Source organism: Mauremys reevesii, linkage group 2 (genome assembly GCF_016161935.1).
Source record: "Mauremys reevesii isolate NIE-2019 linkage group 2, ASM1616193v1, whole genome shotgun sequence".
Classification (NCBI taxonomy): domain Eukaryota; kingdom Metazoa; phylum Chordata; order Testudines; family Geoemydidae; genus Mauremys; species Mauremys reevesii.
The window spans coordinates 250,430,487-250,574,665 of record NC_052624.1 but is presented as its reverse complement, the minus strand read 5'-3'; the positions used below and the strand labels follow the sequence as shown (position 1 = coordinate 250,574,665).

At 42.3% G+C, this 144,179-nt stretch overlaps 2 protein-coding genes across 7 annotated transcripts; both read left to right on the top strand.

The window, feature by feature from the left end:
• The first annotated feature begins 37,564 nt into the window (after positions 1-37,564).
• Positions 37,565-61,054, top strand: PABPC1 (poly(A) binding protein cytoplasmic 1). 3 transcript variants are annotated; one of them, XM_039522178.1, is made up of 15 exons: positions 37,565-38,175; positions 44,625-44,818; positions 44,916-45,031; positions 46,879-47,009; positions 49,271-49,365; positions 51,409-51,546; positions 51,646-51,741; positions 52,691-52,963; positions 53,288-53,378; positions 53,808-53,918; positions 55,209-55,363; positions 56,122-56,206; positions 56,914-57,044; positions 57,178-57,273; positions 60,615-61,054. In XM_039522178.1, exons 1-14 carry the CDS (start codon positions 37,983-37,985, stop codon positions 57,268-57,270), a joined length of 1,902 nt encoding a protein of 633 aa, XP_039378112.1. In that variant the 5' UTR covers positions 37,565-37,982; the 3' UTR covers positions 57,271-57,273; positions 60,615-61,054. The 3 variants fall into 3 exon arrangements, with proteins under 3 accessions (XP_039378112.1, XP_039378111.1, XP_039378110.1); XM_039522177.1 differs by having other exon boundaries at positions 46,879-47,018; positions 60,619-61,054; XM_039522176.1 differs by having other exon boundaries at positions 46,879-47,018.
• Positions 61,055-77,740: 16,686 nt separating this feature from the next.
• On the top strand, positions 77,741-139,154 carry SNX31 (sorting nexin 31). Of its 4 annotated transcripts, none has more exons than XM_039527760.1 (14): positions 77,741-77,942; positions 78,305-78,379; positions 95,763-95,877; positions 96,707-96,771; positions 116,068-116,178; positions 120,705-120,795; positions 123,096-123,183; positions 124,347-124,416; positions 125,563-125,655; positions 126,406-126,609; positions 127,013-127,120; positions 129,158-129,235; positions 131,076-131,129; positions 138,570-139,149. In XM_039527760.1, exons 1-14 carry the CDS (start codon positions 77,826-77,828, stop codon positions 138,663-138,665), a joined length of 1,365 nt encoding a protein of 454 aa, XP_039383694.1. In that variant the 5' UTR covers positions 77,741-77,825; the 3' UTR covers positions 138,666-139,149. The 4 variants fall into 4 exon arrangements, with proteins under 4 accessions (XP_039383694.1, XP_039383693.1, XP_039383696.1 ...); XM_039527759.1 differs by having other exon boundaries at positions 131,073-131,129; positions 138,570-139,147; XM_039527762.1 differs by lacking the exon at positions 127,013-127,120 and having other exon boundaries at positions 138,570-139,154.
• The last annotated feature ends 5,025 nt before the right edge of the window (positions 139,155-144,179 follow it).

Sequence of the window (144,179 nt, the reverse complement as noted above, 5' to 3'; positions counted from 1 at the left end):
ACCAGCTTCAGGCAGGAAGGGGTAGGAGAGTGGGGAGGCAGAGTCCCTACCCCAGATCTGGGTCCAGTATATGGGGAAGGGGACCTTCAGCTTCCCTCTAGTTAATCAATGCTGATTAGGGTTGCCAGGCATCCAGTTTTTGACTGGAACACTAGGTCAAAAAGGGACCCTTTCGGCTCTGGTCAGCACTGCTGACTGGGCTGTTAAAAGTCCACTCAGTGGCACAGCGGGGCTAAGGCAGACTCCCTCCCTGCCCCAGCTCCGTGCAGCTCCCAAAAGTGGCCGGCATGTCCCTGCGGCTCCTAGGTGCAGGTGTGATCAGGGAAGCTCCGTGCGCTGCCCGCACCCTGAACGCCATCTCCACAGCTCCCATTAGCCGGGAACTGTGGCCAATGGGAGCTGCGGGGATGGGGCCTGCTTGTGTGGGCAATATGCAGAGTCCTCTGCCTTCCCCTGCACCTAGAAGCCAGAGGGAAATGCCCGCCGCTTCCAGGAACCACCTATGGTAAGCACCGCCCAGAGCCCGAACCCCCTCCTACACCCCAATCACCTGCCCCATCCCTGAGCCCCCTCCCACACCCAAACTCCCTCCCAGAGCCCACACGTCCTCCCACTTGCCAAACCCCTTGGCCTCATAGCCCCCTCCTGCACCCCAAAGCCTGCATCCCTGGCACCACCACAGAGCCCTTACCCCAGCCAGAGGCCTCACCCCCTTCTGCACCCCAACCCCTTGCCCCAGCCCTTTGAAAATGAGTGAGTGAGCAAGGGTGGGGGAGAGCGAGTGACAGCGGGAGGGGGATGGAGTGAACGGGGGCGGGGCCTTGGAGAAGGGGAGGGGCAGAGGCAGGGCCTTGGGCTAGGGGGTGGGGCATAGGTGTTTAGTTTTCTGCAATCAGAAAGTTGGCAACCTTAGTGCTGATGCCCTGCTGTAATAATCCCACAGGTGGGAAAAGTAGCCATAAGCCGAGCAATCATTCTCTCATGTGCATAGAACATGTGTAATTTATGATCTTTCAGAAAATAGTTAGAGCTCCTTCTAAATTCGCTGTAGAAATTAGTAGCACACATTTCACAAAACCATAACTCCTTAACAGAGGCAGGTTTCAGTGGGCCCAGCATATTTCCTTGAGCCACCCTTCTAATATGATAACAGGCTGCCTGGAATTGCTTGCCCTAGTCTGCTGAACATGCACGTTTCAATCTCTTTGGCATGTGAGTGTTTGGCACATACCTATTTTATATAATTACAAACATAGTTGAGTCTGTAAAATGCTTTTTTGGGGGTAGGTTGTAACTCAAGACCCAGGGTTCAAATTACCCCAAATTTGGAGCAGTGACACTGCCCATCTCCCCCATGAGGTACAGTACATTTCAAAATAATCTAAGTAAGCATGTAGATTTTAGAGCACTTAAATGAGTCTTCCTTTAAACATAAAGTGCTGCTCAACCAAAACTATAGTGGAGCTGGCTCTACCCTATAATATATATCTATTCTTCACCTCTGTATAAGGAGTCATCACCTGGTCACCTAAAGATGACATGTTGTCTGTATTACATGTGGTCTGGTAGCCATTTTACATCGTAAGCTCCTTGGGGCAGGGACCAAGTCTATTTCACATTCTTTACAACTCTAAGCACGTTGGAATCCAACAAAAATATAAGAGAATGGTAAAGATGGCTGCAAGAAACTGAAGAATAGTAGTTAGTTCTTCAGAGATACTTATTATGGGCTTCACGATCCAAATACAATTGTTTTCCATTAATAAAGTGAAGTAATGTTGATGAGGTGTGTTGGTTTGCTGTGCAAGGAGGTTAGATAAGTGGAAATATTACCCATCTTTTTCCTGTTCAATTAAAGGACAATCAAATCTCTCAATAACTTCCATTTCTATCCAGATTTTCAAAATAAATGTTGCGGGATGTTTTGTCACCTTGCCCAGTATGATAGGATCAAAGGAAGGTACATGAATGACTTCCAGCGACAAGAAGTTTAGCAGAGTTCCTATTGGTTCAGCCATGGCAAGACTTGCTTTTTTGGCTCAGCTACCAACACAAAGGTTCTAGTTCAAGCCTCAACCATGGCCAAATGCAAGGCACACACACAGAGTTATAGCACCAGATGAAGTATTCCCGTAACTATTTAAATCTGCTTTAGTATCTGGCTGTTAGTTGGCTTGCGTGTTTGTATTCTTCCCGCATGCTTTCCCAGCTCTATGCAGATAGCTGGTTCAGCTAAAATCTTGTTGCCTCAGTAGCTCTGTTTAGGCTGCTCAGTGCTTCTGTCCTTGAAGCTTCAATGTTATTAGTAGATAGCATGGCATATTAGTTTAGCAGACTTTGATGTTACTCATAAAGGAAGACCACAGGCATGGTTTAGTGGCTAAAGGCACTCGGCCAGGTTTATTGCTGTTTATTTACCCTCCTAGTGACGGCCTAGTGCCCTGGCTCCATGGTTACAGGTATGCTAACACATGAGTGCCCTGTGGCAAGGAATGACTCAGTCAGTGGTGGAACTTTCCGCTGCCCTCTCGGCTGAACAAAGAATTAAGGCAAAGTACCTCTACATTTATAAACTAAAACAAACAACTAACCTACAAAACTTACACACCACCTTACGTATTTCATGACATCTGTTTGTTACTTCCTCTTGTTCCTGATATCTTGGAGAAAACTTCCCTAATCATTGTTTTGTCAAACCATCTTATCTTATACCAGATTGAGATGTATCTGTACTACCTGGAATATACTTAAGTAAATATCTAGTGCCTAGTACACATGCAACAGCTTTGCCAAGTTCATGTACTGAACAGTGAACTTGTAAGCATCTGCTTTAACACATGGCCTGACTTTGCTTCACAGCCTCTGGTTCAGGCCTCAGACCATACCCCAGGCCCAGTGCTCCAGCTCTCTCTCTCTACTACACTGGCCACATTAGAAGACACTATTGTGACACATAGGTCCATTGGTGCCCATGGGCAAAGAGTTCAATGTTCATTACAAGCAACCCCTGTTTCAGACCTGACAAACTCACTACACCCAATATACCACTTTCATGGTATTTATCCATAAAGGCTAGCATGTGTGGTCTCTACTGAAGTCTTGTAACTTATTGATACACATTGTGAGATGTGCATATGGATGTGACATACCAGGGTGCAATCCAGACCAGTAAGGGCTGTGTCACCCTTCCCTGCAATCTTGGATGCCTAACAATACCCTGCTGCATTGGCGCCCATGTGGGCCACTCACAAACAGCCTGCCAGCATGCAAGCCATACTCTGGGTGTCCAAGTATAACCGCAGCCTGCCAACCACACTTTTACCAGCCATGGTTACCTCTGCAGGGTGACCCCAACACATTCCCAGTCCCAGATTTTCCCCCAAAAATGTATGTCTTGTACTTTCCAGCCCTTTCCTGGACAGTTTCAAATGTATTAAGTCTATTATTTAAGAAATAATATATACTAGCTTGTTGCCTTAAATGGAGTTGCCCAGACACTTCAACTTAAGCACACTGGATTAGATAAAACAATAAAACAAGTTTATTAACTACAAAGAGGTAGATATTAAGTGAGTGCAAGTAATGAGGCACAAAAGTCAGAAATGGTTACAAGAAAAACAAAGATAAAATGCTGCCTAATCTAACAAACTCTTTTAGATTTAAAGCAAAGTTTCTCACCATATGTTTCCAGCAGCATTACTGACCAAATCCTTCACATCAGAACCCCTCCTCCAGAGTCCAGCAGCTGCTTCTTTTGTCTTCTCAGGTGCAGAGAGAGATGGGGAGGAGGGGTCTTGGGGTGTTTTCCCCTCCTTTTTATAGTTTTCGTCCTTCTTTGAGAAGCATTTCCAGCTGAGATCCAAGAGACAGGGAATCTGATGGAGGAAGGAGACTTGATGTTGTTTCTTTGCTAAGCTGCAGAGCTCTATCCCTGCCCCTCTTTCTTGCCAAAGAATGGCCACTTGGTAGGTGATGGCTCATCAGCTTTGTTGACACCTGACTGGGGTGTCAGCTTGCCTTTTGTTTTTGTTTTTGTCACAGTGTAGCTGGCTGACAGGATCCAAGAGGGTATGGCAGTTTCGTGAGTGGGGGGTATCAGACTTGTCTATGTGAGAAGGAGGTTGTGGGAAGGGGAAATCCAGAGAGTAACCATGGGTTTGTCAGCCCAAGTGCTGTGATGGGGATTGCTCATTTGTTCCGGGGGCCTTCTCAGTGACAGGAAGGTGTCTGTAGGTTTGTCAGTGTGGGGAGACTAAGAAGGGATTTTAGGATTGTCTTGGGAGATATCTTGTGGCTTGTCACAGGGTGAGAGAAGGGTTGTGGGCTTGACACTGAGAACACTGAGACATCTCCATGGCTAAGAGATGCCATCCCATCCTGGAAAATGAAGACCTGGCCTCCGTTACATACATCTTCATCACCTCCCATGTGGACTACAGCAATGAGACAGACCTGAGCACAAAGCCACCGGGCCTTAAGAAACTCAAACTAGTACAGAACCCTGCAGCACAACTCTTCAGCCACACAGGTTGCTGCAAGCACATCAAACCTCTGCTTTCTGCCCTGGCTTCCCATAGAATATTGAGTCAAGCTCAAGGTCTCAGGCCTTTTCTTCCAGGTGTTCCACTGCATGAGCCCAGGATATCTAAAAGTCTGCCTGAAGCTCTGAGATGAAGACCATGTTCAGTAATTCCTCTGCTCAGGCACAATGGAACCTTCTATCACAAGGATAAATCTCATCTGTGGAAGAGTCAGAACTTTCCTGGGGTCTGGCTCCCACAGAAATTAAGGCCCATTGCAAACCTCACCACCACCTTCTGCTCCAAGTGCAAGGTGCATTTCTTTGACCTGCCTTCTGTGACATAAACACAAGTAGAATGTACATTAACACAAAAACCCTAAACAAAACAGGAGTCTCCATTGCACATGCAATGCTACCCATGAAGAGGATGAGAGAATGAACATGTGACAGCTGTTAGTCTCACTGCTTAATGCACCATTGGAATGCACTCGGTTACTATGGTGATGAGGGAGGCACAAGAACCTATATAGAACAGAAGTGAGTGTATGGATGGTAAAAGCACACGGATGCAGTTATTTGCAAGTCTGATAATCAGAACAGTGAAATCAGATTTTGAGTGCTGTCCAGATGCACTCTGAGGTGTGCTCTGGATTTAAAAGTGTGAACATTTTGAAGTGCATGGATGGAAGGACAGATAGATAAATGAGGGGCCCAGCAGAAATTCCAATGGACCTGAAGGGAGAGTCATTAGGACATCTACCCATCTCCTCCACATACACTACCATTCAGCTGGCAGCAGAAAGAGTCCAACTAGTCCCCCACCCTGCCATCTGTTGCAGATGTTGCAATATCTGAAAGGCATGAAGGACTCCAGGGCAAAGGGAGCCCACACATGTCTGAAATTTGAATTCAATGTGTGATGACAACTTTTTGGAGAAAAATAAATGGAAGACAAGAGTATAAAGGCCAGAATGTGCATTGAAATCAGTAAGGGAGCAGAGAGGTTTTGCTTTGTTTTAATGTACAGTTCTAGATCCCTTCAGGCATCTGCCTGGTGTAGGAGACAAGAAGGCAAAAGTCTGGTAGGAAGAATTTTCCAAGCATGATTAATACCTCTTTTAAAAGTCCCAGATCTCAAAATCAGCTTTTCTACTTCACATTACAGTTGGACAATAAGTTGTCCGAGGGCTGCCACCCAACCATATCCTCACAACACAACCTGAAGCAGAAAGGACCTTTCAAAAAAAATTATGGGGAGTAGGAGAAATTGGGAACATAATGGAGGGCAAGTGACAGCCTGACCTGGGAAGAACCTGTTGCCTCTTCATAATATAAATTTTGATTAGGCTGTGACTCAATTATTATTAGTAGAGATGGGCCAAGAGTTGAACCTCTCAGATCCAAACCACCTGAGATCAAATCTTACCTCAAGTTCTGAGATGTTCAGATCTGAGATTTAGAGGACTTGGGGGACAATAGCAAATTTCAGATCCAGATCAGAAGTTCCCCAGAGTCTTAGTGGGGGTTGTGGTTCAATCTCACCTGAATACTCTTCAGAGGGGAAGAATGGCCTTGTGGAACTCAGATTTGGGTTCAGTTCCCGGCTCTGAGCCAGACTCCCTGTGTGACTTTAGACAGGTAACTTGGGGCCTGATTTTCAGAGGTGCTGAGCTTTCAGTGGAAGTTCTGGATGCTCAGTGCTTCTCAGAATCATCACTGACCTGATATATTTGCACCTCAGTTTCCAGAATATCAGTTACTGTACGTAACTTGTACAAGAGAAAACCACTATGGAACAGATCCATCAAAATGAAGAGAGAATGACAACCAACCTATGGAATTTCTAAACCAACAAACTCTGTGCCAGGGATATAAATCTCTACTCATGTCTACAGGATCCGTTAAAATTTCTGTCAAAAGGATCTCATTCTCTGTTGAATCCTATTGGATTTTAGATAAATGTCTGAAGCCTTATTTCATGCTATAGAACCTTATTGGTTTCATCCCTGTTCAATTATAAGGCTTTTTCTTATGGATTAAGGGTTTATTTCTAAAAGGTGCTGAGCACTTTGGTCCCACTCTAGTAAAGCAAGCATGTGTTTAGCTTTAAGCATGTGAAGAGTCCCATGGAAATCACTGTAGTGTGCTTAGCACCTTGCAAGATCAGGCACTGAGCATGCTACTAAGACACAGCCACAGAACTGCTAGTGTCCTCAGCACTGGTGCTAGTCAAAGTAATTGACTGTTAATTTACTTCTGAAATACTGAATTTCATTACAAACATATTAGCTCACTGTAACACCTGCCTCACTTTTTCCCTTATTTATACAAATAAGTGCAGCAGCTCAAAAAAAAAAAGGCTTAGTATTAAAGCAGGGAAATGATGACAAAGCGAGAGATATTTGTGGCAAAAAATAAGGCTTGCATAGCAAAACAGCAATCCTATTATCTCATCAACATGGCACAGACTGAGGTGGAATTATAAATAGCAGCAGTGGTAATGCCTGGGAGTTGCAACTTGGCGCTGCTGCTGGCCACTTCTTTCTGGCTGAAGTTCAAGCTGACATAAAAAGGGTAGGAATCATAACAGCTAGAGATGGAAAATACCTATCAGCTCACTGATTCCATTCTCCTGCAGGGGCAGGACATAGTCCTCAAACAGAGGATGCATCAGATACAAAACTGGCACTTGGGCCTAGTGAAAAGGCCAGCAAGGAGCAGAGGAGTTTATTTTGTTAGCAAATGCAATTTTAATGCTGAAAATAACTGAAAGACACAAAGGGTAGAGCTGGGAGCCTAAGAAGGTTAGTTGTTTTTAATGACTTGTCCTGACAATTATGGGTATGTCTACAGGCAGCTTGGCTGGGATTGTACTTGGGCAACTAGTCCCTCCCCCGGCTTGCACTGCCATGGTTAGACTCTATTTTTAGCATGCTATCTCCATCAGAGCTAGGGCAGGCATGTCTCCGCGGGCTGGGAATCACACCCCTAGATTGAAGTGTAGACATACCCTAAGAATACAGGGATCTCAGCCTATCCATACTATGACCCTATGTTACATTAGGAAACTATTTTTCCTCCCCTTACCACCTGCCATCTAACTATAAAGAACAGGAGGGGGGTTCACAACCTCTTTAGAGTGCTCATGACCCCCCAGTTGAAAATTCATTCATCCCTAAAGGAAGAGTTTTGTATGAATAGCCAAGAAAACGGACCACGTGCAGCACGGTAGCATGTAATGAATGAATATATAGTGCCTTGACTGTTTCAGCCCTTTTCAAAAAGATGCAGGGACACACTCACCTTTGTATTTAGCCACTCTCCTTAATGCTGGAATTCCAAAGCTTGTCTATGTACATTACTTTTCTTTTTAAGTTCAATAACTTCCATTGGCTTCAATGGGTTATGGATCAGATGCTGCATGAGGAGTGCTGAGTGGTGCCTTTACTTCCTACCAGTGCTTGTTCCTAAAGTGCCCTCTTCTATTCTACAAATGAATTAATAATGAAACTTAGTCTGCACTGTGGTCTGTTCATCTGAGCATAGGTTAATCATCTATATTTCAAGAAAAGAGGACAACTCGGGGGCGGGGGGAACAGTGCAAAGCTTATTTTTAAGGGACAGAACCTCCGGAAGTTTTACTTGTGATACAAACTTATGCACAGCATAAAATCATGTATTTGTATCCCAGTATATGATCCTTTTCATGATTATTGCTGAAATATGAAATAAAGTATATGCTATATTGACTTGATATGGGACATTCTGCACCAAATAACAACAACTTGTCACCTTAACTGGGAGCAAGGGACTTTTTAGATCTTATTTTGGCTCCACTGCTAATTCCCTTTGTGGCCTAACATGTCACTTAATGTCTCTGCCTCAGTTTCCCCATCTTCAAAATGGAGATAACAACACTATCTACTTCTCAGAAGTTCTGTGAGGATTAGTTAGTACATATTTAAAAAGCGCTTTCTGGATGAAAAATGCTGTGTGTGATTTCAGTTGTCCTGCATATAAGGCAGATTAGGAGGAAACCATGCAAAACCTGGAAATTAGTATTTTACTTTCTGCACCAGCTCAGAAAGCCAAGGTAGAAGAGGGAAGCCATCACAGTAACCAAAAGGCTGTAAATGACCTTCTTATTGAAAAGCGATAGCTGTGGGAAGAAGCCAAGGAAAACATAATCCAATCAGTCTATCTAGAAAGTGTTTTTAAAATGTAACTCCTTGAAGAGGAAGGCTATTGATGGGGCCTTTTTATGAGCATCTTCCAAAGGAAAAAAGGATAATGCTCAGGGATATGTAATTTCCAGATGCCCACAGACCTTGTAACAAAATATTGGACAGAGGGAAGGGACCATTTAATAAAGCAAAGTTTGCAGGAAACATCTTCTTCTGGAATTGGAAAGAAAAGAGGTCTCCTTCCCCTTGAACTGAATGTGTGTGGAACCAGCACCCAGGCCTTCTATAGCATTTTACATATCCAAAATGCTATAGAGACAAGTAAATAGTCTTCACAGCACTACTGTGGAACTGATAGCAAGAAAACAGTCTGAGGATTCTAGAAGTGGTAACATTGCAGTCTGTTCACTTTGCCGTTTTCTCCTTTGTGTTTCCTTGGCAGCTCCAAATTATGTGGCTGCTCTCTGGTGGCAGCGAAATGACTGTACAGCCACAATAGTACTGCTCCTTCAGAATGTGTGGTATTACAATGCATTTATAGGGCTTAGCTGTATCTTTTAAAAAAGTATCTCATTGTATATGTAATATAGTGCATCACTCCAGTGTGTAATAACAAAGAAATAGAAAAGCTTCACAGATTGGATGCTGCAGCAATGAAACTTTAGAGCTCTTTCATATATGCAAATGGCCAATATTTCAGAATAAAATGGGCAACTGAAAGCAATGATAGTCTTGAAGCATCTATTTGGGTTGGTTTGCTTGTTTCTAAGCTAGCTAACTTGTCCTTAATGACCAAAGCTAGTCACATAATGGAAACATGGGTTGCAAATATGTATTTGATGTGAAAAGGAAAACATTTGCAATGAATGTCCCCTCTCAAGGACTTGCGGTGTTGATGGTGAGTGACAAAGCTAGAATATCATTCAGGGGTCTTGATTTAACTTGCCCATCAAGGGATTCAGCAAGATTGTAGTGCCTGGATGTGGGTTACCTGCAGCCACGTAGTCCTTCTATTTGTGATTATTTTTTATTTGTTATGTCCTTGTGTTTCAAGTAGTCTCTGTTTGTTAGGTCCTCTCAAGTGCTCAGGGGTCAGTATCCACTCTCGGCCCTCCTCATGCCCTTGGCCTGTCCCCAACCCACACCTTACACAATGGGGAGGGGGAATGGGACTCAGTTGCAGAGTGCTGGCTACAGCAGCCAGACCCCATCTGGACAGTCCACCTCATCAGGAGAATTCCCTGGCACGGCAGCTCTCCTTCCCCCTTTGAACTGCTGGAGAAGTGCAAAGGAGATGGAGCCAGGATCTGGCCCTCCATCTTTCTAAATCACTGTGTTTATGGTGATTGTAAACATTTTTCTAAGGGGAGGGAGTTGTGAGGGAGAGAGAGAGTAAAACAAAAGCAATAAGGGAGGAGATGTGTGGTCCATATAGTCTAGTATCCTGACACAGATATTTCTGAGGAAGCTGCAAGAGACCCCTGTAATAGAGAGTTAGGGGATAACTTGCCCCCAGGGAAAGTTTCCTTCCAACCCCCAATAATTACAGGGCGGTTTGTGCCCCAAAGCATGTGTGTTTATATTCCTTCTATCTAGATGAGCCAGAGGGCCCAACTGTGCAAAATACAGATGTCAATGAAAGTTAAGGGAGCTCAGCCGCTCGGCTTGGGATCAAAGAGGGGAAAATGAGGATGGGGGAAGGCAGAGAGTGGGAGGAGTGACTGGATGAGTATGGAAGCAATAGGGGAGAAGAGGCTGGAGTGCTGGATGATTGTGGAGGAGTGAGGTAGAGCGATGCCATGAGGATTGAAGCATAATGATGGAAGCAGCTGTTAGAGGCCAGAATGAGAAGTCCACCAGGACTGCGCTCTGCTCCTTGAGTGTTTGAGCCCTCCCAAAAGGGCATGGAGGATGCAAGACCATAGCCTCAACCCTCCGCTGCCAACACACCAGCTAGAGTAACTGGTCAACTTCATAGAGGAGAACATGCTGCATTCCTACATGGGATGGCACAGTGGGCATGTTCCCACTGCGTCCTGGGAGCTCCAGGAAGCATTGTGCACCCAGTGCTCCACTTGGACAATGTAGCTCTGCGTTCTCTTTGATACAGTCAGAACAGACAAATTCCAACTAACGCAACAAAACACAGCATTTGGAACTATAGGGAAGCAACTTTATAATTCATGTAAATAAAGCTGGCCAAAGCCAGTTTTCCCCCTCTAGAGAAAGCAGAGTGTTTCATCCCTGTAAACCTTCTAGCTCTAAGGCTTACATTAAAAAATGTGTTAGCTGTCATGGTTCACCCTGGTCAGGGAGTATGGGGCGGGGGGAGGGTGAGTGATTGGTAGTACATTGGCATCAGTATGTAGTTTGATTTAGCAGAACCCCCTAGGGTAGTAGTTTCCAATCTGTCTGTCCTCCATGTATAAGAGGTCTGCGAAAGATGACTATGAAAATAAAGTTTCAGATCCCAGAAAAACCATTCCATTTTTCTGATCAATCAAAAGTATGTGAATACTCCCACCTACAGGTCAAAACCTGAAGGTACTGCCGTTACCATAGAAGCCCACAGTTTAGCACCCTTTTTCTCATGCTGCGTCAAATGCCAGGCTGAGGACATGCAACATTTATACTTTAAATCTGTTCAGTCACTTTTCAGTCTAAGACTTCTATGATAGGGGTCCGCGGACCACAGGTTGAATTTCCAAAAGTGTCCGCACCTCCATTTGAAATTTTCTAGGGGTCTGCAAATGAAAAAAAGATTGAGAACTGCTGCCCTAGGGTTAACCACAAACAGCTAATGTGCTTTTAAACATAAGTGTCCTTGTCCACGCTACAGGCAAAGTTGTGTTTAATATTGTGCTAGTTAAAATGTGTTGTTAATATGGTTTTTAAGGTCTTGGCTACACATAAAAGTTGAGCCGCTTACCATACAATCCTCATAATACAGGCACAGTTTGTCAGTGTAAAAGTGTTTATACCAGCATAGCTTATTCCCATATGGAAAGGGGGAATAACTATACAGGGGTAAATCACCATTATACCAGTATTACTGCATCCACATTTGGGATTTTACTGGTATAATTATTTCACTAAAAATAATCACATCCTTAACCTAAATAGTCCCACTATAAAACTTTTAAAAGCAGACCAGGCCGATTACAAGGCATTTTCTCAGCCCAGGACAAGGGCAATGTGTTGCAAAAGTATAAAATAAACGTTCTTAAGATCTGGGGAAAATCCCTGCAAAAGTCACCACAAAGCCTGAGCAGAATTCTTGCAAACTTCACCTTTTTTCCCCTGAGGTTGCCCCTCATGGGTAAGCAGAGCCAGGGATAGAACATGAGCTACATGGGTTTCCAAAAGCTGTTGATTCTAATGTCCTACTTAAAGTCAGTGGTGCAAAGATCAAAGGAGAAAATGAGACAATTGAATAAAAAACAATCCAGCGTTCTAGTCCAAAAGAACCCATCCCAATAGGAAGTCTGCTGTCCTAGCATATTACTCATCTACAAAAAATGGTTCTGCTGGCTAATTAACTGCAAGTGACTGTATTCTCTCTTGTACAGTTGTGTGTTATTGTCACTCTCTCTTTGTATTCTGATTGATAACACCTCATGTCATTGTAATCCAGACAGTACTGTGCAGTGGCCAGAGCAACTTTCACTGATGACGCATTTTCTAATCTGTTTGTTTAATCACCAGAAGTGGTTTCTCTCAGTCACATACCAGACTTCTATCTCCTTTGCCTGTCACCCATCTCAGCACCCTTCTGATTTTTCTGCCTCTTTCCTTCAATATTTGTTCTTTCCACTGAGTTACACGAGGCCCAGAGTTTTTGTATCCTCAGTGTGCCTCAGAATCTCAGCTGCCATGACACAAACAAGAGCCCTAAATGTATTTTTTTGTTTTATCTTTTTGTTGAAGGCAAGGATATATGCAGAGCAAGCATGCATGGTGGGAATACATGTATCAAAAACTCAAAACACAAAATAGCAGAGAAAATATTTCAGAGGACATGAAGAGATACAGGGAAGTATAAAAGACATTGAGCAAAGGCACCCTCCTGAGTTTGATATGATGCCAGAAGACCATAGGCTGATGGTAATTCTGTCATTTTCACCATGCAGATTGGCAGTCCATTTCTCCAGGTTTGCATTATCATTCATCTGGCAGATCCACTGTCCAACTCCAATGCAGGTTTACAGAAACAGGAGAATCATAGGACTGGAAGGGACCTTGAGAGGTCATCTAGTCCAGTGCCCTGCACTCATGGCAGGACTAAGTATTACCTAGCCCATCCTTGACAGGTGTTTGTCTAACCTGCTCTTAAAAATCCCCAATGATGGAGATTCTACAACCTCCCTAGGCAATTTATTCCAGTGCTTAACCACCCTGACAGTTAGGAAGTTTTTCCTAATGTCCAAACTAAACCTCCCTTGCTGCAATTTAAGCCTATTGCTTTTTGTCCTATCTTCAGAGGTTAAGGAGAACAATTTTTCTCTCTACTCCTTGTAGCAACCTTTTATGTACTGAAAACTGTTATCATGTCCCCTCTCAATCTTCTCTTCTCCAGACTAAACAAACCCAATTTTTTCAATCTTCCCTCATAGGTCATGCTTTCTAGACCTTTAATCATTTTCGTTGCTCTTCTTTGAACTTTCTGCAATTCAATTCACATCTTGCCTGAAGTATGGTGCCCAGAACTGAACACAATACTCCAGTTGAAGCCTAATCAGCGAGGAGAAGAGTGGAAGAATTACTTCTGGTGTCTTGCTTACAACACTCGTGCTAATACATCCCAGAATGATGTTTGGGTTTTTTGCAACAGTGTTACACTGTTCACTCATATTTAGCTTGTGATCCACTATGACCCCCCAAATTCTTTTCCACAGTACTCCTTCCTAAGCAGTCATTTCCCATTTTGCATATGTGCAACTGATTGTCCCTTCCTAAGTGGAGTACTTTGCATGTGTCCTTATTGAATTTCATCCCATTTAATTCAGACCATTTCTACAGTTTGTCCAGATCATTTTGAATTTTAATCCTATCCTCCAAAGTACTTGCAACCCCTCCTAGCTTGGTGTTGTCTGCAAACTTTATAAATGTAGTCTCTATGCCATTATCTAAATAATTGATGAAGATATTGAACAGAACTGGACCCAGAACTGATCCTTGTGGGACCCCACTCAATTTGCCCTTTCTTGAATGCAAATCACTAATAACTACTCTCTGGGAATGGTTTACTGACCAAGTATGCACCTACCTTGTAGTAGCTCCATCTAGGTTGTATTTCCCTAGTTTGTTTATGAGGTCATGTGAAACAGTATCAGAAGCCTTACTAAAGTCAAGATATACCAGATCTACTGTATCCCCCCATCCACAAGGCTTGTTACCCTGTCAAAGAAAGCTATTAGGTTGATTTGACATGATTTGTTCTTGATAAATCCATGCTAACTGTTACTTATCACCTAGTTATTTTCTAGATGTTTGCAAATTGATTGTTTAATTATTTGCTCCATTATCTTTCCGGGTACTGAAGTTAAGATGACTGGTCTGTAATTCCCCAGGTTGTCTTTATTTCCCTTTTTATAGATTGACACTATTTTTGCACGTTTCCAGTCCTCTGGAATCTCTCTCGTCTTCCATGACTTTTCAAAGATAATAGATAATGGCTCAGATATCTCCTCAGTCAGCTCCTTGAATATTCTAAGATGTATTTCATCTGGCCCTGGTGACTTGAAGACATCTAACTTGTCTAAGTAATTTTTAACTTGTTCTTTCCCTATTTTAGCCTCTAATCCTACCTCATTTTCACCAGCATTCACTATGTTAGACATCCAATCACAACTAACCTTTTTGGTGAAAACTGAAACAAAAAAGTCATTTAGTGTTTCCCCCCCCCCCCAGCATTGAGTAATGGCCCTACTCTGTTCATCTTCCTCTTGCTTCTAATGTATTTGTGAATGTTTTCTTATTACCCTTTATGTCTCTATTTTATTTGTGTCTTTATTTATTCTAATTTTGTCCCTACATACTTGTGTTATTTGTTTATATTAATCCTTTGTAATTTGACCTAATTTCCACTGAAGATCTCCTGGTTAGGCCAGGATGGTCTCTTGCCATACTTCCTATCTTTCCTATGCAGAGCAATAGTTTGCTCTTGTGCCCATAATAACGTCTCTTTGAAAAACTGCCAACTCTCTTAACTGTTTTTCCCTTTAGATTTGCTTCCCATGGGATCTTACCTACCAACTCCCTGAGTTTGCTAAAGTCTGCCTTCTTGAAATCCATTATCTTTTTTGCTGTGTTCCCGCCTACCATTCTTCAGAATCATGAACTCTCCCATTTCATGATCACTTTCACCCAAGCAGCCTTCCACTTTCAAATTCTCAACCAGTTCCTCCCTATTTGTCAAAAATCAAATCTAGAATAGTTTATACAAATCTGTAACAATACTCATGAAAGAACATAGGAATACTGCAAGACGTGCTGGAGTAAGTGGGTCACCCTGACTTTACAGGTAGTGGACTTTGATTTGGGAATGGAATTCAAGTTCAATAAGAGTCTAGGGTAGATGGCTCGGTTCTAGAGACCAGGAACTCTAATCTGAGGAGTAAGAATTTTGTCCAAGGGCCCTGATTTACTCTAGCTTTCCCACCTGTAGATTCTAAACTGTGTGGAGCGATTCTGCAGGACTCCAGCAGTGGCAGTGCTAATGCTGACTTATCAGCAAGGACCTGACTAGCCCAGCAGCAGTGGTATAATGCTGACTTCCAAGCACCCTGACAAGTAAGAGTGTAGGCTGAACTTTACAATGGGACCTAACCACACCAGTAGCAACAGAACTAATGTCATAGAACTGGATCAGATAGCTACACATCAGAGTGGGCCTTGTTGGCAAGGTCATCTCTAGACTCGAGCAGACACACAGAATAGAGGCACTCCCTGACTACACTGAGTCTGAATGGATCTGTGAGTGGGGTTTTAGATGAGTAGGGATTGTTCTGTGATTGAGTTCAGGACCTAAAAAAGCCAGATTGTTAATAGTCAGAACTGTGGAGTTAGCTGTACTCCTGGTACACTGACTGAGTTTGCTCAGTTTGCTGTATATACATATATACAGTTATTGTGTTTCTTGTGTCTTTTTCCCCCAAATAAAAGGTCCTTGTGAATCCATGTTCCCAAGAACTCTCAGTTCTTGCAAGTGGGGAAGAACCACCTGCAATGGTGATCACAAGGAGTTTCATGTTTAGTTTCCCAAAGCCAGAAGTATGAGTAGAACTCTGGATGGGGGCTCAGGCCATTGTTTTATTTATTGTAGAAAAAGGACCCCCAGAAAGATTGAACACAGCCCTTGTTGCCACCCTCGGCACCTGGCACAAAGGCTACATAAACATGGCTGTCTTTTTGTACTCTGTAAAGTCAAACTTGTGCTAATTAACATTTTTTAATACAATGCATCTTCCCAACATAGAGAAGGCCATTGTGATGGTGATTCTATTCTAATCAGGTTCTTATACTGTGCCCATAATGTCCAAGTAATGCAGCTTTTGGCTGAGATGCAAAGTTTGGCAGTCTGATGCATAATGACTGTCCAACAGGAACCATGTTTCAGAGAAACTTGTATAATTCGGTTTCCAGGTTTTCCTTCTAATACAGAAACTGGTGGCTTTTTTGTAAAATGTTTGTGAAGTGCTCAGCTTCCACATTTACTGGGGGGCCAATCAGAAATCATGTTCCTGTTATGGAAATCAAAATCCTGGGCAAAGTTTGCAAAATCTTGGCAGAGAAATGGTAGTTCATAAGCAGAGATGACCTCCAAGATTGAGAGAATGTTTTGCCAAGTAATGGGATAACCTTTTGTGAAGAAGTAGGTGAGGCAAGTTCTACCCTGGGTCACATGAACATTCATAGAGGATAATCAGGAGATGGTTCAGCCATTGTATGAACTAGTGTCACACAGTCAAGAATTAAGCATGGAAAATAGATGAGCATTACAGGAAGCTGCGTACTTCATTGGAATTCTGTGGTGTTGCTGACAAGCTTTTGATGGCTGCTATCTTGTTAGCATCTGGTGCTATGCCAGCTGCGGAAAAACATAAGGTCAAAAAACCCTAATGAGGTTTTATGGAACTCATATGTATCTTGATTTACAGTGAGGTTTGTCTGCTGAAGTCTCTTAAACTCTGCTTTAAATTGTCATTGGCCTCACAGCATATCATGTAATGTATGTTGTCATCGCTGAAATGTTTTTACGGCAGGGTTGCCTTGCACAACAGGCTGCACTGTGTTCTGGAACACTGCAGCAGCAGAGCAGATGCTAACCATGAGCCCCGTGCATAGTTGAAGACCAATAAATATCTTGATCCTGATGCAAGCTCCAGCTGGTGATATCCAGAATTGTGCTGAAGGTTGAAGAAAAGTGTAGTCCTATGGATGAGATATACCACTACTAGAGAACTGCAGTTTTAGGAAGACTCATGTCCACACATGTTTTGAGTTTCTTGGGTTTTGCACTTACTCTTCTAGACAGTAAGACCTGCATGCACAAAAGGAGTTGGGCATTGTGACACTCAGTGTCAAAAAAGCACTGTTGTCCAAGTCCCCCCTTTGCCTGATAGGGAGAATGGATTTGAACAGGGATCAGATGCCTCTTAATAGAGTGCTCTAACCACTAGGCTATGAGATATTCTGATGTGAGAGTCCCTCAGTCTCTCCTGTTGAAGCTGCTGCACTCTGGATAAATAATGAGTCATTGGAGCTGGGGGACTGGATCCTGGGTCTCTCATAACCCTGACTGCTTTAAACACAAGGCTATACAATCATGCTCATGCTTGTGCTCTTGCTCTCTCTCTCTTGCCCAAATGACTCAGCATGAGAGTGAGAATGACTCTATAGCCTGATGGTTAAAGCATTTACCCAAAATATAGGAGATCCAGTCCCCTTCTCCAATGACTTTTCACTCTACCTTGTTGAATTCTAGGCACTACTGCAATGTAAATGTTAAATAACAAATCCAAGCTGTCCACAGTGTGTTCTATTTACTTCTTCCATGATCTCCAGTTCTTCAGTATATTCAAGCTTTTTGTTCCACATTTTTCACATTTTGAAATGGAATCAGGTGGCTCTAAGTGACTAGTGGTACACTGACATCAGCAGGTAGCTTTATTGGAAGCCTTTGACTTTCTCAGTGCTGTTGAGAAGGTTTTGGGTATCACTGAAGCAGTTAGTCAATAGTAATTCCAATGAGCCAGATGCTCTACTCCACTGAGGCCATTTTGCTTCATGTTTGTGACACAGAGTGGCCTTAAAGCAGCTAGAGATGCCAGCAGAGAACTTCCACCATGTAGAGGAAATCTCCACAGGTGTAATCACCTTCTTTTCCAGCTGCACTCTACCTAGGTATTGCATACTCATTTCCAGTTTCAGGTCTAGCAAAGACCTGTGTGACTGCTGCATTACATAGTACAGTTACATGGCTCACTTTCTGGAATCATCTCAAAAGTTTGGTGCTCTCCAGCAGCTTTCAAAATACTGAATCCATTCTTCAGTGTGTCAGATCTAAGGACTGACGGGAGCCCTGCTGCTCTCAGTTTCCCCTTCAGTTTCTTTTTATTGTCTGATTTATGTTCTTTGCATTCTATTTTTGTATTGAAATTACTGAATTGTAGTTTATCCTTTTTTTCCCCCTCTCATTTTCTTTTCTATCCAGTTTGAACTGTTCCAACATGCAGAATATTTGGTTTCCTCTAGGCAACTTGGTAGGGTTTGTTTGCATTGTTTTTGCCACTTACAAGATGGCTGACAACAAGCTTCCTGGGCAGGTTCAGAGACCTCTGTCACTCATAAAGATGGATTCTACTTAGGTAAAAAGTCTTCTTTCTACTGTAGTGGGGTTCAGAATGGAACAGTTTTTTTCCTTTGAGAAGCTCAGGATATCATCTACATCAGTGGCTCTCAACCAGGGATACGCATACCCCTGAGGGTACACAGACATCTTCCAGGGGGTACATCAACTCATTTAGATATTTGCCTAGTTTTACAACAGGGTACATAAAAAGCATTAGCGAAGTCAGTACAAACTAAAATTTCATAGACAATGACTTGTTTATACTGCTCCATATACTATACATTGAAATGTACAGAGAATATTTATATTCCAATTGATTTGTTTTATAATTATATGGTAAAAATAAGAAAGTGAGCAATTTTTCAGCAATAGTGTGCTGTGGCACTTTTGTATTTTTATATCTGATTTTGTAAGCAAGTAGTTTTTAAGTGAGGTGAAATTTGGAGGTATATAAGACAAATCAGACTCCTGAAAGGGGTACAGTAGTCTGGAAAGGTTGAGAGTCACTGATCTACATTAAGATTTTATAGTATTCTTCTTTGAACTAAATCTGTTGCACTGGGCAGGTTTTGAGTCCCTTCTTAGTCCTCTTTTCAGCTGCATTTACATGCAATTTCTTGAAGGCTGGGTTTATGTTTTGCTTTTGTTATTCTCTGGCATCTTTTATGCTGAACATATAGCTGATGCTGTTAGTGATCCTGGCTTTCTAGCTCACTGAGGAACACAGCCCATGTTGCACAATGTCAATGTCCTGGCCCAGATTAAGCAATCATGATGAATTTGGAATTGATTGCTAACTACAGTAGTTACTTACCTAGGTCAGATTGCTTATGCCTTACTAGCTTTACCTAAGCAGTTACATTCAGGTGAGCATTAGCTCAGAGCAGCAGCTGGAAGATCCTGAGTAAGCTACAGCAGGCAACAGAATGAGACCCAAACTTAGCTCCAACTAAGGGCCCAATTCTCCTCTCACTGATATAAACTGAGAATAAGTCCATTGAAGTCAGTTGAGCGATGCTGCTGTATGTCACAGAGGAGAATCAGGGCCCAGAGGCTTTCACTCCACATATCTGTAACTGTAAGGCACTGTCCATAGTGCAGGCCAATTTGAGTAGCGAAGTAAGATAGAAAAACCTCGGTGAGGAGACTACCAAAGCCACTGGAGGGAGAGTAAGTCTGTTGCCTTTCCCTAATGCCTGAGGAGGGCATCTGCCCAGCAGTTCTCCTACTGCAAAGAGTAGCTGTTGGGGGGCAAGGTGGCTGTGTGTCAGAGAGCCATGGGGCATGGTGGAGATTCCTATAGATTCATATAAGCATCTATGCTGTTGAATGATTAGCCAACCCATTCACAAATGCCAAAGCTTCTGAGATCTCCCCATCACTGTTTTCTGCATATATTTTGGCAGTGTCAGCACATGTTGCGTGGCTTTGTGTTTTTACAGTGTTACATCATTATGATTAAACGTCACTTATTAATGCAACCTATAGGGCAAATAATGTGTGATTTAGTGGATATTTTGTTTTAGTCCTGTTGGTCTGCTCTGTGAGATCTTTATCAGACAGAAAATTGTATCAATTTTGACGCCCTGATATTTGTGTAAAAAAATACTGTAACAAAGCTGTGGCCATCTAGGATTTCCCAGTTGTCAGTCACTGTGAGGCATATTATGGCTACTGAAATCTTCCCAGCAACACCAGGCATAGTACTCTGCTCCAAAATACATACTCTTACAGCTTGAGCTCGAGGAGAAAATCCCGTAGGTGTTAGAAGTATACGGCATATGACATACAACTCAGCAGTTCTAATTCTAGCCGGTAGAGGGCAGTGGCAGACAGACACACAGAAAGTACTTCACAGTAATCTAAAATTCAGCAGAGTATGTACATACACACACCCTTGACATACTTTATTAAAATTGTTCTTTGGGGAATTTTTTTGGCCAACTATGTTTTGAGACCCATAAACCAACCTCACCACTGTCTTTGGGTCTCATTCTGTTGCCTGCTGTAGCTTACTCAGGATCTTCCAGCTGCTGCTCTGAGCTAATGCTCACCTGAATGTAACTGCTTAGGTAAAGCTAATGAGCTAGTAAGTGGAGCGCAGGAGCTGGTCCAAGAGGTAACTATAGCAGGACCGCTTGGAAATAGTTACCATAATACAATAGCATTTAACATCCCTGTGGTGGGAAGAACACCTCAACAGCCCAACACTGTGGCATTTAATTTCAAAAGGGGGAACTATACAAAAATGAGGGGGTTAGTTAAACAAAAGTTAAAAGGTACAGTGACTAAAGTGAAATCCCTGCAAGTTGCATGGGCCCTTTTTAAAGACACCATAATAGAGGCCCAACTTCAATGTATACCCCAAATTAAGAAACACAGTAAAAGAACTAAAAAAGAGCCACCGTGGCTTAACAACCATGTTAAAGAAGCAGTGAGAGATAAAAAGACTTCCTTTAAAAAGTGGAAGTCAAATCCTAGTGAGGCAAATAGAAAGGAGCACAAACACTGCCAACTTAAGTGCAAGACTGTAATAAGAAAAGCCAAAGAGGAGTTTGAAGACCGGCTAGCCAAAAACTCCAAAGGTAATAACAAAATGTTTTTTAAGTACATCAGAAGCAGGAAGCCTTCTAAACAACCAGTGAGGCCCCTTGACGATCAAAATACAAAAGGAGCGCTTAAAGACGATAAAGTCATTGCGGAGAAACTAAATGGATTCTTTGCTTCAGTATTCACGGCTGAGGATGTTAGGGAGATTCCCAAACCTGAGCTGGCTTTTGTAGGTGACAAATCTGAGGAACTGTCACAGATTGAAGTGTCACAAGAGGAGGTTTTGGAATTAATTGATAAACTCAACATTAACAAGTCACCGGGACCAGATGGCATTCACCCAAGAGTTCTGAAAGAACTCAAATGTGAAGTTGCGGAACTATTAACTAAGGTTTGTAACCTGTCCTTTAAATCGGCTTCGGTACCCAATGACTGGAAGTTAGCTAATGTAGCGCCAATATTTAAAAGGGGCTCTAGAGGTGATCCCGGCAATTACAGACCAGTAAGTCTAACGTCGGTACCGGGCAAATTAGTCGAAACAATAAGAATAAAATTGTCAGACACATAGAAAAACATAAACTGTTGAGCAATAGTCAACATGGTTTCTGTAAAGGGAAATCGTGTCTTACTAATCTATTAGAGTTCTTTGAAGGGGTCAACAAACATGTGGACAAGGGGGATCCGGTGGACATAGTGTACTTGGATTTCCAGAAAGCCTTTGACAAGGTCCCTCACCAAAGGCTCTTAAGTAAATTAAGCTGTCACAGGATAAAAGGGAAGGTCCTTTCATGGACTGAGAACTGGTTAAAAGACAGGGAACAAAGGGTAGGAATTAATGGTAAATTCTCAGAATGGAGAGGGGTAACTAGTGGTGTTCCCCAAGGGTCAGTCCTAGGACCAATCCTATTCAATTTATTCATAAATAATCTGGAGAAAGAGGTAAACAGTGAGGTGGCAAAGTTTGCAGATGATACTAAACTACTCAAGATAGTTAAGACCAAAGCAGATTATGAAGAACTTCAAAAAGATCTCACAATACTAAGTGACTGGGCAACAAAATGGCAAATGAAATTTAATGTGGATAAATGTAAAGTAATGCACATTGGAAAAAATAACCCCAACTATACATACAACATGATGGGGGCTAATTTAGCTACAACAAGTCAGGGAAAAGATCTTGGAGTCATCGTGGATAGTTCTCTGAAGATGTCCACGCAGTGTGCAGAGGCGGTCAAAAAAGCAAACAGGATGTTAGGAATCATTAAAAAGGGGATAGAGAATAAGACTGAGAATATATTATTGCTCTTATATAAATCCATGGTATGCCCACATCTCGAATACTGTGTACAGATGTGGTCTCCTCACCTCAAAAAAGATATTCTAGCACTAGAAAAGGTTCAGAAAAGGGCAACTAAAATGATTAGGGGTTTGGAGAGGGTCCCATACGAGGAAAGATTAAAGAGGCTAGGACTCTTCAGCTTGGAAAAGAGAAGACTAAGGGGGGATATGATAGAGGTATATAAAATCATGAGTGATGTTGAGAAAGTGGATAAGGAAAAGTTATTTACTTATTCCCATAATACAAGAACTAGGGGTCACCAAATGAAATTAATAGGCAGCAGGTTTAAAACAAATAAAAGGAAGTTCTTCTTCACGCAGCGCACAGTCAACTTGTGGAACTCCTTACCTGAGGATGTTGTGAAGGCTAGGACTATAACAATGTTTAAAAGGGGACTGGATAAATTCATGGTGGCTAAGTCCATAAATGGCTATTAGCCAGGATGGGTAAGAATGGTGTCCCTAGCCTCTGTTCATCAGAGGATGGAGATGGATGGCAGGAGAGAGATCACTTGATCATTGCCTGTTAGGTTCACTCCCTCTGGGGCACCTGGCATTGGCAACTGTCGGTAGACAGATACTGGGCTAGATGGACCTTTGGTCTGACCCGGTACGGCCGTTCTTATGTTCTCCTCTGCATCATGGCTGCTTGGGGGACAGGAAGAGGATTTCTCCTCTTTTGCTATCTATTTCCAAAATGACTTCTTTGTATCACTCCTGACCTTTGTTACGGAAACAGAAGTACAATGTTTTGAATGGTTGAGCAGTTCCCTGTTTTAAGGTCTGTTTTGTAAGTTAAGTGGCTGCTTTGGCTGTTGGCCACAAGAATTTCCACAAATATATAGCTTTGAGTTTTTTGAGGGTTTTTTTCCTCCTAGATTCTTATTTTTTAAAAAGTATTACTTGGAATTTGGGACTGCACTGCCCAAAAGATTATCTGCTACTGAAAAGCATGTCTGAACTAAGTAGGCTACCAAAAGTACAAAGCATTATCAGTTATATACTCAGTTTAAGGTAGCTGACACTCCCTTTTGAAAGCCACAGTTTCTTCCTTATCTCTCTGATACAGTTCCTCAGCCTTTTAGCTTTCATAATAGTATTTTTAGCATATGGTATTGCACGGCAACCAGTTAAGAGAGGAAAAACTAGAAGAGGGCAAGAAAGATCTTGCAGTACCTGAGCTCAACAGTGCAATACATCTGAATGCCAAGACCTTATTTTCTAAATCAAGCATTACCTGTGTTTTCAAATGACTAGACTAACAGACAGCAAAAAACCTGAAATACAAATCCAGAATTAGCACATTTTGGAGACAAATTTAAAACAAATGTTTTCCAAACCAAATTATAAGGTCTGATCTGTATTTATCATTTTCAAGGATTAAATAGTATTTAGTAAACTACACCATATAAACATTAATACTCACAGTCCCACTTCCTATGGGGCAGGAAGAGAAATCTACACTAATAAAGTATTAACCAATTTCATTATTTCCATTGGAATCTAAAATGATTGAGAAATAAGTAAATTCACAAGTTGTAACATTTTTTATACGAGGAAAATCTTAATTGTTTAGAGCAGGGGTTGGCAACCTTCGAGAAGTGCTGTGCTGAGTCTTCATTTATTCACTCTAATTTAAGGTTTCGCATGCCAGTAATACATTTTAACGTTTTTAGAAGGTCTCTTTCTATAAGTCACTGAAAATCATCTCATGTGACGCCTTTGGCACACGTGCCATAGGTTGCCTACCCCTGCTTTAGAGATAACTAGGGCCATACCAAATTCATGGTGCATTTTGGGCAATTCTATAGTCTTAGGAATTTAAAAATAATAAAATCTGAAATTTCACAGTGTTGTAACTGTAGGGGTCCTGATGCAAAAAGGGGTAGTGTGTGTGTGGGGGGGGTGTCACAAGGTTATTGTAGGGGGATCTGTGCTGCTGCTGGCGGTGGTGCTGCCTTCAGAGCTGGGCAGCTGGAGAGCAGTAGCTGCTGGCCAGCCCAGCTCAGAAGGCAGCGCCACTGCCAGCAGCAGTGCAGAAGGATGGCGTGCTATGGTATTGTTACCTTTACTTCTGTGCTGCTGCCTTCAGAGCTGGGCACCCGGCCAGCAACCACCATTTTACGGGCACCCAGCTCTGAAGGGCAGAGCAGAAGTAAGGGTGATAATACTACAACCCCCCTACAATAACCTTGCAATTCCCCCGCAACCGCCTTTTGGGTCAGGACCCCTAGTCTGAGAAATGCTTATCTCCCCTGTGAAATCTGTGTTGTATAGGGTAGACCAGATTTCACATCTGTGATGCATTTTTCATGGCCGTGAATTTGGTAGGGCTCTAGAGATAACCATTCCACCAATTTAGCTGTGCTTAAAGTTATATGTGACATTTATTAAATTTCATGTTAGGTCTCTGCACTGAGTAAAGATTCTGAAATGGCTGACCAATCACTATTAGTGAAATACAGCAAATATACTTGGCTTTTGTTCTCTTGTTCAGTGGTTTCATTCTTATTTAGCTGACAGCAGGCAATTTGTCTATCAGCATTGGTAAGTCTTCGGAACTTCATCTGGACTGTGGAATGTTCCAAGAACCCATAATGAGAGAATTATCACTCCTTATGCTCCTTACCCTGTTAGGCTAGATTCATCCAAACTGTAAAAAGAAGCTGTAAATTATCTCCCCATGCCAGCTGGACCCCTTGTTTTAAAGGAAGATTTACCTTGGAGAGTGGCCATGCTTCTGCATGGGGGAAGAGCTTTCAGTTTACTCAGTTGTCCTTAGCATATATGATGACAAGGGATGCACTGAATATGGACATGACCATACCCTCTCCCTACAGGGGCTGCACTGGTCTCCTATTGTGTTCCTGGTGGAAAGGAGGTCATGGTGAGCTGCTGCATCCTCCAGCAGGCAGGTAAGCAACCATCATATAGAGCAGGGGTCAGCAACCTTTCAGAAGTGCTGTGCCGAGTCTTCATTTATTCACTCTAATTTAAGGTTTTGTGTGCCAGTAATACATTTTAAAGTTTTTAGAAGGTCTCTTTTTATAAATCTATAATATATAACTAAACTATTGTTGTATGTAAAGTAAATAAGGCTTTAAAAATGTTTAAGAAGCTTCATTTACAATTAAATTAAAATACAGAGCCCCCTGACCGGTGGGCAGGACCCAGGCAGTGTGAGTGCCACTGAAAATCAGCTTGCGTGCCGCCTTTGGCATGCGTGCCAGAGGTTGCCTACCCCGATATAGAGGTCGAAGAGCATCAGAGCCAAAGTGGAGCCAGGAAACATCATATATGACATCAGTAAAGATCAACAAGAATTTTCCCAATTAGATTTGCACTATTCAAAGCCAAGTCCCACATTCTGTGTGGCACGTTATACTTAAATTACATAGCAGCCACCTTCCAGTTATGCAGCATTTTGGTCTTGAGTCAGCAAGGTACTTAAGCATGTGCCTAACTAAGCATATTAATAGTCCCAATGAAGTCAAATGGGACCTAAGTTAGGCACATCCGTAACTAGCTTGCTGAACTGGATGTATTATGAGCACATTCCTCTCCGAAATCTACTTCACGTTCATTGTCCTCTCCCAGTCCAGTTAGTATAATCCAAGTGGACGCCAGTCATTGAGCAATTCTGGGGATGAGGAACTAAGGAAGTCCCCAAGGGAAAAAAAAGTGTTACTGGGGAGCATTACAGAGTGAGGGAATGAACACCTATTAAGATCTGGGGGTGAACACAAGGAAAAAACTAACTATTGCCTGAGAAGTTGCAGAATGGTGGTTGAGTATGCATTTGGCCATGTGAAAGGCAGATAGCACTGTTCACGGAATAGGTTGGAAGTGGCAGAAAAAATATTCTGACCATTATAACTGCATGTTGTGTTCTACAGGATATTTGTGAGAGCAAGGCAGAAAGTGTTCTTGGTGGGTGGGAGGCAGAGCTATGGAGACTTGCTTGGAAGTTCAAGCAGCCAGCTAGGCTTCCCACAGAAAATGCTAACAGCTAGGGGAATGCTGATGGGGATGCCTATCATTCGTATTTTGAGTCTTACGCCTGAGCATGTTAGCATGTGGAGGGGAGAGTTGGGAAAAATACATTGTGAGCACTGGGGTGCTGTGTATGGGTGATGGAAGTGAAACATTCCCTAGGTACTTTTGTAAAACCCTATGAATTATTTCAGCTTTATTTAAATAAATTTCAATTAAGTGCAATGATGACACATAACGGATGCGTTGTAAGCTGTTTTTATTATGAAAGAACGATAAACCCAAAATAAAGGTTTTATGAAACCAATAGAAAAATATGTATTTTGCAAATAAATTTAAACAATCTACTAATTTACCAACTAATAAAGCCAACCTTTAATCAAAGCAACAGTGCAAACAGAACTGAAAGTGCAACAATAAGAACACTGCAATGTGTATATGACTTCCATCTGGCTCTTCTTCTCGGCGAGTGTTCTTCAGTAAAGTGTTGTGGCTCAAAGATTTCAGGGGCATTGCAGAGCTCAAAAGAGCTTGGCTTTCAGGTGTAGAGTTCTTGGTGCCCAGAGGTTGGTTCTGAGAGAACAGCAGCATCAGGAGCACTGCTGGGGGTAATTTGGTGGGAAGGAGTTGCTGCTGGTCCCAGTACCCAGTATTGCTCATAGGCTGATGGACTCATCTGGGTCCATGACTGCAGGACCTGCTGGCCAAGCAAGAGCATGTTTTGGAGGATAGCATAGTCTGGCTCAAAATGGCATCCACGAGTTACTGCTACAGCTCCCTGTCTTTTTCCATGCTGTCCTTGCCCAATGCCACAATCTCCTGGGAAAACTGCATTTCTTTCTCCCTCTGGGTCCTCATATACAGCTTCCGCTTCTCAATCTGGTTTTCCTATGGGACTCTGCCATGAATTCTGAAAACTTCTCATCCCAAGTCTTCCCCTCTCTCCTCTTCAGGTTAGCCAGTGTTTCAGCAGCATATAGAGACCCTGTCCTTGAGAGTCTGGCCATTGCAGGTGCTGTGAGAGTTTGGGAAAAAGAACTGCTTACTGTTCATATTCCAGACTGGCCATAGTAGCATTTCTTATATAGCTACATGTGATTAGCTCCCTGAGACTCTTCCCTGTCTTGGGAGAATCTCTCAGATGGTAAATGATCTACATGTGAGGAGGAAGAGGCAGTTGCTTGGTACCTTGGGATTTCTGTATATGCTGTTTGGGGGTGAAGGGGTTGGAGTTCTGTTCCCATTTTGTTTGTGCACTAGAAGCACTTTATGATATGAGTTAAAGGAGATTTATGGTGGGGCATGGGGATGAACTGGATAGTAACCCCCTCTACATCCCCTTTAGGGTCTCAATGTTGTGCTAAGGTGAGTGACTAGGAAGTACAGAATGGTTTTATTCAAAAAAGGCAAGAGGCAGACCAGCAAGATATGCTGTGAAAATTTTCAACCAGGATAGGCCCCCTAGACGTGTGCAGGAGTGGGAAGGCCTTGCAAGCTATACCAAGGAGGGGGCACACAGCTATGCACTATCATGTGCAAAACAAAACAAATGGAGCAAATCCTCAGTATTCAGTTCTGCTGTATCTCTCTTGCAAACACGGAGAAAGTGCAGAGAAAAACAGACAGCGTCCTGTAATGATTGTCAGCTTGAATGCGTGTCACAGGGCATTTATATCTCAGCAGGGAGTAGTATTGTTTACACGTTTACCCAGATATGCAATATGAATTTCTCTCTCACTAACCAAACACTATGAACACTAACCAAACTTCTTCTCCCATAACCACTGTCTCAGTAAACTGTTGACTTTTGCCCAAATGAATGCTTTTGTTATTTGAATCTGCTGGAGGAGATGGTGGTGGTGTGGTGTAAGGCTGCAGCTGCACCATGATGGCAGCCCCCATTTTGAGACAGCAGAAAGGGGAAGGGGAGTTCCACCTCTCAGGACAGATGGTGGAAAGGAAAACAGGCAGATGGGCAAAATTGCCCTCCATGCCATAGACCTGTAAACAATTGATAGCTGTGGCATTAGCATGTCACTGAGGCCGATTGCCAGGTGGAGCAGCTGCCATTTTGAAAACATGCAGGGGGCGAGTGGAGCTGGACAGACAGCATGGGTTGAGGGAGGGAGGTGGGGGCTGGATACTCTGAAAGGCTCCTTGCTCACATCCACCTACAATGGCAGCGGTCCTGGCGCAGTGTTCCCTCTAATTTTTTACGTCCATGTGTGGAATGAATTTTGTTATGTGCACCAATACATCACCTTCATTTTGGTGCACATAACAAAATTCATGTGGTGGGGGTGGGGCTGAGGGGTTCGGAGTGTGAGAGGGGACTCAGGGCTGGGGCAGAGGGTTGAGGTGTGGGGGGAGGTGAGGGCTCTGGCTGGGGGGGGGGGTCTGAGGATGAGAGGTTTGGGGTGCAGGAGGGGGCTCGGGCAGAGGGTTGGGTGCAGGGAGTGAAGGCTCCGTCTAGGGGTGAAGGCCCTGGGATGGGACCGGGGATGAGGGGTTTGGGGTGCAGGCTGTCCCAGAGCTGCGGCAGGGAGAGAAAACTCCCCCCATCCCTCTCTCACCACAGCAGCTCGAGGCCAGGGGAGGGACTCCTCTCCCTGGCAGCTCCCACAGCCCTGGGAGGGACTCTTCTCCCCAGCAGCTCCGGTGGGTGTGGGCCAAGGGAGGGGCTCTTCTCTCCCAGCTGCAGCAAGTTTGGGACAGGTCCATGCTGGGGCTGGCCGGGAGGGGCGCCTCTCCCCACCCACTGCAGCAGGTCCGTGCTGGGAGAGAAGCATCTCTCCCTGCCGCAGCCCTGAGCCACTTTGCGGCTTAATAGGTAGCTGCGCAGCCGTGAAGCTTAGAGGAAACTTAGGTCCTGGAGCACCAGAACTGAAGCCACAATGCCAGTATTGCACAATAATAAAAAAATGAATTATAGATACTAACATGCTGAGGTTCCTTCCAGGGAATCTACCTCTATGGTCCTGGCCGGGACTTGGCTCAGCTGATGCAGGGCAAGAATCAGGGTCAGACGCAGTAGGGCTAGTCTAGGGCTGGCTTTCCAGCTGGCTGTCGTCGGGGTCCTGAGTCCCAAAAAGATCCTGGCTGTCAGTGGACAGCTCTTCTCTGGCATCCTCCTGCTCAGACCCTGACAGATTTTGCCAGTCGGCCCCGGTGAGGGTAATGTGAGGGCAGAAGGCTCAAAATTGTGCCTGGGGCAGGTTGAGCTATAATTGTGTAGAATACTGTCCAAGTCATCAAAAACCTGACAGGTCACATGTACCCCACTGAACTGTCTCCTCTGTCCCTTGTATCAATGTATTTTCTCCTCAGCTGCTTGTTCTTTATCTAGCACTGGTCAACATCCCGGTCATGACCACTCACAGACACCTGTTTTGCAATGTCCCTAGAAAAGTATTTTTTTCGGTCGCTGGTCACAAGAGCTTCTTGAAAAGACACTTCTGCCAGATGGCAATGAGATCCAGGGGCTCAGCAAGGCTCCAAGCAGCTGCACAAGGCATGCTGTGGGGTTTCCGGTATGTTATTGCATTTGTATCACAAGAATGCTTATAGACTGGGATTAGGAGCAAGTGGGCCACAGCTGACTCTGGGCCAGCTTTTAAACTTGGGGGAGTAGTGTTGTCCTGGGAATTTGACACCAGAGCAGGGAGGGCACACAGGAAAACAGACATCTGTAAGTCACCCTGCAAAGCACTGTGAGATAACTGTTGGAAGCATGAAAAAAGTGATGTGCAGCACTTACGTCCACACAAACAATAGACAAAACTAGTTCAGTTTGAAGCAAACCAAATCCACTTTGTAAGAGTATTCCAGATAAATGCAGAGTTAATGCACAATGATGGACTGGGTCATGTATATATAAGCATTTTCAAACCAGAAACTCAATATGATCTGGTTTAAAACCGCCATGTAAACAAACCTGTCTCAACAGCAACCAGAAACTATATATTACAGGAGCCACAGAGTGAAACATAGGGTCACTTTATCAGTGACCAGCAAAATTAACACCACAGTTTATTAGGCTCTCTTATTCATAATCCTACGAGTGACTGAATATGACCATCTAGTAGAAAATGTATTGCATCTCTGTTTTCATGGTTCATCAACATGGGTCCTAGCTTCTGTGACAGATCAACCTTCATCTGTCAACAATTTATATTTGATATAGAGAAATAATTCTTCAGAGAAAATTATTAGAAAATAGGAGCACTGTATCTTTGTTTAAGGGTGTGCGAGAGAACAAAACACCATATTGACCTCCCACCCTTCAGGCATCTCCATCTTTCTTGGCTGAAATCCTTCTGGATACTAATTAGGCTTCCATTGACTTGACTGACAGTGTTGCATGACAATTTGTTTTAATTAGTTTCAGCTGGAAAAAGTTCAAATGATCTTTATAGAAAAATGAAACCAAACACTATTTTGCCCAGGCCAAAAGGAACCAATTTTTTTCCTCCAAGATAAGTGCACCTGTGAACTCCACGTCAATATGATAATAGAACTTTGAAATGAGACTGTATCTATAGGGGACATCCGCCTAAGACAAGGGGGCACTGCTGCAGCTTAGCGGAGTGGCACTCAAGTGCCTGACACGGTACCATAAAGTTGCAAGCAGGTAATTCTCAAATTTCTCATTTCTTACCTATATATCAGACCCTGCTTAGAGTAACTTTACCAAGACATACATAGACATTTACACCATTGTATTGTTTTGATATGACTTTCTCTACTTCCAGTAAATCATGTTTTAATAAAATCCATGAAGTTAGCCTATATTATGTGGGAAATTCAGTCTGTCTTCAAAGAAGTAAAAACACACAACCACTCCATAATCAAAAAGCACACAGAGGACAATTGTTTTATGCTGATCACCAAAGGTACATCTTCCTCTTAAAGTATTGCTAGGCATATAAATTATAACCATCTTGTTTACAATATTTACAGACAATTAAATAAATACCAAGTCCTGAATTGCACAAGTTACTTGGTGAGAACAGAAGGTAGTGTAGTGGTGAAAAATCACATGTAGGATTGAAGACACGTGTATATATAAAAACAGGTTGTGCTTCACATTTATTACAATCTATATGCAAGCTTTACCAAACTAATTATCTTTTTCAATTTTGAGATAACTACTGATTTTTGAAAACTCATTAAACTTTCAAAATGCATTTATTTTCTCTTGTATTTATTTACAAGCATTTTTTTGGCATTCAACATTGTAATATCTGAATACCTCACAACACTCCTGAGAAGCAAGGAATAATTCCTATCTTTTGGACAGAGAAAATGATGAACAGAGGTTAAGTGACTTGTCCAAAGCCACAAAGGAAGCCCTATGACAGTACTAGGAATGGAACTAAGAGCTCAGCTTAATCTTGTGCCCTAACCACAAGACCATTCCTTGCCTTCTCCCCCAGAGTGACTGACCTAGACCACATCTCACAACGGGAGATGTTGGCGCCGCCGTGCCTGTGCGTGATGTACACGAGTTCGTTGCTGGCTCTCTGGGGCAGGGACATCCATTTCTTGACCAGCTGCCGGACGGTGTTGTCCGCCTTATTGAGGGGCACCTTTGCCACGGCGGATCCTCTCAGGACAAAGGCGATGCGGGGGATCAGGAAGGTGTTGAGGGCATTGATTTTTTGCCACGACGCCAGCAGCGATGCTGTTGTCTGTAAGACCCGTGCCTTGTTTGTTGTGGAAGTTGGAAGGTATGTAGTGAATGAGGAAGGGAACTGCAGGAAGAGAGAGGATGGTTTTGTGCTTAAGGCAGTGAATGCTACCAATGAGAATTAGATTCTATCCCTGCCTCTCAGTCCCCAGGTGATGCTGGGTAAGCCACACAAACTGAATTTTCACAGCTGGCAACTGTATTCTTCATTTTCTGGGTATCCTATTTGAGAAAACTTGTGCCAGGTTTGCACAAGTGGTGAACACCTATAGTTACAACTGAAGTCAGTAGGAGACATGCTTCAGAGTGCTATTAAATGCTAAGTACTCTGAAAAGTCAGGGCATGGCTTCTCAAATTGGGCATCCAAAATTTTTGCTTTCTTATCTCGTTGCCTAAGTTCCCCATTTCTAAAATGGGGATAACAATACCACTTCAATTCACTGGCGTGTTTAATGAATGTCTTTTATGTTTATGAAGTGCTCATGCTACAGTGAGCACCAACAAAAGACTCCTTGAGGAAATTAAGGCTGTGTCTACAATTACAAGCTTATAGTGGCACAATTGTACCGATACAGCTCTGATGCTGTAAGAGTGCTCGTGTAGCCACATTATGCTGATGGGAGAGAGCTCTCTAGTCAACATAACACCAGCTCAACGAGTGGCAGAATCTATGTCAGCGGGAGAGCGTCCCCCATCAGCACAGCACTATGCACGAGCGCTTATGCCAGCAAAACTTATGTCACTCCCAGGGAGGAGGGAAAGTTCACACCCCTGAGTGATAAAAATTTTGCTGATATAAGTGTTGGTATAGACATGGCCTAATTCTGTACTCAATACAGAGCTTGGATGGTATATAATAAATACGGAATGGGACAACATACTGAATGATGAGGATAAAAAAATTAAATAGTTACTAGAACTGACTAAACTCACAATTTTTGGTTCGTAAGAATTGAAATCTGGGTTCATTCTGCACTGGAACAAACCCAAATTTGCCAAAATTTCTCAATGAATCAAGAATTTTGTTTTGCAAACACTTAATTATAATGTTTCCTACATGAAGGTAAATTAATTATTTTTTGCTGGAACATTTCTAACCAGCAACACATTCAGTGAGCATAGTCTCTCCTCTGCACCGAATGAGGCTAGGGTTCTGTGGAAAAAATTGCATGTGATTATGTACTAAGTCTGCATCAAAGTCTACACAAAAGGGTGGCTAAATTAAGGTTGCATGGGCAACTTTAAATTTGGCATTTCCTAATTTAAGTGCTTGACTTTGCAACTTTAGCGCTCTTAGATTTGTATAGTTTCATCACTATACCTTTACTTTAGGATTAAAGATTAAAAACAGCAAAAAATAACTACTATAATGTAAATTAGCATGTAAATATAATTGGATTGTATCTGTTTTAATACATCTGACTACCTTATTTCTTCAAAATACATCTGTAAACAAGATTCTACTTATGTCTGTTCTGTTGTAAAATAAAACCAGAAATCTTTATTTATTCTTAAATCTGAATTAAAACAATTTCATTGACAAATTATCACTATTAACATGCAAGAATAGGTTATCACATTACACTGTTTGAATAGTCAGTTGCCTAGATTATAATTTCTCCATTACAAAATTCAGTGTCTTCACGGGAGGATTAACTCCCCTCCTCCCCAGCTCCAGATACAATTCTTTCGGTGGGTTAAGGATTCTCACCCTAGCAAAATCACTCTTAACATGTGGTAGCAAAGACCACAAATAATCATTCCTGCAGCTCTATTTAGGGCTCAAGATGACAGATGTTGGTGAAAGGAAATGAAAACAAGATTTCAAATCCTGGGCTCTTACTCTTTCCCCTGAAACTATGTAAAGAAGCCTCAGAAGGGGGAGGGAGTGAAACACTCTAACAAAGATAAAAAACAAGTAGTATATCTAAGACTACTGTGAAGCAAATGCTTCTTAGCCTATGATATTTTAGGTATGTGTGCTGTAATGAACACAGCAGCCCATTTAAGCAGTTTTTCAATGAGAATCTGAAATTTTATTTAATTATCTTAGAGTAAAAAAGACAAGACTATACAATTCTAAATGAATGCTAGATCCTCCACTTTTAAAATGGAGGATGTTTATAAAGAGTAAGTTTGGATTTTTTTATGAGTACTGTCATACAGCCTTTCTAAACTGCATCCATGGTGTTTGCACCAGTTATTTCTTCCCATAATTAATGCCTTATGTGTTGAAGATCATGACAGTGGTTTGTGATAGGCTCCTAATGAAAAGTTAGAGAACTGAGCTGTTTTTTACCATTCAAAAATGCCCAGATGTGGCATTAAGTCTTCAGTACCTAATTCAGAAACACAGCAAACTGTGATAACAGAAATTCTGTGAAACAGTCTAACTTAACTGATCAAAATTAAAATGTGTAGGTTAAGTAAAAGCAATAGACTAATCATATAGAACAACTAGAGCAGAAACAGATGTCTTGCCTACACTAGAAAGAGTTTGCCAGTATTGCTACGCACACATCTTATTCTGCCAAAGTTCTTTTGCTGGTATAGCTTATATTACACCAATCCTCAAAAGGACTTTTTGCCAGTATAACTGCATCTACATAGTGCTTTTGCTGGCATAGCTATGTCAATCAGAAGTGTCATCCCCCCCTCCCCCACACACACTGTTGTTAACCAACATAGCTGTAACAGCAAAACTTAAGTGTTAACCAAGCCTTAATGTGATACAACAGAATGATAAAGTCCAGCAGTAAAACTGAAAGACTCAATAATATGAAATCCAACCTGCCTGGAACTCAAATGCTCAACCAGTAAAACCGATTTCTGGAGAATGAGGCAAAAGCCCATAATTTGATTAAAAACCAATCTACCTTTAATTTTTTTAAACAGTAGCTACTGGCACTATTCAAATAGAATCCAAAGTAAAATTCAATGTATTTTGAACAGATTTATTAGGTACCAAGATGGGGGCAAAATAGTTTGGCAAAACCACCTAGTACTTATTCTCAGTTTTTAGACTGGAAGATATTATCAATAATCTGCTAGCATTAGGATATCACATAAAACAACTTAATCTGTAGTCCCATGCAAAGGGAAAATAACTCCTCCTCCTTAAGCAGGCATTTATGAACAAAAATGATGAGGTAGGCTGCTGTATACTGCAAATCTTTGAACAAGATGCGGTGGAGAACTGTAAATCCAAAGGACAAAATGCTCCACACTTGGGTCTAGAACCACAAAAGGACTTAGGGACCTAAAGTGGCAGTTCAGTGCCTAAATTCAACATTCCACTGTGTATAAATAATTGAATATGCACTGGAACAGGGAGGAATATGGATCTCCAACACATTCCAGGTGAATGCTCTAACCACTGAGCTGAAAGTTATGAGGAGGCACCGCCACCTCTTCCGGTATTTCTTGAAAAATTAAAAATTAAAAACAGCTCAGGCACCTAACTCCAGGAGAGGTTTCATGACTATGAATTCACGTGGAAATAGGTGCCTAACTCCCTCTGAGGGGCAGAGTTTAGGTCCCAACCCTTTCCTCATAATTTCCTATTGGCTGGCTGAAACAGCTCTCTGCTCAGCTTGCTGACTTTAGTGGGAAACTTTTTTAGAGGCCTCTCTCCCCATGCATTATATAAAGATCCTGGGTGCCTAATTCAGGACTGTGGATTTCACTAGGTATCAAAGTGCTACAACTCTGAGTGTTGCAATGCCTAAATCACCAGCTCTAGCCTTGGGTGCATAAAGTTAGATGCCTAAAGAAGAGGTCTATTTTTTAGTGCTGGGAGCTGCAAATGCCTTAAAAAAAAATCAGGCCACCTAGTTAAGGACCCAACTTAAAGCACTTAAAATTGAAGAAAAATTGCCTAAGGTTATAGCACAGTTGCCAATTTTCACGTGATAAATAAGCACCCCAACTTTCACAATAAGCCAAAAATCAAGCAAATCCCATTTCAAAACAAGGCAAAAACAAGCCAGTCCCTAAGAACCCCAACACTCTATGTGCCTAGATCCCCCTGGCATGCAGTCTGGGACTGCAGTGGGCCTGCTGTTCCCCCCTGAATTTCTCCCCCCCCTTGCCCATGCTTGCCGATCACATAGCTCTAAATCTCCTCACTGTTTCCACCTGTTACTGTGTTTTTAGCTGCTTTTGAATGTAGTTTATTGACCTACTCCTAATTTTCCGTGTTATCAATTGCGTAGTTTCCACAAGGGTGCTGTATAATCAATCATGCTTGACTAGGAGCTCGATCTAGGTCAGGAGTCCGAGAACTGCAGCCTTGCAGGTTGAGTGTGGGCAGAAGCAGGACATGGCCAAACTCTAGCCCAGGGTGGGTCAGGGGAGGGGGAGGATAAGGATTACGGGTCTCTGCCTGCAAAGGCCAGTTTGAGCCCAACGCCCTCGCAAGGCGTTACCGCCCCAGCCTCATGGCGCCACGGGAACACACGCAGGCAGGGCAGCGGCAGGCAAACGTCACCAGGCAGCGCCTTGTACCCCAGGCCGGGGACAGAGGGAGCCGGAGCCCCCTGGGCAGCCCTGTCCTTCAGCAGACGGGGAGGCAGCGAAGCTCGTCCCCGCGCCCCGCAGCAGGATGGGGATAGAGATGCGGCCGAGCAGCACAGGCCGGCACCAGATCACCCAGGTGCTCCCCCAGTGCAACCGCCTCAGCCGCGCGCACAGCCCCTCCTCCCGCCTAGGCGGCTCAGAGAACAGCACCACCCCTACATGAAACGGCTCCCTCATGGGGCGCGCGCGGGAGAAGGGCACGAGCCAGGCTCAGGAGAAGCCTCCTACCCACCCAGAGCGGAGACAGACCCCGCACACGCGCACTAAGGCCTTCCGCCTCACACCACACGCGACGCGAGCACTCAGTCCTGTCACGGCGCGTGCGCGGTCAGTATATTCCTGACCTCCCCTACTGGGCAATACACACACGCACACTTACTTCTCTAGCGCATGCGCTCTCTTCTGTCTCTAGCACTATGCACGCGCTCTCGAGATCCTTAGCCAATAGCCCTATCTAGACAGCTTGACTATCAGCGGCGCACGCGCTTTACGTCTCAGCAGAGTCGTCACACATCTCTACTGCGCATGCGCTCTTTAACTAGTTCGTTCTCTCCCCTTTGCACGTGTATGGTCGTCCCCGCTGCTGTCACTTAGCGCATGCGCTCTCGTCCACTTCCCCCCCCCCAGCCTTTCTCCTGCGTTCAATCTGTCGTCCGCTCCCTCTTCGGCGCATGCGGCTTTCCCTAACGCTCCCTGTTGCGCTCAGGCGCTGTGCGCGTCTCCAGGCCCCTGTGCTGGCGCCTGCGCTCTGCGTGCGGTCGGTGCGTGGCGTGCAGTACGGTGGGGGCGGGCGGGGGCGGGGCGGGTATATATAGTGCGCGGCCGGGGCGGCGGCCTCCCCCTTGTCCCCCGGCCGCTGTCGGTGCTGTGTGCGCAGTGCGTGTGCTCCGGCCCCCCGGACACGCCGGCCCGGCCCCGCCGCACCATTTATTACTAAAAATACTTAAAAAATCCAAAAAAAATCCAAAAATCCTGAAAAACCCATAAAAATCCCCCCGAAACCGGCCGGTTTGATATAAAATAACCCGGTGAAGCGAAGCCCCGGACCCGGCACAGCCGAGAGGAGACACCGAGCGAGCCTGACCCCCGCCTAGACCAGGAGCAGCCGAGACCTGCGCCAGGGCCGGCCCCGAGCGACCGGGCCCTCCCCGCCGAGAATCCGCCTCCCGGAGCCGTTAAGTTTCGAATCTTCCACTCGCCCCTCACGGAACCCGGGGCCGCCGCGGCCTCCTCGCGTCAGTGTGACCCCTTCCCCTGCTGGAGACGGCGGCAGGATGAACCCCAGCGCCCCCAGCTACCCCATGGCCTCCCTGTACGTGGGGGACCTGCACCCCGACGTCACCGAGGCCATGCTCTACGAGAAGTTCAGCCCCGCCGGGCCCATCCTCTCCATCCGCGTCTGCCGGGACATGATCACCCGCAGGTCTCTAGGCTACGCCTATGTCAACTTCCAGCAACCCGCCGACGGTGAGCACCAGTGGGGCAGACCCACACCCTGAGACGAGAGGGTCGGAACCGGGGAGAGTGCTCCCCCCTCCCCCAGCAGCACCCTTGGGTGGCTGGTGCTGTGTTCCCCTTGCAGAGCCCTGAAGCCCCTCTCCGGCCTCTCCCTGGGAGGGGGCAGGGGTTCCTCTCCTCCCGGTATTTCCCCAGCAGGAAGTTGGGGTGCGGGGTGTTGGGACACGAGCAAAACTTGGCGCGGTGCTTGGGGAAGTTTGTGCGTTGGAGCCGCCGCTGCTGCTCGGTGACATGCGGCCTGGGGCTGTGTCTGCGCCTCGTGGCGTGGGGGAGGCGCTTACTCGGGAACCGAAAGCAAACGCGAACCCATCAAACTCGAGAGACGGGCCTCGCCTCCCAAAGGCCTCCTGTCTCCGGGAAGAGCATTCGGTACCTCGCCGAGTTGTAACCGCCGGCCCGGCCGGTTCTGCTCAAAACTAGTTTCGACCTCGCTGCAGCGACTCCCTGGTTTCCGGAACCTGGGCTCGTGCAAGTATCGGTGGTCACCAGGAGGGGAGTGTCCAGGTATTTCTCCTGAGGTTAATACGCTGAGTACACGGAGAGAACTGGAATTAAAGCCTGTTTGAAGGAAATGCCACAATAATTAGCACCTTCACTGTTGCCCTAAGAATTGGGTGTGTAGGCATGACGTGGTGAAGTGGTAAAAGGTGGAAGTGTCAGGCCATTGTGAAATAACCTAGTACTCAGATATGAAGTCACATAATGTCCATGGAAATGGGTGTTAAAAAAAAAAGTTAAAGCTTTATAAGCAGGTGCGTGGAGCAAAATGTAGGGTTTTACTTTTGAAATAATGTAGAGTTGAACATCTACAGTCTGTGTCATCGAGCAATCTTGCTTTTGGTACTTAATTTGTCTACAATAAATTCCTCAATGTGTACTGTTGAGTTGTAAAAGCTTGCATTACAGTGTTGGTGTAGCTATAAATTAGGTTAAAGCAAAGCAAGACAAATTATTTTTATGCAGTTCACAAATAATCTGTAAACAGAGCTTCAAGGTGAACCTTGGCATACAAGGCCTTCCTTTGGAATTATATTTTGAAGACTCCATCTGACCAATTTGAAATTGAATGACTCTGATTATGAAATGTCATTATCTCAAATGACTTTGATTAAAGCACAATTTGCCAAATACCAAAATATGTATTTTTAGAAATGTTAAGGAGTCTGCAACACTTGATTTCCCAACTGTTCGGGCATGTGCATTAACTGGTGTTTGAAATTAGTTTTCCTATGTATATGCTATGGCCAAATTCCTGAGTCTGGTTTGCTGGCATCTATATGTATTAAATTAACTGTCTATATAGATGGTAGATATGATCTCTTCAGCCTATTTAACAATTCTCTCTCACTTTAGAGAGCTTTTAATTTAATTTGACTAATATTTCAGAATGAGAGGATTTAAATGCTTATTTTTAACATAAATTTGTCTGGTTTTAAATTGACAAAGGCCTACAACCATTGCCCTTGTGTTGTGATCCAGACAGCTCTCACAAGGGAAAAGGGTGGGTTGGGACTGAACCAGTCAGTACTTTGATGTGGTAACTTCATGACATGTGTAAGTGTTTTAGGAAGTTGTAGGTGATTCAACATATGCCAGTCTTCTTTCTGTTTTTGTATCGAAACATGCCCTTGTATATTACAAGGGTTGATTTGATCACTTTAGTCACTGGATTTAATAGGTAATTTCATTCTGCTATATGCCTAAATTCTATTTGCAATTTCAATTGGATAAGATGTTTTCTTAATACAGAGTTGTTGGTTCTTCAATACCTGTTGTTTCACCCAGAGGCAGTTGGATTTCAGTGGTGGATAATGATCCTTCCATATAGCTAGTGTCCTTTAAATTTGTAAATTATTTTGAGATCCTTTGGGATGGAAGGCTGTATTTATACAACTAAGTCTTTTTCAAAAGTACAACTTTTTTGGTTGAAAATCTCTCCTTCCACTATAGTCTCATGTTCAAGTGACAGCAATGTTCAAAATGTATCCAAACTGTATCTAGTGAATTAAACCTTGCAATGTTTTTTTTAATTAACAAATTTTGCAAATACCATCAAAAGCTATATTTGTGGAAGAATTTTGCAGATAATCCTGTAAAGGCCTGAAAACTGAGTTGAAGCTGAAATATCATCCTTGACTCCTACTTAATTCAAAATTCAAATTAAAACTAGTTTATCTGCCTTTTCTCAATCTAGGCTTAATTCTTATCTATACTTTAACATATCTTATTTTTGTTTTATTAACTATTAGTAACTAGTTAAGAGGTCTTTGAAATTCTTGTTTCACATATTGAGTACCACTAATCCGGGACACTCAAAACTCTCTTCAAACATTAATTATGTCTGATGACACCCTTGTGAGGTATGCAAGTATCTCCACTTAATTCTGATTTATCTGATGAGAGTGAGTCAGTGTCAGTCAGAGCTAGGACACAGGTATCTTGTCTAATCCCTGTATACTAGAGAGAATTATGGGCAAATAATGTCTCAAACAGCAGCTTTTTTCAGACGATTTCTAGATTAAATAATGTTTGCAGCATTTTGTTTAGTGTAAACAAATATATCTAAAATATATTTCTGTATCTGTTTAGCAGTACCATTCCTGGTATTATGGGATATGTTCCATGCAGAGTCTCTATAAAGTGACGAAGTGCAGTCACTTCTGAAGCTGACTGTCCTGTTCCCAACTAAAATGGGAACTAATGACTCATTCAATAGACGCTTAAGCAGAATCAGCAAAAGTATAACATGGGTAAACTCAGTACGTGTGGCCATTTTGTAATAAGTTAACTATTTAATCTATTTGTCTCTTACAAACTAATGCACAGTCCTTTTATGGAAAAGAAGCTAAAATATGTTGGATGCAGTCAGTTTTATTAGTGATAACTTTACAGATGTGTAAAAAGGCCAGTGACTGATTGGGATATCTAGTTTGAGGTTAAAGTGTATTCAGTTCTCATTTTATGCCAAGTGACTATAGCTTTACAGATGGAAAAGGAATTGAAACTTTTTCTCTATACAAAGGTTATTGTTTAAGAATTGCTGTGAATTCAGTGCTCAGGAAAGGTGCCAAATTGGCAGCCATAGACGCTGATGACACCTGTTTATCCAGACCAGGTATATCATGGGCAACAGTAGTTCAGATTTTTTGCGCTGGCCTTGTCTATGTGGGAAAGTTGCACCAACCTTAAAGATGGTCATTAACTTACTGCAGTTAATATGTTTGTAAAAGGGTAGTTTGGACTCACCCTGGAACAAATGTTTAGGGAATGTGTCCTGGAACACTGTCCTTTACAAACAATTAATGTGTATGCGCAAGTCCTTAAGTGTTACTGGAAACAAATAGTGAACTCATTTTTGGCCCCTCTTCTAAGACTGCCAACGATGATTCTAATTATCTCCAGTTGTGGTAACTGTGAGAATTTTACTGAATCCTCCAATTCATTTCACTTGGCCACCAACTGTTTCGATGGTAAAAACTTCTGATTTTTATTAGCCTCGGATGAGACTACATTTCTCACTACTGATCACCCAAATTGTCCATCCTCCCCTACTCCATGTTCAGAATTAAATTTGTGTGTACATTGCATTAGTTTATTTAGTGGGAGAATAAACTTTCATTTTGTACAGTTTTAATTTTTATCCAGTTTAACAATTTTAATAAAGTGTTTTATGCAACCTGATATTTTCTCCAGAGCAAATACTCTTCTAATTTTATTCTCCTTCCACTTTATAACTGGTACCGTTATATGTGAATATAGGGATAACGTGTCTGTTTGGATGAGAGTTTAAGTGGAACCAATTTTCCATCAATTTCTTTCTAGTAGTAGACCCCCGTCAGTTGTATGTACCTACTTACTTTCTGCAGAGCAGTAATCTTTCAACACAAAGACATTTCCAGTTTAATGTGAAAATCTGAAAATAAGCTAGAAGTAACAGAGACATGTGCATTATCAAAAAGGCAGTGATCAGGATATAAAGATTTTCTTTGGGCTATGATATGCACCTGTTTAGATAGAAATGAGATGGCAATTCAAAAATGCATAAAATATTAGTAATTTAGGCAGCGTTCATCTTGTTAGAAATAATTAAGTAGATTTTTAAACGGAAATTGGCAGTAAATTCTACAACTCCTTATACATTTGACTCTTCTTCCACTTAGAAAAAATGGTTAAATGACATTACTATTTTTAAAAGAACAGCTTACTAATACAGTACAGTATTTTGATTTTCCGTTAACATTTTCCTACTATAACACTAACATGATTCAAAGTCTCCTTATGTTGTGAAAAGGACAGGCTCCGTTTTGCTTATAATTTGTCAATTCTGTTCTTTTCATAGAAGTCATGTTATCTTTGTGGATGACTATAACAGTAAAGAATACTCTGTAAAAATCTTACGGGCTCATAGGTTAGAAGGGATAATTCCATAGTTGATGTTTTTCTTTTGAAAGTAAGCGACTTTTTAGTCCTGATAATTACAGCTTTTTATTTGTATCAAAGGTTTTTCTGATTTGGTTGCTGCTTACATCGCATCACTTTTTCTATAGTTCCATTGGTTGAGACTTCAGGCATCTACTGGGGCTCTGCTTTGAACTCCCTCTCTGGACTTATACGAAGAAATAAACACTGAAAGAAGCTGGTCCATCATAATTTAGTACCATCGCTACTTCTTGCTTAAATAACTTCTCACTCTTTTCATACATGCCTGTGATTTTAGTCATGTTACTGCTAGGAATTACCATCCCATGGATATTGAGGATTACTTTTAAAAGATGGAGATGTCAAATATAGTGACATCAGAAATCCTCTTCTAAAAAAAAGTTGGCCGTGAACCTCTACTGGAGTGGTTAAAAACTAACTTACATTATTTCATATTATATGTAGTGTTGTAGCTGTGTTGGTCCCAAGATACTAGACCAGGGATCGGCAACCTCTGGCACGCAGCTTGCCAGGATAAGCATCCTGGCGGGCCAGGCCAGTTTGTTTACTTGCCACGTCGGCAGGTTCGGCGGACCGCGACTCCCACTGTCCCAGGCCAATGGGGGCGGCGGGAAGCGGTGCGGGCAAGGGATATGCTGGCCGCAGCTTCCTGCCACCCCATTGGCCTAGGACGGCGAACCGCGGCCAGTGGGAGCCGCGGTCCGCCAAACCTGCCGATGTGGAAGGTAAACAAACTGGCCCGGCCCGCCAGGGTGCTTATCCTGGTGAGCTGCGTGCCAGAGCTTGCTGACCCCTGTATTAAACAGACAAGGTGGGTGGGTGATATCTTTTTTGGATCAACTTCTGTTGCTATGTGAGACAGGCTCTTGCATGTACACGGAGGTTTTGAGGTCTGGGAGATGTACTACTTTGTGTAAACTGTAAGCTTGAAAGCTTCTCTCTCTCCTAGCAGAAGTTGGTCCAGTGAATGATAATATGTACCCACCTTCTCTCCATTATTTCATATTGCTGTTTTAATACTTAATACTTTATGCATCTTGCAAATTTTCTAAAAAAAATTTATTGCTTTTATCTGTAAAAAGAGTTTGTATATGAAAAGTATGGCAAAGTGTTTCCTTAAATCTGTTGTTTAGAAGTACAAATAGTATTTCTACGCTAATGAGTTAAATGCTTGCCACATGCATTGTTCACTCTGTTCACTTCTTTCTTTGAATATTTGAAAACAATATAAGCTTGGTTAAACTAATATGTCCTAGTCTTGCTTTTTCATCCTCATCCCTCTTGGATCCCTCTTCTGCGCCTCACACCATCTTTAGTAAACATGTTGCTCTAAGGGTTGTATTGGACTTATTCAGGAACCTGACTTAGGTCAGGTCTACACAAGAAACTGCTGGTAATGTTTGTTAGAGGTACAATTTTTTGCAACTTTTTATACCAATAAGACAACTATATCTACATAAGGGCTATCAGCATAAAAGTGTTTTTGGTGTTATAACTTATTTAATGCAGAACTGATATCACTTATATTGACAAAATTGCTTTTTTGGTATAAGCTATATCTGCACTAGGAGGGTTTGCTGGTGTAGGTATGCCAGAAACCTTTTCAAGGGTAGAAAAGGTTGCCACCAATTGATACATTGTGATCCTTGCTCTTCCATACTGTATCTTGAGCACAAGGTGTCCACAGTGATCACAGCTCTTGTTAACCCAGGAACAGAGAAAATCCTACCATTCGCAATCCAATCTATGTATTTTTCTCTTTGGTAGAATGGAGTAAATTACTTAACTTAACTGAACAAAAAATTATTTTGGTGATTGAGATGGGAGTATGAAAGTCATTATCAAAACCTCTCTAATGTCTTCAAGTTTACCAAGAATTAATGAACTTCAGGTGGAGTTAGTGTGTTGATAAAGATGAATGGTTTAATATTTCCCATTAACTTTAGTGTCTCTTCCAGCTGAACGAGCTTTGGATACCATGAACTTCGATGTCATTAAAGGCAAGCCAGTGCGCATCATGTGGTCTCAGCGTGATCCATCTCTACGCAAAAGTGGTGTTGGAAACATCTTCATCAAGAACTTGGACAAATCAATTGATAATAAAGCTTTGTATGATACATTTTCTGCTTTTGGAAACATCCTCTCCTGTAAGGTAAGTGGAAAGTAACAATTGTGCCCAGTGATTTGATATTAGAAGCTACAAAACTGTACTGGGGCTGTTTGACATGTTATGACATTTTTTCTTATAGGTAGTATGTGATGAAAATGGGTCCAAGGGCTATGGATTTGTACATTTTGAGACACAGGAAGCAGCAGAAAGAGCTATTGAAAAAATGAACGGTATGCTGCTTAATGACCGCAAAGTGTAAGTACATAAATACATACTTTGGGGCTCTCACAGACTGTAATTCAACCTAAAGTAGATTACTTCCTGAAGTTTATCTAGAAAATGCAGATTTTTCTAAATAGGTTGCTAATTTTAAAATGATTAAAAATCTAGTGCAGTTGTTCTGTAAATGTATTGATTGCATGTGCTGAAGGTAAGAGGAATGTGAATAAAAATTGACATCTTAAAGTCTTTAAAGCTCAATTTATGGTGGTACAATAATGTTGCAGCTAAGGTGTTTACAGCTGAATGTAGTACAGTTGGACACTAGGACCTGTTACTGGTCTTCAGGCCAGAATAAAATCCTTTTGATCAGGCTAGAATAAAATTGAATCCATCAAGTATTCAAAACAATACTTATTTTCCACAGCAGGTGTTCTCAAAAACTGACATGAAAGCTCTTGTTTGACCTCTGGATTCCTGTTTCCTAGTCTAATGGAGGTTTGAATGTGTTACACAAAAGGTTCTTAGGATATAGTAATGATCCCTGTTCCAGACCACAGTACTGCTAAAACTTAGCATGTGCGACACAAGCATGGCTGTGCAACAGTCTTTTGGAGGGCAGGCTAAGAATGGTAGTGGCTTGGTAAAATGGGAATAATAGAAAATCAGAATTCTTTTTTTCCTGTTATCTTCATTTATACATAAAGGGGGGAGTGAGGCAGCAGCCAAGTAAGCTTTAGAGGTGTGAGGCCCTGCTCTGTAAAAGGTTGCTATGGGAGGCTCTTCCAAGTAGTTTTATACCATGATTTTAGCTGAATTGAGGCACTTAATAGATGGTGGTGGTTTTTTAACTAGCCCAGTAGTTCCAGCAGGTTTATCACTGAAAAAACCTGTAAATTAAATAACTAAACATGATTTAGTGTATCATAAAAGTTACATTTGCTTCAGGCTTCTATTTAGATCATGGAATCGTAGAACTGGAAGGGACCTCAAGAGGTCATCTAGTCCAGTCTTCCGAAGAACATTTTAAAGTAGATTAACAGTTTTCCTGACTATGAAATCTGCAGAGTACCAGGCATCACCAACATTAAAGTCCAAATGTAGCTACAAACCGAGTCAAGGCAATGTTAAATTTTGACTACTGAGCCATATCGATTGGGATGTGGGTTTGCCAGTGGGGTAATTTTAAAATATAATTGGAGAGACTAGAAGAACGATTCAATTTCTATACCAGTCATGTAGTAGCATTTGTGATTGTGCTGAAGTGATTCTGTGGGCCAACAAAGGCTGTGCTTAACAGCACATTCCTCCTCTGGTGGTAGGAACTGACCTCACTGTTCTCAATCAGCTTTTGGCATTGGCCAATTCAAGAGCAAGCCAGATCCATACCTTCTTACTAGTAAGGAGGGACACTATGATATGAGGCTTCTGTAGAGAAGAGGAAAGTTGGGGGTTTAGTGAAAGTCCCTTGTCTAAAAGTCAGATGGGCTATGGAAACTATATTTGAAGGCTACAAAAAACTTTCAGTATAGCAGAAACCACTATGCTAGAGTTTCCCCATTGTCTGATTAATGATGCTGAAAAGTAAGCTTTACACTAATGAAAATTACAATTCTATCAAGTCTTTGGTAAGATTATCACAATTACTCTGATAAAAAGGATTTAAATGGTAAAGAATAATCTAATTGTCTCTTGTAAAGTTGTATCTTAAGTATTTTATCCGTTGCGGATTTCATGCCTATCATTGATCAATACCGCGTTTAAGAAATAACCCATGGTTGAATATTAGTCTGGCCATATGCTGATGTATGTAGTCTAGGAAGAACCTTAGACCTGGATAGATTCATTTTAACCCTATAGTCACTTTGGTTTCCTGTAACTAGATTTGTTGGAAGGTTTAAATCCCGTAAAGAACGAGAAGCAGAACTTGGAGCTAGAGCAAAGGAGTTCACCAATGTTTACATCAAGAATTTTGGAGAAGACATGGATGATGAAAGACTTAAGGAACTCTTTGGCAAGTTTGGTAATGTCTTAATTTTCCACATTGTTTATACAACAGCAAATAGACAAGCTTCAATTTGCTTGTTAAAACCTTTTAACATTAGGGTTCAGGCCATTGTGTAGAGATAATTAAAATGCGTGTATGCTGAACAGTTAGTTGTTAGTTCAGTGTTCAGATCCAGAGAAATGATTAATATCCACTAAAGAATTTCAGTTGTCCAGAGTAGTGCGCACAAGAACTTGGCCATCAGAAATGTCCTCATCCAGTTTAAAAACAACAGGAGGACATTACATTTGAATAATACATATAAATTTTGAGGATCTTGGAGTTTCAAATGAAATGAGGAAGTGAGCCTTTTAGGTTTTGGTATGGCCATTGAATAGTGGATCTTGGAAAGATGTGTAAATGAATGATGCCTTTGTTACATCTCCATTGCCATGCGGATGCCCCTGTGCATTCTTCCCTCTGAGGGTCTTCTATTCCACACAATTGTTTGCTTGGTTTCTGAATTAAGGATGGAAATATAGAAAATTAAGCTACCTGCAATATCAGTGTTAAGATGTTGAATTTAATCTTGCATAGCAATTTTGTTTAATGTCTAAAGTCTGTATTGGTGCTGTCATTCATGTCCTCGTAATTCATACTGTATGATATCACTATTGAAGCTAGTGATGTTAAAACCTTTATAAATGGTTTTTACAAACATGTTAATACACCTGCCAAGCCATCTTCTACTTACCGACTTGGGTGGTGATATAGGACATTTAGCAAATTATATGGAGGAAAGAGTCTAGTGTATAAAACTTGAAATTCTAGTTCTGATTCATATGGATCATTATGTACTGTTCTAATTCCAGATGCCACATGAAGTATCTTGCTAGTGTTTCAAAAAGTATTTCATAATTCATATGCATGCTTGATGACTAATGTCCTTTTAAAGTTAGTATATGATGCCAGCTGTCATTTGTGAAAGGGTGGAGTGAAGTAAATTCCAGGCTCTGGAAGTGCTCTAGTGGGCATAGATTCTCCTGCTTGCAGAAATGGGCAGATGTCTTTTGACCCATCCCCTCCAACCTGTCGTTATAAGGCTTACAAATTGGCCAAATTTGGTTGAATTTTCATGGGGCCAACAAAAGGCATGTCCTTGACAGAAAGGCCACTCCTATGCCAAATTCAAGTCCTGCTTCAAAGCATAGGGCACTAACGCTTTTCAAAGAAAAGGTCACCAGAATTTTTTAATATGGGCTAAACAATGTATTTTTCCCTAACCTTGTTCTCTGAAATGACTGGACTGTTTCGGCTGGAATTTTCTGGAAAAGTTGGGCCTGAGACAGACACCAAGCTTGGAAACTTTCAGCCCAAATTGTTGATTTGGCAAAATTATAAGGAAATGAAAACAGTTTTATAATGAGAAGTATCGGGCAAACATAATAGGTGGGGCTACCAGCCCAGCCTGTGCATTTGTACAAAGGAAATAAAATATATTGAAATTTTGTCATAAAATTTCAGGGTTATGTCAGTTAAGGTAAACTCATCTAGGAAAGCACCATTTCTTTATGCAGAATCTTGCAGTCAACTTCAGTAAAAAACACCGAGTGCCTAATGTTAAGCTCCTAAATACAAGTGACTTATTTCTCAGAGTTGCTGAGCTTCAATTAGCATATGTAGGATTTGTGGATGCTCAGTACTTGTGAAAATCAGGCAACTTCTATTTAAATACCAAAATGTAGATTTAGGAGCATAACCTGAGGCAACTGTGACAGAAAGTTTTGGCCAAGAGACTTAAGTAAACATTGCTCATATAGAAAGTGCTTCTAGGGGCTGAGGATGGCAGCACACCTGGGGCATTCTTTAGGAAAGGAATCTGCTGTACGCTTAGCAACTGGAAAATTTCTTGACCAATAGACATTCTGTATAGCATCAGTGATAACGCAAGCCTTAGTTAGACGCTGAATAATATAAATTAGATTATAATCTCTTCAGGACCGGGACTGTGTCCTTTTGTACTATCAAGCACCTAGCAAACCTGTGAATGTTGTAAAACTTAACAAAAAAAGGGAGGGGGGGCATGGAAAATGGATTTTTATGGAAAACCCACATCTTCAAGTGGTATGTAAGATCTCATAACATCATATGGTATTGTGAATGGAACAGATTTACTAATTCTGTAGGTTTTTTAGGATTTAACTTCTTGCAGGTAATACTAAGATTTAACCACCAAACAGACAGGTATATAGAATGTACATATAATAAATATTGCATACTTTTTTCAGGCCCTGCCTTAAGTGTGAAAGTTATGACCGATGAGAGTGGAAAATCCAAAGGCTTTGGCTTTGTTAGCTTTGAAAGACATGAAGATGCCCAGAAAGTAAGTTTACACAGGATTTTTTTTTCTTTTAGATGCATCATTCTGGGAGACTAGTAATTTTGAGTCTTGAATACAAACTTTTTTTTGCATCCTGTAGATCCTTCCAAATTTTTATTGATTTGATTTTTATGAAAAGATGTGAGGAAACAGGAATGAAATCTGCTACTTTGGATGATGTAGTGGTTTTTGATTCACATTGAGAAGACTTCTGGGTTGGATGTTTGGAGCATATCACTAAGTTGGCTGCTTCCCCAGAAATAGTCCTATCTAGAAATGATATAATGGCCTTTAAATTATTTAACATTTATATTGTAATATTGCCTAGAGAGCTCCGTGGGGTTTGGGTCTCGTTGTGCTAGGCATTGTGGAAACAGTAAGTAACCCCTGCTCTAAAGAGCTTATGATCTGAAAGACAGGGTACAACAGGTGGCTATGACAAGTGGGCAGGGAGAGTGCATTGTTTTTTAAAAATTACTAAGACTGGAAACTTTACACAACGAAACTGTTTCCTGTACGTATTCAGCCATATCTACTTGCTTTAGTAACAGCATATGGTTTGTGCTGCTTTTTATGTCTTTTTGCATTGCAGAGGCAACACAGCTATGACAACTGACCTGAGGACTCTATTCCATCTTGTATACGTGGACAATTGTTTAAACTATAGTTACTTACACCTTTGTAAAACACACTGAAAAAATAAGAAATAATTTGGCCTATATAATCTTTATTACTATTGATTTGCAAGACAGAAAGAATGCTGCTTTGAGCGCAGGCTGATGTTACAGGGCTAGAAGTTAGAAAGAACATCTTAGTTTCCCTCAGTTGTCACCAGCACAAATGTGCACACAACACATTAGAATAAATCCCACCTTATAAATAGATAAGTAAGATTTAGGTTTGCACATTTTCTTAGTCTGAGTGTACTTAAGCTCTCTTGTGTTCTATATATGTATTACATTCTTATGGAAAATGGTTCACTTTAGTAACTGTAATGCATTTGCACAATGGTAGACAAGTGATTCCGGTATATTAGGTAAATACACATTTAAAAAAGCTTTTAAATTAATAGACATAGACCTGTACTAAAGCTTTCACACTGAAGGGGATACACTATAAATTCAAAATCTTAGTGTCAAGTATTGCCTCTGCTAGAGTGCCCTTACACATTTAGAATTGATGTTCAATATTGTCCTATTTTGAAAATGCGTGAAAGATGCAGGAGGAAAAAAGGGAAATTGAGTGTGGATGGCATTGTCAAATACACAAAGTGAACAAAATTTGGAGAAGTTTTTCTTAAATCTTTAAGTGACAGTAATTTTACATGTTTAACCATTGTGGGTAAAATTCAGATGTATGGTTTTTGAGCTTATGGCCCTTTAACCATCTTCTTTGCATATGGTTCAGAGTATGCCTATACTAGACATGCTATAGGGGCACAAGTGCACTGCTGTAGTTGTAGATATTGACCCACCTCTGAGAGGTTGTGGCTAGGTTGGCTGAAGAATTCTTCCATCAACCTAGTGGTGTCTACACCATGGGGTAGGTCGGCTTAACTATGTCACACGGTGTGAAATTTTCACAGCCCAGAGTGATGTAGTTAGGTCAAATTAACTTTAATGTAGACTAGCCCTGAGTTAAACAGGGCTATGAACATGTTGTGGGTTTTGGATATGTATTCTCTGTGGGCTTTGGTTCTCAGAAAAATTCTTAAAGGATATCTTTAATAGATTTAACAGTACAGTTGATGAATGTTTACTTCTGTCCCCTTTTGATTTTTCTTTAGTCCATATACTGGACAGAAAATACTTGTACATATCATCTTATACTTAATGAAATATGATCCAAGAAGTTCTAAAGATGGCTTTGTTTCAATTAACCATATTTTACATCGGTTTATTGTGGCAGAAGGCGGGGAAAACATTTCGTTTTTATTGTTGGAAATTTTATATAACTTGTGCACTTAAACTGCATTAGTCAGTGGCTGAAAAACATGTTAGGTTTAATATACTATGAGCATTGGTAACCCTTTGTTTATTTATGAAGGCTGTGGATGAGATGAATGGAAAGGAGCTCAATGGAAAGCAAATTTATGTTGGCCGGGCTCAGAAAAAAGTGGAAAGACAAACAGAGCTCAAGCGCAAATTCGAACAAATGAAGCAGGACAGGATCACCAGATACCAGGTTACACTTTTAAATTGAATGAAGACGTTTATTTTATTACTAATCTCTTTAAATAAAGCAATTCTGTCTTTTCTAAAGAGGGTAGTTTTATTTTTTTAGGGTGTAAACCTTTATGTGAAAAATCTTGATGATGGGATTGATGACGAACGTCTAAGAAAAGAATTCTCCCCATTTGGTACAATCACTAGTGCAAAGGTAAAGTTAGCATTTTAGACTTAATTTGTGTTTTGCAATGTCTTGTATGAAAGTCATGGTTTGTCACCTAAGATGTGAAGATATCGTACAACCACCCCTACATCCAACCATCATTAAATTTGAGTACTGATTCTTACTAAAAAAATCATACTGTTTTTAAAAGTGTATTCATGTTGTATTTTTGGATGTAGTGATACATAATAGTTTAAAAATGCATGTATTATAGGCTGTCTGCACTACCTTATTACTCCTTTTTGTGCATCACATTCATAGTCATGAACCACTGCATGAGTATTTATTTCTCTCATTTTTTCACAGATTAATAAAAACTCAGACCAATCAACCATAGAAAAACTCCAGAAATCTCAATTTATATCTGGGATGGATGGATGCTGACATTACTAACAAAAAATCAAATATTTTTTCAATGCAATGGTTCATTCATACTATTCCTCACTAATAGGCCTGAAGTGACTAGTGTTGCGAGAGGATAGACTTGTATCCAATAAACCAGCTCTGAAAGAAAACAACAAAAATCATCCTGTGCCATTCACAGTCCTGGCACAGGAGCTGGCAGGTCCATTGTATGCAGAGCAACTTATCAAAAGGGATTTTAAAATTATATATTCCTCAGTTCAAAGCTGGAACAGATTATTTGATTCTTAGAAAACTGTAGGTTAGATCAATATTTTGAGATTTTGCCTGTTCGCAGTCAACTGGGTTGGATTTTTTTCCCTAGCAGAAGGCAGAATTGACAGTGGGTATATTATGTTTCAAAACTAAGCAGTATACATCATATACCTTCCACTTGCAGAAAGTGTTAAAAAAAACAAAACAAAACAAAAAAAAAACCCTGGAATTCAATTCTTATCTGTACCAAATTGTGCATCCTGCTCCAGACTGGTTTTAAAAAACGACCTTTTTTTTTTTTTTTTTTTTTTTTTGGCAGGTCATGATGGAAGGTGGCCGCAGCAAAGGGTTTGGGTTTGTATGCTTTTCTTCACCAGAAGAAGCAACCAAAGCTGTCACAGAAATGAATGGTAGAATTGTGGCCACTAAACCATTATATGTAGCTCTAGCCCAACGCAAAGAAGAGCGCCAGGCTCACCTCACCAACCAATATATGCAGAGAATGGCAAGTGTGAGAGCAGTACCTAATCCTGTAATCAACCCCTACCAACCAGCACCTCCTTCAGGTTACTTCATGGCAGCTCTCCCACCGGTATGTATAGAAATAATTAATTTCATATTCTATACCATTGATAGAATCTGTTTAGATTTCGCAGTAAATTATGACTCAATCGAACATCTGTAATGTTAGTATGTTAACACCAAAATCACCAGCTTTATGAATTTAAATACTGAAGAACCTATGAAAATGTCTAAATTTCTGGATGGAACCATACATTACATTCTATAAATCAGTATTTTTTCAGATATTTGAATTAGGAAAGTTTATAGAAGAAAGTACTTAGAAATGCCTGGGTGGTGGGTGGAACAGGTACATCAAGATTAATAAACAGATGTCGTTTTATTTTTTTGGCAGACTCAGAACCGTGCTGCATATTATCCAACTAGCCAACTTGCTCAGCTCAGACCAAGTCCTCGCTGGACTGCTCAGGGTGCTAGACCTCATCGTAAGTAGTCTCCTTAACTTGCTAAATAAAGGGGCATTCATGGAACACTTATTGTCTAGCGAAGGTTAACTATGTAGCACTAAAATAAAAATGTTTGATGGTCATTACATGTAATTGGTAGAAAGGTAATACGCCAGTTTTGGCTCCTGTTTGCGGATGTTTGCCAGGAGACCTAATTTAAGGTTAACTTGTTAAAATATAACTGATGAGATAGCTTTTTATAATAAGCAGCTGTATCTCAAATTGTCATTGGGTTAAATTCCAGCCCCCCAAAAACTAGACTGCTGACTTTTCCCTTTCTACCCTTATCTGTAATACTAGTTAACATGCCATATGAGGATGGCAAAGGAAAAAAAATGACTGACAGTCCTTCGTCACCATTCAATATTGTTCATGATGCAACTTAAACACTGATTGTTTTAAATGCAGCATTCCAGAACATGCCTGGTGCTATCCGCCCAGCAGCACCCAGACCACCCTTTAGTACCATGAGGCCAGCTTCTTCACAGGTTCCACGAGTCATGTCAACACAACGTGTTGGTGAGTTTCAGGTTTTAAAAATTGAATATTCCTTGATCAGGCTGCACCAATATCCACCTTTGTTTAGGTATGTAACTCATTTGTGGCCACACTTCAGAGATTCTGTTAATGCTGAATAATATTTCAAATACCTTTTTGAAGCTGAATAGTGCAGAGGAGTCACCCTTTTGTTCTGTATTGTACCTGCCCCTAGCTGACTTGGGGTTTCTAACCTCCTAATGGCCAGCTAACATGTTAGCCCAGCGTGTGTAAGGGAGGTTGAGGAGGCTCCTACTCCCCATAGCACCATCCATTTCTCTTCTGCTTATGGCTATATGGCTAGTTCATACTTCTCGGTATTTCCCTCGCAGATTAGATTGCTGTCCTCCTACTCCCTCACTGTGATTTCTCTACCACCTACCCCTCTCCCAGTATCAAACCCTCTCTCTGCTTAGGAATGTGCCCTGTCAAGACTACACATTTGAGGCTGACCTAGTGTCTCTAGGGGAGGCTGCTTGTTTAATCCTTCTCAGTCGTAACCTGTATTTTCCAATTATTTTGCAACTATGAGAAGATGTTGCTCAATATATAGATCAACTTTTAACCCACTAGATTAATATTAACTAGGAGTTCTCAACTTTTTCATACTGTGGGCCACATCTTAATGATACTGCGTGGGTGGCCTCCCCCTCCCATTTGTATCTGTACCATTCCTGTGGTAACTACAGCAGTGGATTATGTGGCAGAATAATATTGAGAAAACATTTATTTTTAGCTCTTAACATTGTTGCAGATGGGAACAAGGAGTGCCAGTATCACATGACAGTACTGTCTGGAGATCAGCGGCAAGTGGGGACCACTGTTATATAAAGAAAAGCACATTCAGAATGTTTTAGTCAGCTATATATTAGTAACACATCTAATCATTTAAAGTAATGTTTAGAGTAACTTAATTGGCAAAATGTTTTAATTGAAAAAGAGAATCACCTTTAATTATGACTGGGGTAGAATGAAATTCAAGTAAACATATTTAATCAAAAGCAGATGTTCTCTCCATGGTACTTTTTTGTAGTGTTTAAAGAGAAGCAAGTAATTAGCAAAATAATGAGAAAAGAAACATGCTTTTTGGTTTTGAGCCCACAGGTTGACCATTGGTGTTATTTACTATCATTGCTGTAATCAAATATAATACAATACTAAAATTAGATATTCAGTATAGTCCTTAACACTGTGTCAATTCATTAACTTGTACAAAATGTAAGCTTAATGAAATCTGAATTATTAACATATAAATCATGTTAATCTTTACAGCTAATACATCAACACAGACAATGGGTCCACGTCCTGCAGCAGCTGCTGCTGCAGCCACTCCTGCTGTACGCACAGTTCCACAGTACAAGTATGCTGCAGGTGTTCGTAATCCTCAGCAACATCTTAACACACAGCCACAGGTTGCTATGCAGCAGGTATGTAGTCTTGGTTTTGGTAGCCAAGTGATGTCTTTGCTGAGGAAACTTTTCTTTTGCCTAATCTGTATCATAACTGTAAAGCATCTGCCTTCACCACTGAGATCATTGAAGCCACAGAGTCTGATGTTAAGACTTTATTTTTCACAAATCTAAAATATATTGGGAACAAAACTTATTTTCTATAGTGATATTACATATTTTTGAGTTTTCTCACCTTATGTGGTTGAGATTTTTTTGTGCTTCTGCATTAGTTTTTCCCCCCGTTGCGCCACAGGTACCAAATCGTGGCACCAAGTTTGCAAGCTTGGAGTTTAAAATAAATCTCAAGCATTCTTAAGGAGGACATGACCCTGTTCTACTTGTTTTGTACTACCCAAGTGCTTGATGTTACATTCTGGGCTTGAGCTTTGCTTAATATATATAAATTATGCTCAACAAGGGATTGAGGCCGTACTAGTATGCCTTGCAGTATCAGTCAGCTTTTACCAGCCTCTTGAAGAAAATTACTCAGCCATAATTTTTTCTAATATTTGACAAATATGCAGGCATGATTGTTACGTTGAAGATTCCCTGTTCTGTTCATACCCTCTGAAGCACCTGGCATTGGCCACTGTCAGAAGGCAGGATACTGGGCTAGATGGACCATTGATCTGACTCAGTATGGCCGTTCTTATGTTCTAAGTCTTGGAAGTATAAAATAATGTTTGAATGTTCCAGAATTTAACTTTAAAGTACAATGTTTTATTAACTTGCAGCCAGCTGTCCATGTGCAAGGTCAGGAACCCTTGACTGCTTCCATGTTGGCTTCTGCCCCTCCACAAGAACAAAAGCAGATGTTAGGTATGTACATTTGATCCCACTAGCCAATTGTAGTAGAGATTAAATAGTTTTCAACCTTTTTAAAATATGTGCTTCTAATCAGTTGTAAAGGAGTATTTTGAATCCTCCTGTTGTAGGATACATGGCTGAGTTTTTAAGATGAAAGTATTTGCCCCTTTTCACATTGTAGGATTTGACATCTGACTATAGCACTGCTGTCTGTCCTCAGCAGATGTAGAATGGAGAGACATGAATGAAATATCAAACCACTTTAGGTTAGGATTAGGCAGTTGATGTATTTTCTATTCCAATAAACCAATTATTTGTTTACCTAATGCAAAAGCCTTAACTAGGTGAGAGCATGGAATGCATAGCAGTGGGGTTGATACTGCTGTAATTTAGGCTTTTAATGGATACTACTTTTCTGCAACAGAGTTAACCTCTGAGTATATGCAAAGCAAAGACTCTCAGTTGCTGATTACTTTAAAGGCTCCTTTAATCTTGTTTTTAATGACTGATACTCTAGTTTTATACAATCATATTCAGGAGTTTTTATTTTTAGCATTCAAGTGGGTAGGATATAATACGTAACCTTTTAATAATTTTGAGGAATTTAGATACAAGTCCATAGATTGCTAAACATAGGCACTAAAATCTGTTAAGCATTGTTAAAGGCTAAATTAAATTTTAATGACATTGATCACTGTAGAGTTTTAATGTTTTTCTAGGTGAACGGCTGTTTCCCCTTATTCAAGCTATGCACCCTACTCTGGCGGGTAAAATCACCGGTATGTTGTTGGAGATTGACAACTCTGAACTCCTTCATATGCTTGAGTCTCCTGAGTCTCTTCGTTCGAAGGTAGATAGACTTTTAGCATCTAAGCCCTCCTTTTGATGTTACATGTGTATTGTGTGTAATTTAGCTGCTTCACTATCTTAAATTTACTGAGATTAAAGCATTGTCTTTTGTAACAATTGTTTTATCCTATTAGGTTGATGAAGCTGTAGCTGTACTACAAGCCCACCAAGCTAAAGAGGCTGCTCAGAAAGCAGTTAACAATCCCACTGGGGTTCCAAGTGTTTAATATGTAAGTTTTCCTACAGAATACATTCTTAATTTTTCTCATCTGACCAGGGTGTTCTACTGGCATTTTATTGTGTATATAGTTAGTCAAGAATGTTTTAATATGACCTGCTGTAGCTAAAGTTTCTGTACTCCTAGAAATAAGTTTCTAGTTATAAGCCACTGTTAAATAGACTATCATTAGACAGCTTTGGCAACAATAATTTGGAAAGAAGGGAATTATATAAAAAAAATACATAGCTTTAGTTTAAGTTGACCTATTTACTAGAGCTATTGGGATGCAGGACTTCACTAAAGCTTGTCCCTAATCTGAGACCTTGTAAATTTGAGACTACTAAGAGATGGCCTTTTTATTCCTCAAACAAGAGGTATGTGCAGCTGTGTGAAGGTTAAATCCTGTCATAAATTACTCATATACTTTATAAATGCTTCAGAATAAAAAGAAACAAGATATTAATACCTGAACATAAATGCAACTGCAAGATTCTATTGTAAAACCCTCAATAAGGGGGAGGGGGGGAAGAGAGAAGGGGATTAGAATTGGAATTGTAAAAGGAATATCCCTAATTAGCAGTACAGAAGATACTGTCCATAATTGAAATGTAAATGTCCTCAGAAATACAGTTCATTGAGGAATACATCATAAATTAGAACTTTGGAGGAAATCACCACCTCTGACAAATATAAATCACCATCCATATAATTATTCAAATGGCAGCTTGAGAATTTTGGGGAGGTTTGATGAGAATGTTCTTTAGGATACACAAATTTGATGGGTTTTTTTTATATAGTATGTATGAGATTCCCTTTTTTCGCTTCCCTTTTTTCAGTAGATATTGGAGCTCAGCTATTTATGCTATAGTTTGTGCATAATTGAACACCCCACCCTGCAGAATGCCTGGGAATGCCCACCAGCGGGGGGACAGAACCATGGGCATGGTGGGAGAGGGGGCACATAGGGTTACCTGCCACTGGGCTTCTCCCCCCCCCCCCCTTTCTGCAAGCACAGAGCTGCCCAGCTGAAGGAGGTTGTCAGCTCAGCTGACTCTGCAGCCGAACGCCACCTCCTGGGTCCTAGTGCCAGTCATGCTCCCCTTCTGTGTGCTTGGGAGCCTTCCTGTTTTCTGTGCAGCAGGGCAGAGGAAGGATAGGGGAATAACAAGGGGGAAGCAGGAGCCCAGCATGCCGTGTCCCCTTGGCAACAGCTGAGGCTTCCCGTTAAGCAGGTCCATCAAACCTTCATCCTGGCAAATTCTACCCCCTACATCTGGACTCTCCCACTGAGCCTCAACCAGCTGCACCGGGACCCCCACCCCATCAAGCCTCAGCATCAGACACCCCCCTGCCAAGTCTCATCTCCCCACACCTGGACATGACGCACCTAGACACCCCCTCTTGAGCCCCAACCACCTTCACCTGGATCCCCCCTGCAGAGTTCCCATTGCCCCTGCACCTCCCCAACAAGCCCCTGTGCATCCAGATCTCCCACTGAACCGCCCACACCCAGATTGCCCCACACAGAAACCTCTTGCCCCTCTACACTTGAACCAAACTGTAAACCCTGTATATAATGGAAACCACTTCAAGCCTGGGGGTGCTGCAGTACCCCCAAACCCTTAGTTCCAGTATCTATGCACCTGGTGCAGAGGGGCAGGGTCCCAGGGTGTTTCTGGGGCAGGCCCAGCCCTTGCACTGTGAGGGTTGGGTGCAGCCTTACTGCCAAGTCCCTGTACTGGGGGAAGTGGGGGCTTCAGAGTAATCTTCTATCTCAATGTAGCCAATGGCCTGTGCTCCCCCACCACCATGCTGGAACCACATTATTTATTGAGAAAATTTACAGAATTTTAAAATACCATGCACATAACTTTTTGCAGAATTCCCTCAGCAGTGACAGTTGTCCAACTAACCGTGTATATAGAATTCACTCTACAGGGTTTTCTTTACATGCTGATTAAATTAATTTTTATATTTTTGTATTGCAATTAAAAATTGTCCTCCCCATGAGGTTGCTAAATTTTATGTCTCCATTTTACAGATGAGAAACTGGGGCAGAAATGTTAAATAACTTGACCAGGTCCAGAAAGGGAACAGAATTGCAGAGTCATGATTACAGTGCAGAAGGTCCATCATTCAATCCAGCGTTTAGTCCAGCTAAACCACATTACCTGACTTTATATATGTTGGGGTAGTCAATAGGCGGGCTGCAGGCCAAATCTGGACCACTAATGTTTTTGAACAGATCCTGAAATCTTTTTATTTACATATAATTTTTTTTTATTTTCTATGGAGTCTGGACCTTGACTTACACCTTGACCAAGACATTTTGACCTTGACAAAAAATAGACTACCCCTGATATAAGTTAACATTTTTGAACGGTCTTCACCGGAAATGGCTAGGGACGTGCTTTTTAAAAAATGAAAGTTTAAATTCTATATCTAGGTCCCTAAAATGGGGGTTAGGGAATTGAGGAGAGAGAATTCAAAACATCTGGTTTCATCATGATCTGTTATTTTGCAGGAGCAAATACAACAGTTGTACGCTAGTTTCAATATAGTCTCTCTAAACGGCCAATTGTTGCCATCATTAGTTTGTGCCTAGATGAACAGGGGGAAAATGTGTTCGCACTACTTGAAAAGAAAATGTTTTCAATTCTAATTTTGGCCCAAACTCAGCATGTAGTATCTGAAGAGAGAGGATTATTTGGTAATGTTCTCCAGGAAATTTGCTCATATTTAATGTAGGTTGTCTTGGAGCTCTACTTGGGTACCTGATGCATCTTCTCCACTATTAAAGGAGAATCAGATTTGATGTCCAGCAAATTACCATCATTAAACATTAGAATTACTTGGAAAGATCCTTCACTACTACTGTCACAACATTACTTACCAGCATATGTGCTTGCCCATACTGTGATGTTTTTTGGGCTTCATGACACATTACTACTTGCCATTGGGAATAGTTACTAAATTAGATGTTCTCCGTTGCTGTGATTAAGTGTATGGTAATAGTTGTCTCAGAATGAGGCGGTATAGTCCAGTGCTTAGAGTAGGGAGGACTTGAATTCAAACTATTTATTTGTATTATTATAGCCCCATGGACGATGGCCCCATTGTGCTAAGCACTGTACAAAGATAAGAGATCTAGTTTCAACTCTCATTGACTAGCTATGACCTTTGGAAGAGGCACAACTTCTCTGTACCTCTTTCCACATCTGTACGCGAACTTGTAATGTTTGTGACGGTCTTTTAGATCATTATATAGAAGATACTATGAAAATGAAGAATATTACTGTAAGTTACTAATTTTTTCACATTAACAGCTTCTAATACTGTTCTTGTTTACAGAAAGATCCGGGACTTCAAACTAGAACTTTGCTTCACCGAAGAAAAAAAAATCTAAACATGGAAAAATGATTAAATATTGAGAAAAACATTGCAAAATATAAAATAAATAAAAAAAGGAAAGGAAACTTTGAAGCTTATGTACAGAGCAAATGCCAGGGCTAGCAAAACTAATGCTGGTCCTAGATTTACCTATTGATTTAAAACAAAAAAAAATAGTAAAATAAAAAATACAAATTAATGTTTTATAAACCCGGGGGAAAAGAATTTTCAGCACAGTACAGAAATTTAAAGCATTCCTTTCTTTAATTTTGTAATTCTTTACTGTGGAAAAGCTCAGAATATCACCACTGTTTTAGTTAACAGTGAGAATTGATAGCTGAGCAAAGAAACGTAATTTGGATTATAAAATTCTTGCTTTAATAAAAATTCCTTAAACACGGTTTTATTTAATACTCTTTCCTTTTTCCTGTCATGTTGGTATGCCTCAAACTACATTGGTGTCATTCTAGAGTCTGAGCTGGAATCCTACTCACTATAATACCTTTATGCAGTTTCCAGATCAGAGCAACCTACATTTAGCCACCTGTCGCTAGTATTATAAACTCAGGTACTAAAACAAGTGAACTGAACAGCTGGATCCACATGTTTTAGTTTTCCATTCCTAGTATCATGTATTTTCTATGTCTTCATGAACATATTTATGTATTTATAAATAAGATTTTGAATTACTTCCTGAAGACCACCCTAAAACATGAGCAATTTAAAGTATAGGACTATTGAAATTGGATCTCACTCCCTTCTGCAGCAAGGAGAAATTTACCAACTGTTCCCATTTTGTGGAAGGAAACATGATCTCCATGCACCCTTTTGGCTGGCTTTAAGAAGGCTGATTTACTCTGAAGGAGTTTTATCCACCGTAGCTGAAGCAAGAACTTGAGTGTGGACCAGTCTAACGGGAGATTCTCAAAAAAGATACCCCCAGGGAAGTGGAAGAATTAATGGGGATTCTGTAATTGACACCTGCAAGTTTCCGCTGCCAATAAAGGATGTTACGTAACTCTCACTTAAATTATCTTAAAGTAATGCAGATTTTTTTATGCATTTAATTCAGTCAGTGGACCTGGTGATTTAAGAATCCTGAAGTGGTCTGAGCCTAATCATTGTCCTCAATTAATGAACAATTTATTCACTTACAGGTATTTCACAGCAGTGGTATGTTACTAATGCTTTATATGCAGGAGCAATAGAAATTTGCAATTAAATAACAATCTATTCATAACTTCCCCATTCATAAGTGATTTCTAGCTTTTTTGAGAGAGAGGAGTGTAGTGGTTTTTGGCAGGTAGATGGTGTATGGCCTGAACTCCTACTTCCCCTTTCAGAAACACTTGGTAGCAACCAGCAATCCCACTGCCCCAAAATGAAATTATAAAGCACAGCTCTCTGGCAGAGTCAGGATCTTGTGGCAAATTTAAAAAAAAAAATAGTCTATAATCTGTATGGTGACCATTAATGTCCTACAACAGGTATAAACCTGTTTCTCCATGTAAAGTTGGCTTCTTGATTCCTTCCTACTGTTTAGAAGATGACCTAAAACTAGGCATTTCACAGTACCTGTTCCCTCTATTTGGTCTGTAAAATAAGTTTTCACCTTAATATAAAATTGAGACCTAGAGCAAATAATGTGGAATGACTCAAAAATCAGCCTGCGAGTATTCACTGAGGGTAGAACAGGAACCTTTGTTCATCTTCTTTATAAGAAAAGAGGGATGTTGAAAGGTGGCAATCAAAAGTGAAGAAAGGAGGAGATACTTTAAAACCATGCACAATCAGCTCCTGGAACTCAGTGCCAGAGAACACTCTTGAGGCCAGTAGCTTAATAAGGTCAAAGTTCTATGCATAAAAGGAATATCTGAAATTGCAATGAATACTAAAACAGTACATTTGAAAGGATACAAACCCTCTGAATGTAAGCTGTCCTCTCACTGCTGGTGTTAAACTCCCTAGGAACAGGTTATCCCAGAGCTGCCTATGAGTATTTCTTGCACTTTCCTCTGAAGAACAGTCACAAAGGCCCTGCTGAGTAGGAACTTGTGGGCTATGTCTACACTTTGAACTTAAGATGGTGTTCACCTGCTCCTAGGATCTCAAGGGACCTTGAGAGGTTATCGTGTCCAGTCCCCTGCACTCAAAGCAACACTTTCACTTTCTTAAACATTACTGTGTGCAGGAACATCAGTCCCATGAATGTTTGCAGAAAAGATGATTTTCAATACAAAGGCAAATTCATGGGTTTTATTTGGACAAATGCTTTTGAACCCTTTATTTACAGTAGTCACCCAGTTCTGCCAACAACTGCTACATAGGTGAAAGTTTCTCATGACAGCCATTTAATGCTGTAGGCAGTACTTTCCTCTTCAATAGGCAAGAGCTAGGGAATCCAATCCTGCATTAATGAGTGCACTGCTGTGTGTTGCCTGGGCCAAGTGACTCCTGCCTACCCTCAGGCTACACTGGAATATGTAGTGAAACAATTCAGTGTGAGGATGTCTCCTCAGGCTCATTCTCCACACACATCCTGCCCCTTTTTCACTCTGCATATTTACAAGACAGAAGGTATGGGGGGAGGGGGACTTGAGACTCACTGTTGCTCAATGCAAAAGTTGATGCTTAGCAATATCCACTTGAACTGGTACTACATGTACTCCATAACTCTCATTGAGCTAGCAAGAGTACAAATAGCAGTCTAGCTACACTAGCCCTGAATTTACAAAAAACTTCCCTTTGTTATAAAGTGAGCATTAGGTTAATTACTATAATCTCTTTAAAGACATTTTGCTAGATATGGCCCTTTTTTGTCTGAATTTTTTGAATTCATCCTATCCTAAAATAATACTTTGCCATATTCTGAAATGATTTAAAGTTCTCTTAAATATGGAAGTTTTAGAAGATCTAAACAAAACTGCCTGGAAATGTGGACTTCTAGCATATGCCAGACCCCCTCCAAACTAACTGAGCACACAAATATATAGTCTTCTACAAAACACCAGGATTATGGATCTCTGATTTATTCAAAACAGGGTTTGAAATCTTTTTTTCATAGTCCCTTAAGCATTCTCTAGTCATATTACTTGATTTTACAACAGGCTGACCAGTAGGCACAAAAGATTAGCTGAGCCTGGCCTGGCCCTCTTGTCTCTTCACATTCTCCCCTGAAGATAACCATACCTGGGCTCTGACAAACAGGAAGTGAATTGCAGAACTAAGAATCCTCTGAGCTTGCAGCACACAGATTTGCAGCAATTTAGCTTGGCAAAAAGGAAACCTCTATTAAACTCCCTTTTCTAGTTATAAAATTGATAGGATGTCTGGGCTGATCCTTAACTTTTACTGAGTGGCAGCAGTACTCAGTGCTGAAGAGAACAGAAGACATGGAGTGGGAGTTTTATCGCTGACTTCACTGGAAGCAGGACTAGGCTGTATGGGACCTATTCTCAAAACTGGTAGTTCCACTGAAGTCAATAAGAAATGGTTTGTGGGATTGGACCCTAAATCGGACACAGTCAGTAAAGATCAAACAATGTTGTGCAATGTATAGAAGGCATACACATGATTAAATGAAAGGCTGAAGGTCAAACCTTGTCTGGCCCACAAATTAATTATATGCAGTTAATATTTGGTGGATTGGAAGGCCTTGTGGGAGAAATAATGTGTGCCTCATTCTGTCCTATCTTAAACCCTTTTTTCTGTTTGAGACTCAGGATCGTTAAGACAGAACAAGAGGATTTCTTTATAGCCTATGTTATGTGGCAGGCCCTCATTCTGATGCTTGGGTAGCAAGCTGCTAGGTGCTATGATAATGCAAATAATGAAAATTAAGTACAAATGACTTAATTATACTTAATTACTTATATAAGGCTCTTTGACCTTATCAAAACAATACATGATAATTTTTCACAAATTCAGATTAACTCATTGAGTTTCCAAGAAACTGATTTTAAATCAAGATTTTTTTGACAGAAAACTGTTGACCAGTTCTACGTGAGAACTACAGACCAAAATTTACTGCTATCCCTGGGAAGATTATAGAGCTTAGTGGGAATGACGTATTCTGGGCTGTATCATGGTTTCCAGTATTTCCCACAGATTAGAGAAAGTAGTGGAAAACTCATAAGCAAGACTCCTTATACTTCATGGCATAATGGTATCAGATTCTGTGGTGGTAACCCCTAAATTACACAACAATGTTGGTTTATCTGGTCATCATGAAAACTTCTTTGTTCCCAGCCCCCAAAACACACAGTGAGGCTCAGGCAAAGGCACTAATTGATATAAATGTTGATTTTTTTTACCATTATTATTGTTTTCAAGGATGGGTTTTTCATCACGCTCTTTATCTGCTACAGATCCCAATCTCAGCTCCCATGATGTTGTCCAGGAGACCCAGCTCAAAACCGCTTTCTCCCAACATGCCAGGGAAGAGGGGAGCTAGGAGCCTTCTATAGTTTATCTCCCCAGCTCTCCAGATCTTAGGCTATGTCTACTTTGTGCACCTTACAGCGGCACAGCTGTGCTGCTACAGCAGTGCCACAGTAAGGCATGCAGTGTAGCTGCTCTTTGTTGGCAGGAGAGCTCTCTCCTGCAGACAAAATAAAACCACCCCCAATGAGGGGCAGTAGCTTTGTCTCCTCCTGACAAAGCTATGTCCACACCTATGCTTTTCGCTTGTAACACTTTTGTCAGTTGGGGTATGTTTTTTCACACCCCTGACCAACAAAAGTTTTACTGACAAAAGTGCAGTGTAGACATAGCCTTAGCTGCTGCACTGTTCTCCAGACTACACTTATGCTTCCTCTGGCTGGGAGCTGGATTCCACTTCTCACTCCCCTGCTGCCTGGCTCCAAGGAACAATGCAAGGAGCATATGCTGTAATCCAATTAACTTCTCCAATTAACTCAGGGTGACAGAGAAAACAAAACATTGGCTTCAGTAAAATGATAAATACTGTGGCAGGGATGCTGAATTCCATGGCATCTTGGGAAAATTTCAAGTTATCCTGCCACTGAATTGTAGAGTCTATCAGGCTGTAACTGAGATAAATGGAGCAGGTCACTCCTCTCAGAACTATTGGTTCTTGCTCTGATCAGATGTAGGCAAATGGACACTGCATTGATTTATGCTTGGTTCATGTACTTGAAGTATTTTTCTGTAACCATAAGGGCTGCTAACATACTATTTTTAAATGAAAGCTGAGAGTCTGGAGCACATTTTTGCAACAAATCCCACAGCCATGGAATCACAGAATACACAGCGGGCCCTGCCTATAAATTAATTGCCCCAAATCTGTCAAAGGGAGAGGAGCTGAGACCAAGCTGCAGCAGCAGCCTCTTTGTCTTATTACCAAGCTTGTAGAAGCCCTGCATAGAGAGAGCTCCAGAAGTTTAGGTGATTGCAGATCCAGGAGAGTAACTCTTACCTGCAGGAGTTAATGCAATATTATTCTTGTGGGTTTCTAATCAGCACTGTCAATACCCTTTGCAGGGCTATAGCATAAGCCAGACATGGAGGAAGAGTCCAAGGTAGGATGGCAGCAGGGACTAGTGGAGAGGGGATTTCTACAGCAGTTCATACAGCTGTAAAATTTTCTTATGAAAATAAGTATATGAGTGAGTGGTGCTGGAGAGCCTCATCCTGACCCCCGTGCCATTGGACTGCAACCCCCCCCCCCCCATTAAACCTGCATGATCTGCAGAAACGCCACAAGAAGATATATGCAGAGTTTTCTAGGACATCCCTATAGTCCTCTTGGGTTTTCCACAATGAAAGTGTACCCAGGTCCTATTTATCAGGAGCCATTTGTGTGATGTTAATGAGGCATTTGACCGACTGAGATAACAACAATATCCTAAGGCTTTTTTCTTCCTGGATTGTGAAGGGGATTGTGCTGGTTCAGATTGGGGGCCCCGTATTCACACACTATTGTAATAATCTTTGTACAAAATATGCCTTGTAAGGTATCATTTGAAAACTAAATTACTGGTCAATAATATCATGGTGATTTGCGTGTAGCAACATCATGTGTAAAGTTATGAAATCTCCCCTGCATGATGTTAAAGGCACATGTTCAGACTCATGTATCCCTGATTAGGTAGAACTGGTCAAGCAGGTCTGTCTTTAAAAAAATGATGTGTGTTTACCTCAGTTTGCATATAAGCTGTATACAGAGGCCTCAGACCATGAGAAGGGAAAGAAAGAAGACAAAATCTGCATTTCAGCAAACGTGGGGAGAAGAAACAACTTGGCACCTCTTCCCCACCAGACTCCATGTCTCCTTGCTCTCAGCCAGAAAGAACTTTATCTAGGGGTCACTCTCAGGAACATGCATTTGAAAGGGTGACGGGACTATAAAAGTGAGGAGCAAAAACACTCCATGTTATTCCATCTTGTCCATCTCTCTTTTTTTCACCTTAGAAGACAAAAGAAACAGACCACTAGAGCTTCTGAGCAGTTTCTGGCCTGAAACTTGGTCAGCAAGGCCACCAAAAACCTGTGGTAAGAATTTCACCTTGAACCATCTCTAGTTTAAGTTTAGGAAGTGTTTTATCTTTATTTTTCATTTCTGACTTTAGTGCCTTGATACTTGTACTCATTTAAAATCTCTCTCTTTGTAGTTGAATAAATTTGTTTCACTCTTTAATCAAAACTAATCTGGTGTTGTGAACTGTGTGGGTCACTCTATTTCAGGTGGTAAGTCGCTGTATATTGTTCCCCTACAGTGACAATGAACCTGAAATATCTGAACTGTCCAGGAGAGGGTTGCACATTACAGAACACACATTTCGGGGAGGAGATTCAGGACTGGAAGTGTGTTGGGGTCACCCTACAAGTAATGACCAAGACCGGTTGAAGCCGGAGTGTGGCTGGTGTTTGCTGACAGGCTGCTGGGATCAGAGTTGCTGAACCAGCACTGTGACCATACACAGACACTCTGAGTGTGACCTGTATGCTAACAGGCTGTTTGTGAGTGACCCAGGTGAGAACTACAGTAGCAAGGCATTGTGAGTCATCTGAGGTTGCAGGGTAGGGGTGACTCAGCCCCTCGCTCATCTGTATTGCACCCTGAATGTCATAGGGCTTAATTCTGATGAGCCCACTGATGCTTACACACAAATATAAACAATTCTTTGAGGGAACACAGGGTCGTTCTCAGGAATAGCCCCTGATTCCAGTAAATCCACATCCCCTTTATACACTTGTTGAGGTGGAGTAGTTGCAACCTCAGCTGGGAAGGCCTGGCTAGGGCCTTCTTGTCAATGGAACTTGTCAAAAAAGATGTATGGTGGCTTCATCAGGAACAGTGCCGGATTAAGGCATAAATTAACTAAACTACAGCTTAGGGCCTCACACTATGAGAGGTCTCTACAAAAGAGGAAACTGACTCCATTTCAAATGTTATCAAAATCAGTTGATAAATAAAGGAAATATGGGGAAAAGAAGAGTCTTTCTAAATATAGACATTTTCATTCAAATATGACAAAAATTTACAGATTTGGCTACACAAATACCCTTACTCTACCCTTGCCCTTTACTAATTGTTCATTATTGACAGGCGGAAGGCCAGGGCTGAGAAAAAAATGATAATTGCACTTGTAAAATTAGTATTTCTACAAGTAAGTCTGTTATCAGTCTCCTAAGGCAGCATTTTGTTGGCCAGCTGCTACTGGTAAAATTCTGACCATGCCTTCATAACTTATTTAAATAAATAAATAAACAAACAAACAATCTCACTGCCGATAAAATTGGGAAAACTGTGAAGTCAGAGACGGCAGTGCCATGATGCAATTCTGCAAAACTTACACTTATATGTTAATGTGTTCTTTCTTCTTTTGATCTGTACATACATACAATTGTGTATTTTAGTGCGCATGCCACTTTCTGCTTCATGCAGTATCCATGCTTCACGTGATTGAGTTTGTAGGTGATCGTCTTATGGACTTGGGTCAAGTGGATCTTGAGAAAGATAAATTTGTGTTGGCTTCCCGCCGTCAGTTTTGGGAACCTTCACAGTAAATATCAGAGAGTGCTGATGAAAGGATAACTAGAAGGTTTTGAGAGAAGTGAAGGAAGATATACATATATATCAAATTATTCTGAGTACTTGGTGAGTAAGTTATTTCAAACTATGTGCATATATGATTTATAGGCTATTAAAGCCTATAATATTAATTATATTTGCTTGAATATAGGGTAGTTATTCTCACTTTCTCAGTGCCTGTCTAGAGATTACCAGTGTTTTTTCTGGTAAATTCTTTCTCTTTTGTGCATATAGCTTGTTGTCACTCTGTGTATCCAAGGTGTTTACTCAAGATTAATTAGTGGTCCTAGGGGAGACAGAGGATAGAGAAGCAAACACGAAAAGATATGTCTGCCTAGAAAAAAGACTGGGATTTTCTGCTCAGCAGGTTTGGAATGTGCAAGGTAATATGCTATGTAAAAATTCTTATACAGACTTATAAATCACATATCATATGCATAATGCATTGTAGCATTTTTATAGTATGGCAAAAGGAAAATCCCACAATTCATTGTTTCGTAGCAAAAATTAAATCAGAATAAACATTTGTAAATATATTTTATATATAGTCTGGATAAACTTTGTATTTCCCTAACAAAATCAATCAAATGCTTTTTCATTTATTCATATGAAAAGAAGGATAAATTTCCTTATTCATGGTGTAAAAAATGGTATATATCTTCTCTTGTTTTCCTGTGAGAAAATAGACAAAATAGCACTAACTTCCACAGAAATATCCTGGTAAAATAACACAGGTTCTTCTTCGAGTGCTTGTTCATGTTAATGCCAATCAGGTGTGTGTGCACTGCGTGCACAGTTGTCAGAAAGTTCTCCCTTAGCAGCTTCCGTCGGGTTGGCTGTGGAGCCCCCTGGAGTGGTGCCTTCATGGTGCTCAATATATGACCCTGCCAACCTGGCCCCTCCTCAGTTCCTTCTTACTGCCAGTGATGGTCATTAGAACTGCAGTCGCTTGCTTAGCAAGTGCGTCCCTTAGCGTTCTTTCATATAGTTAGCTTAGCCTAGTTTAGTTGTAGTTAGTCTTAGTTGTTAGTGAATATATTGCATATAGTGAGCTTTGGGAGCAGGATTTCCCCAATCCCAACCTCCGTACACCTCCACTATAGGTGTCTATACCACTCATTCTAGAGTATCTTCTGTACCTGAAACAACAAGGACTGGCAGTGTCATCCATCAAAGTACATCTCGCTGCTATTTCAGCCTTTCACCCAGGAGCGTCCAGCCAATCCATATTTGCTAACCCCATGGTCATTTCCTCAAGGGTCTGGAACGCCTACATCCTCAGACCAGACAGCCTGTCCCAGCGTGGGACCTCAATCTTGTCCTCTCCAAATTAATGGGGGCCCCTTTTAAGCCAATAGCGACTTGCTCCCTTCTCTATCTATCATGGAAGGTAGCCTTCCTGGTGGCCATCACATCAGCTAGGAGGGTGTCAGAGCTAAAGGCCCTTATCTCCGATCCACCCTACACGATCTTCCACAAGGATAAGGTGCAACTCAGGCCTCACCCAGACTTTCTTTCCAAGGTAGTGTCACTCTTTCATACTAGTCAAGACATTTTTCTACCTGTCTTGTATCCTAAGCCTCATGCCAGTAGTCATGAGCAGAGACTACACTCATTGGATGTTCAGCGAGCACTAGCATTCTACATCAAGCACACTAAGCGGTTTAGGAGGGATAGCTCAGTGGTTTGAGCATTGGCCTACAAAACCCAGGGTTGTGAGTTTAATCCTTGAGGGGGCCGCTTAGGGAATCAGGCAAAATCAGTACTTGGTCCTGCTAGTGAAGGCAGGGGACTGGACTCGATGACCTTTCAGGGTCCCTTCCAGCTCTATGAGATAAGAAGTTAAAACAGCTGTTTGTAGCAGTAGCAGGCCAGATGAAAGGACTCCTGGTCTCATCTCAAAGAATATCTTCCTGGATCACAGTGTGTATCCGCACAAGCTATGAGCTGGCCAAGGTTCCAGCCCTGGTATTTACAGCACATTCCATGAGGGCACAGGCCTCATCAGCAGCGTTCCTGGACCAGGTCCCGACACAGGAAATCTGCAGGGCAGCTACTTGGTCCTCAGTGCATACGTTCACCTCTCACTATGCCATCACACAGCCCCCTAGAGATGATGCAGCTTTCAGCAGAGCGGTGCTCCAATCAGCATTTCCTTAACTTGGGAGTCACCTGATTGAAATTGACATGAACAAGCACTCGAAGAGGGAAAAAATGGTTACTCACCTTCTCGTAACTCTTGTTCTTCGAGATGTGTTGTTCATATCCATTCCAATACCCACCCTCCTACCCCTCTGTCGGATTAGCTAGCAAGAAGGAACTGAGATGGGGCTGGGTCGGCAGGGTCATATACTGAGCACCATGAAGACACCACTCCAGGGGGCTCCACAGCCGACCTGACAGGAGCTGCTAAGGGAAAACTTTCTGACGGCTGTGCACATGGCACGCACACACCCAATTGGAATGGACATGAACAACACATCTCAAAGAACAACCGTTACAAGAAGGTGAGTAACTGGTTTTTTTCAATAAAAACTTTCTGCTACTAATTTTAGTACCAATATTAGGTAATTCAGCATAACCGTCTATAAAAACAAAAATCAATTTATTGAAAAAATACAACCCACATGCAATTTTTTGATGGTTTCCTTATTACCTGGATGTAATTCATATAAATATAACTAACAGTTGAACTTTAAGACTGTGGCTTATCCACATCCGGTATCCTCTACTGTCATCTTATCTCCTCTAAGAGTGTCTTTGCGTATTCAGACAAGGAATTCTGCAATTTAGATGCCCCAACAGAGAAGAAAATTTTTATGAGAACTCGTCTAGTAAATTGTATTATTTACTGTATTTTATATTGTATTGTTTACTTCTACTTTACTTACATACACAATTAGTTCAAAGAATTTGTCTAAAATGTATTTCTGTCATGATGTCATCGTTACAGAGAGGGCTGCTGAAAATGAAGATTATTATTCTAATTTTACAACTTTGCCTTTGTATATATGCAAATATAAAGCTTTAGTGTTTATATTCATTTTTTTATTATATGAGGCTTCTTACCCTTGACATAACTTAGGGCCTCAGAATGTCATAATCCAGCTGTGATCAGAAACGAACAAGTTGCAGCTATTGGTTGTGAAGAGATAAGAGACTTTTTTTGTCAGGGCAGCCTGAACATCTTGTGCCTAGATACTCTGGTGAACGGCACTTTTCAGGTTTAGTAAATTTGAAGAATAGCCTGAATTTTCATCTCAACAAAAGTTTTCGGTATGATTCTGAGAGAACAGGAAAAAAGGCTGAGATTGTGTGCTTTGTCTCCAGGAGGCCAAAGGTCACCTAAAGCCATCTTTGTACTCTCCCAGTCTAACCAGACAGGGGCCAAAATAGTCCCTGCTGTCACAAGTAGCCCAAGAAGCTGCTCTAAATTTTAGCAGGACTTACAGGGTTGTACTCCACACAACCCAGAGCTGCCCCAAACTCCAGTTCACTATTATGACCTCACCCCCTCCAGCCTCAGATATAGCCCCATTCATGCTTGCTAGGCTGGTGCTTGCAGCCTACAATGCCTGTGCTGGAGGAGTTCTCCCATGGCTGGCTAATGAGTTTTTACAGCTCTTGTACATTGCTGCAGTAGGGTATGGAGGGCCACGGTAGGAGAACCCCTCCCAATGTCAGGGGAACAAACCTAACAGAAAGATTAATCATAGAAATGGGAGAATTTCTTACCTCATCTGAAGTATTCTGAACTGCAGAGGCAGGTTTGTCAGAACTGCTGGAGATGGAAGACCCTGGCAGAACAAGTGTCTTTTATAAGTCCTAATCACATGAAACAGTGGGACATGAGACTCTGGCAATGTGTGTCAGAATTATGGATCATAACTTGGATTATCTCTAAAGATAAATAAAACCCTTGTTTTGAAGATTTTCTTGATATTTCATGCAAAATCTTGGTTACTAGAACAGAAGGCAAAAGCCTATTTACCAAGGTTCTTAGTCTAGGAAAATGATAGTGGGTCTCTTCCAATATCCAGTTATCCATGACAGTCACTGACAAAGTTGCTGATTCCCTGTAAGGGAACATAATTAGCCTGAAGGGCATTGTTTACTTTTTGAAATGCAGATTGTGTTTTGATGTGGTAGTCACACAGCCTATCTGAGGTAAGAGAGGGCATCTGTGATTATGCTGCGTGAACCAGGGATATTGATTAGATTTTCGCCTCCAAAATCTAATCCAGATCTCCAGGCCCTCTGCAGAAACCCAAAGAGAATACTTGCAAACCAAAGTAATTTCTGTATAATCGTTTGTGTGTAACTACACTAAAGTATTCTCTGCTTAAGAACCTCAGGGGCAGGGGAAGCTCTAGCTTTTTTGCCACCCCAAGCACGGCAGTCAGGCTTGCCTGCAGGAGGTCCCCGGTCCCATGGATTCGGCATACGTGCCGCCAAATTGCTGCTGAATCTGTGGGACTGGCAGACCTCCTGCAGGCAAGCCGCCGAAGGCTGCCTGACTGCTGCCCTTGCAGGGACTGGCAGGGCGCACCCTGTGGCTTGCCGCCCCAGGCACTGGTGCCTAGAGCCGCCGCTGCTCAGGGGTTTACATGATTCCATCAATTAATTCTAGTAACCCTACATTTCAGGCTAGGGGCAGTGGCTTTTGACTCTCTCTCATCCCAATTCTGAAATGTTTGCTGTGGCTAAAATGGAAGATGGGGGAGGGCTGAGGGAATGAAATGCTAGAGGATTCAGCAAAATCGGCTTAGGGCTGAGTGGTTAGTGGTACTGTAGAGAATCAATGTTTCCCTGTTTTCTGCTCTAGATCAGTTGAGCTAATGTAAGCCTCTGACACACAGAATGCCCTGAGGGAATGTGAGATAGAAGGAAGTTGCTGATTAAGCTGGCTAATAGCCTAAGGAAACAGTGCCCTACCTACTGAGTAAACTGACATTTCTGAGTGGGGGTTGTAGCAGAAATGTTAACAATACACTTTAAAAAGATCATCTTGTAGTAAGCAGTAAAAATAAATAATTATGTTAGCTCTAAAATAATTTAAAATACTGAAACAAATATTTTAGAAGGTAAAACAAATCATAGAAATTAGGTGTCTGTTGGGTAGTGGAATCATAGAAATTAGGTGTGGTTGATCCTGCTGTCATTGAGGTTTCAACGAATGGGAGAACTCCAGCTGACAGCAGAATTCCCTCTCATCCCTGCACACATTTGTTGCTTTGTTCAGTGCTGGCACATATATTACTCTCCCTGAGCATTTATACAGCACTTGTTCATAGATCTCAAAACACTTTACAAGGGTTGGAGAACATAATTTTTCCATTGTAGAGATGGGGAAAATGAAGCACACAGAGGTTAAATGACTTGTCGCAATTTGCACACTATGTGGAAGCACAGGCCCCGACTTTCCAAAGAGCTGGGGGGTGCTCGACCCCCCCGGCTCTGCACCAGGCCCTGCCCCCACTCCATCCCTTCCCCCTAGGTCCCACCCTCACCCCGCCTCTTCGCTCCCCGCTCCACCCCTTCCCCCAAGGCCCAACCCGCTTTGCCTCTTCCTGCCTCTGCTCCACCTCCGCCCTGCCATGGCAAGCAGTTCTGTATCAGCTGCAGGAGGTGGGGTGCCCACATATATTCTGCCTGCAGACTTCAACATCTCCATTTGTTTTTCCATCACTTTTATCATCTGCCCCGACCCATTAAAATTCGCTCCTGGATCTCCTTCCTGTCCTGCCTGTCTGTTTTATGATGTTCATTTACAGTCTCTCTCCATGCCCTGTGGTCTTGTTTTTCAGCATCTGAGGATTGGAGCACCTCTCAAAACAGCTCCTGCTCAGTCACTTCCTTATCTGGTGGAGGTGCTCCGCCCATGTGTATGGGGTTCCCCTGAAGGCCACATCTGCAGAAGCACAAGAAACAATAAACAGAAGCATGATGGTTAGTGCACTCACAGCATTTAATCATAGTAAAATACACCTCTTTTAACATACAAATCAGTTTCTCATTGTCCCTTGACAAGCACACAGCTTGGCAAACATCCTAAACATAGTGAGTTTGGCCCGGAGGGGGCGCTCATGATGGGGCATAGGGTGTAGGTGTTTTTTAAAGGTGATCACTGCAAGTGACCAGGGACAAAATTGTAAATGCTGCCAACATTTTCCAAAGGCGGGGGTCATTGAAGCCAATATCTCATTCTTGAGGGTATGCAGAGATACAAGGGTGCATCTCCTGCATGCGTGGGCTTCAGACCCGCTCCCTATGCTGCTCACCTATGTGCCGCTTTGGTCCTGGCACAAGTGGTTGCCAATTGGTGTGAGAAAGTTTCCTACCATGGGGGAAGAAACAAAGCATCTCTGCCAAGGAAACTTGGGTAGAGGATTGATGAGTACCTCCAGAAAAGTTTCCTAGAGATCTCTCTGGAGGATTCCCGTGAAATCTCAGTGTGCATCAACACACAATTAGTTCTGCCCCACTCTGTAGCTGCACAGGGGAACGTGAAGCACACTCAAACACAGCTAGTCATGTACAGTTCTATCCCTTCAACCACTTCTAGCATATAACAAAGCAAAGGACAGCCCTACCTCATATAACCGAGCAGCATTAACTCAAAAACATCACTTACCAGAGCTCCCCTCTCCTGCATCATGTGTGCCAGAGATGGAGTGCTGGGACTGACTCAAACCCTCCTGGGTTGAGAAGAGGTCCTGGCTCGCCACAGTACCGGATGACCCAGTCACCTGTCCCATCTTGTCCTCCAACTTGATTTCCTCATCCACCACTTTGTCCTCAGGATTGAGTCCGCTGTCTCCAGTCCCTCCAAAGTATCCATGGGGCTGTTGGCAGTGGAATCGCTGTCAAGGATGGCATCCCGCTCCTTGTAGAAGCAGCAGGTCTTTGGTGCAGCACCAGAGCAATGATTTGACTCCCTTGCCTTCTGGTATGCCTGCCTCAGCTCCTTTATCTTTGTACAGCATTGATGCATGTCCTGTAAGTAGACCTTCTCCAACGGGTCACAAGAAATCTGACCATGCGTATCAAAGTTCCTATGCTGGAGCGGAGCTGGGACTGCACATCCTCTTCTCCCCACAGTGCCAGCAGATCCAACAACTTAGGTGTGCTCCAAGTGAGAGAGTGTTTGCTGCATGGAGCTGCCATGGTCAGCTGGGAAAATGCGATGAGAGCTCTCCATGCTGAGCAAGTGGAATTTCAAAAATTCCCAGGCATTTAAAGGGGCAGGGACAGATGCCTGTGTAACTGGATGAAGGGCAGCAGAGTTCGAACTGCTGACCGGAGTGGTCAGGATGGGCATTGTGGGATATCTCCTGGAGGCCATTTAAAGTGACATAACCAAGCACAGTGTCAACACTTACACTTTGTCAATCTAACTTTGCCGCAAAAAGCTCTATGTTCCTCGTCGAGGTGGCTTTATTTTGTTGGCGGAAGTAGTATTGTAGTGTGTACACCTCCAGAGTTTTGTCAACAAAAGCTGACTTTTATCGACAAAACTCTGTAGTGTAGACAAGGCCTCAGACACGAGTTCAGCACATAACACAAATGGGTGTCTTAATCCAAAATGGAGGTTACAATATAAAATGGATCTCACTATTTGGCCCAGACGTATTCCATGCTGTCACACCTTCACCTGTAAGTCTCCCCCAACCCTGTCTCCTTCCACCATAAAAAGGGGCAACCAGGAAAGGAGGGAGAGATTTTGTAGCTAAAAGTGCCACAGCTTCTCCCTCTGGTAGAATTCCTGTAGTCTGCCAGAGAGGAGTCATGGTCTGACAGACCACCTGTTGGAATTATTATTATTTGTGCAGGGTATTACCATGGCACTCATTTAACCATAAATTCCTTTATTAAATCCAAAGACTGAATGATATTTATACAATTGCTCTAAACATCCCTAAAAAGCCTAAATAACAAGCAATTCACTACATGGGGGAGTCTGAAAACTTGGTTCCTTGGATGGTAAGTACCTGTTTCCATGATTGTTTCATTATCACGAGCCTGGTTCCAGGAAGCTCTGAAAAGCCACAAGGCTGAGGCTGGGGCTAGGAGCTGCCCAACCCCTAGAGCAAGGGTAGGCAACCTATGGCACGCATGCCGAAGGCGGCATGTGAGCTGATTTTCAGTGGCACTCACAATGCCCGGATCCTGGTCACCGGTCCTTGGGGGCTCTGCATTTTAATTTAATTGTAAATGAAGCTTCTAAAACGTTTTAAAAACCTTATTTACTTTACATACAACAATAGTTTAGTTATATATTCTAGACCATGGGTCAGCAACCTTTCAGAAGTGGTGTGCCGAGTCTTCATTTATTCACTCTAATTTAATGTTTCGCATGCCAGTAATACATTTTAACGTTTTTAGAAGGTCTCTTTCTACAAGTCTGTAGTATATAACTAAACTATTGTTGTATGTAAAGTAAATAAGGTTTTTAAAATGTTTAAGAAGGTTCATTTAAAAGTAAATTAAAATGCAGAGCCCCCTGGACTGGTGGCCACAACCCAGGCAGTGTGAGTGCCACTGACAATCCGCTCGCATTCCGCCTTTGGCACGGGGCCATAGGTTGCCTACCCCTGTTCTAGACTTATAGAACGAGACCTAAAATGTATTACTGGCACATGAAACCTTGAATCAGAGTGAATAAATGAAGACTCGGCACAGCACTTCTGAAAGGTTGCAGACCCCTGACCTAGAAGAAGGGTGGGACCAAAACTCATACAGAAGGAAGGCAGCCTCCAGCCACCCTTTACATGCTTATGTCCCTACTGTTATATCCGTGGTCACACAAGGGGCCTTGCTCACATTTGGGGCAGCGAGGAGGAGAGCACAGGAAATCAGACCAATGATACCTGTAGGCTGGGAAACGCTCTCGTGGTGATTCCCAGCCTGGTTAAATAAAACCCATGGAAGGGACCCGGCCAACTACTGGGCGGGGGGAGTAGAGGAGCGGAAGTTGTAGCCGCAGCTGGATGCTGTTGCTGCCCTGGGAGCGGGGGCTAGGCCAGCGGCACCACCTGCCAGGATGCGCCGTTTGCCCCCCGCCCTCAGGAGGGAGGAGCCCTCCCCGCCCTCTCCTCTATCACGTGGGAAAACAAATGCTGCGGCCGCTGCCCTGCCCCTGTGGCCCGGCGAGGCGGAGCGGCACCATGAAGATGCATTTCAGCATCCCCGTCTCGGAGCAGCTGCTGGAGAAGTTCGGGGGCCGCTACGTGGTTGAGTATCTCGGCTGCCCGGCCCCGGGCGCTAGGGCTGGGGGGGCCGCGCTGCCGCGGGATCCCGGCTCCCGGGCGGCGCTGTTATGGCTCGGGGCGGACGGGAGCGTCTGAGCGGGAAGGGGAACTGAGCTGTGTGGGAAGGCAGGGGAATGGGGGGAGGGGTGTGGAGGAGGAGGATGGGGGTGCTGCGTAGGTAGGGGAGCTATGTGTTCTGTGCGTGCAGGGAGGGGAGCTGTGTGGGGAGGCAGGGGAATTGGGGGGCAGAGGGAGGGCAGTGGAGGAGGAGGATGGGGGTGCTGTGTAGGTAGGGAGGTGTCTGTGCAGGCAGGGGAGCTGATTCCCCTTGGGTGTATTTTCAGGTGTACTCTGTGTACCTGGAAGGCTTCCTCTTCTGCAAGGTGCGCTACAGCCAGCTACACCACTGGAATGATCAGGTGAGAGACTCCAGCTCAACCCCCTTCTCACTCTTCCCTGCCAGCTTTAGCTAGGGGAACTTCCAACAAATGGCCAACAAATGCCCCATTGAAATGAGGACAGACAAGGTGGGTGAGAGCCTGTCTTTTACTGGACCAACTTCTGTGGGTGAAAGAGACGAGCTTTTGAGCTGCACAGAGCTCTTCTTCACCTCATTGAAATGAACGCAGGCTGATATCTTGTAATGTTGCCTGTGGACAGTAATGAGCTTTTCTTGTGTAGTACCTGAAGTGGAAGGGAGATACATAAAGGTCTGGATGCTGTGGAGTGAATGTGTTGTCATGTTTGTTATCACACACATTTTTAAGGTGCCCAGCACCATAGGGAGTGGCAAACTCTGAAGCAAATCAGAGAAATATTGAGAGGAGGGATGCTGGGAAATGCAATATGCTGGGAATTTATATTAGTGTCAAATAAGATCTATTTTTTAATTTTGGGTAATGGAGATGGAATTTTTTGGCTGTCCCCCATTTCCTTTGCACTTAAACAGGTAATATGAAGTATGAATTGGAGGTGATTACAAATCTAATGCTTCTTTGGTAAACTCTTCACCCTTTGTAAGCAGTCTGATTTCATTTTTTCTCCTACTTTTCCAATTATTTTCATGGCAGTTCTTTGGCTTTTATTGTGCATACCCCACGCATGCTGGTCTGAGCTATATGCAAGAGATGAGGTCTCTTTCCCCCCCGCCCTTTCTTTGCAAAATATTTTCCATTTTCCCCATAATACTCCTCAGTGAAGGTTTAAGGTGTTTTCTTATTGAGACCTGACCACATCTGAAAGCTATGAAAGGGGAATTGAGTAATGGTCATGTACCCAGTATTCAGGGGAACAGGTTTCACACAGTTATTTTTAGTATCATTGACTGCAAGAAGTTTGCTCTGATTTTAGGACATCCAAAACTATTGCAGCATTCCTGTCTGAGTCATAAATAACACTAGAGCCTCTTTTAGGTTCTGTCTATGCTAGAGTTCAAATCATAAGTTTTTTTTTTTTGTTTGTTTGTTTTTGTTTTTTCAAACTTTTCTTGCTTGGAAGGTGCTAACATTGTTTTGAGTTCAAGTGTGTAGGCTCCAACTATGTATGCTGGGGCCAAGGTCCTGCTGTTAACACACCTATGGACTGTGTAAGTCAGAGTCATAGGAAAGATGATCTTGTGAATAGGGCATTGGACTGGGATTGAGGAGACCTGGATTCAGTTTCTAACTTGACTACAGACACTCTGTGATCTTGGACACATCAATTAATCTACCCTCTTCCTCAGTTACTTATCTGTAACATGGGAATAATTACTTCCCTGCCTCACGAGGTTGGTGTGAAGATAAAATCCCCATTAATGATAGTGGGAGCTTTAAAAATACCTAGAGAGGTTTATCACATAATTTTCAGATAACAGTAAGTGTTACAGATAATTACATAACAAGCTCTTTTGTATAGTGTACAACCTGTTGCTCTTCATTAGTGTATTCTTCTGGATCACCCATTCTCTGATCCAGTAACAAATATGAAATAGTAAGTGTCCAGATCACTTATGTTTAATAGCATCCTAGGGAAGCCACTCTGCTTAACAAGTCTAATAGCAGACTGGAAATAGCAGTAGATAATGTACTGCAGAGGTCAGTCCAGTACTGGTGATAGGTGGACTGGATAATCTATTCCAGAAGTTCTCAAACTGTAGTCTGTGGAAACATCCACGTTAACATCATGTTGGTTCCCTCCTCCTCTCCAGCTGCTATATTGCATGAAGACAGCTGCAAATACATAGAAAAAGGCCACTAGGGAAGTATTGTAAGTAGGGCTGTCAAGCAATTAAAAAAATTAATCGTGATTAATCGTGCTGTTAAATAATAATAGAATACCGTTTATATAAGTATTTTTGGATATTTTCCACATTTTCAAATATATTGATTTCAATTACAACATAGAATACAAAGTGTACAGTGCTCACTTTATGTATTTTTATTATAAATATTTGTACTGTAAAATAAAAATTATTTTTTCAGTGCACTTAATACAAGTACTGTAATGCAATCTCTTTATCATGAAAGTTGAACTTACAAATGTAGAGTTATGTACAAAGAATAACTGCATGTAAATAAAACAACGTAGGCTCTAAATTTTTACAAGTCCACCCAGTCCTACTTCTTGTTCAGCCAATCGCTCAGACAAACAAGTTTGTTTACAGTCGCAGGAGATAATGTTGCCCGCTTCTTGTTTATAATATCACCTGAAAGTGATAACGGGTTTGCATGGCACTGTTGTAGCTGGCGTTGCAAGATATTTACTTGCCAGATGCTCTAAAGATTCATATATCTCTTCATGCTTCAACCACCATTCCAGAGGAGATGCATTCATGCTGATGATGGTTTCTGCTCAATAATGATCTAAAGCAGTGCAGACCAACGCATGTTCATTTTCATCATCTGAGTGAGATGAGATGTCACCAGCAGAAGGTTGATTTTCTTTTTTGCGGGGTTCAGGTTCTGTAGTTTCTGCATCAGAGTGTTGCTCTTTTAAGACTTCTGAAAGCATGCTCCACACCCCATCCCTCTCAGATTTTTGGAAGGCACTTCAGAGTCTTAAACCTTGGGTCGAGTGCCATAGCTATCTTTAGAAATCTCACATTGGTACCTTCTTTGCATTTTGTCCAATCTTCAGTGAAAGTGTTCTTAAAATGAACAACATGCTGAGTCATTGTCCAAGACTGCTATAACACGAAATATATGGCAAAATGTGGGTAAAACACAGAGCAGGAGGCATACAATTCTCCCCCAAAGAGTTCAGTCACAAATTTAATTAATGCATTAATTTTTTAACGAGTGTCTTTGGCCACCATTCCAGAGAATATGCTTCCATGCTGAAGCATGTCCTCTGGAATGGTGGCCCAAGCATGAAGGGGCATATGAATGTTTAGCATATCTGGCACGTACATACCTTGCAATGCGGGCTACAAAAGTGCCATGCAAATGTCTGTTCTCGCTTTCAGGTGATATTGTAAATAAGCGGGCAGCATTATCTCCCGTAAATGTAAACAAACTTGTTTCTCTTAGTGATTGGCTGCACAAGAAGTAGGACTGAGTGGACTTGTAGGCGCTAAAGTTTTACATTGTTTTGTTTTTTAATGCAGTTATGTAACAAAAAATGTACCTTTGTAAGTTGCGCTATCACAATAAAGAGATTGCACTATGGTACTTGCATGAGGTGAATTGAAAAATGCTATTTTATCATTTTTACAGTGCAAATATTTGTAATAAAAATAATATAAAGTGACCACTGTACACTTTGTATTCTGTATTGTAACTGAAACCAATATATTTGAAAATGTAGAAAAACATCCAAAATATTTAATAAATTTCAATTGGTATTCTATTGTTTAACAGTGCATTTAAAATTGCAATTAATCATGATTAAATTTTAAATTGCAGTTAACTTTTTTGAGTTAATCATGTGAATTAACTGTGTGATTTAATTGAAAGCCCTAATTGTATGCAATCATCTCAGTTGAGACAGGGATGTTACATGGTTATGAAGGATCAGGGAGGTGGTCTTCATGATTGTCTCGGACACCACATCCTATTTACAATCTCTGTGTTTAAAGTGGTCCATTTTGATACTACAGTGATTCATGCTGTGAAAAAGTTCGAGAGCCCCTGGTCTGTGAGGTCTCTTCCATCCCTAAATATTATGGCCCTGATCTTGCAAGCCATTCTACATTGGCAGACCTCTGCCTCCAGTGACCCACTACTAAGAACAGTGGTCTTCTATTACTTTTTCACTCTCCCCACTTAATGTGTAAATTTCTTGATGCTGTAGAATGGAACATCACAGCATGGGATCACACTGACAGTGCAATCATCATAAAAGCCAGTGTCTTTGATTGAAAATGTAACTAATTTGAAAACCAGCATTTTTGTAGATAATAGAACTACTTGACGTTGAAGTTTTGTATTTATCACTGGAATTGTATCTGGTTTTGGATGTCAAGAATGGCATTTATTTAGAAAGTGTCCCTTGAATTCCACTTCTGTGTCTTATGTGAAACTGAATTTTTGAAATGTACAACATAAGTCATTGTTACTTTTATTGGATGGATGTTTATGAAACTCAGAACTTAAAACACAATTTTTTTTTCATTTCTTTATTTTTATTTAAGTAGATGTAACCCAATACATGTCTTCTCTTTAGCTAGTCCAACTAAGTCTTCCTTTATTGTCCAACTTAAGTAGTAATTTCTGAGAACAAAAAGGCAGAATTTTGTTCTGGATACAGTTTCCACAAAACTTTAAAATCTTTTATTTGTTTTCTGTCTTATATGGATTTCATGGCAGATTTCTTTTCTGTCTTATATGGACTCCATGAGTCCATGTTTCAATCATGTCAGCATTTTGAATAGATTTTCTCTGCATGTCCAAAAATTTCAAGCTTGGATGCCCTGAGTAGAAGCTCCTAAATCTATATTTAGGCACCTGTATAAGTGGCCTCTTTTTTTCAGAGTTAGTGAGCATTTGTAACTCAGACTTCAGTAGGAATTGAGGGTACTTATATTTCTGAAAAGCAGACCACATAGATCTTGATTCTGCAACATGTTTGTCAAGCAGTTGAAGTCGGTAGGGCTTTGTGTGGGTGCAGGAATGTGCATATGTTGATTTAATTGCACAATCAGGGACTTATTTAAGTACTTTTCTCCAGGCTTCTCAAGCTTAGAAAATGTAGGCCCTAAGCTTTAAAATGTCAGCCTTTGTTTCTAGGGGATATGCTAATAAACTATATAGCCAGAAGAACAGTTTGTTTTTTTTCAGACTTGTGAGTATTTATTCCAGTGGTTCTCAACCTACAGCCCAATCAGCACACAGCTGTGGCCCATGTGACATCCTTAGTCCCATACAGGTAGAGTGTGTGTGTGTGTGTGTGTGTGTGTAAAATAAATAAATATATATATATATATATGTGTGTGTGTATTGTGTGGATGTGGCCCACAATGGTAAATAGGTTGAGAAGCACTGGCTTATCCAGTGCCAAAATTGAGGATTTGATGAGTTCTAGCTCACTTTCCAGTGACTTGAAGAGGCTTTTGTGATATGAACGCTTGTCAAATACCTTTTCTCTCTGTAAAATGAGTTTTGATGCCTCTGTTCCTTGGATTCATTCTTGGTTTTGCTCTTTATTCCCTGAGTGCCACATTGAAACAAAGCAGGCTTGGGGAAACTGGATGACTCCAAAGATTGGTCGTGGGCTATAGAAACTTTTATATCTAGGTCACCAGTTCAAATCCAGCTCTTGTGGTAATGCTCAAAAGTTATTGTCTGTCTGGTTATCTCAATCCTAGTCCCACAGGACACTTGACCCATGACAAAAACCATAACCAAGTATTTTGTTGGCCATCTTGGCGGAGAGGCCAAGGACCAAAATGAGCCTGAAGAATGAATTATGTCTTAGCATCCCTGGAACAGAGTTTGGAGCCATATTAACATCATAGTGTGGAAAAGGTTGTAGAACTGAGGACTATGCTGTATCTGTTCAGATATTAAACAGAAAACTTAATTTCTAGGGCTGGCACTCGTTGCCTTTTGGCCTCAGAAAACGCACATGCGTACACAGACTCAAGGAGAGCAGGATGCAGCTTTATCCATAGTCTCAGTGGTGCTACTGAAGTAGGCAAATGAACAGTTACAGTGACACAGATAAACAGTATCACTAAAACAACTGGATTATTTCAGAACTACTTTTTTGGGGAGTTGTGTATCTTATTTACTGTCGAAGTTGCCTCTAGTTTTGTAAGCAGGAGCACATGGCTCTATCCTCTGCCATCATCACCAGGTTAACTGCATCTCTCACCTTTCTGGGTCTCTTTGAGGGCACTCCCTCTCAAGTCTTGGGCTTCTAGCAGTTTCTGTCTCAGGTTGTAATCATGTGATTCTCCCACTCTCAAGCTAGTACCTCGTAGCAGTCCCTTGTGATCAGCTGTGATTATCTCATTAGGTCTGACTTAGGCTCAGCCCTGCAGTTCTATAACAGTGGTGTCCAAAAACCAAACAGTCTGATTAGAGCCAAGTGTTATTTATTTAGAACAAAAACATTTCTGAGAAAACCAGTCTTAAACAATAAACCTGTCTATACACAGGCCTGCCTTTCCCTAAGGTTTACCATTCCCTGGATCTGTGAATGTCCAACTCCTTCAGACTCCGTCTGTAAAGTCTCTCAGTATCAGCCTGTCTCCCAACAGCTTCTGAAAATTCAGAAGCCTGAGAAGGGCTTTTTAATTGTTTAGTGCAGGATGGATTAAAAAATTGCTTCTGAAAATGGTCTTTAAAGTCAAATTAATTTAAAAAAATCTGTTTAAAATTGACAATCATATTTAGGCCTCAACTTAATATACTATATTAAAATAACGCAAATTAAATAAAAGAAAATTCAAGCAGTATATGTTTGCTACCCAAGTTTTAAACAGTCAAACCACTGAACTGGTAGAAGTCACTGGCTAATCACCTGGAAGCAGAGTTGGTTGAAGTGCTAAACTAGCTTTTAGAGAGACAAGGTGTGTGAGGTAATATCTTCTATTGGACCAACAACTGTTGGTGAGTGAGAGAGAAACTTTCAAGCTACACAGCTCTCGCCAACAGAATTTAGTCCAATAAAAGATATTACCTCACCTACCTTTTCTTTCTCTTGTCCTGGAACTAACGCAGCTATAACACCACTGCATAAACTGGCTTTTGACAGCAGGTGCAGAGAACCTGTTTTCTTTATTTCAGTTTATTCAATTAGTTCAGTTCAATGACTAGTTCATTCTAAGTTGAGAAACCAATTGGGAGTTGAAAAGGCAGGAAAACTTGAGTTCAATTTCAATTTCAATCTGAGACTAAAAGCTATGGGTGAGAGAATTAGATCTACTATTTCCAAAGTGTTGAAGGACATGGTCACCAGAAATAATCAGTTCTATATGCTACTTATAGAGAATATTTCCTTTGTTTCATAAAGCAGTTACTTTTTCAATGTAAATCATATGTTGATAAACTTTTTCTTATGAAGTATTCAGCGCATTTAAGGTAGCTTTTATTTAATTAACAAAACAGTTTTCAAATGTCCGGTTTTGTGCATTTTAATTGAATTCCAAATTTTCATCAAGTGCAGCTTGACACATATCACAAGTAAAAAAAGGATTAAACTAGTAAGCAAGAAATGCCTCATTTGTCATTTTGTAACATCATAAAAATATAAAAAATAAGAATCTGAAAAATGTATATTAAGCCATATAAGTGTGTGTGTGTAATATATAGTGAATCCTCCCAGTTAGCAAAAAGTAGTACCAAATTATATCCACCATTATCACTCTTTTTTAAAATATTTTCCAAAAGAGAGAGAGAGTACCAGTTCAAAACAAGGTAGAAAGCCTGGATTTAAATAACTGATTTGTGCTTGCTGATTTAAATCATGATTAAAATCGATGATTTAAATTTAAATCAGTCCATCCTGTTCATTTTTCTTTAGATCTTTGTTCCCAGAATTGGTAGAACAGCTGTCACTTTGCCCTGGTGCTGGGAAGTATGCCATTGTCCTGTAACGGCTTCCCCAATGTTTGCTGGGAGGTTGTTACTGTGTTGCATACCTGCTTGTTCTTTTCCCTACCCTATTAAGTTAGAACAGTACATTCATACAGGAAAGCCTTATAATCCAACATACAATAACATCACCTCACTGACCAGGTCATAAAGTATTCATAATATTAATATACTAATTGCATAATGTCTTCACATCTGCCACAATAAATATTCATGCTTCTGGTCATAATTGGACCACTGAACGGCATGAGTCCAGGGGAGTGCGCAGAAATTTAAATTTTACTGCTTTTGGCGGGGGACACCGGTGGGGGACACAGAACTCCTCCGGCAGCGGGAGGGTGAGCAAACTCCTCTGGCCCCAGTGAGGGGTGCAGAACTCCTCCTGCTCCTAGGTTGCGGTGGGGAGAGGGAGACAGCTCCTCTCCCTGGGGCTGCGGCAGGGAGAGGGAACTCCTCCTGCTCCTGGGCTGTGGCTGGGAGAGCAGAACTCCTTCTTCAGCCCCAGGGCTGCAGTGAGGAGAGCACTTTCCCTGCCACAGCCCCAGGGAGAGGAGCTCTCACTCTCCTCGCAACAGCCCAGGAGCAGGAGGAGTTCTGCATCCCCTGCTGATTATTGGGGGGGGGGGGGGAACGATAGCTGAGCCCCTGCTGGCTCTGCTTTGCGCACACCCCTGCATGGGTTAGAAAGAAACTTCTTCTATAGGCATACTATTGCATAATTGTTCACTACAGCTTCCCTTGAACAGTTCTCTGAAGCATCTAGTTCTGGCCACTGTCAGAGACATGATACTGGGTTAGTTGAACTGCTGGTCTGATCCAGTGCAGCAATTCCTAAGTACTGTTACCCTATCTCTAGAAACTCCTCTCCTCAGACTGACTCACTCTTTAGTTAATTTTTGCCTATGACCCTGACTCTCACTGCCCCCCCCCCCCGCCCATTTGTGCATCTTTCCATTTGCCATTATTGCAAGTAATGTACTTGCAACTTTACCATTTTTAAATTTCCTTTCCTTTCTATCTGTAGGGGCTGTTGTATTCTGTATAAAGTGTTCCCCCCACACAAATCATTATCAAAATCTTTAAAGGGAGGGTGCCAGGTAAATATTGATGTGCTTTTAATGTAAAGCACTAACTACACTAACCCCAAATAAGTCTGATTTGAGGAACTCAGGCTGATGGTATTATATTAGATGTCAGCTGTCTCCTTCATTCAAATATTTGAGTCTTAGGAAAAATAAACTCTATTATAAAAGTATGGGAGACTGAACATAATTTTTTGTTTTGAAAAGGAGAGCTTTATTGCTATTTGGGAAGATTGAAATAGCAGTTGGATTTCATTATTACAAAACACTTCTATTTTGATGGGGGTTGTGGTGGCTAAATTCTCCTTACTTTCCAACTTTGAAAAACTGTGGTGTTAACAAATGACTTTTTAGATTTGGGTGACTATTCAGCAGCAGATGAAAATAGTATGCTGCTTGTCCCTTTCTAGACAAATATTAGAATAACACACCTATGACAACCTGACAAGAAGTTATAAAGCCAAGAAGAAAAAGCCGCTAGGTGTCATAATTGTACATTTAGTGTCTGGAAATAAGTCAACAATGAACATTCAGACAAAGAGTCACTTCTGAAATGGTAACAATTAGTCTGAAGACAAAAGCATAATGTTGATTGATTCTAAACACTGTACCAGCATTCACTGAGTCAGTCTAGGAACAGCCATGATTTTCATGAACAGCTGTTTGGAAAATTATTCTAAAAATCAATTAATCACAAAAGTAATTAGGCATAAAGGATTTAATGATTAAAATAAATTTGTTTTTCAATGTTGTGTACTCATATAGCAGACTAATTTTATATTTTGGGTTTGTTAGACATCTACATATACAAATATTTTTATTAGCATATGAAACATTAAAATTAGGAGCCCCTTTCTGTACACTTCATCCAAACTGTATCTAAAAGTACAACTCCCTTAATCCCTCTTTATGGACAGTTTGACACCTTTCTAACTCCTTTTTAGTAATGCTGCTCTGACTATTATTTCCAAGGTAGAAATCTTATCTCAAATGCCCCATCTGCCCTAGGCTTTTACCATATAATAGAACGTGGCTGTGGCTGAAATAGTTGGTTTAGACAGTGTGGGTGGGGCTAAACACTTCATTTAAAAACACCCCCACAAGATTAGATAATTCCAGCCACTTAGGCCTGGTCTACACTACGTGTTTAAACCGATTTTAGGAGCGTTAAACCGATCCACACTAAGAGGCCCTTTATATCGATATAAAGGGCTCTTTAAACCGGTTTCTGTACTCCTCCCCAACGAGAGGAGTAGAGCTAATATCGGTATTACCATATCGGATTAGGGTTAGTGTGGCCGCAAATCGACAGTATTGGCCTCCGGGCGGTATCCCACAGTGCACCACTGTGACCACTCTGGACAGCAATCTGAACTCGGATGCAGTGGCCAGGTAGACAGGAAAAGCCCCACGAACTTTTGAATATCATTTCCTGTTTGCCCAGCGTGAAGCTCCGATCAGCACGGGTGGCGATGCAGTCCCAATTCAAAAAGAGCTCCAGCATGGACCGTACAGATGTGATTGCTGTATGGGCAGACAAATCTGTTCTATCAGAGCTCCGTTAGAGAAGATGAAATTCCAAAGCATTTTTAAAAAATCTCCAGACAGAGGCCACAGTAGGGACTCAGCACACTGCTGCGTGACAAGCGTAATGGAAAGCCAAAGAATCAAATGAACGCTCATGGAGAGAGGGAGGGGGGACTGAGGACTCAAGCTAGCCCGCAGTTCCTGCAGTCTCCGAAAAGCATGTGCATTCTTGGCTGAGTTCCCAATGCCTGTAGGGTCAAACACATTGTCCGGGGTGGTTTAGGGCATAGCTCGTCAATTTACCCCCCCACCCCCAGAAGGAAAAGGGAAAAAAAATCGTCTCTTGACTCTTTTAAATGTCACCCTATGTCTACCGAATGCTGCTGGTAGACGTGATGCTGCGGCAGTGAACTGCAGCATCCTCGCTCCCCCTCCTTGGTGGCTGATGGTACAATATGACTGATATCCATCGTCATCATCAGCCTTGTGACAGATGGTACAGTGCAGAAGGACTGGTATCCGTCCTCATCATCAGCCTATGAGTGCTCCTGGCTGGCCTCCTGGTCATTCCCAGTAGATGGTACAGAACGGCTGGTAACCGTCTTCATCATAGCAACAGGGGGCTGAGCTCCATCAACCCCCGCCCTTCATGTGTAAAGAAAAGATTCTGTACTTCCTGGACTATCATAGCAGCGGGATGCTGGGCTCCTCTCCCCCACACTGCTTAATGTCCTATCTGGACTATCATAGCAGCTGGAGGCTGCCTTCCCCTCATTTTATCTCACTAACAAGTCACTGTTTCTTATTCCTGCATTCTTTATTACTTCATCACACAAATGGGGGGGACACTGCAACGGTAGTCCAGGAAGGCTGGGGGAGGAGGGAAGCAACAGGTGGGGTTGTTGCAGGGGCACCCCCTGTGAATGGCATGCAGCTCATCATTTCTGCGGGATCTGACACGGAGTGGCTGTGCTCTCTGGTTCTCTGATACACTGGTTCTCTAGTACATTTGCCCCATATTCTAGGCAGGACTGATTCTATTTTTAGATACCATAAAGGAGGGATTGACTCGGGGAGTCATTCCCATTTTTGTCTTTGGCGCCCCCGGCCGACCTCAGCCAGGGGCACCCATGACAGCAGCAGACAGTACAGTACAGAAGGACTGGTAACCGTCATCTCATTGCCAATTTACAATGGCAGCAGACGGTACAGAACGGCTGATAACCGTCTCTGCTGTCATGCAAAAGTAAATGAATGCTGCTGTGTAGCGCTGCTGAATCGCCTCTGTCAGCAGCATCTAGTACACATACGATGACAGTGACAAAAGGCAAAACAGGCTCCATCGTAGTCATGCTATGGCGTCTGCCAGGTCAATCCAGGGAAAAAGGGTGCGAAATGATTGTCTGCCGTTGCTTTCCCAGAGGAAGGAGTGACTGACGACATTTACCCAGAACCACCCGCGACAATGATTTTTGCCCCATCAGGCACTGGGATCTCAACCCAGAATTCCAAGGGGTGGGGGAGACTGCGGGAACTATGGGATAGCTACGGAATAGCTACCCACAGTGCAACGCTCCAGAAATCGATGCTAGCCTCGGACCGTGGACACACACCACTGAATTAATGTGCTTGGTGTGGCCGCGTGCACTCGACTTTATACAATCTGTTTTACTAAACCGGTTTATGTAAAATCGGAATAATCCCGTAGTGTAGACGTACCCTTACTCTTGAAACAAGCAACCGTTTTCTGTGGAGGAGGAGCATTTTTGTGGATGGATGGATGGAAAAGAAACAATACTCTCTGCTTTGTATGTCTTGGGCCAGATGAATGGAGGGTTTCACCATTAGGTGGATTCCACAAGGTAGTGTTGTAGCTATGTTAATCCCAGGATATTAGCGAGACAAGATGAGTGAGTTAATATCTTTTTATTGGACTAAATTCTGTTGGTGAAAGACACAAGCTTTTGAGCTACACAGAGCTCATCTTCACGTCTGGGAAAGATACTCAGATGGTATATCAACACTGCAAAAAAAGATGAGTGGAATGTCCAAAGCTGGCCTGGGTCAGCTGACTTGGGTTAGTGGAGCTTGAGCTGCAGAGCTGTAAAATTGCAGTGTAGACATTCGGGTTTGGGCTGGAGCCTGGGCTCCGAGACCCTTTCCCTCCCAGCATCTCAGAGCCCAGGCTCCAGCCCAAGCCCAAACATCTACACTGCAGTTTTTAGTTAGCCCTGAAACCTGAGCCCTACTAGCTCAACTCAGCTGACCTGGGTTTGGAGACTCCTTGTTGTGGGGTTGTTTTTTTTTATTGCAGTGTACACATACCCAGAGTGTTGCAGCTAAATACAGGGAGGAACAGATTGTTTAGCATAAGGACTTAACATGTTAAAAGAGAGCATTCAAGGTGAAGTAGGCAATTAACACCTTTGTGGTCATAGGATGAAGATGTATTAGTGGGTTACAGATTGTAATGAGCCATAAACCCAATAATGTCTTTACAGAATGCTAGACACTAAAAATCATGGGAAGTTATGAATTTAAGCTCCCAGGCTCATCTTTTTGAATGTCTTGTCCCATTTTCCTTTAAGGATGTGGACTGAAGTCCGAAATGGAGTGATCATGCTGGGAAAAGTGTTCATCCATGGTTGATAAGGTGTTTTTGTCTCATCAATTTTCTGTGAGTTAATTCAGGAATGTAGTGATTGTCTCATTTCACCCACATAGTTGTTGGGGCATTTAGTGCACTGGATGAGATACACCAAATGTTGTGATAGGCATGGGTAGGTCCCATGGATTTTGAAAGGTTCTGTGGGGAACTGATGATTTTGGGGGGTTGTTTGAAGGTCAGAAGAGGGAGTTCAGGGAAGATTTCTTTCAGGATGTGGTCCTCATAAAGTATGGGCTGTAATTTATATAATGATACCACGTATGAGTTCCAGCCTGGGGTAGTACATGACGACAGGGGGTGTGCAATTAGACAGGTTTTTCTTCTGTATTGAAGCAAGTTCTCTCAGGGTATGTGGGTGTCCTGTTCCAACAACTCAAAGCAGCACCAGACCCTGCCATAACACTGCTACGATGATCAATGCTCCCAACAACACACAGTTTCAAGATCCATCGGTCCTACACATGCCTATCACAACATGTGGTGTGCTCATCCAGTGCACTAATGTGTGTGTGTGTGTGTGTGTATGTGTATATATATATATATATATATATATAAAAAGAAACAATTAATTCACACTACCCTGGCTCTTTTGGGTAATGTTGATTGCTAGTTTGGCTTCTGAGCCACAGAGGTCTGAGTATGACTGTGCTAAACAATCTGTTCGATCTTGTGTTTAGCTGTGACACTGAGTACTTTTCCCAGACCCGAAGAAAAGCTCAGTGAGACAAGGTGGGTGAGGTAATATCTTTTTATTAGACCAACTTCTGTTGGTGAAACCGCTTGTCTCTCCACAAGATAAGACAGCTTTAAACCTGTCTGGGCATTCATAGGAGCTCTACTGGTGGAAGAAGCCCTGGAGAGACATTGATTCAGCTCTTCTCCCAGTCAGCCTGGCCTTGCCCACTTTAGGATGTATTACCAGGCTTTGAGGTTCCCAGCAGAGCAAGGGTTGCAAGCAGCTTGTGCTTCTGGCTCCTTCTCTATATAGATTTACTGCCATCTGGAGATCTGCAACCTATGTTGTGCTGGAAGTGAATTTGGCCCCCAGAACATAGCTCTGGCCAGGTACAGCCTCTGTTTGTGTTTAAAATTTAAGTCCATCTTTTGGCCTGGTGAGTATTAGAAACAACCAAGTTTCCAATCATGTTGGACTGAAACTTAATGCCTGCAGACTGATAGCTCTGTCTGATTTAAAATAACTCCCCACCTCCACCCTCCAAAGTATGTGTGTAAACTATTATGGAAAATTTCTATAGTTCTTAGAAGTACGAAAAGGGAGATACTTCTCTCCCCACCCCACTCCCCCAGTCCTTCAGACAAACATAGCCTAAGTTTGAAAAATAAAATTGACCAATCAGTCTGTTCCAAGGTGAATTAATTGCTCTCATTGATTTGGATATTTTTAAATAGTCCATATCTCCATTTGTACGAACTACTGATGATGACGGGTAGTGCTGTATTACATGGGTTATAGGCATGGTGAGGAGGCAGGAGGCTCTGATTCAAGCTCTGACTCCATCTCTGAACTCTGAAAAATAACTTTATATCTTTGCCTCAGTTTCCCTGTCTGTAAAACAGAATGCTTCTCTGTCTCTGAGGCTTTGGAGGCATCAGTGTATGTATGTGAAGAACTTTGAAGATGAAAAGCATTATATAAAAGCTGCTGTTCTTGTTATATTTATGCAGCAACACTACATGGAAAACATGATTTGGTTTTATATAGCTCCTTTTATACTCTGTGTCTCTCAAGGCAATTTACAAATACCTAATAATAGGTAAATAATAAACAAATTGAAAACTGGTGATGTGTTGCCAGTATAGGGGTAATGGAGTAGCTGCTACATGTGCCACAAGCAAAGCTCTCACAAATCTTAATATATTCAGAAACTGCTTTACTGAGAGAGGGATTTTTGGCCAGGTTTGTCAGAGTTATGCCTCTTCCTTCCTGAAAATGCCTATGATGTTTTCTACCTCTGTTTCCCATGCTTCCAGAGAGTGGCATTAAATGTATAATAAACCTTGACCGTGAACCGTCATTTCTCAGTAGTGGCCAAATGGTGTCTTGTTGTAGAAATCAGTCTGTAATTCCACTAAATTAAATAGCTTTGACTAGAGTTGACTGAAGTTTTTCAAACAAAGCTTTTCTGGTAAAATATGTCCCTTTGAAAACTTTTTTTTATTTTTTTGCCCTAAAAATAAATTAAAAGTTAGTTTTTATGGCATTTTTTTTCAAAATCCTTGTAAATATTGAGAGTCACTTTAAAACAGTGGTTCCCAACCTTTTCGTCTGGCGGGCGCCAGACGAAGGACCGTGGCGATGGTGGAGCACCCGCCGAAATGCCACCGAATTTCTGCGGCATTTCTGCAGCGATGCCTCTTGATGACGTCGCTTGTCGGCGGCAAGTGACATCATCGAGAGGCATCGCCGCCGAAACGCCACAGAAATTCGGCGGCATTTCGACGGATGCTCCACCACCGGCCAGGACACGGGCGCATTTAGATGCCCCCACGGGCGCCATGGCGCCCGCGGGCACCGCGTTGGGGACCCCTGCTTTAAAAAATTGAAATAACTTTGAAACTTTTTACAATTTTTAAATTTTACAACAAGCTCTAGCTTTTAGTCAGTCACTTGGGTTAGGATGGAAGTTGAACACCTTCGTAAATACTGTAAGCTCCTTGTAGCACATGCCATTGGTGACAATGGGATTGCGCCACCCATTAAAAATTATTTTAAGCAGAATGTTCACCTTTCATGCTTTTTTCATGTTAGTCAGGTATGGCCTTGAGCTGTGGAGGTGGGAAAACCAACATATAGTATCAATGTGCACCTTTAGTATATGGTAATGTTTATTAAAAAAAAAAAAACAGTTTAAATTATTATTTACTTACTACAATGGACTCTTAGACCCTCCTTGAGTTATGAGGTGCACATGCTTTCAGCTGGCTTTTCATTTTTGCCAGCTTGTTGCCTGGTAGCCCCTTAAGGGTTTACACAAAAGCTAGGTCTAAGTGTGTATGGTTTTTGTTTTTTTTTTAACTGACCACATGAGGTTCTGAAAGCAGGAGCACTTCCAGTTTTGGGGATCACATGATCAAGCAGCATGAGTAGGAGAGAAAGGAAGTCTTAATTTCAGATTTCTTTAACTTCAATATTGCCAACCCTATGGGCTCAAAATTCCTGAGTCAGCCGCCCTCCCCCAATCAATAAATTGACTAGTTGAAAAATCATGTTTTTAAAAATAATGAATCTTTCTTCTGGGTTTCTGAGGCCTTAGGGTGCACTCAGTTCATGATTTCAAGCTTTCCTCCACAAGCAAAGAATTAGAAACTCTTTTATTTGTAAGTGAAAGCTGAGCACTTCACAGTCATGTGACTCTAGGAGCTGGGGCTTCAAGAAAAAATGCCAAGTATCACAGGATTTTGGATAATATCACAAGAATTGGCAACATTGTAAATTGTAACTTTTAAAAACAGTTGTTCCTTCTTTAGTTTGAGATCCCTCCCTCCTGTGTACTGGAAGATTCCCATTGGATTGTCCAAATGCCAAGTTGGAAAATCTCCATTTAATTCAACTGAACTAAGAAGATCATATTTCCTGTGTCTTCCGTCACTTTCTGGTGGAATCTAAACTGTAAGAAAATTGTATTGTGTTTGGTGACAAACAAAGAAACGGAGTCCTGAAGTGACTCTGCCCGATAATGTATTTTTAAAAACAAAAGCCAAGCCAATCGAGTGTTCTAAACTGTCGTCAGAACAAAGTTCAATTTTCTGCTGAGCTTGGTTGCAACTGAGTTGAAAGTGCTCAGGAAGCAACATGCTGTCTGTAAAACTTACTGTCCACATTCAACCACAGCTGACTGTAAAACATGGTAACAGTCAACTGGAAGTGTAAAGTGTCTCCAAATATTTCTCAACTCTATACAGAGTCTTTAATATGTTAAAGAAATACAGTGATGCAAGGGAGACCTGTGGCAATGTCGAGGATTCCTTCCTTTGCATTTGTGAATGAAAATCAAGGATGGAAGTCTGGTTCCCAAAAAAGAGGGTTTATGTTATCATACAGTATTACAAATAAATCTTAGTATAGATAGTTTGGAAAGCAAATACTGCGTGTTGACAAAGACAGCATAGCATTTGTCTATATAGAATGCGTAAGACTTAATGAAGAAGACATGCTGCGATCCTTCTGACTTGGAACTAAAAACTGCTTCCAAGCTGCTACTCAGATTGTATAAAGCTAAAAACAAAACAAAAAGCAACATGCTTTGCATTGGTGACAGAGTCCCCTCTGAGTGGCTCTGAAGAAAGTTTCATTATTGACTACACTGTTTGGCACTGAAGGGGTTGTATGTCTTGAATACATTTAGAAGTTGAGAGAGCTGTCAGCAGCCTTGGGGCTAAAGTGAATGGACATCTCCAACCCGGGGAATATGGTAATACTGTGATATCCACAAAAGCCCATAGCGGATCTTCACTAACCTTAAGCATTATTTGACTGCCATTGTAGCTAAGACGGATCTTTGGGAGTACCGTGCCTGCTTTCCCTCCAAAGTTCTATCTTGCAATGACCAAGTCCATGGCTGATGAGAGGAGGTCTCAGCTTGAGCAATATCTACAAAGTGGTACGGAGTCTCTGCTTTCACTAGATGGTTGGGTTTTCAACTCATGTGCATTGAACAGTTGAATATGTTTATGGATTCTGCAAGTCATGATTTGTAGGGTCTGGGGGGAGCATACCCTGAATGTTGGGATTAAACTACATTGGGGGCCTGATCCTGCAGTCCTAGCATGCCAAATACTTCCACCGACTTCAGAGTGAAAAACTGAGCCTTTGGGCAGGTCCCTTTCAAATATCACACCCCTCCTCTGGCCTTTAAATTGGCCTCCGTTTTTTCTAGAAATAAGTAAATTTGTTTTTCTCAGATTTCCAAGCAGAGAGTTGAGAATTGTTACAAGACACATGAAGTTTATAGGAAAACTATATATCTGAAGTGCAGGTATAATATGTCGTGCATGAATGTCACGTAAGCCAATAAATTAAAATGTAACCCTTTCAGCTACAAGAAATAGGAAGCTCTGAGACATTTTTTGGCCTCTGATGTAATATATGCTTTGGCCAAGACTTTAAAAAAAACCATAAGGCTAATCTTTTAAATAACCTCACTTCCAAAACTGTTGAGTACCCAGCAGCTCCTGATGATGTTAGTGGGAGTTGCCGAGTGCTCAGCACTTCAGAAAATAAGCTCCTAAATAAATGACCACAACTCCAAGAAAAAGCAAACTTTGCTTAAATCAAAAGATGGGTAAAGCACTCATTGACAGCTCAACCAGAAGACTTTTGATACTTAAATGTTAACTTAGAGGGGCATTGCAGGTAATATTACTTTCAGATGCAGATCCTTTTCTCCCATCCCTTCAATTAACTTTGATTTCTGTACCTTTGTTTTTCAGTAACTGTAGATCCAAGTATTACAAACAGTGATGTCTTCATCAGTTTTTTTAGAAAATTACAGCAGGTAAGTTTTGAATTTTTCAGCAACACAATTAGCTGCTTGGGACGATTGAACTTGTGCTTCAGCTCCTCTGCACAAAGGCTGCCTTTTCTGTGTGTGCTTCCTTGTATTCATATGCTCATAATATTGACCTCCTTTGTAAAGCACGTTGAGATCTACTGATGAAAAGTGCTATGTGAGAGCTAGTTGTTATCTTATCAACATGCTAAATTGTTCCTCTCGTACAACCTCACCATAAAAAGAATTGTTTGCTTTATTTATGTCCTGGTGTGATATCTGATGAATCTTTTGCCCCTAAATAATGCCCAGAAAAGTCTTTTGTTGAGAGCTCACTGAAAGGATTATACACATTCTTGAGTTTTGCAAGCATAGATGTTTTTTGGTTGTGTCAGTACTTTTGGGCAATAAGTGTATTGATGACTGCTGTGAATGTCAGCTTCTCTTATCTTGTAACAAACGGTGACAGAGTTTGGCATGTATATGGAGTGTTACAACCTGAACTGCTTTCAAAATCCTTTTTTACCTGCTCCATAGTGGGGCAGGGGGTGAAGGAAGGGAATATTAAGTATAATAAGCACAAAAATCCCCACTGCATTGAAAGGTCAACCATAACATTGCAGTAAATGCACAATCCAGAAACTTATGACTCCCAAAGTAACTAACTAACTCTCTTTCTCTCCCCCTCCCTCCCTCCCCCCATTGCATGGTTTTTGTGGATGTGCAATCAGGGCCAGCTCCAGACCCCAGCGCGCCAAGCGCGCGCTTGGGGCGGCATTTTGCCGGCAGGGCGGCAGCCGGCTCCGGCGGACCTTCTGGGACCAGCGGAACCTCCGCAGGCACGTCTGCCAGAGGTCCCCCTGCTTGGGGCGGCGGGATTCTTAGAGCCACCCCTGTGTGCAATATGTTAATTTTATGTTTAGTTTGGCTCTTAAATACCACAGTGAGCATGTCTTTCTGAAGGGACTCTTTGTCTTTTGTTATGGAAAGCACCTACCTGTTGTGTGACCATAATCCTAATAGTTATTAGAAATTCCTGAGAGGAAGTTATGCTTGAAAGAATTTCATAACGTAACAATTAATGTTTAACTTTGTAACTTTACTGCTCTTGTTTAATATTTGCTGTGAATTTTAGGGCTAGCAAGATTACAGGTAATTGCGTAAAGAAGCATTCCACACAAAGCTTAGACAAATTTTTTCACAATAAAAATGTGGCTTATTTACTACCTCTTTTTTTCCAGACCAGGAAAGGTTCTTGAGTCAGTGAGCAAAGCAGCACTCTGTATTTGAGAGTTAGGGCATGTCTTCACTAGCCATATTAAAGCGCTGCTGGCTGTGTAGTCGCTGCACAGCGCTGTAAAAAAACCCACCTCCATGAGGGGAATAGCTACCAGCGCTGGTACACTGTCTACACTGGCACTTTACAGTACTGAAACTTGCAGTGCTTGGGTATGTTGCCCCCTGCCTCCCCCACGAGCTGTAAAGTGCCAGTATAGACAAGCTCTTAGAGATTTATTTAGGGAAGGACATAGCATGTTAAGCTCTGATCCAAAGCCTTTACAATCAACAGAATGACTCCTGTTGATTCCCATGGGGTCTGGCTCAGATCCATAAAGATGGCTAAAGAGAGTAGATCCTTCACAGGTCCCCTTGTCTTGTCATTTTCCCCCCTCAACTATTAATTTCTGATAGTAAGCCTTTTCTATCAGAGCTCTGGTGGAAAAAACTTTGCCACTATGTTTTCTTAACTGGGGGAGTGGGGCACTGGATTTGGAATGACCTATTCCTACACGTGTATTGCAAATGTTGAAAATGGCTGTCTGCATGGTGAATGTCTGCATGGTGAATGTGAATGTGAATTTCTTTGTTTTGGGGATCATCTGATGGGGGGGGGAATGTTTCAAACTATGATTGTACAGTCAAATGCATTTATTAAAGTAGAGAGATACTGAACACCACATTAGTCAATTGCTTCCTACATTTCATGGTAGGTTGAAATAAATAAGTTTTAATACAAAGTCAATGTATCCTCGCAACACAAAATCAAGAGAACTTTCTGTTCCACTTTGGAATGTCTTGTTTCTTGTGCTGTGTTTTTAAGTTTTCAGCCTGGGAAAGATACTAGTTCCACAACATTTTTGTTTACAACTTCATCTTATAATTATTAGACTTACACAAAGTGATTTCTTCTTAATACACATAGCAATAGCGCTGGGTATGTTCTTCCATTATGGGGAAGAGCTGGATTCTGGGACAGACCCGAAAGCTGTGTGAATGACACAAGTTCATTCTCTGTCCTCATCTGTGCTTAAGTGCCTTTAATTGGTGTAAATAAAAGCTTAACAGACATTCACTTAGATATTAAAGAATCTTGCTTAACAACATGGCTTTGGTTGAGATGCTCCAGATATTTAATAGCACAATCAATGTCTTTGTAAAAAATGTTCTATGGTAAAGAAATTCTGTAATAGTTTTGAAAGAGGTGAATAAACTTGATCTTTCATATGTCCCTGTAGAGTCCTCATTTCCATTGCTATATCTTTAAGACTTGCAGGCATCACTTATTGTGCCTTGCATGACACTAAGGGCTAGTCTACGCTGGCAATGCTAAAGCGCTGCTGCGGCAGCGCTTTAACGTGGCTTGTGTGGTCATGGCGCAGCACTGGGAGAGAGAGCTCTGCCAGCACTGGAAAAAAATCACCTCCATGAGGGGTGTAGTAAATGAATGAAAAGTCAATTAGCTGTCCTGCTGAGTTGGGGGTGCCACCAGTACATCTTTGTAACAGGAAATATATTTACACACTTACCCAAGGTTCCTTCCCTTGCATCAGGCTTGCCCATTCTCAACTGCTGGGACTGACTGAACTGCAGTGGAGTCTCAAACAGGTCCTGGTTCATGGCATAGCTGGACCCTCCAGTTGCATTTTCTCTGTCTTGAAAAGCAATGACTCAGGGAAGGACTTAGGGGTTGTGGTGGGTAATTGCCTCAACATGACTGCTCAGTGATGCAGTGGCAAAATGAGCTAATGTGATCCATGGATGTATAAAAAGGGGGAATATCAGGTAGAAGGATTGAAGTGATCATGCCTCTGTACACAGCATTGTAAGACCGGTATTAGAATGCTATGTCCAGTTCTGGTGTCCACTCTTCAACATGGATGTGGAAATACTGGAGAGAGTTTGAAGGAGGTCCACAAACATGATCTAGGGGCTGGAAAACAAGCCTTACAATGTGAGGTGTAAGCACCATAACTTAGTCATTGGGTTGAGACTAGATATCTTTCTAAAAGTTGTGCTTTAATCCAGTTTCTGGGAGAAATTTTATGGCCCATGACAGGAGGGGGAGTGTTTGGGATGGTCGTGATGGTCCCTTCCAGCCTTGGAATCTCCTTGGTTCATCCCCTTCCTTTCCTTCATGGACATGGGGAGGACAGGATTGCAGGCATTACCCTCAGCATGCTCATAACACTTGTAGCTCTGCATTCAGACAGTGACTATAAACAAATCTCATGCTTCAGAGTTTGTGGGTCATCTCCAGGGTCAGGAAGGATTCCCCCCCCCCCCCTCCCGGATGCACAATTGGCCAGATATATTCTGGGTTTTGTTTTGCCTTCCTCTGAAGCATCAGAGACTGACCACAGCTGGAGATGAGACACTGGATAGGATGGACCAGTGGTCTGAAGTGATACAGAGAATCCTCTTTCTTAGATACTTGTCTGGGAGCAAGACATACCAGTGCTTGGGATTAAACTGATGATTAGATATGGAGTTAAGAAGGAATTTCCCCCCAGGTTAGATTGTCAGGGATCTTGGGGGGAGGATTGCCTTCCATTTCAGTGTGGATTGCCTGCTAGGACCTGCTGGGCATATTTCACCTAATCAGTTCCTTGCCATAGCTGAGGCCTAGGTGGCACCTTGGTCTCTCTTCTCTGCTTGTGGCACATACAACAGTTCAGTCTCTTGAGGACTGAAATGCTCAACTTTAACTGAAGTCATTGAGCTTAATAGAGGAGTATTTGGGTGAAACTTAACACCCTGTGATATACAGCAGGTCAGAATAGACAATCTAAGGCCTGGTCTACACTAGTCTGTTATTTCAGAATTAGCTGAGTTAATTCGAAAAAAAAATGATTCCGTCCACACAACCAAACCAGTTTTTTCGATTTAAAGGGCTCTTTAATCCAATTTTTGTACTCCACCTCAGCAAGTGGAGTAGCACTTAAATCGAGATTGCAATCCCGGGTTAAAGGTATTGTGGATGCAATTCGACATTATTGGCCTCTGGGAGCTATCCCAGTATGCTCCCTTGTGACCGCTCTGGACAACACTCTCAACTCCGATGCACTAGCCAGGTGGGCAGGAAAAGCCCTGGGAACTTTTGAATTTCATTTCCTGTTTGGTCACCATCAGCACAGGTAACCATCAGCACAGTCCACCATCAGCACAGGTGATCATGCAGTCCTGGATTTGCAGATGAGCTCCAGCATGGTCCGAATGGGAGGTACTGGATCTCATTGCATGTTGGGGAGACGAGTCTGTTATGGTAGAACTACGTTCCCAAAAAAATGAATGCAAATACGTACGCTAAAGTCTCCAGGGCCATGACCGAAAGAGGCTACTCCAGGGACACAGAGCAGTTTCGTACAAAAATCAAGGAGCTCAGACAAGCGTACCAAAAAGCCAGGGAGGCGAATGGGCTCTCTGGGTCACAGCCCCATACATTCCACTTCTATCATGAGCTGCATGCAATTATGGGGGGTGACGCCACCACTACCCCACCACTTTCTGTGGACACCTGCAAGGGGGCAGTTGCACAGAGCAAGAAGGAAGAGTCATTGGAGGATGAAGAGGAGGAGGAGGACAGTGCACAGGCGGCAAGTGGGGAATCCGTTTCCTCCCCCTAGCCAGGAACAATTCTTAATGCTGGAGCCAATAGCCTCCCCCCACTCCCAAGGCGGGCTCTCGGACCACGACCCTGGAGAAGGTACTTCTGGTGAGTGAGAGCCTAATCAGAGCCACGCGGCGGGGGGCGGGGAAACCCAGCCGTGCTGGGCTGTTCACGTTTAGTTTAAAGGGCTCATCTCTACTCAGAGCCTCATCAGAGCCGTGTGGGGGTGGGTGGGGTTATTGTGTGAAACGATCATCCCAGAGAGCCCACAGGCCCTCCTTTTATATGGCAAACCCACCAGGCATTGCTTGCTATGGGAAAGGAGGCCCAGCAGTTTGAAAGCATTGAAATGAATGTAGAAGGAGCAGAACCCCGCATGCCCCTAGGCTGCCTGCAAGCTGAATTCTGTTGCCCGGCTGTGTGTGATGGCTTACTCACACCAAAGTGTCCCCTTTGTTCTCTGAAATGTATCTTTTAAAATACTACCTTCCCTTTTTCTCCTCCTGCAGGTGCAAATGTTCCACCTGGTCCAGATTAGAAGGCAAAAAAACCAAATTTAGGATGACATGTTTGCTGATGTCATTCAGTCCTCCTGCACTGATAGGGCCCAGCTGAATGCATGGAGGCAAACAATTGCAAAGTCCCGTAAAGCATTAGAAGAAACACGAAGAGAGGAGGGAGGCGCACAATGAGAGCAGGCAGGACGCTATGATCAAGCTCATGGGGGAGCAAACTGACCTGCTCCTCTGTATGGTGGATCTAATGCGGGAAAGGCAGCAAGATCACAGACTGCCACTGCAGCCCCTGTATAACCACCCTCCCTCCTCCCCAAGTTCCATAGCCTCCTCACCCAGACGCCCAAGAACACGAGGGGGGAGGCTACGGGGGCCCACACACTCAACCCCAGAGGATCGCCCAAGCAGCAGAAAGCTGGCATATGCAGACTTTTGATTTGGTTTCTGGACTTGTCCTTCCTTCCTCCCTCCACCCCCCCAAACCAATACACACACACCCCCGCCCCCTCCCCCGGGTCTACCTTTGGATTTCTCTCAATGTGTTGTGCAACAAATAATAAATAACAGTTTTTAAACAATTTTGACCTTATTTCCTTTCATATATATATATAGGGGGCAGGTAACTTCAAGAGAAACAAACACAACTGTCACACTGTACCCTGGCCAGTCATGAAACTGGCTTTCAAAGCTTCTCTGATGCACAGTGCACCCTGCTGTGTTCTTCTAATCGCCCTGTTGTCTGGCTGTGCGAAATTGGCCACCAGGCGAGTTACCTCAACCTCCCACCCCACCATAAATGTCTCCCCCTTACTCTCACAGAGATTGTGGAGCACACAACAAGCAGCAATTACAATTGGAATATTGGTTGCGCTGAGATCTAACCAAGTCAGTAAACTGCACCAGTGCGCTTTCAAAGGTCCAAAAGCACATTCTACCACCATTCTGCACTTGCTCAGCCTATAGTTGAACTGCTCCTTAATACTGTCCAGGGTGCCTGTGTACGGCTTCATGAGCCATGGCATTAAGGGATAGGCTGGGTCCCTGAGGATAACTATAGAGGCATTTCAATATCCCCCACAGTAATTTTCTGGTCTGGGAAGTAAGTCCCTTCCTGCAGCTGTTCAAACAGACCAGAGTTCCTGAAGATGCAAGCGTCATGCACCTTTCCCGGTAATCCCACGCTGATGTCGGTGAAACGTCCCTTGTGATCCACCAGTGCTTGCAGAACCATGGAGAAGTACCCCTTGTGGTTTATGTACTGGCTGCCCTGGTGTGCCGGGGCCAAGATAGGGATGTGTTCCATCTATCGCCCTGCCGCAGTTAGGGAACTCCAGCGAATTAAAGCCATCCACAATGGTCTGCACATTTCCCAAAGTCACTACTTTTGATAGCAGCTGGTCAATGATTGCGTTGGCTACTTGCAGCACAGCAGCCCCTACAGTAGATTTGCCCACTCGCAACTGATTCACGACTGACCAGTAGCTGTTGGGCATTGCAAGCTTCCACAGTGCTATGGCCACTCGCTTCTCAACTGTGAGGGCTGCTCTCATTTTGGTGTCTTTGCGCTTCAGGGCAGGGGACAGCAAGTCACAAAGTTCCATGAAAGTGGCCCTACGCATATGAAAGTTTTGCAGCCACTGGGAATCATCCCAGACCCGCAACACTATGCAGTCCCACCAGTCTGTGCTTGTTTCCCGGGCCCAGAATCAGTGTTCTATGGCATGAACCTGGCCCAATGCCACCATGATCTCCCAATCGCCACATGCCGTGCATCTAGGAACGTCTGTGTCCATGTCCTCATCAGTATAGTAATCGCACTGTCGTCGCTTCCTCGCCCGGTTTTGCAGGTACTGCACATACTGCTGGATAATGCGTGAGGTATTTACAGTGGTCAAAACTGCAGCGGAGATCTGAGTGGGCTCCATGATTGCTGCGCTGTGGTCCCTGCACGGGTAATCCTGGAAAAAGGGCGCGAAAGGTAGGAGGCCTGTTTGGTTCAAGATGGCTGATAAAAGGCGGTAAATGGTTGTCTTCTGTAGCTTTCACGGAGTCGGGAAGCTCGTTAGAGCTGCAAGAGCGGGAGAGCACAGTTTGCGGCAGAAGCATGAGCAGAGTTTGTGGCGGAAGCTGTGCGGCTTAGGTCACGATGGCCAAAAGACGGCAGGGAATTGTTCCTGTCTGTAGCTTCCTTGGGAGCCCAGGATAGATAACATGGAAAAATTAGCTAGCGATGCAAGAGCGGGAGAACAGAGTTTGCGGCGGAAGCTGTGCTGCACGGTTCACAGTAGCTGAATAAAGGCAGGAAATGGTTAGATAAAAGAGTAGATAGACATGAGGACATGCGAGGTGGATTCATAGTACCAGGAGGCAGGCGGTGCACCGCGGTGCACTGCACTGCACCATCTGCTGGCAGTATGGTATCTGCCGTAGCTTTCACAGAGGGAGCAGCGAGTGACGACACACACCCAGAAACACCCGCGAGAATGTTTTTGCCCCATCATGCACTGGGAGCTTAACCCACAATTCCAATGGGTGTTGGGAATCTGGGGGATAGCTTCCCACAGTGCACTGCTCCGACATTTGATGCTTGTCTCGGTACTGTGGATGCACTCCACCGAATTCACGCACTTTAGTGGGGACACACAACATTGATTGTATAAAATTGCTTCCGAAAATTCAAGTAAAATAAGTTCAAATTAAGTTCGTACTGTAGACGTACCCTAACAGTCCCTTCCAGCCTAAAAATCTATGAAACGTTGATCTGACCTGCTGTACTAATCTCATAATTTCCACCCTGCACTAAATTTTGATATTTCAGAATTTGTTTTGATCCTGAATCAGGATGAAAAGTTAAAATATTCAAATGCAAGCATTGTGAAAAATTGCGATCTGGAGATGTCAAAACATTTAGTTTTGGCTTGGTTTGACTTTAATCTGTGTCCCCCTAAGCTGCTGCAGTGCCTCATGGGAAATGCAGTTTGGATGCCCCGTCCCGCCGTTCTCCTGTATGGGCTCGACTCCCTGTTTGGGACTCCCATAATGTACTACAGCAGCTCAGTCAGAGGGGAGGCCGCTGTATGCACTATGGGTGGTTCAGCTAGGGAGACTGGCCTATAGAGGGGAATGGGAGTGTGAGGTACCAGACCTACAGTTCCAATGAGGTACTGCATCAACTCAGGCGAGACCTATTAATATTGACACTAACCAAAATGTAATATTTCATTTTTAACTCAACAATGGAAAATAAAAAAAAATTCAGTAAAATCAAAACTTTTCCAGGGAAAGCTGATTGTGCAGAAACTGCTTTGTTCCATCAAAAACATATTTTGATGGAGAATTCCTGGCCAGCTCTACTCAATAGCTTAGTTATTGTTCTGGATTCTTGTGTTAATAACCTGTTGGACTGTATAGTGAAAAGGGGGCAGCAAATGTTGTTTTCAGTTCAAAAGATTTTACTATGGGTGGTAGTAGTAGCAACTCTAAGGGAGAAGGATTTGGATGGGTGGTGGTGGGGGGGTGTTTCATGTGATCTTGGGAATCTACATATGAATGTATTTGAGAGGCAAGAAGACCTAGGGAATATAGAGAGGGGTAATGACATAAATACTGAAGGGTGGGGTTGCCAAATTATTAGCTTTAAAAAAAAAAGGCAAAAAAGAAAAACATGAAGTTGGAGTCTGGAGAAAGTTTTTGGGCTTTGAGTAAATGGGGCAGTGCCTTTGTCCCTCTCCTCAAATAAAATTAAAACAGCATAGAATAAGAAGTAAATGACTAATCACTCAGGTGATTGCATCACTGCGATAGCCTGGCCACACTTTACTCCCAAAATTATGGACTTTTAAATAATAAATTTATTTTTCTGTGTTATGGAGATTAAGGTACTTTGTATTCCCTTTCTAGCTATGATAAAACTGTTCCCAATATGTCAGGAACAAATTAACCCCAAATTCCCTTAGTACTTTTACAGCTATCCGGGGGAATATATGTTTCACAGTGCTATTTCCTTCTTTTGCTTTTACATAAGTAGTTTTTTTTTTTTGTCTGTACTGTAGTTAGCTGAACATGGATATGACAAACACGTAAGATGTTAAATTAATGTATGGAAATTGTGGTTTAGATTTTTTTTGGGTGAAGATGGTCTGAGTTGTTTTCACCCAAAAGCTTTTAATGTACAGGTGAACTTTCTGCGGGGAGCAGCCACTCTGTTGTAGTAAATTTTCTTAATGCAGCTACTCTATTGTAGTAAATTTTCCTAACGTTACTATGACAAATGTTGGAGATGAGGAAATGGAGATTTTGTTACAGCAATACTGTAAAATGAAACAATTGCCTGTAGTTTAGTGGAGACAGATGGGTGTGGGCTTAAGATAGCAAACAAGGAAACTATGTATTATGCAGTTCCAGAGTGACTCAATGTGGTCATTCCAGTCGGGGTAGGTTTTCTCCATATTTTTCTCTCTTTGCACTTACCTCCCACCTTTCAGCAGATACCCAAATTAACCTGATCACCGGTGCATTATCTAGTCCTCAAGAAAAATTCAGGCAAGGTAAATACCTAACTTAGTGGCTTGTCCTCCAGTAAATACTAATGTTATAATTGGGACTCGGTAGCAAGCTGAAACTGTTGTGCCAAGCCCCTGTGATTTCTGCAGCAGATTCAGGTAAACTTTAATTCAGTTCAGTTCTAGCTCTTGTTTAATTCAGCAACATCTAGCTCCTTAAGATGTTCAGAAGAAAAGCTCTCTAAAAGGGCCCTACAAAAGATGGTATTTGTCTCCATTTTACAGGATGTGGGCAGTCAGGCCTAGTGGTTGGAACAGGAGTCCAAAGTCAGGAATCAGAGCCAGGGGCTCAGAGGTGGGTTACCTGGAATGAGGCAAGGCTGGGTCCAAGGCAGGAGCTATCACAAGTGTGGGCAAATTCTTTGAGAAGCCACTGCAGAGCTGCTGGGCTTAAGAGCCAGTCTGCTGACTCTTCCAACCAATCAGGCAGCCTATCTCAGGCCAGCTGTGTGTGTTAGGTTGCTTCCAGACTGGCTCTGCTGCAAGCCCCGATTGGTCATATCGCTCTGTCCTCGTCTTTACTTACCATTCCTACAATCTTTGTGTAACTTGCAAACTTTATCAGTGATGATTTTAATTTCTTCCAGGTCATTAATAAAGATATTAAATAGTGTAGGCTCATTAATTAAATGATACAAGCAAGGTTATCTTTGCCCTTATGTAAACACATTTGCCACCATCTGGTGCTCCAGCAACTACTCATCACCCTACCCCTTCTCCTGAGGATTCTCCCCCTCCTTTCCAGGACCCCGCTGCGTTGTGGGACATGAGACTGAACTTCATGGAGGAGTCCGGATCACTCCCATCATTGGCCCCCAGAGGGAAACACAAGAGAAAGAAAGGGAAAGCATTTGTCTAGTGACAAAGAACAAAAAGAAGCTGAAGAACCCAAAAAAGGCAAAATAAATCTCACAAAAACCTACTGAACAATTAAATGAAAATAACTAAAAATCTTCTCTATCTCCTCAAGTACCATCACCCAGTGGAGGTGCAACTCTGCATAATGATGCAGCAGCAGCTTTTGGGGAGGGGCTGGAGCTTCTCCTGTGCCATTGGTATTGGTAGCATGAGGTTGTAGCAGGGCCCAGTCCTGAACCATTTCAGTGTAAGCAGTGCTCATGCACTTCAGAACCAGTCTAGACAGACTATGGGCAAAAAAAAGTAATGTACAGGTGCAAATAGACATGTGCCTGCTGCTGGCAATTGTGCTAGGAGTTCTGCAGCAATTCACAGGTCTTGCAAAGCTTGCAGGGAGTATTCTGTCTGTGGATGCAGTGCTCACTGTGGCTCCAAAACAGGATGCCTAGCATGCATGCTTTACACCATTGTAACTTGCTTAGGTGTAATCCCACAGGTTCAAGTTGGAATGATACATTTTCTAATGTAGATTAGGCTTTAGTGCTCAACCACACTGGATGCAACTGGCGGCATCCAAAACATCCACTCTTCATCCATCAACAATAGATGTGTGTATTTGCTGAATGATTGCACTCTCATGGTAGTAAAATAGTTAACAATGCCAATGTTTTACACTGGGCTTGTCTACACTGGCAAGTTTTGTCACCCAAAACTGGCTTTTGGCGACAAAACAGTGATAGCATACACACTGCAATGTGACTTTTTTCGAAAAAACGCCTAGTTTTGGCGACAAAAAACTTCCACCCATGTGAGAGACTTTTGTCTTTTCCCCTCCCTTTATTGTTGACAAACATGCAGTATAGACACTACAGTTTTGGGGGGCGGGGGTTCCGATTTTATTGGCCTCCAGAAAGTATCCCATAATTCCCATGCTGCCGCTCTGGTCAGTGGTTTGAACTCCGCTGCCCTGTAGCCAACCCGCCCCTCCCCCATGCAAGACCCGGGAATTTTAAATCTCATTTCCTGCTTGCTGGCTTCCCAGATAGCTTCCCAGGTGAGCATGGCTGGCTATCTCACCAAACACGCGCCTGCTTGGACCACTGCTGAGTTGTTGGATCTGATCAGTATATGGGGAGAGGAGTTTGTTCAGTTGCAGCTGCGAGTGACCCGTAGGAATCAGGACATATGTGGGCAAATTTCTCAAGGCTTGTGTGAAAAGGTCTGTCTCTGTCTGATCCTCCATAACTTTTCTCATCCACTCTGTCTCTTGCCTAGCAAAAGCAGCATTCTCTTTTCTGTCCTGCCTTTCAGCACTCTTTCCGTTCCTTGGTCTGTCTCTCATCGCGCTGCAGCACCACCCAGAACATGTCGTCTTTGCTGCGCCTAAGGTCGGGACATGCAGCAGTGCAGAGCGAAGATAAAGGAGCTGAGGCAGGTGTACCATAAGGCGTGGGAGGCGAACTATCGCTCTGGTGGTGCACCTAAGACGTGCCGCATCTATAAGGAGCTGAATGCTATCCTTGGTGATGACCCCACCTCCATCACCGATAGCCCCGTGGATACTTTGCAGGCAGCAGAAAGGGGGGGTAACCTGCAGGCTGAAATTCTGGATGAAGAAGTCAAGCTAGAAGAAGATGTGGTGCTCCCAGTGGGGCAGGCAGCCAGGAACTTTTCTTCACTCCAGAAGTGCTCGATGGGGAGCCAGAAGCAGATGAGATGCCGGGTAAGTTTCTGTGGTTTGAGTAGGAAATCGAAAAGTGGGAGGCAGGTAGTGTTTTCTGTGAGCTGGGCGTTGCCCTGTGTAGATAATCTGCATGGTCAAGCAGGGTGTCGATGGACAGTGAGACCTGCAGGGAATCCTCCAGAGAGGCTCTGGAAAGTTTCAAAGAGGTACTTGTTAAGCCTCTGATGCAGATTCCAAGGAATTGCAGCCTTGTTAGTTCCCCCATTGTAGGAAACTGTATCGTGCCATTTAGCGCTCACTTGAGCTGGGACCAAAGCAGCAGATAACTGAGCTGCATATAGACCGAGGTGAAAGCCGCAAGCATTCAGCAGCTGTGCCCTGGTTTCTCTGGTCACCCACAGTAGCGAGATGTCAGCCACCAGGTTGGCCACCTGTGAAAAAGTGTGGGATAATTTTAGAATGAGATCCCTGCAAAGCTTCTCTGCAAGTCATGACCTTTTGTTCATATGCACAACCACCTTCCTGCCACTCACCAGGATTGGGGTGCTCGCAGAACTGTGTGCCTTCCTAGAGTCTCAGAGAGAAAGTGATTTCTACTAGCAAAATGCCTTTTTTACTAAAATGTTTCAATCATTTGCTGAAATGTAACAATCCCTCTTCTGTTCAGCACAGACCTTGAAGAACACACCACGCACCCCCATGGATCGGCTTTGGCAGATAAGAAAAAACCCTAGGCGCAGCAAAGAAGACATGTTCTGGGTGGTGCTGCAGCGCGGTGAGAGACAGACCAGGGAACAGAAACAGTGCTGAAAGGCAGGACAGAAAAGACAATGCCGCTTTTGCTAGGCAAGCGACAGAACGGATGATAAGTTATGGAGGATCAGACAGAGATGTTCAAGTCTTTGATACAGCTGCAGACTGAGCAGATCTGTGGTCAACCTCCACTGCAGCACATGCAGATGCACAATTCTTTGCCAACCCCACCCCCTTCTATGCCCACACATTCCTTTTCACTTCACAGCACTCCTGAGTTTTTCCATCACTCCATCCCCCCTCACAGCTTGCAAAATGATAGCTGTAGCTACACACAGTTGTGAGGTTTTACCCTTTTTAACAATAAATAAAGGCTAAGGTATTTAATGGCACAGCATTTTTATTCTGTGTTCTACAGAAGCATATAGCAATCAATTCACTCTCGGGAACAGGCTTCTAAAGCATTGTGTTGCATGGATCTTGGGCCCCAGAATTGTACATGGATGCACCAGGGAAGCAACTCCAAAGCAGACATGTGTTACTGACCCTTATTGTCAAAGTGGTTCCTCAAAGCCTCTGTGATGTTAATAGCTGCCCTTCGGGCTCCTCTGACGGCCCTAGCATCTGGCTGTTCAAACTGTGCAGCCAAGCACTCTGCCTCAGTGCTCCACACCTGAGCAAACATTTCGCCCTTAGATTCACACAGATTATGCAGAGTACAGCATGCAGCTATGACCACGGGAATATTATCCTCGGTAAGGTCTAGCCTGCCATTGAGACACCTCCAGTGAGCTTTCAAACGGCCAAAGGCACATTCGACTACCATGTGGCACCTGCTCAGCCTGTTGTTAAAATGCTCCTTGCTGCTGTCCAGGTGCCCTGTGTAAGGTTTCACAAGCCAGGGCTGTAAGGGGTACGACGGGTCTCCCAGGATTACTATGGGCATTTCCACATCCCCCACTGTGAACTTGTGGTCTGGAAAGAAAATCCCTGGCCACAGCTTTCTGTGCAGGTCACTGTTCCTGAAGATGCGTGTGTCGTGCACCTTTCCAAACCAGTCTGCATTGATGTCCATGAAACACCCCCGGTGAACCACAAGCGCCTGCAACACCATGGAGAAGTATCCCTTCCTATTCATGTATTCAGAGGCAAGGTGGTCAGGCGCTAACATTGGAATGTGTGTGCCATCAATCGCCCCGCCACAGTGAGGGAGACCCATCTCTGCAAAGCCGTCCGCTATTTCATGCACATTTCCCAGAGACACGGTCCTGTGCAGCAAGAAGCGATTTATTGCCCTGCACACCTGGAGTAATACAGCCCCAACAATGCCCTTTCCTACTCCAAATTGATTTGCAGCTGACCGGTAGCCGTCTGGATTCGCCAGCTTCCACACAGCGATTGCAACACACTTCTCAACCGAAAGTTTATCTCTCAATCTGGTGTCCTTGCGCCGCAGGTCAGGGGACAGCTCAGCACGTAGCTCCATGAAGGTTGCTTTATGCAGCCTAAAGTTCTGTACCCACTGGTTGTCATCCCACACCTGCATGACAATGCAATCCCACCAATCAGTGCTTATTACCCTAGCCCAAAAGCGACGGTCTACCATATGCAGCTGCTCCTGTGAATGCACAAAGGACTGATAAGTTGCTGTCATCCATATCACACTCGGTGCCTGTGATTCATCCTCTGCTAACTTTGCGAGTAACTCTGCGAATAACTGTGCTACCATGTGCAATGTCCTCACGACAGCTAACAATGCATAGGAGAGAAGTGAGAGATTCAACCTCTCTCACTGCAGATGCTGGTGCACACTACAAAAGAATGACAGTCGGAAAAATGGCATGAAAGGAAGCCAGAAACCTTTGGAGGGGTGGGACACAGAGCGGTGCATGATGACGGTACATTTTGCACATCCCAGGATGCGTCGCACTCTGTTTCCGCATTCCTACATGGAAGCATGTCCTCTGGAATGGTGGCCCAAGCATGAAGAGACATATGAATGTTTAGGATATCTGACACATGAATACCTTGCAACACCGGCTACAAAAGTGCCATGCAAATGCCTGTTCTCACTTTCATGTGACATTGTAAATAAGAAGCAGGCATCAGTATCTCCTGTAAGTGTAAACAAACATGTTTGTCTTAGCGATTGGCTGAACAAGAAGTAGGACTGAGTGAACTTGTAGGCTCTAAAGTTTTACATTGTTTTGGTTTTGAGTGCAGTTATGTAACAAAAGAAATCTACATTTGCAAGTTACACTTTAATGTAACTTGTATGAGGTGAATTGAAAAATACTGTTTCTTTTGTTTATCACTTTTACAGTGCAAATATTTATAATAAAAATAATATAAAGTGAGCACTGTACACTTTGTATTCTGCATCGTAATAGGAATCAATTTATTTGAAAATGTAGAAAAACATCCACAAATATTTAATACATTTCCATTGGTATTCTATTGTTTAATAGTGCTATTAATCACGGTCAATTTTTTTTAACCACGATTAATTTTTTTGAGTTAATCGCATGAGTTAACTGTGATTAATCTACACTTATTTTTGCTAGTCAACTCGGCTGATCTGGATTTATTCTCCAGCTGTGGAATTGCAGTAGGTGCAGGGCTCTGGTTATAATATACATGAGTACAAGGATTGAAATTGGGCACAGAAACATAGGAGTAGTATGTTCCTGGATTCTTCCTGAATAAGGAAACCCTGCTGAATAGTCTCTCTGTTTTGTCACTCTTTGTTGGTTTACCTCTGCCCTTCAGTAAGTCTGGGGCCTCCTTTGCTTTCCACCTACATGAGCATACCTGATGATTTGATCATGCACATTTTCTGCTCTCCAAATGAACTCTACTGGTCTCCTAAGTCAATGGCTAAGACAGGTTGGGAACTCTGAGCTACTGTTGGTTTTATCCCTATGCCCTAGCATGCTGAAAGCATCCTGGGTTTTTAATTTATCTTATATTTTTATGTTATTCTCCTCCAACAGTTCCTGTTTTAAAAGTATTTTTAGTATGACAGTATTGGCAGTGTTTCAAGATGAAAAATGAGCTTCAGAAGAAAAAATGATATAGGTCTGGAATCTGTTATGTGTATCTGAAAACTAGGGAGCTCTCCAAAGGGTGAATCTTGCCCTGTACCTGGCTAGCTCTTGTCTGAGCAAGTGGGTTTCAAGCAAACCCAGTGAAGGAATGAAGGATGTAGGGATATTTCCCTTTGCAGCCCATTTTGCTGGCTACTCGCATACTTTCGCTTGTCCAATTACTTGCGTAAATTAAATGGCTGTAGTGTGAGCTTCCTTAAAATTGCATAGGCAAGTACATCGGTGCAAGCATGTCCTTTAGGGATCCAGTCTATGCTGTGGAAAGCCACCATATTGTGGTACAACACAGTAGATCTCAATGTGCTTAAAACCCAGTTTAATCCTGTGGTGTAGATAATACTGAATAGTGTTTTAGCCACACTCCATGATCTGAACCTCACCGGGTGTTCAGCATTGCTTGGGAGCCTGGTTCAGTTCTGCCTACACTACAGGACCACTCTGTGTTTTAATCAAATCAGCCACTGCTGTTTTGTAACTGGGTCACACAATGTGGTTGTGTTGCTAATATGTAGCTGGTTGATTTTGACGACACTTGTGATTCGATATTAAAAATGTTCGAGACCAAATAATCACTCTCAACCAATTATTGTCTAAAGACAAAATAATACAGTACAAAAAGGAGACACATGCCCTCCTTCCAGGAAGCAATTCTTATCTCACAGCATGCTCATCTTACATAGTAGGTGTGCTTTGGAAATATGCATTTAAACTGGGTATATTTATAGTGTGGTTTTACAAGTTACAAAACCCTCTCTTTGTCACTGAAATCCAACCCGCCAGTTTGTAACAGTTCCTTAACTTGCCATTTTGTTCTGTACTTTTCTTATCTCTGTTTTGGATATTACATTTCAAACCAGTTACTCGTGAAGGTCCCTGTACTAGGACATAGAACAAATGTATCTTGACTTTTGACAGACTTCATATCAGCTGGAGCCAAAGCTGACTTCAGCTTTGCAAAGTGTTATGGGATATTTAGCAAAAGGGAACAGAACTGATGGAAGAGCGTAATACATTCAATTAACATAACCTCACAAAACTTGTATATTATGTTAATACCATGCACATAATACCCATTAATGTAGTGTATACTACACCTAACATATATGTGTAGGCTAACAGTTTGCTTTACACAGTGTAGGCAGGATATTAAACTGCTCATGTTTTAAAATAAACACTAAATTGCATACGCTTGTTTTCCTAGCCATAGGTGGTGAAACTTGGGGTGCTGCTGCACCTCCTGGCTTGAGGTGGTTTCCGTCATATACAGGGTTTACAGTTTTGGTCAATGGCTCTCAGCACCCTCACTATACAAATTATTCTGCCCATAGTCCTATTTAACAGGTCCTTATACATCCTCCTCATTCGGATAAGATAAGTGACCTCATAGTTTTTTTTCTCAGGCAGATGTGGACTGTATTTTCATGGGTTTTCTTTATTGTATACCTCAGCGCGCATATTATCTCATATGTTTACAGTTGTATAGTCTGAGCAGTACTGTATTGCCTATGTCTTTGGTGCTACGTTTGTCTCCATTAGAAAAGATTTAAATCCAAGTCAACCCCTGTCCTGTTGGTCACAGTGGCAAACTATGTAGAACAAAGCAGGAAGACAGAAGGCTGAAAGGGTATGGCTAACTAGAGAGCTTACAGCAGCGTAGCTGCACCAATGCAGAGAGCTCTCTTGCCAACTTAAGTAATACACCCCCAACAAGTGGCGGCAGCCATGTCTCCAGGAGAAGCTTTCCAGTCAACATGTCCACACCGGCATGTAGGTCGGTGTAACTTGTCCATTGGGGGGTGGCTAATTCACACCCCGAGCAACATAACTCATGTCAACTTCAGCTGTAGTGTAGCCATAGCCAAAACTTGCTGTCTGCCCTTATCCAGGATCAGCTGAAGACCCCAAACTGCAGAGATGCTGCAGCCTTGGAGGCCATCAGAGCCTTTCTCTTCTTGGCAAGATCACACTGGAAATGGTGTCACCTCGGAAGGAAAATGAATTGTAACACCAAATCCCGGGAATTTCCCAGGGAAAGGATAATTATTTTAAACACACAGGGCCTGTCTTGGGCAGGGGCGGCTCTAGGCACCAGCAAAACAAGCTGGTGCCTAGGGCGGCAAGATCTAGGGGGCGGCAAAAGGGTGGTCCGGCGGACCTGCCGCAGTCATGCCTGCGGGAGGTTCACCAGAGCCCCAGGACGACCGGACCTGCCGCAGCCATGACTGCTCGTCCCGCGGCTCGGCTGGACCTCCCGCAGGCATGACTGCGGCAGCTCAAGCGGAGCCGCCGGAGCCGCGAACCGTAAGCAGCCGCGGGAGGTCCAGCCGAGCCGCGCGCGACCAGCGGTCCCTCTGCAGTCATGCCCGCGGGAGGTCCGCTGCTCCCGCGGCTCCGGGGCGGCCAAACAGGTAGAGCCGCCCCTGGTCTTGGGTTTCAGCTTTATAGTACAAGAGTGGGAATCTAGTCAATACAGTACTTTCCCCTTCCCTCCTACAGACCCTCAGGTCATGTCAACACTATGGGGGCTAGAATGGCACAACTATAGTGCTGCATGTATGCTGCTGTAGCATTGCAGTGTAGATGCTTCCTACATTGACGGAAGGAGTTTTGCTGTCTCTGTGTAAGAAATCCACCTTGCTAAGCAGCAGTAGCTGGGTTGATAAAAGAATTCTTCTGGCCACCTAACTGCGTCTATGCCAGGGGCTTGGTTGGCTTAATTATGGTGCTGAAGGTGTGAATTTTTCACACCCCTGAGTGATGTATCTGGGTCAATCTAAATCTAAAGCGTAGACCAGGCCTCCATCATGCTGTAGCGTCTCTCCCTGTAATCCAGTTCATTTCTCTAAGGTAAACAGGGAAGCGGAGCACCAGCACCTTCAGCAGGGCTCTAATAAGAAGGGCAGCAATAAAACACCTTCATGTTTCACTTTAACAGGATACATTTCAGATCCAGACACAGAGAGCCTCTCTGGATGTTTACCTGGCTGACGGAAGGAATGTTAGGCTTGATATCCAGACATCGGACACTGCTGAAAGAGTACTAGAGGTAATGGGTTTCTAAATGGGATACTGCTGAAACTGCTAAATTTAAGGAAAAGCGTGTGAAGAGTTGAGATGCCTTTCCTCATATTTTAGCAGGACATGGGCAAAAATGCTTATTTGAGGGAATACCTGAAGAAAACATACACTTGGCATTGTTTACTAATTCTGTAGATAAGTTTCTTAAAGTTTTTATGTTAATCAGCATTTTTTTCCTCTGCCCCTAACCTCACTCACTCAACACCCCTGCAGCTCTTTTTGTCTCCAAAGGCAGCTGTTTTGGCCCTGTGTGCAGGAGGCCATCTAAGATAATTAGAGAACTGGGGTTTTGTTTTTTAAAAAGCTTGTTTTAATATAGTTCAGGCCAAATCTGTATAAACGTTGTGTTGCCAGCCAGTGTGGCCAGAGACAGTGTTCTACATTTGTCTTAAATATAGTTTAAGACTGTTGGGGTGCTGACACATCTATTGTTACTATCCTAGCACACAGGAGCTCTAGTTATGGATCTGGACTCCTTTGTGCTTGGAGCTGTACAGACACAGAACAAAAGGAACAGAGGTTCCTGCCTCTACAGTAGAAGGAGTCTACAATCTACGTATCTTGCTGATCGATGCCCAATTTTTTTTCCTGGTGCTCCCTCTTTCTATCTGTCTTGTATCTGTCTGTTGTCTATAGTATGTATGTAGACCCTTTAGGGTAAAGAGTGTCTCTTTGTTCAGTGCCTAGCACAATGGGGCTGAGGTGTGTAGATTTTTCCACAATACCAATAATAAACAGTTACAAGTTTTGTCTTAGACACTCTAGCAGCCAAACTTTATTTAAACAGAGAGAGTCTGAACCGCGTTGTAACATCTTTTTTTAATTCAAAGATGACAATAGGCCTGTTTATAGATAGGGGGGCTTGAGTTGCTGGCCTTTAGTTGCTTCTCTTCTTAGTAACAGAAGCCAAACTATTGCCATCTGCCTGATTTCTATTTTCTCATCCCTTTCACATTGTGAGCTTCATCCTCCAACATTCCTCTAGGCAGAGATGGCGAGTGTGTAACGATATGGATGCTACTTCCCCAGTAGCCACTGTTGCTGCTGCAGGGGACACAGAAAGCCAGATTGCGTGAGGTTGGTGAGCAATTACACACCAGTACGCCCATTGACCTCAGTGGGATTATTTGTGCACGTAACTGCTCGCCATCCTAAGTAAAGAATTTATGCAGCCTGGCCCTCAGATGTTACTCTGGCTAATGAAGTCTCTCCACCTCTTCGCCATACACATTATCATTGCCTCTAATATCCCTGTTCATCATGGGTCCAAGAATAGAGAGCACTAAATCTCTTCTCAAAGCGAAGTCCCTGATATAGCACAGAGAACTGCCCAAATACTGGCCAGATCATGGTGCTTAAGTAAAGCGCATTGCAGCTGAGCAGCTGCTTTGCCTTGTGTAAAGATTTCTGTCACTTTGGTTTCTTTTCATTAACAGATAGTTTTGCCCAGTGGTTCAGGCTGGCCACACAACATCATTCTAGCAGTTCTACATCATGCAAGTGAAATGAATTCCACACACCTTCCTACAATGATTTCCACCACCCCTTTGAAAAGCATCATGTTCAAGTTTGTTGAGCCTCTGTCTACCTTTGGAGCGCTTCACTGCTTAGTTGCCAAAAAAAAGGAATTGCAAAACAATAAAATTGGTTAATCCAAAAAGCACATACAGTAACTCCTCACTTAACGTCATTATATTCCTGAAAAATGCGACTTTAAGCGAAGCAATGTTAAGCGAATCCAATTTCCCCATAAGAATTAATGTAAATATGGGGGGTTAGGTTCCAGGGGAAATTTTTTCACCAGACAAAAAACTGTATATTATATAGATATATACACACAGTATATGTTTCAGACAAACAATTGAATACTGTTCACAGCTATGATGATTGGGAAACTTGGTTGAGGTGGTGAAGTTAGAGAGTGGAAGAGGGAAGGATATTTCCCAGGGAATGCCTTGCTGCTAAATGATGAACTAGCACTCGGCTGAGCCCTCAAGGGTTAACACATTGTTAATGTAGCTTCTCATCAAGGCAGCATGAACAGGAGGGAGGGGAGACAGCATAGCAGACACAGACAGACACACACCTTGTGTGTGGAGAGAGAGAGAGAGATGCACACTGCCCCTTTAAGTAAGCTGACCCACTCTTAAGTGCATTGTCTTTTTAAGTGGATCAGGAAGTTGAGACAGCAGCTGCTGCCCCAGGCTCTCTCTGTCTCTCTCTGCCCGTGTTCCCTCCATGCTCTATGGTAAGCGGGGTGCAGGAGCGGGGGGGACACCCTGACATTAGCCCCCACCTTCTCTTCCTGCACAGCAAGCAGGAGTCTCTGGGAGCAGCTTCAAGGCAGAGGGCAGGAGCAGCACATGGCAGTGGGGGGAGGGACAGCTGAACTGCCAATTGATAGCCTGCTGGGTGGCTGCAGCACAGGGAACTTAGGGGAGCAGGGAGCTGATAGGGGGAGCTTATGCGGGCTGTCGATCCATCCTGGTTACAAGCCCCCACCAGCTAGCTGCAATGGGCTGCTCTTCCTGCAAGCAGTGGACAAAGCAGGCTGCTGCCAAATGAGGTTAGAAGGGAGCATTGCACAACTTTAAACAAGCATTTTCCCTAATTGATCAGCAACATAACAAAACAGCATTAACCAGGATGACTTTACATAAGGAGTTACTGTACCCTTCAGATTTATATCAGCATGACAGTAGCTTCCTTCGTCACTGGCATCTTCAATCCCATCTCTCCATAAAAATATCTTGCTATCTAAGCATATTGTTTGTTTGTCCTGTTTAAGGGCCAGATCCTCTTCAAGCCGGTGCCACTCTTTGTGCAGTAGTACTTTGGGTACACTTCACAATAAAGTGCCATGTTCACTTATGGCACTATAGGCAAACAGCAATGGTTCTGATAATTCATTGGCACTGTAAATGATGCTTGTTCTTTGGTTCCCTTTAGCGTGGGACAGGCTTAGGGGCATGTGTGAGCTTTCCTCATTATATATTTGTCTCACCACATTCCCCCTGGTAGCTTCCCAATTAATAGTGTAGAGTCTACAGGGGGTTGGAGTGATGTATACTGGGGTATGCCTTGATCCAAGAATTAGAAAATTAAGCTCAATACTGACTGAATGTTTCACATTGGGTAGCTCTATGAAGCGTGTTGAATAGAAGTAGGTGCTTCATTTGGATCACTGTGAGATGCTGTACTAAGTGATGAGTTTCTGACACTCTGTAGTGCCACCTTGCAATTTCAGGTAACAGGTTAATGGGGACTTTGGGTCAAGAACATATAGGGTGAAAGTTAGTCCTGGTCAGGGTCTTTTTTGCTTGGGCCTCTGAACATTTATTCTAGTGCTCTAGTGAGGTTTGGGGGGAAGTGATATTATGCTCCAGCTCTCTCTCAACTGGGAGTGTTTGTGGAATTGGTACCTTCTAAAGGCACTCTGAAAACTTGTACGTCCACCTTGTGTTCAGACCAAACAAGTCCTGCTTCTCCCACTGTGCTGCTTATGCCAACTCACACACCCAGCAACTAAACTATGGAAAAATCATTTTCCTGGTGAAAGTTTCTCCATGTCCTTGCCTCTCCATAGTTGCATCTCAGTGACTTCCTGATCAAATGGGCTGCTCATAAGTGAAAGAGGCACCTTTTTTACTCTTTTACCTGTGAGCCCAGGAGGTTCTGTGGTACCCATCGAGTGCGGGAATGGTGAGGGTAGGCTCTGGCTGCTTTAAATTAAGCTCTGATTTCCAATGTCTGAAGCAGAAAATAGGCAGTGGAGTGTTTTCAGATCCTCTTCCACTCTACACTTTCCATTCCTCTCCCTGCCCCACCCTTTCCTCATCACACATCCTGCACTTGAGGTTGGGGGGCAGGACTGTTCCTACATTCTTTGCCAGTGGGGCTGGGGCCATTCCTCCTTTACATCTTTCAGGTGGCATAAAGGGGCCTTAAAGGGGCCATAGCAAAACAGAATCTGCTTCTGAGGGCAGGTCTACACTAAGGGCGGGGGTCAAACTAGGGTACGCAAGTTCAGCTACGTGAATAGTGTAGCTGAACTCGAAGTACCCTAGTTCGAACTACTTACCCGTCCAGACGCCACGGGATCGAAGTCCGCGGCTCCAAGGTCGACTCCGCCACCGCCGTTTGCAGTGGTGGAGTACCGGAGTCGACCGGAGCGTGCGGGGAGTTCGAACTATCGCGTCTAGATTAGACGCGATAGTTCGAACTCCGAGAAGTCGAACTCACCGCGTCGACCCGGCAGGTAAGTGTAGACTAGCCCTGAGAGTCAAGCTGGGTAGGTCTTTCTCATGCGATGCCAGTAGCAAGAATATGGAGGGTTGAAGTTTAGGTCTTAACAGCTGCTTCTGCCTAGAGGGATAAAGGAACAGTTTAAAAAAAAAACAATTTTGAAGCTGCATTAATGGCTGGTGACCAGACCTCGTATAAATTCATGTTCAGATGCATAGGTGACCTCCTTTTTCATTTTTTGTTTTTAAGGTTGTCTCATACAAGATGGGGCTGTCAAGAGAATTAATAGGATATTTTAGCTTATTTTTTATTCAAGATCACAGCAATGGAGTTCTCTCTGGTAAGCCATGTGCAGTATGTGTCACATAATGCACCCCTGGGTGGGTCGTTGCCAGAGGGGATCGGACCTCTGGATCTAAAAGCATTAATCTGTCCTGCTTGAGCTAAAAGACTCATCTCTGTTAGCTGATGAACTTCCAGCCTTTGACTCTCTATATGTAGCCCAGCAACCACGAGAGAGGAACAGAGGATCACAGGTGGGTTGAGGTTATCTATAGCATAGTGGACTTTGCCTATAAGCACAGTTTTCATTGCATTTAATTTACAAGGCATATAGTAACTTGGTCACTATTGTGTGGGTTGTTTTGGTAAATATTGAGCTAGGTTGGCTTTATTTCAGGCTTCTCTGCAAATGGTTATACTTTGAAGTGAAAACTGTTTATATAATCTCAAACTCAGATCTGTACACTTGGAAGATTTCCCCCTCTATCCCCTTATAAAATGAAGTCCCTAATTTGCTTTCATTTATGTCCTCTTATTCCACTATTTCACTTTTTAATTGATAAGCATAGAAAGGTCATAACAGTGATGGAACTGGATGTGCCCTGAATGTGTGTGATTCTCTGTGCTGACAAAATGTAGATGTCTCTTGGAGTACTGTGTGGTTTTGTCCGATATGAGCTGGTGATACATATATGCCGTCCGCCCCTCCCTCCATTTGGGCAGCTGTAATCTAGTGGACTGAACCAGGACTGGGACTCAGATCTGGGTTGAAATCTTGGCCCCATTGACGTAAATGGCAAAACTCTTGTTGACTTCAGTGGGGTCAGGATTTCACCCTTGAATTTGCTACCTGACTGTTACTGATTCTGCGTGGCCTTGGACAAGTCACTTAACCTCTCTCTGCCTCAGTTTTCCAGTCTGCAAAATGGTGGTGATGATACTCTCCTGGAAGTATTTTCAGGTCCATAGACAAAAAAAGTGCTGTAGAAGTGATCTAGATTTTTTTAAATGTATATAAGATTAAGGCTGAAAGACTTCTGGGTGTTAGGGTCATGACAGGTGTTCAATCCCTTGATGGGTTTGTAGTGCAACTATCACTGCGAAACTTCACTATATATGGTTATTTTATTTATCATTTCTCTGTCTTGACTAGGTCTTGCTTTTATGGATGTGGAAGGATGAATGTGATGCTGGGAGTGTGGAATCCCCAGCTTTTATTACATGAGTAGTAGCTGAAAGTCTGTGCTATTGCATGTGTGGCAGTTGGGCCAAGTAACCAATCAGTGCATTCTCCCTCATACAATCAATGAAATTGTTGCATGCAAATTAGATGTAGAGTTAGGGTGGTGATTTGTCTAATTACCTCTGATGTTACAATGGTCTAGAACTCTTGGCACAATATGAGGTCCCTGGAATAGATGATGTTTTATAAAGTCATATTCAAAATTACTAAATATAAAAATATTTGTTGTGTATATATTTGTTAATGGTGATAAAAATTCTATAATTAGAGAAATAGGAGCTGCCCCTTTAAGAATAGGGTGGGCGCACACTGAGTGAGCTACTGCAGGGCCTAAAGCAGGGATGGGCAAACTACGGCTCACAGGCCGCATCCGGCCTGGCAGCCATTTTAATCCGGCCCTCGAGCTCTGGCTGGGGAGCGGGGTCTGGGGCTTGCTCCACTCTGGCGCTCTAGCTGGGGAATGGGGTTAGGGGCTGCTCCATGCGGCTCCTGGAAGCAGCAGCATGTCCCTGCTCCGGCTCCTACGCAGCTCTGCTGCGTGCTGCCCCGTCCACAGGCACTGCCCCCTAACCCTGGCCCTTAATTTTATGTTTGGAAAACTTATTACTGACAGCAGTCACCTCTCGTGTGACTTTTATTCCTTACTGTACTTTAGTGATAATGTGTTTTGTCTTCTGTTTCATTCAATGAATAACCAACCCTATTAGCGTACATCCGAATCACACAACATTTCTTTTGCCTCCCATATTTGCAGCTGCCCCGAACTGCTCAGTGTTGTTTGAGATCTATACTAACTTAAATCTCCTTTCCTGGATTTCTCAGTTTAGTGCTCCTTACTTGCACTCCTTGCATTACTATAAAGCAGAATAAGGAGACACTGATATACTGCTCCTTAAAAATTAGGTAAAGGGGTGGGGGTGGGGAGTGTCTAAAGAACATGATTGTCACCTACCATTTTTTATCATTTGTTTTTGTGATGTCCTCTTTCTTTTACATAACATATGTTGTCATGGAGCACTTACTGAAATACTAAAATAGCTGTTCTGCTTCAGTGGGGTTTCAACCAATCAGGCTTATTTGTCTCTTCTGTTTTTTCCCATCTGCCCTGCCCCCAGTGGTGAAAAAAGTGGCAGAATTTGAACTTCCCTACGTGAGTCTTCAGAGTATGAAAGAGTCAGACTGTAAGATTGGGATCAGAAAATGGTGAGCTGGAAGCTGAAGAGAAATTTGGAAGATGCATTAAAATTATAAATGTACTAGAGAAGAGAATCCTCACACCTTAAATTCTTTGTGTTTGGCCTGAAAGCATAACACACACAGCTGATTTTTTGTTTTGTTTTGTTTAAGGAATATAATGGTTCCTAACTGCTGGTCTTTGGACCTCTCAGTGTAATGTTGGAACTGATCCGTTTATATGATCCTGTAACAGTTGTTGATGGAATGTCCTCTTCTGCAATCAGCCAATTACTCTTGAACACTTTCAAAATCTATAGATACAGATGGTTTGTTGTTGTTTGGTTTTGTTTTATTTTTGTTTGTTTGTTTTCTTGCCAAAGCCACCAATAAAGGAAACCTTCTATACTTATTTTCTTTTCTTTAGTTAATGGTGTTTGTTTATTTTGTATATTCAGCATTATATCTCCTACAAGAAAAATGGGAGAGCTGGAGGTTCTGAGCTGCAAGTTGCAGTGTGTATGGGGAAGATTGTTTTTTGGGAATTTTCTTTAAAGATTGCATTGCTAAATATTAGATCACAAAATACCTGAATTATAGCAGTGCCACTATGCTTAAGTGTCTGTCACTGAGCTATATAAAAGTATTTTCAGACACTTGTAACTTGTCAATTTAAAATTTAACTGGACTGAAGCTTGGCATACATAAGCCCTTCTGTTAAATTCTCCAGTTTATAAGGGCTTACCTACATAGAGAAATTTAGTGGCAGAACTTTCTGTGTGGACACACTCTATTTCAATCTGAGTGCTTTTTTGTGGTTTAGCTTATGTGTATGTTCTGCCACTAATCTTCCCCATGTAGGTAAGCCCTAAGTTTTAGACACATGGAAGAGAAATATTTAATGCTGTTTTTTAACACTTGGATTCTAAATAATTGTTTTCCATATTACTTTGATAAAAGCAGATGAGCAATTTAATTTATTTCATACCGCAGTCTATTTGCTACAATGCTGTAAAGAGTAATTTTTTTACATACTTCACAGATGTGTAATTTCAAAGATGTGACACATTGCTGTCTTTTATTATTTTGTGAGTAGTGGAATCTTTCTGTATCCAAATGCATATTTATTGCTGAATGGAAATGCTAATTGTTGTGCTTAGAAATGTAATGTTTAATATTTTTCCATTTGTCAGGTATATGGATCCCTCTCTTGATAAAATGTTAATGGACTGTGGCGCTTCAGTGAATTTACTCTATATGCAGGTAACAAAAGAAGAAAACTCCTGATACTTCTAAAAGCTAATTCCCAAAATGTGTCTCCCATTTTAATAATGTAAAAGCTATGTTTTAAATAGTGCAAGTTATCTGAATATTAAGTATGGACGAGTACTTCTTTCTTGTTGTATTTTTCTTTTTTTATTTAAAAACAAAAGAAATAACTATGAATGAGCTTGTTCTAAGAGAATTTTTCATGTACAAATAACACTGTCTAGTTTGCAAATTCTGTTTAGTGTAAGCAATTATTCCATGCATACAGGGGATTTATTTAGACCTCAGTCCATTTTCTTCTCATGACAATATATGTAAGTGCTATTATGTGCTAGTGGTGTTAAGGCTGAGATCACACTAGCATACTGAACACTTCCACTACTTACCATTTTCTCAAAACAAAAAAAAAGTCGTTTGAGGATTAAAATGTCTCCTGGTAGTTTCTGTCCAGAGGTTAATTTTTTTGGAAGATTTCATAAAACTCCACTAGGCTTCTTCTGTTTTATCTGAAGGTAGAAAAAAAAATATCCATAATAACTTTTACACTCCTCCTTTCTCTATTGAGAACTCAACGCAAAAGGCTTCAAACCTGGCACGTGCATTGTCTTAAGCAATCTCTGTTAGCAAATTTCATGGTTGTAATTCACCCTCTGTGCAGCTCCACCCGTGATTGTATTGGTGGAAACTGTAGTGTAGACAGGGCTCCAATGTCCTTACCACTATATTGTGCTGGGAGGTCCTTCAGCGTCATGATTAATTACCATTTTTGCTTGCTCATTTTATTTTTAAAATTGGTAGTTGTGCCCCATCATTCCATGTGGTGTTATATTTTCTCTGTGTAGTGGAATCATGTTCTGCACAAGCAAACGAGCAGGTTGACAGAGTAACAATAGATACCGCTTTTCATAACCAGAGTCAGGGGCTTGCAGGTATGTTGGGCAATGCTGAATTAGAAACCATTTTGGTTCAGGGACTAAGGGTTGAGTAGACTAAAAGTTATGTGCAGCTGTCCAAAAATCTGAGCGCGTGTTTTAAAAGATGTTGGGATATCTTCCCCACCCCGACAGTAAAGGGCAGATGGAAATACCTCTGCCCCCACCCTTATTTTTAAGTTAAAATTTACTAACTCTTCTAAATAAGGCACTGCAGGAAATTGAGAAGAATTGGGTCAAACCCACAGATGGACAGATGCAGAAACTGGAATCGCTACAAAAAGCGGCAAACAAAATAAAGGTAAAGTGCTCTTTTAAAATGATATAAACCTATTGAGAGAATATATTTCAGGATGAAGACCCTTGAGGCTGCAGCCACATATAATTAATGTGTTTTTTCTCTGAAAAGTGAGTCTGTAAAAATGGCATCATAACATTCCATATTTATCCTCTCCCTCACCCCCTCCCTCTGTGACTTTCAGACCCAGTTTACAGGTAAACTGAGATACAGACACCAGATGACTAGAGCTGGGTGAATAATGGATTTTTTTGGTTCACTGCAATTCCAAAAAATTGAAGAAAATTTTTTGGGTTAAACATTTAATTCACTCCAAAACAAAATATTTCAATTATGAGCATTATTAAACATTGTTAATGTTTAATAAAAGTGAAGGAAATTTCTAAACAAAGTTTTTCTGAAGCAAAAAAATGAGTTTAATTTAAAAAATGTCAGACTAAAACATTTCCATTGTTTCAGATGGCAGTGGGGGAGAGAGGTTTGACTGAAACAACTGGTGAATTTTAAACCAATTTGCAAGATGGCTTGGTGATACTGAATCTGCATTTTTAGCCAAAAAAAAAGTTGAGATGGAAAAACTTTTCCAGGTCCAGAGGTGACTTCAAGGCCACAGTGAATTGGTAGAGCTAAGATTAGAAATCAGGTCTTGGTTCCTTGTGCCTTGCTCAGTTACTAGATCACAACTGCCTCTGTACAGAAGATCATGTAGGACACTATATTTCAACACTTTCCAATTCTGTGTTTCTGATGCAGGTTCTAGAGCTGGTTCAGGAAGTGCAGCACTATGGATATATACAGCTTGATCCCTGCACCTGTGACTATCCAGAAGTAGGCTGTTCTGCTGCTGTTCATGTAGGAAATAATGAGATTAGCTGCTTCATAAAGTTACCTAGTAACCAGACCAAAGAGGTCAGCTTCAGAATCAACAGGGTGAGGTGCTGGCAGGTCACTTTTCTAGTAAGTACCTTGTTGACATTGCAGCTCCCCAAATATTTCAACACATTTAATTCAAAATTACCTTTTTCCTGTATGAGATCAAGGTTGTCAGGGAGCCGATCGGAGCTCTCTAATTCTCAGATACCTTGCCCTCAGCGTACATACCTTCAGCTGCTTTCCCTTAAGCTAGAAGGTGGAGTGGGACAGCGGAACTGGCACATGAGGTAGCAGAGCCACCTTAGTCAATTTTATGTTAGTGGAGATTTCACCCTTCGCAGGGGGGACTCTTCCAGTACAGATCTCCATCAGCTTCAAATTCACTTTTGCCCTGTAAGCCACACAAACTGAACCTGGCTGACTGGAGAGTCCAGCCCTGATTCTGAGTTAATACCTCTTTGCGGCAGTTTCTTCTCTTTCTCTTCAGGGCGCTATTACACAGCCAAAAGACCAAGGACATGAGCAGACCCTAGAGCTCAGGTTTGAGTACAATGATTCGGATTCATGGAGATGGATCGTCTTTTACACAAAACAGGTTAGCTTCAGGGCAGTAAAGAAAAAGGCCTTTGGTGAAAAGTAGGCTGCTAGCCACTGGAGCTGGAATTTACTCTTCAGTGCTTATGTGTGGCTCCTATATCTAGACAACTGCTGTGTCTGTGCCAGTTCAGCCTAAGGATAGACTTACATGGGAGCTCAAATACTTCTCCCCAGAGAGAGGGTTGAGATTGGCAAGAGAAATTGCCCTGCACTGGGCTGCAAGCCTGGAATGGTATGCAGAGGTGTTAGTTTTCTTTTTTTATTTACTAGTCCAGTGGATAGTCACAAATTTTAATGTGGTGGAAATGCTTAATGACTGGACACTATCTTCCACGTGGTAGATGATGCACATGAATATTCCACTCAAGTACATGTTAAATAAAAAACAGGTGCATGGTAGATATAAATCTATACCAGCATATTGTAAACAATAATAATTTTTTAGTAGCAGAGGGGTAGTCATGTTAGTCTGGATCTGTAAAAGCAGCAAAGAGTCCTGTGGCACCTTATAGACTAACAGATGTATTGGAGCATGAGCTTTCATGGGTGATGCAGCCGACGAAGTGGGTATTCACCCACGAAAGCTCATGCTCCAATATGTCTGTTAGTCTATAAGGTGCCACAGGACTCTTTGCTGCTTTTACAATAATTTTTTAAAAATCCCTTTTTCCTCCTTTAGTACTGTCGCACCCCACCCATCAGGTCTCTGGCTGCTGTTCAAAGAAAAAGGTGTTCAGAAAGAGAAGTAGCCAATATATAGTTATGTGCCAGAGCTGCAAAACTCAGAGCTGGATATGAAGGAACCCAGGTTTTTTTGAGGGGTGTGTGTGGAATCTGGGAATCTTGGTACAGGCCCACCCCTAGTACTTTGCTTTTAAAAAAAAAATCAAACAAAGGGAATGTGGTGTGTTCTTCAAATGAGCTGTTTCTCTTCTTTCCCCTCATCTCTCCTCCCTTTCCTTCCTCACACCCCAAACCTGCCAAAATTAATAGCAAATAAGACTTTACAAGTGAAATCAGAATGCTTAATTTTTCATGTATTATTTCTGCATTCCAGTATGCCTCTGTATTGTCCACCCACTTATGTAGCAGCTCATTATTTTGCTGCTACTCAGAGTTTTACAAGAACGTGAATCACCCCTATATTCACAAGCTTTCCACTTTGGTCACTGTTATGGGAAGAGAGCAGCCAAATTGAAATTCCCTCATTGTTAATTTTTGGGCTGAATCTGTTAACTAGAGCTGCCCCTAGGCTCCAGGAAATAGGAAAACAGCGTTCCTTTCTTCAAAAGTGAGAGAAAGAAAATATAGCCTGAAAAGGTGCTGGGAGGACCCCAGGGCTTAATCTAAAGCCCATTGAAGTCAATGGAAAGACTCCTATAGACTTTGATGGGCTTTGCATCCGGCCCCAGTAGAACTGGTGGTGCTGCCATGCCCACTGCTTTCAGTTCACACTACCACTGTAACCATGCAGTGCACAATAGCAGTGAGATTGGCTCCAAGCAATTGCAAATATACTATCAAATATATACTATTTGCATTGTTGCAACAACTTTTGCATGTAGACACAAGGGGATCTGAATTTAAGAGGTGCTGAGCACTTGCTGCTCCCATTTATTTCCGTTGAAGTTTTGGGCTCTCAGCACTTCAGAAACTCGAGTTTAAGGTGTGTTAGAACTATGGTAGATACTGTACTTAATTTGGTATTGTCAATACCAATGCAATTTGCCTAAGCCAGCCTTGAATGTAGTTCAGCTGCCTTAGAGGCACAAAATGGGGGTAATTATAAGAGAATAACTTGCGGTACAGAGCCCACAATAAAGACACCTACCCTAAATTTTCTAAGTGGTGGTGTCAGGTCACAGTGAGATTGGATTGCAACTAATTTGGTGAACACAAATATTTTAAACACATGGTAAAATTAACCAGATTAGGCAAGTAATAGTTCAGTAGTTACCAGGAAAAGTGGGAGGGGAAATAGGGTTGAGTAATCTTTAACAAAAGAAACTAGAATGTATTCTGTTTATCTATTTAGGCATTTCTACTGAGTAGCTGCTTAAAAAAGATAATATCAGAACAGCTGATGAAGACAACCAAAGGAGACAAAGAAATGGTGAGCAAAGCGATCTATCTGCATCTCCTGGTGCCCAAGTATATGGCAGCTGACCAGCAACTCTCACTTGTCTATGCTAAGAAATTTTTATGGGAATGAAATTTCCATTGCTGCTACCATCAATTCAGCTGCATCAGTGGCATCTGCAGTGTAGAAAAGGCTCTTGCAGCTTCCAGTATTTTTACTGTAGATTGAATTGACAAGGTGGTGGAAATGGCGCAAAAAATATTGTGATCTGGATTTCAAAGATGACCTTTTGTCGTAATGGTGTTTAATGTTAGTCTTTCTCTATCCCCCTCTAGCTTTTAGCTTGTATCACATATGACAAAGCACACTTATCTTATAACTCTTATATGTCTTCCCTCACTTGCTGTATTCAGGTCCTGTCTGAATTTTTGTTTTCTGCTAAGACATTTTATTCACCACGTTTGCAGTGATCAGTCTGAAATTTTGAAAAATTCACACGGAGACAAAGAGGGCCTTTTTTTTTTTTTTTTTTTTTTTTAAAAGAGAGAAGTTTAGTAAACTTAAAAAGTAAAAAGGCTAATAGTCAAAGTTCCCTGTTGCTGTTGAATGTTTTTTTTTAAATTTAAACACGAACATCTTTTATAGGTGTTAGATTTATTCATAATATTTGAAATTATTAATATGGGAAAGCACCAAACACCAATGTAACCAGAAATTCTTTTAATGAAATCTAAAGGCCAAATGGTAGTTTATGCAGATGCTATAAAGATGCCTAAAAGCCTAACTACTACCAAATTACTACATCCAAACAGTAACAAAACATTTATAAGCATATGATTAAGATGCTTTCAAATGGGCTACACCCAGGAGTGATTAGACCCATATTGGTTTGCTCAGTGTGGTCAGGTAGGTACTGTATTAGCAATGACCCCTTTTAAGAGTTTACTTTTTATACCTTCTAACAAACAAGAGATGTTATTGCCAATTACTGACTTCCGCTAAAAACAAATTTGAAACAGTTCACCCTTATTTCCAGTCTTAATCCAGATAAGCTTTACAGCCTTCTTTCTTCCCAAGGCCTTTCCTTTCTTATCTTGTCCCCCCATTCCTTGCTTACTCGCAGAACAATGGGAAGGTGTAGGCTTGTTTCTTTTAAGACAGTTTGTCTTATTACTGGAGCTCTTTATTTTATTAGTTACTTTTGGAACCGTACATCCTTCCCACACTACAACTAATACTAGTTATTCTCATTAACTTCTTTTTCTTGCTGATTTTGGCTGCCTTTACAGCATGCATATATATATATATCCTTGACCAAATTAATCTTTAATTTTATACTTACCCCACAATAGGTGTTTCTATGGTGGTCTTAGCTATAGTGACTGAGTGCTAAATGTCAATACCTTTGCTAACATCCTGAAATTTGACAGTATTGTAGAACAGCTGTTATGTTCTATTCTTTTTCTTTAAGACGTGAAAGGAAGAGAATGTGTGTGGGCTGCTAGGTTAGTACTTGGATTATGATATCGCCATGCTTATTAAAGTGAACAGGAAGGCAACAAATGACTTCTATGTTCCGTTTTAAGCAATTAATAAACGAACATTGAGTAAATGGAGCTGGAGACCAATTTGAAACTGATTTAATCTTTAAACCCTAAGTTATTTGTAGTAGAGCGATGCTAACATTTTAAATGTGGCAGTGATGGCTAATTTTCAGATGCTGCTGCTACTACTATTTAGTAGCTATAGTGATTCTGAACCGAATTAAGGACTTGTAAATAAATGGAAACTGGGCCAGGCCCAATGTGGTTTGTCTGTATACTTGTTTTCTTTGAGTTTACTGTGTTTTAAATTTCATTACTCTGTGTAGCAGATTGAGATGCCTGAATCCCTGAAGAGTAAAAAATCCAGCGTCCAACAAAGTCAGGTCAGTGAGTGAGTGTGACATACCGAGGTACAATCCACACCGAGGCCAGGTCTACGCTACAGATTTATATCGGTATAGCTACGTTGCTCAGCGGTATGAAAAAGCCACACCCTTGAGTGACATAGTTATACCTACCTAACCACCTGTGTAGACAGTGCTATGGTGACAGGAGAGCTTCTCCCATCAACATAGCTCCCACCTCTTGGAGAGGTGGATTAACTACGCCAATAAGAGAAGCTCTCGCGTAGGCATAGGAGCATCTTCACTAAAGTGCTACAGTGAGCGGCACAGCTGCAGTGCTGTATGTGAAGACAAGCCTGAGTAGTTGTCATCCCTGCCTAGGTGTGCCCATTATAGTGCCTTGCTGCTGTAGCCTCCAACCTGGACTGCTCACAAACAGCCTCCAGCATGTAAGTCACTCCCAGCTCTGGCTGTGTGTTCTGCAGCCAGCTAGCCACACCTTTGCTCTTAGTAGCTATAATTATGCTGCAGGGTGACCTGAACATATCCCCAGTCCGAGATCGTCCCTCCGAAATGTATGTCTTGTACTGCCCAGCCCTCTCCTGGATAGCACAAATATATTAAGTCTCTTAAGGAAATAATATGCCAGTTTATCATTTTAAATAGTTATCCAAACACTTCAATTTAAACACACTGTATTAGATAAAATAAAACAATCTTATTAACTACAAAGAAATTTTAAGTGAGTATAAGTAATAAGGCCTAAAAGTCAGAAATGATTATAAGAAAAATGAGAAACTGCTTACTGGTGCCTAATTTAACAAATTATATTATGCTCCAGTAGATTACTGGCCAAACTCTCAGGTCAGGACCCTCCCTTCCCACCCAAGTCCAATGGCTGTTTTCCTTTGTTATCTTACATGCAACCAGAGAGAGAAGAGGTATTTGCCCCTTCTTTTTAAAGTCACAGACTATCAGGGTTGGAAGAGACCTCAGGAGGTCATCTAGTCCAACCCCCTGCTCAAAGGGGGACTAATCCCTAGACAGATTTTTGCCCCAGATTCCTACATGGCCCTCTTCAGAATTGAACTCACAACCCTGGGTTTAGCAGGCCAATGCTCAAACCACTGAGCTATCCCTCCATCCCCCACTTTGTGAAGTGTTTGAAGCTAGGAGCAAGGTGACAGGCAGGCTGCGTGGAAGGAAACTCCATGCTCTTTCTGTGCTAAGATGTAGATTTTTTGCCCTCCCCCGCCCTCCTTTCCTGCCAAAGAATGACCACTTAGGGCTTGGCTACACTTGAGAGTTGCAGCGCTGGGAGTTACAGCGCTGGTCGTATAGCTGTGTAGGGAAAGCGCTGCTGTGTGACCACACTCAGAGCTACCAGCGCTGTAGTGTGGCCACATTTGCAGCGCTGTTGGGAGTGATGCATTATGGGCAGCTATCCCAGCGTTCAAGTGGCAGCAATGTGCTTCTCAAAAGAGGAGGGTGGGGTGTAGTGTGACAGGGAGCGGGGGAGAGAGAGTGGATTTTTGGAGCCGACACTGTGTATCAGCTCCCTGTCTTGCAAAATCAGAAAATTTTCCCGACCCCTTACGCTTAACTGCAAACAGCTTGCAGACCAGATAAGCAGCTGCTCCAACGGACTCCCTTTCTCCGCCCCACCCCCGCTGTTTCTCTCCTCAAGCAAAAACACTCATCCCCCTGCCTGCCTCATTCACAGCAAGGTAGGGGGTTATCTCAGTTGATTGTTCAGTCAGTTACAGATTGATCACAGCAAACAGGAGCTGTGTCTGTTTTTTAGATAAGCAGCTCCCGGAGCCCCGAGTTCATAACAAAACAAAGAGAGTAATCAGTTAAAAGCATTCTGGGATATCTCCTAATACCCTGGAGGCCAATAACAGCGCTGGTGTGTGGCCACACCTGACGAGCAGCGCAGCATCACCAGCGCTGCACTAGTTATACCCCGAGCAGACCAGGTGTTCAGCCAGCGCTGCAGCCAGGGAATTGCAGCGCTGGATGTGCCTTGCAGGTGTGGACAGTTACTAAGTTGCAGCACTGGAAAGCCTCCACCAGTGCTGCAACTCTCAAGTGTAGCCAAGCCCTTAGTAGGTAATGGTCTATCAGCTTTGTTTACACCAGGCTGAGGCATCAGCTTGCCCTTTGTCTGTGAGGAACTGGTTTGGCCAAACCCCAGGCTTATCTGGAAAACATACTTTTAGTCATGATCTCAACTTATGTTTGTAGCATCACATATAACGCTGCTACATGCATTTTGCCATATTATTGATCAGCAAATTGAGTTTTTAAATGATACTTCACAAGGCATACCTTGTACAAACAATAATGTAGGATGTGAATACAGGTATAGTCTATCGAAGTGAGAAATTGCAATTATGTTTCATTTACACAAACAGCTTTGCTTGTTAATGCTGTTTGAGCAGACCATTGGGTTCCTTACCTGGGCAGACTCCCATTGAGTTCAGTGGAAATTTAATTGACTAAGGGTCAGAGCTAGACAAATATGGGAATTGAATCTTGTTTAAATAAAAATGCTAATTTGCTTTGATGGATTTAATGGCACCCCACACTGCACTCATGTATTTTGGGGGGGGCGAGGGGTTTGGGTTTTGGTTTTTTGCTTTTTGCAAATATTTGCATGTGTAGAAATTTTTTGTTTGCAAGAATGTTTGTGGAAAGCAAAAGTTCACACTTGCCTATATATGTGTATCCATTGGCAAATGTTTGTGCAAGTTATATACTCAAACAAGTATTTCACTAGGATTATTTGTTCACATAGTATTGTTTCTGTTCTCTGATTGGATAACTCCCAATCAAGTAAAGAGAATTCAAGAAAGTTTCAGTCACATAGAGCATATAACAAATTACAAGTAGCAATTGCTCAAAGCATCATTCATGGCTAATACTTCTTGAGTACCTATTGGCTAAAATATGTTCTCTTAAACCAATAGTTTAATAAGATCCAAATATAAAAATTGAAAGGTAACAAATCTAAACCTAATAAAAAAGTCCTTTTTATACAATGCAAAGTTAACCTATGGAACCCATTGCCACATGATAATAAGACCAAGAGAAAAATTGATGTATAAGGGCTTATAAACCAACCACTAAATGTGCTGAAATTAGGAAGTAATTTTCCTCCAGGAGCAAATTATTCAATGATTGTCTGTTGTGAAGTTTCTTGTCCCTTTCCTCTGAGGTATCTGGTAGTGGGCACTGTTAGAGACAGGTTACTGGACTAGAAGGACCAGTATTGCAATTCCTATGTAAAAATCCACATCTGTTTGCAGATAACTTGTCAATGGAGAAAAGGAACTAAATTGTCTGAATAGATTGTTCACTGTCAATCGTTCACCTAATGCTTGTAATGATTGAGAAAGGACCCTAGAATTTGAGCCAATAGCCTCGTCTGGTGCATCATTAGAAGTGAGAGTTTTTGCACTTCTTTTTCTCAGTTGTGTGGAATGGTCCATTTGAGAGACATCTCTTCTGATTCTAACATACTTCTCATACAGCCTACTTTATTAGCATTGGTAACATACATAGTGACATTTACTCCAGTACAGAGGTCCACACAAGACCCTGTACAAAAGATTTAAATGAGGCTTAAGAGGTGCATATGATCTCGAGGGCTCTCTGTACTGCAGTGAATGTCACCCATAGTGAATTCTAAAAAGGAAACTGTTCACTTACGCTAGATCCAAGTGCTTGCTTGAGCTGATTTTTATCTACAATATTAGCCTTTTTATTGAATCTTTACATGAGATGCTGATACTTTCTGTCTAGACTTCAAAATCCTTTCTCTAAGCTATAAAACCACCAGTGGGGTAAGTCTTCAGTCTTTATTTCTGGTTTTAAGACACCAGATTTAATTTGCAGTGTAAATATTCTGTAATGTTAACAACCTGAGGGAGGGAGGGAGTTGATTGTTGGACGGACAGCGCCCGTCTGTGGAATGCACTGTTACATTATCAAAAAATGCAGATAATAAAGATTTCATTTGATTCAATCTTATTCAGTTGAACCTCTTAAAACCTCCTACACATCTCAGTGTTAAGGTTCTTGAGGCCTCCCTACCCCACCCCCCTTGTTGAAGCCTTAATATCACTTGGTAAGATGCTTGAAAAACCTTGCATTAAAATTACTCTTTCCCTAACAGGTTTTTTAGGTTAAAGAGAGAGTTGCTTGGGCTGCCTCTATTTACTCTCACCACTACCATCTTGATCAAACACCTTGCTGATCTTCCTTCTAGCCCAGGCAGGGTTTAAATTCTCAGAGCATTTTCTGGAGCCCCAGGGTTTGGGGCTTCTGACCTGTGGATTTGAAAATATTTACCAGAGCTCCACTCCAGACAGTTCCAGCTGAATCTAACCCCTTTGCCCAGGAGGGATGGATGTTTAATGAACCACTCTCCCAGAGTTTTCCCAAAGGAATCTCTAGAGAACTATTTCTGGGTATTTTTTGTCTACTCATGGGAACAAGAAATCTGGTCTCCGTTTTTCTTGTTGTCTCATGGATGCTACTATTAGGCCACCAAGATAGCCCATAAAGAGTCTCTGTTTTGTAGTTATCCAGTACAGCTATAAAAATTAATAGGAAGTTGAAGAATCATCCACTGGATGGAAATAAAAACAATGGTTGACAGGCAGTAGATAGGCAGTCCATAAGTACAGTGAGGCCATGTTATGGAATGTTCCAACATCTAGACAAGTTTAGAATGACTGAAGGTATGTGTACACTACAAACCTAAGTCAACCTATATTAGGTCAACTTACAGCTACCGCAGTAATTACTGCAGTGGTGCATGTCCACACTTGGGTTGGGGGTGTGTCTCCTCACCAGGAGCACTGCCACCAACCTAAGAGAGGCAGTGTGGGAGCTGAGAGCCCGGTCCCTCAGCTCTGTTGGCAGCTCTCTGCCAGGAGCCTGGCAACCCCACTGGCTCATGGGCTCCCAACAGGCTGTCCCCCCACCCCCTTCTCCCCGTTCCCCACCGACAAGACCACCAATAGGAGGCACGCAATGTCTGTGTAGACACTGCATTGCCTGATTACACCGACATAAGCCTTACACCTCTTGTGGAGGTGGAGTAATTATTTTGGTGTAGTAGGGCACTAAAATCGGTGGGAGGAAAGCTGTAGTGGGGACACTGACATAATTAGGTTGACATAAGCTGCCTTAATGTTGACCTAACTGTGTAGTGTAGACTAGCCCTGAGTCTTCGAGGAATCTCTGAACAAGGGAACTGAGATAACTAATGTGTTACTGCGAGGTGAAGTTATAAACAGAATTTTGTACAGATGATAGTGAAAATTAAGGTTGCCACAATTTATATAACATACATTTTTATACATTGCTTTAAACAATTTATTTAATGTGTAACTCAAGATTTCAGCTATTTGCAAGACACAAAAGAAAAACCTATGCTCTAAATTCTCCAGATATAAACAGTAATCTACAAATACATATCACATTAGTGTAGAGGCAGGCTCATGCTAAATGCAAACTTAGACACTAGAGAAATTGGGTAACATTGTAGTGGGAGAGTTTTGGGGTAGCATCTACCACCTGTTGGAAGAGGTCTCTTCTCCCAACTAAAAGCTTAGAACAATGATGGCTCTTTGAGGACAGAAGAAGAGCAGAATGCAATGCATTCACAGTGGTTGGATATAAATAATTACCTTATGTAGGCCCCAGTCCTGCAAACACTTGCCTACTGTGATGGATTCCCCAGGGTGCAACTTGGAAGTGGGGTACTGCCAAACTGTCTGTCTTACCAATCTGAGCTCCATCTCACACTGTCATGCTGTGACAAGCTGCAAATCCCTCCAGATCCTGCACTCACGCAGCCATCCACAGGCAGGGACATACATAGCTGAGTTACATGAATGCTTCTCCCAGCCACTCATGAACTAACAATAGAGAGGCTCTAGCCAACTCTCCCCAGCCTAGGAACCTAAAGGTAATAATTGGAGATATACCAATCTCCTAGAACTGGAAGGGACCTTGAAAGGTCATCAAGTCCAGCCCCCTGCCTTCACTAGCAGGACCAATTTTTGTCCCAGATCCCTAAGTGGCCTCCTCAAGGATTGAACTCACAACCCTGGGTTTAGTAGGCTAATGCTCAAACCACTGAGCTATCCCTCCTTTCCTCCTACCAGAGCTGTACCATTTTGCTTTGGTCAGAAGCCTGACCAGTGTAAGTTTATTCCCCAGTCCATTCCTCCCTCATTGTGGAGAGGATGGCATAAGCCCTTGTTCCTGAGCAGTTTTCCCTTGTACTTCAAGTAACACACTGTTTTAGGTAAAACATACAAAACAGATTTATTAACTACAGAAAGATAGATTTTAAGTGATTATAAATTGTAAGAATTCAGATCAAAGTTGGTTACATAAGAAATAAAAAGTAAAATCACAATCTGAGTTCTATATACTAGATAGGATTTGAATCAAGCAGGGTCTCACCCTGATACACAATACAAGCTGGTCACAGATCTTCCATACACAGGCTGGAAACTCCCTTCAGCCTGGGACCACCTTCCCAGTTCAGTCTGTGTTCTCCGGACATACTGCCAGGTGTTGAGCTGTGGGGGGAGTGAGGCCAAATGATGATGTCACTTCCCCCTTTTATAGCTTCGTCTAGCTTGCTGGAAAGATCCTTTGCTGTGATGTGAGTCAAGCAACGTCCATTGTGTACGTGGTATCTCTGAGAGGTTTCCATTTTATACAGTTCCTGGGTAATCCTTGTGAGTGTGTGTATTCCTCTTAATTGGCCATCATCAGTTTCTGGGTGAACCATTGTTGTACCCAAAAGACTGGTTGTGCGTGTCTCCAACCTCACAACATATTTCAGTAACATACATATAGCAAAACTTCATAACTCCACATACAATGATAGCACATACAATGTATGTTGTATTAATGTTCAACAGATTAAGACTTTTAAAAGATACCTCACAAAGCATACTTTTACAAAACACATCATAATTATATCACCATGGTAAATATGGGGGTTTCAGGGTGTTGCTTTGGGGTATAGAGTGTCACACCCACATGTCTAATTTAAAGCATGTGAGTATTGCCACTGACTTCAATAAAATAGCTCACATAATAAAGTTAAGCACATGCTTGTAAGTATTTTCTGGATTTGGACATTATTATTCAGGCATAACACCAATAAAAAGCAGCCCCAAATGTCCCAATTTGTCCCATCATTAGAGCATTGAAATAAACATTACTGTAAACATTACAGTTTCCTGCTCCAATAAGCAATTATCTGTCTCCTAAATGCTGACCTAGAAGTGCCATCCATTGCATCAATAAAATAGGATAATGTCTGCTAAACTTTTTTTTAGTTGCATTAATGTTCATACTTATTGCTGAATGTCTATTGGTTTTTTTGGTTACTGTGATTTGTGTGCTCTTACTGTATTTAACTGTGTATTTGTTTCTCTGCAGATAGCTCACTCTGGTTTTATATCAAGAAAAAGGATTTTGGTTAGACCAAATAAAGAGGATGGTGTTTTTGAGAAGATAAGAGAGGAAGATCTGTGATAGATTATTTAGAACTGCCTATAAAGATATGTTGCAAAGTATCAATTATATTAAAACAGTCTTCAATTTAACAATACCTTATACATTTTTCTAATTCTTTGACAATTATAACATTCTTGATCTTGTAGTTTTAAAGATCCAGTTAACCACTCCCTGGAGTTAGAACTTGCTATAAATTTGAAGAAAAAGTGAAGACAGGGCAACATAAAAACATCTTACATTTCTTATATATGTGTATTTTTATAACTGAAATTAAAAAATTTTGAAATAGAAAACAGTCTACTGAAATGTTAGAGCTGGAGAATTTTATTTTGCATTAAAATACAAAGTTTTAATTAGTTGAGTGCTGGTTTAAATATTGAGACAGTGGTTGAGTGCAGCTCAGTGTTGCCATATCTGGATTATCTGGGAAGTCCACCCATTTCCCTTGGACACATACCTTGCCATGATCATTTATGCTCTTCCTTATCAAGGGCAGTGAGCCTACTACAATGCCCCCATGCTTCTAACTGAGCTTCACTTGATGCTGATCTGGAGACTGCAACAGTTGCTGAATGCAGCTGTTAATGTACTTCCTGGCATAAGAGCAAGGGAGTCAGTTATGCCTATTAACCCACACAGTGGAATCTACATTGGCTGCTGATACACCTAAGAACATATTTAAAGGTCTTAGGACTTGTCTACACAGGGAATTCATGGGGAAGTTAGTGCAATTAGGGTGTGAATTAGTGCAGTTAGAGTGTGAATTTAAAGCACAATAGCTATTTGTCACTAGCTATTCTGGGTCTCTTTCCCTGTATAGACTAGCCCTTAAGTGTTCATATATAAAGTCCTTCAAAATGTAATCTCTAAAATGATGAGTCCATGCCCAGCAGTTATGCTGAGGCTATTCTTGGTCCCTAATTTCAGCCAGGACAAAGCTACAGGGAGAACTTTCTCAGTCGAGGCACCCTGGGTTGTAAGAACTACTGAGAGGGAGGTTCCTTGGCAGCCTCTAGGGCACACTGCAAACCCTGCAAATTTCACCTGGCCAATCTTGACCGGTTTTTGATCCCCATATTTTGCACAAGCTGGTGGGGTGAATACTATGAGGACTGTCAGGAATCCTTCTGTGCCAGCTTGCAGGGTTCTGACTGAATGTGAAGTTGGGCTGGATAATTCTGCTGACCATGCGTTGTGTTTGTGCATGCTTTGTAGTATGGTGTGCAGATACCTTATGATAGACAAAAATACAGCACATTGTGCAGTTTATAGGTGATCTGCAAAATTTAAAGAATACCTTTCTGGAAGATGCTGAATGCCACAAAAAAGGCCCTCTCCTGCACTGCAATTTCAGTGGTAGGGCATACAGGATTGGCTCCAAAGAGCAGAAGAGGCATTTCAGGATGTTAGTAACTTAAATTTACTCAGCATAGACTGGCATACAATCTCCTTAATGCAGTAAGGAAAATCCAATTGTTTTTAAATGTCTTGTTATACTTTTATACACAGAAAGCTGCCATTTTAAAAAAAATGCAAATTGCTTCTCCCCTACAGGCAGCCTGCAAGCTCTAGCCTTGGTTTGTATGGCAGACTAGCAGAAAGCATGTTTCATTGATGTCACATTGGGCAGAAGCTAGCAATCATAGGAGGAAGGTGTCTGGACTGAATGAATTTACAGAAGTGGGGGTGCTAGAGACAAGGTTAATAAGACAAGGTGTCTCTTAAAACTTTTAATAGATATGTGACCTGGCTGGCTGTATCTTGAATTACCCTATATGTAAATGAGTCTTTCATGTGAACTATGTATTTCAGCTGAATAGCAAAACGTTTAGCGAGACAGGCTGAAAGTGGTTGATCCATCATTTGACCTACCTCCTTCTCTCTTTAAAAGACAGGCATATCTGTGAGTGATCTGAGAAAGGAGCTGGGAGCCAAGAATGTCTGAATTCTGATCTCTGTTGCATCTGTGGCCTTGGGCAAGTCACATGACCAATTATGCCCACTTTACTGATGGAGAAACTTAAGCAAATACTTATCTATCTCACAGAGGTATGATGGGGACTAATTAGAGAGTCTCTCAACTTAAATCACACTTTCATCTGAGTTTTTACCCACTGTCACAACGTAAACTAATGGGCCAGTGCCCTAGCCAGTATATCAAATAAAGCTGCCGTCCAAGCAGAATTTCTATCCCTTTCTTCAAGGTTTTCTTTGTTCAGCAAAACAGTTCAGTGTCAGCTCAAAACAAGTCTCTAATAGGCTTCATAGTTCCTTCCTGAAATCCAGAAACTACTGCCTGACCTTTTCTAAAGCCTCTCCCCACTAACTTCTATCTTTGCTCCCTGTGTCATATTTTGCGTTTAGCTGTGACGCTCTAAGTAAGTTTCCCAAACCTGAAGAGGAGTTTGGTGTAAGCTCAAAAGCTTGTCTCTATCTCTCACCAACAGAAGTTGGTCCAATAAAAAGATACTACCTCATCCTGAGAAACTGCAGAATTGGAATTAATTTGCAAACTTGACACCATTAAATTAGGTTGGAATAAAGACTGGGAGTGGATGGGTCATTACACAAAGTAAAACCTATTTCCCTATGCTAATTTCCCCCCTACTGTTACTCACACCTTCTTGTCAACTGTTGGAAGGGCCATCCTGATTATCACTACAAAATTTTTTTTTCTCCTGCTGATAATAGCCCACCTTAACTGATTACTCTCATTATAGTTAGTATGGCAACACCCATTTTTTCATGTCCTCTCCGTGTGTGTATATATATAATCTTCCTACTGTATTTTCCACTGCATGCATCTGTGGGTTTTAGCCTACAAAAGCTTATGCTCAAATAAATGTGTTCGTCTCTAAGGTGCCACAAGTACTCCTCATTCTTTAAACTAGGAAAATGTCTCTGTAAAATCACAAAATTTGGTAGTGGGATTCAGGAACAGGGCAGTACTTCACAAATGATGTGGATGTTGATCTAGTCAGTTTTTAAAAATGGGTTAACAGTTTGAAGTGCTTTACAACACTTCTATGTTCTCAACTTTGAAGTCTGATCTGTTTCAGTTATCTACAACTTGTGCTTTTTTTTAGAAATAAACATCACTGTTTTTAGTAAATTCACATGGCTCAATGCTTAACAAATAACTGGACAGTAGAAAATTATAGTACATATGATACAAATTGGCTGATAAATTTCAATAGGGAAAGATTTGTCAGTGATATAAATGATGAGTAACAATTACTAAACATCTATTAACTACTTGAAATGTTCTTTTAAAGATTTAAAGTTTTCAGCTGGCTCTAATAGTAAACTAAAGGCACAGGCCTACAATGAACAGTAGAATAATGCTAATAACTAAAATAGCCACCTTTTGCTTAAGCTGTGGATGGTAGCAGTTATCTTAATCAATCATACCCATTTATATTGTCATTCTGAAGAATGAAATCATGGCTGCTTTAACATAATTTAAATTACCTGTAGTCCATTATTGTCTTAATAGTAACAGCTGCAACTTTTAAAAATGTACAAATATTTTTAGCAGCATGTGATGGGAAATCACTTGAATGCCAAAAAATGTTAACAATGAATAAGAAATATTGTTGGTATTGGGCTTTAACAAACATCAAGAATCAGATCAGAACCTTTGCTGTTGTTTGGTAAAAGTCTCTAATTATTATCTTCATACCTCAGGTTCCTTCTGGGGCAACCTTAAGCACAAGCCACTGCTTGGAACCTAAGAGTTAACTAGGAAAAAAGTGTCTTTATTGCCTCAGCAAACGCAAACTTCCATCTGCCCCTCAGCAACTGGAACCAGCAGGAAGGACCATTCATAGACCGAGCACTGCTTTCCACTGGCACCAACCCTCCAGTATGAACAAAAATACACACTTGAGTGGAGTGGCGGGCGGTGTGGCCGGAGCACCGTTAACCCTGGAGTGCCCCTAGCCCCAGCACTGGGCAGGCGGCATGGCTGGAGCACTCCCAGCCCAGAGCACTAAGCGGGTGGAGCTCCCCCAGAGCACTGGGGGCAGGGGGGGCGCAGCCCGGTCCCAGCACGGGGTGGATGGGTGATGTGGCATGGCCTCAGCCCCAGCCTTGTATGCCTTTGCCCCAACCTGCCTGCCCCAGCCTCTTGGCCACAGAAGAGCGGGAAGGGAACTGAAGCAGGCAGGAGAGTGTCAGGGGGGCAGTGTGAGCCAGACCACACCAGGCTGTTTGGGGAGGCACAGCCTTCCCCTGCTTATGCTGCCCATGCTTTTGGCCATTCTCAAAATGATCCAAGGGTGTGTCTACACTACAAGACTATTTCGAATCAACTTAAGTCGAATTTGTGGAATCGACGTTATGAAGTCGAATTTGTGTATCCACACTAAATACACTAATTCGACTGTGTGAGTCCACAGTAACGGGGCCAGCGTCGACTTTGGAAGCGGTGCACTGTGGGAAGCTATCCCACAGTTCCCGCACTCCCCGCTGCCCATTGGAATTCTGGGATTTCCCCCCAATGCATGCTGGGGGAAAAATGTGTCGAGGGTGGTTTTGGGTAACTGTCGTCATTGAACTGTCAATCACGCCCTCCCTCCCTCCCTCCCCCCCTGAAAGCGCCTGTGGGCAATCTGTTCGTGCACTTTTCTGCTCAGTGACAGCGCGGGCGCCACAGCACTGCGAGCACGGAGCCCGCTGCAGTTATGGCCGTTGTCAACTCCTCGCACCTTATCGTCCACCTCTTCCACAGTCAGCTGCTGAGAAATAGGGCTACTTTTCAATGGTGCTGCGAGCACTGGTGGACCATGGGGGACGTTTTACCAACATCAACGTCGGGTGGCCAGGCAAAGTTCATGATGCACGTGTTTTCAGGAACTCTGGTCTGTTTAGACGCCTGCAGGAAGGTAGTTTCTTCCCGGATCACAAAATAACTCTTGGGGATGTGCAGATGCCTATAGTGATCATCGGGGACCCAGCCTACCCGCTAATGCCCTGGCTCGTGAAGCCCTATGCAGGCGCCTTGCACAGCGACAAGGAACTCTTCAAGTACCAGCGAGCAGCGTGACCTGTGACTGTTCAGTTTCTTTACAGAGAAGCTGAACCTGCCCCTGTTTCTTTACCAAGTTACTGGTGACTAGCATCTGCAGTTACATACCCTGTCCACCCCGCTTCCCCCACTTCCAACACACGTTTAAAAATAAAATACATGTTCCACTGTAACTTTACAAAGGTTTCTTTATTGATGACTTTGCGTTAAAGGGTTGAAACTGGGACGCGGACTGTGCTGTGTAGGGTGTGCGGTGATGTAAAGACCTCCTCTAAACTCGAGGAATGACAGGCTCCTGCTCCCAGAGCGGTCTGCAGTGCCGGACTGGTTGTTTCAACGGAGCCTGCCATCCCTCCTTTTTGGGACTCTGTGTGCGGGGGCTATGTGGCCTTGTGGCGGGGGAGGACGGATACAGATTTCTCTGCTGCGTGGCTCTGTGGTCCAGGACAGGGACCATTGCATGAGATCTGTAACCTCCCTCCCCCGCTACAAAGTCACGTACC

Coding starts and splice junctions, on each gene's coding strand:
- PABPC1 (XM_039522177.1), top strand. CDS start 37,983: ATGAACCCCAGCGCCCCCAGCTACCCCATGGCCTCCCTGTACGTGGGG. Junction 51,742..52,690: donor GTACAATCACTAGTGCAAAG/GTAAAGTTAGCA, acceptor TTTTTTTGGCAG/GTCATGATGGAAGGTGGCCG. Junction 52,964..53,287: donor TCATGGCAGCTCTCCCACCG/GTATGTATAGAA, acceptor TTTTTTTGGCAG/ACTCAGAACCGTGCTGCATA.
- SNX31 (XM_039527759.1), top strand. CDS start 77,826: ATGCTGCGGCCGCTGCCCTGCCCCTGTGGCCCGGCGAGGCGGAGCGGC. Junction 77,943..78,304: donor AGTTCGGGGGCCGCTACGTG/GTTGAGTATCTC, acceptor GTGTATTTTCAG/GTGTACTCTGTGTACCTGGA. Junction 120,796..123,095: donor CAGCAATGGAGTTCTCTCTG/GTAAGCCATGTG, acceptor CCCTGCCCCCAG/TGGTGAAAAAAGTGGCAGAA.